At 33.4% G+C, this 144,179-nt stretch overlaps 2 long non-coding RNA genes across 2 annotated transcripts; both read left to right on the top strand.

Moving 5' to 3' along the window:
* Positions 1-39,431: 39,431 nt before the first annotated feature.
* Positions 39,432-98,280, top strand: LOC142238007 (uncharacterized). The gene is made up of 2 exons (XR_012722611.1): positions 39,432-39,637; positions 98,042-98,280. It is a non-coding gene; the product is annotated as an uncharacterized LOC142238007 (long non-coding RNA).
* LOC142238480 (uncharacterized) lies at positions 57,353-57,751 on the top strand. Its single transcript, XR_012722733.1, has 2 exons — positions 57,353-57,518; positions 57,611-57,751. It is a non-coding gene; the product is annotated as an uncharacterized LOC142238480 (long non-coding RNA).
* Positions 98,281-144,179: the final 45,899 nt, after the last annotated feature.

The following is a 144,179-nucleotide window of genomic DNA, read 5'->3' as shown; positions in this document are numbered from 1 at the left end:
CCTGGTTGAAAACTAGTTTAAGTTTGTTTTGAAATAATCCTTTGGACTACAAAATTTTTAATATTACATTTTACCATTACTTTGGGAACATTTCTAAATGCTATAGTTAATTTTGTTTGGACGTCAAATTTTGGAGCAGTCTATATTAGTTTATAGATTTACAGAGTGTAATAGATCTATACACGCAAAGAAAAAAAACGTTTGGAAAACGTGTACCGAAAACGTTTTTCTTTTGTTAGAGTTTTTTGAATTGCTTCGAAAATTTTAAACTTTTATCACCAAAAAAATTCGTTTGTTACAAAGTTTTTATTTTTTCAATAAAAAAAGTTATTTTTGAAACAACAACAGAGTCCATTTCGTTTATATGAAACACTCTTCTTTTCTGACTTTTGGTCTTTAATAAAACACATTTTACAGTTCAAAATTTAATATAGTACAATGTAATGTTGAACATTTTTTTCGGAATCTTCGGAACCTATGTAGAATGTATGTAAAAAAAAAAAAAAAAAAAAAAAAACTTTAGTCGAAGCAGGGATCGAACCCACGACCCTTGGCGTGAGAGTCAGACGTAGCAACCACTGCTCCACGGTGCCAAACTAAATGTTTGTTTCTGTTAAATAAACTTTGTTTATTCGGTTCGTGGGCGCCGCAAGCTATGCTATATAAATATAACTTATATGGATATTTATCTCTTGATGACCATAACAGGTACATAGCTCAGTGGTTAGTGTGTTGGCTTACAAAGTGCATGGTCCGCGGTTCGATTCTCCGTCCAGGCGAAAGGTAAAAAAATTTTAAAAATTTATAAAATCGTATAATTTCTTCTACATTGTTTGTATTACAGAAAAAGGTGCTAAGAACTAAAAATCTTCGTGGAAGTGAGAAAGATGTGAGGGAAAATGCAATTAGCCAGAAAAAAAAATTTTTGAGTTAGTCTTTATGAAATTGTTTTTACATCCTGGAAAAGAATAAACGTTTATCACAAAACGTATATACTTTTCTTCCAAATACACTTCCTTACAGCGAAAAGCAAATGAGAAACGAACTTTGTTTGTCTAAAATTTCGTTTGGGAGGAAAGAATTATTTTTTTGCGTGTACAAAACCTTTTATAAAGTAAATTTAGACACATGTACTAAGGCCTGAGAATGAAAGATTGTGTAGTATATCGAAATCGATATTGACATAAAACGTTTTTCTTATATCAGGTAAGGTTTTGTATAGGGAGTCGTGAAAATTTTTCCCCGTGAAGTTATGACAAAATTATCTACAGATCAAGAATAAGTTTTCAGTCAACACAAACTTTGACAAAGGTTGGTTTCAACTTCGGGGACATTTCGAAACGTTACATTTGGGGACATATAAGACTTGCCTATTTTGGGGGCATGTAAAACTTACTTTGTGTTTCGAAAAGGTTTGAGAATGAAAGGGAGGTGTGTAGTGTATCAGAATCCATATTGACATATAAAGTTTTGTATTGGAAGTCAAGAAAAGTTTTCCCGGTGAAGTTAGGAAAAAATTTCATATAGAATAGGGAAAAGTTTTCAGCCACATGGAACTATGTTTTGCACGACATCGTCCCTAAAGACAAAAGTTAGTTTCAAGTTCGAAACTAACTTGAAACAAATAATTCGAAACGTACCTACTGTTTGGGGACATATAAAACTATGTTTGGAGCTATACTTTCATATTTTAACTTTCTAATATAGTTATATATATTTAGAAATTTTACCTTAGATTTTACTATTGCAAATCTCCATCGATGTTATAATGAAATAATTATTTTAATATTTTTCTAAAAATACATTAACACATTTTTCTCTTTGCTTGTTTTTTCCATTTCATTAAAAAAATCAATAGATATAATGTTAGAATTGTTTTATTAGAAAATTTACAACACCATAATAATTTTGTTTTTTCGCTAATTTTGGTTTAACAGCAAAAAGATAATAAAAATCGTTGCCTTGGCAATTTTATTTCAACATTTATAGTTTGTTTGTAAACACAGCAAATTAGGCACGTTTCTTTTATATTTTATTCGGGAAAAAAATCAAGGTGTGAAATAGTGAACAAAACTAATTTTTATTCAAACGTTGGGGCGTTTAAAACGATGAAAGTGGGTGTTTGGTTTTATAACTCCGTTTATGGTTTTAGCACTTGGTTTAAAAAAAAATCATTTGTTTTTGTTTCCTTTCCAACGCGTATGTGTGAATTTTTTTTTATTGAAAATGAAAAACTTGTTCTCAATTCGTGTTTTTTCGTTACTTTAATTTGTTCCATTTTTCAGTTTTTTGTCGATATTGTTGTCAGGTTCTTTTTGTTACTGGGGAAATATTTGTGTTTTGGGAACCGTTGTCTTTTCTATTTTTTTTTTATTTGGGTGTTTAAATTGGACTCAGCCGTACAGCTAGCGAGCCATGACCGTTAACGGACGGAGAACACGATCGACTGTAACGGAATACAAAAAACCGAACACTGACTTGACAAAATGTGAACGCCAAAAATGGGACACAGTTGCCTGCTTTAACACTATCGCACCCTCAAACGCATAAAATACTTGTATAGAGAGCAGTAAGTGAAACTAATCTTAGTTGGCATCAAACTGGGCATTCGAACTTCATACATAATTGAGGATAGTTTTTGCTAAGGTTGCAAGTTGCTTATAGAACACAAAGTTCTGTTTAAGTAGCTGTTTTAAACAGCAACAGAATTTTCACTCATCCAAGAGATACGATTGGCGTTGATAGTGCTCCATCGATGTTTTACTTGTCTATTTGGGGATGAGTGTACCATGCGGTTTTTGTGATGACGTTGATAGTTGACACTTACTCGTAAGTATTTCATAAATTTGTTGGAGAGGGTATACCTACATATGGAATATGTAGGCTAATATGCCATAAAAATGTTTGGGGACTTCCCCTTACACGACATATCCCTTTACAACCACACGGCCAAACAACTCTACTTAATAAACGGAACCGTCCTCTGGTCATATGCCGCGTATACTTTATTGTTGGCCCCAAATTTTGATAAGATGACCAACTTCTTTTTGTCCGACCTTATAACACTCTCTTTGTCTCTTTCCTACTCTATATTTATAATCCCCCAAAATTTCCCCACCTCCCACTCCTTACAGGTACTGTTGTCTTATTCTTATGCAACTTCAAACTTGTTGTAACCTCGTGTTTTAAGTTTGATCTCAAATATTCACTATTCGCTCTTCTCTTACTCTCTGTGAAGACAGAGAAGCAAAGTCGCTGCTTAACAAAGACGTTAGCGATGACTGCATCTTTTGTTGCCGAATCCTTTGGTATGACTGCGTTTTTCAAACAATTGGTTGGTTTGGATGCAACTTCGGACAGACTTGTCACGTTTAGGCATTTAGAAATGCTAATAGAGTAGTTCTTGAAAGTTTTTTTTTATAGGTTTTTGGCTGTGGTGGCCCATAAAGAATTGCTAATAACGTATATTTTCCTCCTTATTATTAGTTTTCTACCTATTTTTGTTATAATTAAAAATGTTTACCTTATTGTTAATTTTAGAGGAATGTACTTAATATACTACCTTTTGTATTGGCAATACTTTGATACATTTGAAATGAGATATATTGTCCAATTCGACAATTTAGAGTACACAAAATTTCTTATATGAGACAAACAAAAAAATAAAATTACAATTTACAATTGGTATTATGAAAATATAATTAATTTAATTAAAACTGATTTAATAAATTAATTTTTTATATAAATTTTAATATATATTATTTTGATTCAATTCAATTTAATACAATTCAATTTATTTTACAATAAGTTTATTTCTGATCAATTGGATTAGTTTAATATAAATTTAATTTGTTTTTGTTAGCACAAGTAAATGTTAATTTTAGAAGAACTTATTTTTATACCCTCCACCATACACTCAAAAAAAGTGAACTCTCTATTTCACTAAAGCCAAATTAACTTTATTTTAGTTCATGGAATTATTATGTTTGGAGAAAGTTTCCTTTACTCTAATAATTTTTTGTTTACGTTACGTTTGTTAACGTAAACCGAGGAAAAAATATACTCAAATGAAGCATAAAGATTAACTAAATTCGTGTCTTCCACAAAATAGTTCAGAATTTCTTTAAATTTGTAAATTTTACCAAAACGGCGTCCATCATGAACTTCGTATGTCACTAAAGACATTCTTGCAATTTTGAACACCAAGTTTTTCCTTCAAACTACAATACGATGTGGTTGCCAGATTTCAATAAAAAATTCATCCCAGAAGAAGTTGGAAATCGCCAACGAAACGTCGGATGTAAATATGAAATAAAGTCTTTTTATTTGCATATTGAGAGACCTTGAAAGCCCATTTTAGAACAGATCTAAAAATAACCAAAAATAAAGAATAAGAAGGTCGTTCCAAAAATTTTGACTACAAAATTTTCTTTAACTAGTGAAAAAACTTAGTTATGTCTAATAAATTTTCTTGAATTTGTCGAAAAATATTTACTTATTTTATGACATCGGCGTGATGCCAACATTTGAAATACTGTTTAGTTAAAATTTACTAGAAATATTCAAAATTTTCTAAAATTAACCGAAAGTTTTCTTCCTTATGGGTTCACTGTTTTTTCAGTGTCGGATTGGGGTATATTAACTTTGTCATTCCGTTTGTAACACATCGAAATATTGCTCTAAGACCCCATAAAGTATATACAGTCGAAGCTCGGTTTAACGAACGATATATTGTCTGGCTCTTTCGTTATTTAGAAAAATTCGTTAAATCGAACGGGAATATTAAATGTTAACTTTTATTGAAAATCGTAGTTTTTTTACCAGATGAGTAAATATTCATAATCATTTGAAAAAATTAAAGCACAGAAATACTTAAAAAATAACACTTAAAATAATCCTGATGAACTTGATATATCTAGGTTAGGTTAGATTGAAAAGAGGATCCAAGATTCGCTGTCGTATGGGGGCCTATATACACCCATGTCATAATTTGTGTGCTCTTAACTTCTTAGACGAATTGCATAATTTGTTTCCAGTCCCCGGTTTCAAGATGGGCCATGCATAGGTAGTATTCATAGTAACATCTTCCTAAAACGTCCTACATACACCATTACTCTGCTGCTCCTGCCGGCATAGATGTACTCTCAACGCTAGATTGCCGTTTCGACCAAGCACCAAAAAAGTTTTTCAGGGGTAGTTTATCCCTCTCACTAATGATATTGACATTCCTGTGTATTTTATAGTTTCTCTTCAGCTATAAGACGGAGGTTTCTTGTTATTGAGCTAAATATAGAATCGGGTAGCACTCATTATTAAGAGAAAAATTCACCACTTATCCAACTGGCAATCCTACGAAATATTGCCACTAACGGACCTATCACAGGACTAGTACCAGTGCTCGTGTTTGTCGTAGTTTTTAAATTTTCATCTATTTTATTGATTTCTATACTCTCATTATTTTAAAATTTTATTTGATCTAGACATTTACCTATGGGCCAACATAGTCCAAAAGTTTTTCTTTCTGGTGCAAATTGGATGATCAAAATAATTCCGGTACCTAAGGGTTTGTCCCAGACTGGTTCATGAGGACCTGTCTAGTCCTACTAAGTTCTCCCAGGTCATGTAGTTTGGAATGAGTCCAATCCGTGGCCTGCAGTGTAAATTTATCCCCGTCAATGACAAACCCGTGTTGCAGTGACCGGTCCCTTCCATACGTTTCGGCCAGAACTGGAACTGGTCTATTCACACCAGGGAGTAGTCCTGCACCGGCTCTGTTGTAGATACATTTCCCGTAGCGAAGCTGCGGGACCAGTTACCCGGCGGGACCAGTTACCCGGCCATTGAATATGTGTTTTCAAACATTTTAATGGAATTTAAATATCTTGGGAATGCCGTACTTTGTGGACATTTCCTAAGGACTTAAGCCATTCTCACAATCGTCAAATATTGCTGATTTTTTGTTGTTTATTTTCTTAAGATTAAAAGCCTTTTCGTTACATCGAACGTAAATTTTGTTCAATTGTTCGTTATTTAGAATACTCAATGTTAAGAATGGGATATTCGTTAAACAGAGCTTCGACTGTATATTCTGGGTCGTGGTGAAATTATGAGTCGATCTGAGCATGTCAGTCCGTCCGTTCGTCTATTGAAATCACGCTAACTTCCGAATGAAACAAGCTATCGACTTGAAACTTGGCACAAGTAGTTGTTATTGATGTAGGTCGGATGGTATATCAAATGGGCCATATCGGTCCACTTTTACGTATAGCCCCCATATAAACCGACTCCCGATTTAGCTTGCGGAGCCTCTAAGAGAAGCAAGTTTCATCCGATTCGGTTGAAATTTGGTACATATAATCCGATCCCCCCATTTGGCAGCAGGGGTTGAACCTGGGTTTGCAGGTACCATAACAGAACGCCTTAGCACACTCAGCCACAAACGCCATTGAGCATAAAGCGTCGAAAGGTCAATTCAAATGTTTGTGATATGATCGTAATACGACACCAAGGAATAACAGTCTAATTGCTTCTTGAGATGTTCTTTATTAGTGTGAACGAAAAAATAAGAAACGTAAGTTCAAATCTCACCAGCGGCAAAAATTATTTTTCTATTATGCATCGTTTTTATTGATGTATAAATATATTTCTTCCATTAAAAATCAACAAATAAATTAAAAATACTCGTAATTTGCAAAACTTTCTCAAAAGAACTTCCATGGAAGCGAAAAAGTCAAACGGCAGAGGTTCAAATCCCAGCGGCGATGAAATTTATTTATTATTATTTTTTTTTTACTTTTTTATTAATTTTCAATTTTTTATTTATTATTAGTTTTCTATTTTTTTGTAAACTTTAATTGTCCAAAATTTGCACTTAAAATAGCCCGATTGGGTTTTTTCTAACACTTGTCCACAAGAACTTCATTGGAAGTAGAACAAAATCAGTGGGGGATTCCAAGATGCGCTTTAGAAGAAATGTTTATGCACTTGTCCAAAAGGACTGCATCAGAAGTGGAAAAAATTATTGGGGGATCCCACGATGCGCTTTAGAAGAAATGTTTGTGGACTTGTCCAAAAGGACTGCATCGGAAGTTGAAAAAACTCGATGGGGGATCCTGGGATGGGCTTTAAAGGAAATGTTTGTGGAACAACTTCCAATTTTTTTTGCTGGGTATATGGTCTCTAATAACCATGCAAAACTTGGTCCACATCGGTCCATAATTATATATAGCCCCCATATAAACCGATCACCAGATTTGACCTCCGGAGCCTCTTGGAATACCAAAATTCATCTGATTCAGTTGGAATTTGGTACGTGGTATTAATATATAGCCTCAAACACCCATGCAAAAATTGGTCGGTCAATAATTATATATAGGCCCCATATAAACCGATCTCCAGATTTGACCTCCGGAGCCGCTTGGAAGAGCAAAATACATCCGATTCGGTTGAAATTTGGTACGTGATGCAGGAATTGGTTTATATCAGTCCATTGTGCTAGTATATGGCCGTTAACAACCATGCCTAACTAGGTCCATATCGGTCTATAGTTATATATTGCCCTCAGATAAATCGATCCCCAATCACACAAAAATTGGTCCATATCAAGTTCATAATTCTATATAGCCCCCATATAAGCGACCCCCATATTTCAATTCTGGCTCTCTACGTACCATGCAAAAGTCCATGTCGATTCGTAATTATTTGTACACAGATAAAAATAAGTTTTGAGAACCAATAACTTTTGTTGGAAAACCAATAACAAAATTTGTTAATTTTCCTGCAACAAACTAATTTGTACTTTTAATAACCATTATTACAAAAAAGTTGTTAGCAATCGTTACCGTCAGAAGGCAACAAATAATTTATGTTCTCAATAACATAATTTGTAAGTAATTTGTTGAGCATCCAACAGTATTTGTTGTTGAACGTTACGTTTAATCCTCAACAAATATTTTTGAATTTGAAGGAAAAAATTTGTATGTGGTTTGTTGCAGTCTATCAATGACTGTAACAAATTTATTGGTGTATTGACAAAAAAATTAAATTGAAATTGATAGAACTATTGCACCAAAATTGCAAAATTGCCGGAACAATTTTGGATATATTTTATTAAGTACACACAGAGAAGGAATATGACCAAAATGCTATTTTTGGACTGGGAACATGTAACACTGTTGTGTCGAAAATCCTATACTCAGTTTTGTAGATGTATGACTTTAAATTTGAGTAGTCCAGGGTCAAGCAAGCATTTTGACAACTTTTTGCCCAGTGATATATATTCTAGTTAATTAGAATTGTAATAACTCTAATCCCGATATTAATATGGTTTTATACATACAACAAACACTTTTAAGAAACTACCAAATTGAAAAATATAAATTTTTCACAGAAATTTATAAATGCTTTTCTGTATTCTCTGATGAATGAGCTCTTTGCTTGCTCTCATACACGTGCATGTGCTCATACTCATTTTGTTCTAACGGTATTCTTCGCATACTTCTTTTAGCTTTCGTACATGTTCTCAGCGATGTGCGCGTAACCAGTCTTGTATTTTTGTTTTTGTTTTCATATCGATAGCAGTCAACTATTTTCGCAACAAAACAATTTGTTGAAAATTCAGAATATTTCTATTATTTCCTCTGTCAAGCATCTACAAACACATTGCAACAACAAATGCCTCATATTCAATAGACAAATTTGTTGAGCATCAGCAGATTTTACATACAAATAAAGTCGTTAATATTTATTTGCAGTTATTTTTTTGTGTGTAGGCTTATCTATACATAACTTTTTTGTCTAATATATACTACGTATGGACTAACTCACAATTTAGAAAACGATGTTAAGAAGTTTTAAGATACCACAACCCAAGTAATTCGATTGTGGATGACAGTCTTTCGTAGAAGTTTCTACGCAATCCATGGTGGAGGGTACATAAGAATCGGCCTGACCCAACTTACGGCCGTATACACTTGTTTTTATTTGTTTCACTTTGATAATTTAAAAACAAGTATATACGGCCGTCAGTCCGACCAGGCCGAATCTTATGTACTCTCCACCATGGATTGCATAGAAACTTCTACTAAAGACGGTCATACACAATTAAATTACTTGGGTTTCGGCCGATGGAAAGGCATCTTAAAACTTCTTAACATCATCTTCTAAATTGTAATTTAGTCCATGCGGGATATATATTAGACAAAAGAAAGGACGATTAAATACGTATATATTCAGTTACTGACCGGTATGTATAGGTTAGGTGGCAGCCCGATGTATCAGGCTCACTTAGACTATTCAGTCCATTGTGATACCACATTGGTGAACTTCTCACCCATCACTGAGTGCTGCCCGATTCCATGTTAAGTTCAATGACAAGGGACCTACTTTTTATAGCCGAGTCCGAACGGCGTTCCACATTGCAGTGAAACCACTTAGAGAAGCTTTGAAACCCTCAGAAATGTCACCAGCATTACTGAGGTGGGATAATCCACCGCTGTTTTCTATAAAAATAAAATTTTGACAAAATTTTCTATAAAAATATAAAGTTTTGACAACATTTTCTATGGCAATAAAATTTTGCTAGATTATTTTTGGCTTGAGTGGCAATCGTGATTTTTCTGTGATTGGGGAACGGTTTATTTGGGGGCTGTATATAATATAGATCGATACGGACCAATTGTGGCATGGTTCTTATCGGCCATATACTAGCGAAATGTACCGAATTTGAACCAGATCGGATGAATTTTTTTCCTTCAAGAGGCTCCGGAGGTCAAATCTGGGGATGGGTTTATATGGGGGCTATATATAATTATGGACTGATATGAACCAATTCCTGCATGGTTGTTCGATACCATATACTAACATCACGTACCAAATTTCAACCGGATCGGATGAATTTTTCTCCTTCAAGAGGCTCCGGAGGTCAAATCTGGGGATCGTTTTATATGGGGCTATATATAATTATGCACCGATGTGGACCAATTTTTGCATGGTTGTTAGAGACCATATACCAACATCATGTACCAAATTCCAGCCGGATCGGATGAAATTTGCTTGTCTTAGAGGCTCCGCAAGCCAAATCTGGGGATCGGTTTATATGGGGGCTACGCAAATGTACAAAATTTGTGTCATAAATTCAATGAAAACAATTTTTGACGCAAATATTATAAACTTTATTTTGATTAAAATTTTATTATTTTAAAGAAATTTGTCCTTAATTTTTTGTAAATTTTGCATCCTAAAATTTAGGTTGCGTAATCTTTAATATCACGTAAATATTTTTTTCAGTGAACAGATTAATTAAAATTTTCTAAAATTAATCTAATTTGTCTAAAATTTACAAAAATTTACTTTCCTTGTGGGTTCATTGTTTTGTTAGTGTACGCAAATTGCGTTCGTATAATATTTTTTTTCAGTGTTTTCGCGATTTCATTACGGTAATATTTGTTGTATAGCATATTTCATCTTAATTTTAATTTCGCCAATCTAACTTTATTTTAGTTCATGGAAATTATCAGATTCTAGTTACAATTTCTCCAACATGAGAAAGTTTCCTCAACTAAATCTTACCATAAATGCGTACATCTGGAACTATCAAACTAATATGTCTAATAAATTTTCTTGAATTTGTCGATAAATATTAAAATTTTCTAAAATAATCCTACATTTACCTTCCTGGTGGGTTCACGTTTTTTTGAGTGTGACAGCAAGTCATTGAGTAGCGGCTTTTATTGTCCAGTTAAAATAAATAACTATAAATTTGCCTCAAATGAAAATTCTGCATTGGTTAACGAATGTTGACGAATGCAGAATTCATACATTATTATTTTTCATGTTAAGCATTTTTAATTTTTCGCGTGTCTTAAATAAAGTGATACTTCAAAGGCTATTACTGTTACGCTATTAACTTGACTATGCAGTATTTTTTTTATACCTTTCACTATGGGGATACATTTGTCATATCGCTGATAACATATATAAATATAAGTATTCGAACCTATCAGAAAAACACGTATATACGGCCGTAAGTTCGACCAGGCCGAATCTTATGTACCCGCCACCATGGATTGCGTAGAAACTTCTACGAAAGACTGTCATCCACAATCGAATTACTTGGGTTGTGGTATCTTAAAACTTCTTAACATCGTATTCTAAATTGTGAGTGTGTATGGACTAACCATACGTGGTATATATTAGACAAAAAAGTTATGTATAGGTAAGCCTACAAATAATTACGAATCGACATGGACTTTTATACGGTACGTAGAGAGCCAGAATTGAAATATGGGGGTCGCTTATATGGGGGCTATATAGAATTATGAACTTGATATGGACCAATTTTTGTGTGATTGGGGATCGATTTATCTGAGGGCTATATATAACTATAGACCGATATGGACCTAGTTAGGCATGGTTGTTAACGGCCAGTTACCAGCACAATGGACTGATATGAACCAATTCCTGCATGGTTGTTGGATACCATATACTAACATCACGTACCAAATTTCAACCGAATCGTATGAATTTTGCTCTTCCAAATGGCTCCGGAGGTAAAATCTGGGAATCGGTTTATATGGAGCCTATATATAATTATTGACCGACCATGGGTGTTTGAGGCGATATATTAACACCACGTACCAAATTTCAACTGAATCAGATGAATTTTGGTCTTCCAAGAGGCTCCGGAGGTCAAATCTGGTGATCGGTTTATATGGGGGTTATATATAATTATGGACCGATGTTGACCATTTTTTGCATGGTTGTTAGAGACCATATACTAACACCATGTACCAAATTTCAACCGGATCGGATGAAATATGCTTCTCTTAGAGGCTCCGCAAGCTAAATCGGGGGTCGGTTTATATGGAGGCTATATGTAATTATGGACCGATGTGGACCAATTTTTGCATGGTTGTTAGAGTCCATATACTAACACCATGTACCAAATTTCAGCCGGATCGGATGAAATTTGATTCTAGTAGAGCAATCGCAAGCCAAATTTGGGGGTCCGTTTATATGGGGGCTATACGTAAAAGTGAACCGATATGGCCCATTTGCAATACCATCCGACCTACATCAATAACATCTACTTGTGCCAAGTTTCAAGTTGATTGCTTGTTTCGTTCGGAAGTTAGCGTGATTTCAACAGACGGACATGCTCAGATCGAATTTCACCACGACCCAGAATATATATACTTTATGGGGTCTTAGAGCAATATTTCGATGTGTTACAAACGGAATGACAAAGTTAATATACAGTATAAAAATATTGCTTAATTTTAGAAATTTTTACTAAACTATATTAAAAACGTCGATATACTAAATATTTGTTAGACATAAATAAATGTTTGTTCTTGTTGAAGAAAATTTTGTATTTAAAAAAAAAACAAAAATTAATTAAAAGTCAATTTTGTAAAATATCCTTAACACTATACTAATTTCAGAATGGACATATTTTTGTGTGTTATCATCAGATATCTGTAAATGGGAGTGTACTTCTGATGTGAGCCTTTGATGTGAAAATAAATACCAGGAAAAAACTTCCCTTGAAAATTCAGTGATTGAATTTGTAAATTACATTTAATCCCCACTTAGATTTTTCCAACTGCCACCGCCATCTATATGCGAAGTTATTCATTGTAAAGATCGAATTCGTGTTTTTCAATTTACTGATTATTTCAAAAAGAGATAAAAGATGTCAATCGGTAGTGGCTTTCCATTAATTTATGTTCATGTTTATTACCCAATAAAAAAAGAGTTTTCACTTTTATCGAGAATCTTATCACCACTCAACACCAAGATGGGAACAAAACAAAAACGGACCCAATGAAATGTGATACCCCCATCTAAAAGTAACCAACTGAAATGATATTCAAAACCTACTCATCATCTCACACCAGACAGTCTTGGCTTATCTACACATAAATTAAAACAAAAAAAATCCTGTCTCAATATATGGAAATTGTTTTCTTGACAGGGGCAAGAAGTTGATGACCTATGAATAGTAGCATATTACTGAGGATAAGTTAATATTGTCGAAGGCCTTTTTTTGGCCCCATACAAAATTGTTTAGAAAAATTCCTTGTTATTTGATTAAAAAGGCCTTTAATTTACCTTCTGCAGATAAAACCTTGAGTACCTAAACAGTTGCTTATAAAAGTGTGTGTCTGTCCGTCCATAATTTTGAATGCATTCGTCCACTCATGCATGCATACAAAGTATGCAGTGTACGAGTAAAACAAAAGGATACAATAAAGTGCTAATGAACTGGCCACGATCTGTGGTAGAGAGAGAAGAACTTGAAGTAACAGTACAGAAGAGAAAATTGAAGGAAAAGAACAGGAATTGTGAATATGTATACCAGACTCAGTAAATGGAAAATATAAAACAAGATCAGATAGGCCACAACACAACTCAATATGTTTCCGAAATAGAGCTTAAGATGACTGCAGAAAATTCGGAACAATAATGAGACGCGAATTGGAGCAATTTAATCTAGAATGGATTTTTTTCTTATTTTTAGTGAATTTTATATGTCACTAAAGTCAATTTAATTCTATTTCAGTTAATGGAAATTTTATGTTTTGAGGAAGTTTCCTTGCCTTTAATAACACTAGTTTACACTGAAAATGTACATTTGATGAGAGGTGACTTTCCTTATATAGCCCCGTAAAGAAATTATATGTGCAACGTGTAAATTTATGTTCTACTCTTATAAAGAACATTTAATGAAAACATTTTTTTCTTATTTTATTTACACTTTAGTACGTTACTAAAATACATAAACTAAATCTTTACTTAACGTTTGCTTTGACAGAAAATACATACTTAACTTTTTAGTCATAGAAAATATTATATGTGCAAAATTATATTTTAGCTATATGTCAAAATAAAATTAAGATAGTTTGATTAACTAATAAGATATAGTATTGCCCTTGTTTAGTAGAACTTGCTGGAATCGGTGAGGCATAGAACATACCAAGTTTTTCAGAGTTACCATATCGATTTTTTCCCATTCTGCCGTAATTGCAGACTTCAGTTCTTTGGGTGTTGTATATTGTTTGGACTTCGCAAATACCTTAGCGGATAATATGCCCAGAGATCTTTTATAGGATTTAGATCGGGACTTAGCGCTGGCCAGTCCAGTAAAGGTATATCACGAGACTTAAAAAATTTTTTTTGAGGCGTGCATGGGAGCATTATCTTGTTGGAAAGTCCAAACTTCACCATATAACTCATCTGCAAAATCTATTAATTTGTTCCCCAATAAATCAACATATGGGTTAGGTTAGGTTAGGTGGCAGCCCGATGTATCAGGCTCACTTAGACTATTCAGTTCATTGTGATACCACATTGGTGAACTTCTCTCTTATCATTACATGTTAAGCCCGATTACATGTTAACACATCGAAATATTGCTCTAAGACCCCATAAAGTATTTATAATCTGGGTCGTGGTGAAATTCTGAGTCGATTTGAGCATGTCCGTCCGTCAGTCACGCTAACTTCCGAACGAAACAAGCAATCGACTTGAAACATGGCACAAGTAGTTGTTATTGATGTAGGTTGGATGGTATTGCAAATGGACCATATCGGTCCACTTTTACGTATAGCCCCCATATAAACGGACCCCCAACTTTGGCTTGCGAGAATCAAAATTTCATCCAATCCTGCTGAAATTTGGTACATGGTGCTAGTATGTGGTCTCTAACAACCATGCAAAAAATGGTCCACATCGTTCCATAATTACATATCGCCCACATATAAACCGACCCCCGACTTAGCTTGCGGAACCTCTAAGAGAAGCATATTTCATCCGATCCGGTTGAAATTTGGTACATGGTGTTAGTATATGGTCTCTAACAACCACGGAAAAATTGGTCCACATCGGTCCATAATTATATATAGCCCCCATATAAACCGACCACCAGATTTGACCTCCGGAGCCTCTTGGAAGACCAAAATTAATCTGATTCAGTTGAAATTTGGTACCTGGTGTTAATATATGGCCTCAAACTCCCATGCAAAAATTGGTCGAAAATTGGTCGGTCAATAATTATATGTAGGCCCCATATAAACTGATCCCCAGATTTGACCTCCGGAGCCGCTTGGAAGAGCAAAATTCATCCGATTCGGTTGAAATTTGGTACGTGATGTTAGTATACGGTATCCAACAACCATGCAGGAATTGGTTCATATCAGTCAATTGTGCTAGTATATGGCCGTTAACAACCATGCCTAACTAGGTCCATATTGGTCTATAGTTATATATAGCCCTCAGATAAATCGATCCCCTATCACACAAAAATTGGTCCATATCAAGTTCATAATTCTATATAGCCCCCATATAAGCGACCCCAATACTTCAATTCTGGCTCTCTACGTACCGTGCAAAAGTCCATGTCGATTCGTAATTATTTGTAGGCTTACATATACATAACTTTTTTGTCTAATATATACCACGTATGGACTAACTCACAATTTAGAAAACAAGTAATTCGATTGTGGATGACAGTCTTTCGTAGAAGTTTCTACGCAATCCACGGTGGAGGGTACATAAGATTCGGCCTGGCTGAACTTACGGCCGTATATACTTGTTTTTGTGTAACTTAGTTACCCACAAAATAGTTCAGAATGTCTTAAAATTTGTAAATTTTACCAAAAATGCGCCCATCATGAACTTCGTATGGTACTAAAGAAATTTTTGCAATTTTGAACTGGAAGTTTTTCCTTCAATCTACAAAATTTTCGTTATCAAGTGCAAACAAATATTTAAGTCAAATAAATTTTCATAAATTTATTGAACAATATTTAATTATTTCTGGAAATCGGTGTGACCTCTGCGTTTGTAATACAGGTCCATTGTGATAAGATAATGTGGCATTTAAATTTTTTTGTTTTGTTTTAACAACCCTCTTCCATTAAGAAAACTTCAATTTCTTTTGATCTAGCAAATATTTCTATGAGACTAACAAATATTATCTATGCTTTTTGTACTACAGCTAATTTTTTTTAAATAATTTATTTGAAATAAGGAAAATAGGCTTAGAGTCTTTTCGTTTTCGTTTGCGTTTTTTATTATTTTTATATTTAAAGAACTTTGTTGCATTCTTAGCTCTTTGTAGATATTATGGTTACATTGCCTAAGGCTGTGTGAATGATTTGTTTTGCATGGCGTTTTTTTTGGGTTTTTTGCATTCAGAAAATTTCTTTGGCGTATAGTTGAATTTTGTTGTTGCAATTGTTGTCGTTGCAATTGCTATAAATAAATAAAACAATTTCTCATTTTTTCTGTAAATTTTCGTCTAAATCGCTTTGTTTGTTGTCAGTTGTTTTGCCAGAGTTTCGATTACTGTCACCGTATTGACATTTCGATGCAAATTGAAAAATAATCAAACAGCACTCCTTGCACATTGCAATGGATAACATTGGTATGCACACACACACACATCTATGTACAGTGGGAGGATTTTAGGAAAATATCGAAGGAAATGCGATCAAAATTATATTCAGTAGATATACACATATTGGTGAGCTCAAAATGACAGATATTTTGCATATTTTGATGAGCACAAAAGCATTTTTATACCCTCCACCATAGGATAGGTCATTCCGTTTGTAATACATCGAAATATAGCTCTAAGACCCCATAAAGTATATATATTCTGGGTCGCGGTGAAATTCTGAGTCGATCTGAGCATGTTCGTCCGTCCGTCCGTCTGTTGAAATCACGCTAACTTCCGAACGAAACAAGCTATCGACTTGAAACTTGGCACAAGTAGTTGTTATTGATGTAGGTCGAATGGTATTGCAAATGGGCCATATCGGTCCACTTTTAGGTATAGCCCCCATATAAACGGACCACCAAATTTGGGTTGCGATTGCTCTAAGAGAAGCAAATTTCATCCGATCCGGCTGAAATTTGGTACATGGTGTTAGTATATAGTATCTAACATCCATGCAAAAATTGTTCCATATCGGTCCATAATTATATATAGCCACCATATAAACCGATCACCCGATTTGGCTTGCGGAGCCTCAAATTTCATCCGATCCGGCTGAAATTTGGTACATGGTGTTAGTATATGGTCTCTAACAACCACGCAAAAATTGGTCCACATCGGTCCATAATTATATATAGCCCCCATATAAACCGATCCCCCGATTTGGCTTGCAGAGCCTCTAAGAGAAACAATTTTCATCCGATCCGGCTGAAATTTGGTACATGGTGTTAGTATATGGTCTCTAACAACCATGCAAAAATTGGTCCATATCGGTTCATAATTATATATAGCCCCCATATAAACCGGTCCCCCGATTTGGCTTGCGGAGCCTCTAAGAGAAGTAAATTTCATCCGATCCGGCTGAAATTTGGTACATGGTGTTAGTATATGGTCTCTAACAACCATGCAAAAATTGGTCCATATCGGTCCATAATTATATATAGGCCCCGTATAAACCGATCCCCAGATTTGACCTCCGGAGCCTCTTAGAAGACCAAAATTTATCTGATGCAGTTGAAATTTGGTACGTGATGTTAATATATTGCCTCAAACACCCATGCAAAATTTGGTCGATATCGGTCAATAATTATATATAGGCCCCGTATAAACCGATCCCCAGATTTGACCTCCGGAGCACCTTGGAAGACCAAAATTCTTCCCATTCGGTTGAAATTTGGTACGTGATGTTAGTATAGGGTATCCAACAACCATGCAGGAATAGGTTCCTATCAGTCCATAATAATATATAGCTCCCATATAAACCGATCCCCAGATTTGACCTCCGGCGCCTTTTGGAGAAGCAAAATTCATCCGATCTGGTTGAAATTTGGTACGTGGTGGTAGTATATGATATTTAACAACCATGTGAGTTGAAATTTGTGGATGACAGTCTTTCGTAGAAGTTTCTACGCAATCCATGGTGGAGGTACATAAGATTCGGTCTGGCCGAACTTACGGCCGTATATACTTGTTTTTAATTCAATCATGGAATTGATTAATGCAATTGATATTTTAATTAAAATGTCTTCAATCACAAAATTGTAAGTATCAATCACAGTTTTAATTGTGTATGCAAAAAATTTTTGATTAAAAATTACTTCATTTGATTTGAAAATTTCCATTAATTTTTTAGTTGATTCAATTAAAAATTTAATTTATATTGATTGCAAAATACAACTAAGTTTTTAATTAAAACGTAACTATTTTCAATTACTTTCTTAACTGACTTAGTGTTTTTTTGTTTGATTAAAACATTTTCCATCATTGACTTAAATAACTTAATGTTTCTATCTGAATTAAAATGTTGATCGTATTAATTAATGGATTAATTGAAAAATTGAAACTTTTTAATTGGAAATATTTTGGTGATATTTTTTCTGTGTATGCGGACTATACCACAAAACATGTCTGTAGTGCTATAAGGCAGATACAATTTAAGAAAAATGTTCTCATTTTAGAATTTTTGTAAAATATGTGTAAATTGTGTAAAATTAAAAATTGTGTGCTTCATTTTTATAAAACAATCTTCTCTTTATTAGAAACATTAAACTAAAGACCGGTATTAAAATGGGCCCCACGAAAATGAGCACAAAAACCCACATGAAACAGGGCTACAAATGGCGGGCGATGTTTCATAATGAATATAAGCCCCAAAGAAATGTAACTGAGGCATGGAAATTGGGCCAAACATAAAATAGGGGCTCATTCTCGGCGGTATGAAAATGGGCCTCAAACAAATTAGCCCCAAAACACAAATGAAGCAGTGTCCCAAATATGGGGCCAACAGTTGTAACTGAAGCATGAAAATCCACCCCAAATTGGGATTCATTTTCACTACAAGAGTAGCTTAACCAACAGAGGAAAAGTATGTGTTTATTATAGGTTTGGTTAAAGTGGCAGCCCGATTAAGTTTCAGGCTCATTTAGACTATTCAGTCCATTGTGATAGCACATTTAACTAAAAGTACCTATTACATATGGGCACTTCTAGTTTTAACCACTGAACCTTCTCTATTATTTTCTTTTGTTGAACCAACCAGATTGTTCCAAAAACATTAAAAAACTGCTTAAGTTAACGTTTTCCAGGTCAGCCAGTAATCTAATGCTATATGCCCGCTAAAATTTGCTTACGCCTTACACAAAATGCAGAACACTCACACAAGAGGTGTTTAATTGATTCCTTTTCCTCCGCATCATGACAGCTCATACAATAGTCATTATACTTCGCACCAATAGTTTTTGCAAAATCGCCTATCAGGCAGCGACCCGTTATAGCAGATATCAGAAGTGATATCTGACGTTTTGAGATCACTAGCATATCTAGTGTGCGGTTCAAGTTTAAATGGGGCCATATTTGCTTGGTGTCGTTACAACCCTTGCAACTCTCTCATCGAACATTTGCCATCATGACGGCCTTCTCACGCAGTAAGAGCTTGCAGATTGCCAGAGACATACCAACAGATTCTAGTTCCCCTGGAATATGTAAGGTAGTTCCTATCCTTGCTAGCTCATCTGCTTCGCAGTTCCCCAGTATGTTCCTATGGCCAGGCACCCATATTAGGTGAATATTGTACTGCTCAGCCATCTCATTGAGAGATTTGCGGCAGTCGATGACCGATTTTGAGTAAAGGAACACAGAGTCAAAGGATTTTATTGCAGGTTGACTGTCTGAGTATATATTAATGCCCTCATTTTTTGGAACATTACTTCTCAGCCAATTCGCCAACTCTCTTATTGCTAATATTTCAGTCTGAAAAACACTACAGTGATTAGGTAATCTTTTCGCTATTCGAAGTTCCAGATCATTAGAATATACTCCGAAATCCACTTGTCCATCCAATTTGGAGCCATCAGTGTAGAAATCTATATATCTTTTATTCCCCGGGGTCTGTGTACACCACGCCTCACTGTTGGGAATTAGAGTTTCAAACTTTTTGTCGAAAAGTGATTTTGCCAGAGTGTAATCCACTATGTTAGGCACATCTGGCATTATTTTGAGGACCGAAATGTGGTCGTACATTTTTTCCGACCTCAGCGATAACTCGCGCAACCGCACAGCCGTTGTTGCAGCTGACTGTTTGGCCCTTCGCTGAACTTTGTCTAAATTTGTCGGCTGGTAAAGTGCCGGCCACCAGACTACAACATCATATAGCATTATAGGTCTAACCACTGCCGTGTATAGCCAATGCACAATTTTTGGCTTTCGGCCCCACTTTTTTCCGATTGCCTTTTTGCACGAGTACAAAGCTACCGTGGCTTTTCTCGCCCTTTCTTCATTATTAAGCTTAAAGTTCATCTTCCTGTCCAAAATAACGCCAAGGTATTTTGCCCATTCACCAAAGGGAATTTCAATACCCCCTAAGGATATGGGCTTAACCGTGGAGTTTTGAGATCTTTGCAGTAGTTGGCTAGTTCTGTCTTTGCAGGATTTACCCCAAGACCATTATCTTTCGCCCATTTCTCAGTCATCCGGAGGGCTCTTTGTATTATATCTCTGAATGTGGATGGGAATTTTCCCCTGACTGCTAGCACCACATCATCTGCGTATGCCACCACTTTTATCCTTTCTTTTTCTAGGGAAACCAGAAGGTTGTTTATAGCAACATTCCAAAGAAGTGGTGATAGAACTCCTCCTTGGAGAGTGCCTCTGTTCACATACCTTTACATGTTTGCTTGTCCTAGTGTGGCTGAAATACGTCTCTTCATTAGCAGTTCATCTAGCAGCTTAAGTATACCTGGATCAACATTCAGAGTCGCCAGTCCATTTAATATCGAACTCGGATGGACGTTATTGAATGCCCCCGTGATGTCTAGAAACGCCACGATTGTGTATTCATTGACAGATAGTGAGCTTTCTATAAAGCTGACTAGTTCATGCAAAGCGGTCTCAGTAGACCTGCCCTTCGAGTATGCATGCTGTCGTTTCGAGAGCAAACTTGAATCGACGCTAGTTATAAGATAACTGTCTATCATCCTCTCCAGAGTCTTAAGTAGGAATGAAGATAAGCTGATTGGTCGGAAATCCTTCGCACTCGAGTGAGAGGTTTTTCCTTCTTTAGGTATGAAAACGGCTTTTGTTTCCCTCCACTTTTCTGGAATATATGTTAAGTTTATACATCCTTTATATATCACCGTCAACCAAGGGATAATTCTGACAGTCACTGCCTGTAACTCCGCCGGAGTAATTCCATCAGGTCCGGGGGATTTGAATAACCCAAAGCTATTTAACGCCCATTTTATTCTAGATTCCGATACAATTTCCTCGATAAGAAATGACCGCCGAGCCACTGTGGCACCGCCAGAACATGGTTCAACCGTCTGAAATCCAGAAAAATGTGTGTCCAATAGTACCTCCATCGTCTCCTCACTGGACGTTGTCCAATTGCCCTCCAATGTTTTAATGAAACCTGGAACGGAGTTAGTGGATGCTAGTACCTTCGGTAGTCTGGAAGCCTCGGACATATTCTCAATACTGCTGCAGTAAACATTCCAAGCGTTATGCTGAGCCTTTCTCAGTTCTCGCTTGTATCCTTTTAGATTCTTCTTGTAAGCGTCCCAATCCTCAGGAGCTCTGGTGGAATTTGCTTTGTTAAAGAGCTTCCTGCAGGATTTCCTCATATTACTTAACTCCGTAGACCACCATGGTGATCGATTTTTCCCCCCTTGGCTTCCCTCTAGGGCATGCAGCTTTCAGTAAGATGTTGAAGGCCTTAGTAATCCGCTCCACAGCGTGTTCGATATCTTGCACAGTGCTCATATTTGTCTCTGGTATTTCCGGTATCACCATATTGAACGATTCCCTATACCTATTCCAATCAGCTTTCCTAACATTTGGCGGAAATATGGTCTTTGAAGTACGAATAGTCAATCTGAAACTGATGTAGCGATGATCTGAGAAGCTATGTTCCCTCTCATCGAACATTTGCCATCATGACGGCCTTCTCACGCAGTAAGAGCTTGCAGATTGCCAGAGACATACCAACAGATTCTAGTTCCCCTGGAATATGTAAGGTAGTTCCTATCCTTGCTAGCTCATCTGCTTCGCAGTTCCCCGGTATGTTCCTATGGCCAGGCACCCATATTAGGTGAATATTGTACTGCTCAGCCATCTCATTGAGAGATTTGCGGCAGTCGATGACCGATTTTGAGTAAAGGAACACAGAGTCAAAGGATTTTATTGCAGGTTGACTGTCTGAGTATATATTAATGCCCTCATTTTTTGGAACATTACTTCTCAGCCAATTCGCCAACTCTCTTATTGCTAATATTTCAGTCTGAAAAACACTACAGTGATTAGGTAATCTTTTCGCTATTCGAAGTTCCAGATCATTAGAATATACTCCGAAATCCACTTGTCCATCCAATTTGGAGCCATCAGTGTAGAAATCTATATATTCCCCGGGGTCTGTGTACACCACGCCTCACTGTTGGGAATTAGAGTTTCAAACTTTTTGTCGAAAAGTGATTTCGCCAGAGTGTAATCCACTATGTTAGGCACATCTGGCATTATTTTGAGGACCGAAATGTGGTCGTACATTTTTTCCGACCACAGCGATAACTCGCGCAACCGCACAGCCGTTGTTGCAGCTGACTGTTTGGCCCTTCGCTGAACTTTGTCTAAATTTGTCGGCTGGTAAAGTGCCGGCCACCAGACTACAACATCATATAGCATTATAGGTCTAACCACTGCCGTGTATAGCCAATGCACAATTTTTGGCTTTCGGCCCCACTTTTTTCCGATTGCCTTTTTGCACGAGTACAAAGCTACCGTGGCTTTTCTCGCCCTTTCTTCATTATTAAGCTTAAAGTTCATCTTCCTGTCCAAAATAACGCCAAGGTATTTTGCCCATTCACCAAAGGGAATTTCAATACCCCCTAAGGATATGGGCTTAACCGTGGAGTTTTGAGATCTTTGCAGTAGTTGGCTAGTTCTGTCTTTGCAGGATTTACCCCAAGACCATTATCTTTCGCCCATTTCTCAGTCATCCGGAGGGCTCTTTGTATTATATCTCTGAATGTGGATGGGAATTTTCCCCTGACTGCTAGCACCACATCATCTGCGTATGCCACCACTTTTATCCTTTCTTTTTCTAGGGAAACCAGAAGGTTGTTTATAGCAACATTCCAAAGAAGTGGTGATAGAACTCCTCCTTGGGGAGTGCCTCTGTTCACATACCTTTAGATGTTTGCTTGTCCTAGTGTGGCTGAAATACGTCTCTTCATTAGCAGTTCATCTAGCAGCTTAAGTATACCTGGATCAACATTCAGAGTCGCCAGTCCATTTAATATCGAACTCGGATGGACGTTATTGAATGCCCCCGTGATGTCTAGAAACGCCACGATTGTGTATTCATTGACAGATAGTGAGCTTTCTATAAAGCTGACTAGTTCATGCAAAGCGGTCTCAGTAGACCTGCCCTTCGAGTATGCATGCTGTCGTTTCGAGAGCAAACTTGAATCGACGCTAGTTATAAGATAACTGTCTATCATCCTCTCCAGAGTCTTAAGTAGGAATGAAGATAAGCTGATTGGTCGGAAATCCTTCGCACTCGAGTGAGAGGTTTTTCCTTCTTTAGGTATGAAAACGGCTTTTGTTTCCCTCCACTTTTCTGGAATATATGTTAAGTTTATACATCCTTTATATATCACCGTCAACCAAGGGATAATTCTGACAGTCACTGCCTGTAACTCCGCCGGAGTAATTCCATCAGGTCCGGGGGATTTGAATAACCCAAAGCTATTTAACGCCCATTTTATTCTAGATTCCGATACAATTTCCTCGATAAGAAATGACCGCCGAGCCACTGTGGCACCGCCAGAACATGGTTCAACCGTCTGAAATCCAGAAAAATGTGTGTCCAATAGTACCTCCATCGTCTCCTCACTGGACGTTGTCCAATTGCCCTCCAATGTTTTAATGAAACCTGGAGCGGAGTTAGTGGATGCTAGTACCTTCGGTAGTCTGGAAGCCTCGGACATATTCTCAATACTGCTGCAGTAAACATTCCAAGCGTTATGCAGAGCCTTTCTCAGTTCTCGCTTGTATCCTTTTAGATTCTTCTTGTAAGCGTCCCAATCCTCAGGAGCTCTGGTGGAATTTGCTTTGTTAAAGAGCTTCCTGCAGGATTTCCTCATATTACTTAACTCCGTAGACCACCATGGTGATCGATTTTTCCCCCCTTGGCTTCCCTCTAGGGCATGCAGCTTTCAGTAAGATGTTGAAGGCCTTAGTAATCCGCTCCACAGCGTGTTCGATATCTTGCACAGTGCTCATATTTGTCTCTGGTATTTCCGGTATCACCATATTGAACGATTCCCTATACCTATTCCAATCAGCTTTCCTAACATTTGGCGGAAATATGGTCTTTGAAGTACGAACAGTCAATCTGAAACTGATGTAGCGATGATCTGAGAAGCTATGTTCCCTCAAAACTTGCCACTCAGATATCTTATCATTCAGTTCCGGAGAGGCCGATGTGACGTCCAAAACCTCTTGCCTGTTTTTGGTGACGAAGGTTGGTGCATCGCCCTTATTGCAAACTACCAGGTTACTACGCAAAATAAACTCTATTAGCGACTCTCCCCTTGCATTAGTATCACTACTTCCCCAAATGCTACGATGTGCATTTGCATCGCATCCCATAATGAGTTTTGTCTTTGTTTTCAGTGACTCCTCATACTTATTTGGGCAAAACCATTTAGATTGCAAGATGTTTGGAAGGACAATTCCTCATCATCATCCTCTACTTGCAGCGAAACTATCAATCAATTATGAGAAAAAATTCGCGTAATTTACTAAACCCAATGTGAACTACACTTGAACATCAAATCATCGATTTGAGTGCAGTTGGCTGGTTTTTTTTAGCGTGCTCTTTCTGAATTTGTTTTGTTGTTGTTGGTTTCTTCTTTGAATTTTTTCCAAAGGTATTAAATTTTTTTATACAATAAAGAGATATGCTCTCTTTTTTGCTATTTCCACCACTGTGTAATGTTTACAATGAAATTACAGGGCAAACATGGTATGTCTGTGATGATACTACTGTTGTTGTTTTTCTCATTGTTTTACGTTGTTGTTGTTGCAGAATAAGTGGGATATACCAAAAACAAATTACCAAAGTAATACAACAACACCATCGATTTCGACTAGCAAAAACAACAACTACAAAAAACCACAAAGAAAATAGTTGAACGTTTTATTTGATTTAAACATTTCACTAAAATATTTTTGCTACCAAATCACTAAACGCCTCTTTCTCTGCATTGTCCATCTTGCAACCCAGACGGGTGGACAGACTGGCAACAATGGCCAGTAAACTGACAGCAACAACATTACGCCTAGAATACATGAATAGTTGCATCAAATACCAAATACGTAACATCAAGAGAGTATCACTGAAAAAAACAAAGTGCATTGAAATGCCATAGGCGTCACTGTGTCACACATGAACACATACACCAACATGCATAGAATAATACTCATTCGTGGTTATATTACATTTTGGACAATATGTAATGAGGTAAACAGACATATGTATGTATAAATTGTTATACTCACCCTCGTGTAGGTGAGAAATATTAGTTAAATGCATTTCGCACAAAATAAACATACTCTTGATGAGTATGAATTCCACATACCAACGACATTCTTTGAAAATTAAGGAATTGTGAGGAAATTTGTTTTTGTTTGCAGTCAGGTCAGGTGTGAAGAGTGGCTATATGCATAGTGTTCACACAAATAAACAATGTGAAGGACTACTTGTTTAATCTCCCATTGCAAATACTAACTTAGTAAAGGGATCATCAAACCGTCAATACACGCACAGAAAAACCATGTTTGAACATGGTTGCCGCATCCATTTAATGCTTATCTAGAGCATGTAAGAAGCATGGAGAAAAATATATGGTGGCAATAAGCATTTGAATGGTTCTGAAATACCACAAACGTGTTCTATCATTTAAATGGAAGAATTTGAGACCATTAAATGGTCGGGAAAATCATGTACCTGACCATTCAATTTTTTTACTTTTTTTGCAGAGAAAAAAGTATTTTTATAGGTTACGTATGGACATGTCTAGAACCATTACATGACCATAAAGACCATTTACATTTTTTTCGTGACCATTTAATTTTTTAACTTTTTTGCAGCGAAAAGAATTTTATAAAAACATTGAACAGGTACACACGATTTTCATTTTGCTCGTCAGTCGTGTGTTGATTGTTTCTTGGAATGGACGGAGAATTCGGATTTACTGTGTTTTGTGTTAAATTATTTATTCAGAAGTGGCACGTGGTTTTATGTGAACACAAAAAAGGAAAGTGTAATTGAAAAAATGTACCTGTTTTTTGTTCTGCATTTTGCTATATGGACCATTTATTTTTATTTGCAGTTACATGATGTCTGCGTTTGTAAAGGGTGATTCTTTTGAGGTTAGGATTTTCATGCATTAGTATTTGACAGATCACGTGGGATTTCAGACATGGTGTCAAAGAGAAAGATGCTCAGTATGCTTTGACATTTCATCATGAATAGACGAACGATCTGCCACAACGTCGAATTTTCAGTGAATGGGCCCTAGAAAAGTTGGCAGAAAATCCGCTTTTTTATCGACAAATTTTGTTCAGCGATGAGGCTCATTTCTGGTTGAATGGCTACGTAAATAAGCAAAATTGCCGCATTTGGAGTGAAGAGCAACCAGAAGCCGTTCAAGAACTGCCCATGCATCCCGACAAATGCACTGTTTGGTGTGGTTTGTACGCTGGTGGAATCATTGGACCGTATTTTTTCAAAGATGCTGTTGGACGCAACGTTACGGTGAATGGCGATCGCTATCGTTCGATGCTAACAAACTTTTTGTTGCCAAAAATGGAAGAACTGAACTTGGTTGACATGTGGTTTCAACAAGATGGCGCTACATGCCACACAGCTCGCGATTCTATGGCCATTTTGAGGGAAAACTTCGGAGAACAATTCATCTCAAGAAATGGACCGGTAAGTTGGCCACCAAGATCATGCGATTTGACGCCTTTAGACTATTTTTTGTGGGGCTACGTCAAGTCTAAAGTCTACAGAAATAAGCCAGCAACTATTCCAGCTTTGGAAGACAACATTTCCGAAGAAATTCGGGCTATTCCGGCCGAAATGCTCGAAAAAGTTGCCCAAAACTTTCCGAATGGACCACCTAAGACGCAGCCGCGGTCAACATTTAAATGAAATTATCTTCAAAAAGTAAATGTCATGGACCAATCTAACGTTTCAAATAAAGAACCGATGAGATTTTGCAAATTTTATGCGTTTTTTTTTTAAAAAAAGTTATCAAGCTCTTAACAAATCACCCTTTACATTTGATGGGCACACGATGTAAATATGGAATGATTACTTATTGTTGAAATTGAAATAAAATAGAGTGTGTAAAAATATATGATGTTTGTTTGAACGGCATTATAAATACAAATAAACAATGAATTAGTTTATAAATAAATAAAAACAAATAAATAAAGTTAATTTTGTGTTTTCTTTTCTTAAGTGGCGTCCTTTTTTTCAACGACAAAAAAAGTTTTTTCATAAAGATCAAAACATTTTAGGTTGTGACCATGTTCTTTTAACTAGAAGAAAAACATTTTGAATGAATACCATAACATTTTAAATAGTGACCATTGTCTTTTCATTCAAACAAACTTCTTTTTATCAATATAATAACATTTTAGATGAGGACAATTATATTTTTCTTAGAACCATGTTCACTGAGCAAACATGGTTGCAGGTGAAAATTTTACATGGTCGCCGCAAAAATAGCTCCTATCATATTATTTTGCTCTTCAAATATGATTGTGACAATCATGTTTCTTCTCTGCGTGTAACACTGTTAAAAGTCTTAAAATAAAACAAGTATATACGGCCGTAAGTTCGGCCAGGCCGAATCTTATGTACCCTCCACCATGAATTGCGTAGAAACTTCTACTAAAGACTGTCATCCACAATCGAATTACTTGGGTTGCGGGAACACTTGCCGATGGCAAAGTATCTTAAAACTTCTAAACATCATCTTCTAAATTGTAAGTTAGTCCATACGGGCCGATTAAATACGTGTATAATTCAGTTTGACAAAATTTTCTATAGAAATAAAATTTTGACAACATTTTCTATAGAAATAAAATTTTGATAAAATTTTCTATAGAAATAAAATTTTGACAAAATTTTCTATAGAAATAAAATTTTGCAAAAATTTCTATAGAAATAAAATTTTGACAAAATTTTCTATAGAAATAAAATTTTGACAAAATTTTCTATAGAAATAAACTTTTGACACAACTTACTACAGTAATAAAATGTGGACAAAATTTTCTATAGAAATACAATTTTGGTAAATTATTTTTGGCGATTTGGACCAGTTTGTGTGTGATTGGTCACCGGCTATATATAACTATAGACCGATATGAACCAATTTTTGTATGGCTATTAGCGGCCCTAACTAGCGCACAGTATCAAATTTCAACCGAATCGGATGAATTTTGCTCCTCCAAGGTCAAATTTGGGGATTGGTTTATATGGGGGCTATATATAACTATACATCTATATGGACCAATTTTTGTTCGGTTGTTAGAGACCATATACTAACACCACGTACCAAATTTCAAACGGATCGGATGCAATTTGTTCCTCTAAGAGGCTCCGGATGTCAGATATGAGGATCGGTTTATATGGGGGCTATATATAATTATGGACCGATATAGACCAATTTTTGCATAGTTGTTAGATACAACATACTAACACCACGTAGCAAATTTCAACCAAATCGGATGAATTTTGCTCCTACAAGAGGCTCCGGAGGTCAAATCTGGGGATCGGTTTATATGGGGGCTATATATAATTATGGACCGATATGGACCAAATTTTGCAACCGCATCGGATGAATTTTGCACCTTCAAGAGGCTCCGGAGGTCAAATCTGGGGATCGGTTTATATGGGGGCTATATATAATTATGGACCGATATGTACCAATTTTTTCATCGTAGTCAGAGACAATATACTAACACCACGTACCAAATTTCAACCGCATCGGATGAATTTTGCTCCTGCAAGAGGCTCCGGAGGCCAAATCTGGGGATCGGTTTATATGGGGGCTATATATAATTATGGACCGATATGGACCAATTGCGTGGTTGTTAGATATCATATACTAACACCACGTACCAAATTTCAACCGGATCGGATGAATTTTGCTCCTCCAAGAGGCTCCGAAAGCTAAATCTGGGAATCGGTTTATATGTCTATACGTAAAAGTGGTCCGATATGGTCCACTTGCAATAGCTCCGACCTACATCAATAACAACTAAAAGGTGATACGGACATTTGGTCAAGGGAAAACGCGTGTAAATCGGTTAAATCGTTTATTTAAAAAATCAAATTAAATTTCTTTTTCTTGTTCAATTAGTATAAAATTCAGGAAAAATATTCAGTTAGGCTTTCGCTTTTCCAAATCCGAATTGCCGGGCCTCACGCTTGACACCTGCCATCAGATTTTGTACAGCCACCTTGTACACCTTCTTCGCCGCAGAAAGCCTGTTTGCCTTGAACTGCAGCTCGCCCTTAGCAGTTTTTTGGTCTTCTTTAGGTTCCGCTTGACAATAGCCCAGTATTTCTCAATTGGGCGGAGCTCTGGCGTGTTGGGAGGGTTCTTGTTCTTGGGAACCACCTGGACGGTGTTGGCGGCGTACCACTCCATGGCCTTTTTACCGTAATGGCAAGATGCCAAATCCGGCCAAAACAGTACGGAACAACCGTGTTTCTTCAGGAAAGGCAGCAGACGTTTATTCAAACACTCTTTCACGTAAATTTCTTGGTTGACAGTTCCGGAAGCTATGAAAATGCTGCTTTTCAAGCCACAGGTACAGATGGCTTGCCAAACCAGATATTTATTTGCGAACTTTGACAGTTTTATGTGCTTGAAAATATCTGCTACCTTTCCCCTTCCTTTTGCCTTTGCCGTATAAAACTCCTGTCCCGTATAAAACTCCTGTCCCGGAAGCTGCTTGTAGTCGGCTTTGACGTAGGTTTCGTCGTCCATTACCACAAACTTCGTCAGCATCGTCGGGTACAGCCTCCGGGATCGCGCTTTGGCCGTCGTATTTTGTTTATCATCGCGATTTGGAGTCACTATCTTCTTGTAAGTCGATAGTCCGGCTCGTTTTTGGGCTCGATGCACGGTTGTAGACGATACACCCTGCTTATTTGCGGCATCTCGGAGAGAGAGGTTATGGTTTCGCTTGAAACTACCGGCAACTCTCTTTGTCGTCTCAGCGGCGTCCGGTTTTCGATTTCCCCCCGATCCAGACTTCCTGGCTGTCGACAAACGTTCCCCAAACACTTTAATTACATTTGTAACGGTTGATTTGGCAACTTTTAGCGATTTTGCCAGCTTTGCGTGTGAGTAGCTCGGATTTTCGCAATGCGCGAGCAAAATTGTGATACGCTGCTCTTCTTGCTTGGACGGTATTTTGACAACTGAAGAGTGAATTCCAAAATCAAAATAGGAGCAACATTCTACACACACACATCTTCAAAATGAGGGGTGTTCAGGTTTTTTAAATGCAAAATTGAAAGAAATACGTCAAGTTTATATTGACCAAATTTTGACCGTATCACCCTTTAATGCTGGTGATATTTCTGAGGGTTTCAAAGCTTCTCTAGGAGGTCCCTTGTCATCATTAGCGTAGCTAGACAATTTTCCTAGGGGGGGCTATAGCCCCCCTAGCTAAAACTTTATAGACTGAACTTATAGATTCAACTAATGTTTTATTTCATAAAATTGAATAAAAAATAGACATCAAAATAACTCGCGAATCAATTTGTAATAAAGCAACTAAAAGTACCCTACGGGAAACTGGTGCAAATTGCCACTGACGGACCTATCACAGAACTGGTACCTGTGCTCCAGTTAGTTTCAATTTTCACATTTATTGAAATAAAATTATCAGAATAACCTTTTGTTCGACATATTTCAAAAAAAAAATCATTTCGGAGGCCAAATTGAAAGAGATTTCTAAGAGTTTGTCCGAGACTGGTTCCTGAGGACCTGTTTATGGGTTGCTCCTGCTAAATTGTCGCAGGACGTGTCCTTTGGGGTGAGTCCAAGACGCGTCCTAAAATGTAAGTTTACTCCGTCAAAGACAAACCCATGGTAAGGTGGACGGTCCCTTCCATACGTTTTGATCAGAACTGGGACTGGTCCATACACACCAGTTCTGTGGTTGATCCATTTCCCGTAGGGTAGTTCCACACTTTTCCCAGCAAAAAATTGGGAGTTGTTCTAAAGGCACAACTTTAAAAGCACTTCCAAAAATGTCCTCACAAAGAAGTTAACTATTTTAACTACACAGGAAGTTTTTTTACTTCATTTTTTTATTTATATTTTAATGCGTAATTTTTTGTTTTCTTCTTTCAAATAGTTAAAAAAAGAGTAAGAAAAAATAAAATGGTACAAATTATTCAAATTTTGCCTCAAAAATGCTAAATCCATTATAGAAAAATCGATAATATTTGAAAAAAAAAACGTTTCAAACAAGCGTTAGAATGCATTAAAAATCATAAAAAGTATACAAATTATTTATTTGGGAAAATATCACAAAATGTTTAATTCACATTCAAAACACTAAATTCAGATCACGCCTTAAGAAGTGATGCAAATTCATTGCAACGGTTGTTGAAACGGTGGACATTCGTTCTATGACAAGTTCATATTACATTCATCGCTTCTCCGCCAATTTTGTACCACTTCCAGACCCAAAAAGAACATTTTCACTTTTTTGGCGACGCTTTTTTGCAGCACAGCATTATTAAGATATTAATTTATGAAAGAACAGTTTTAATATCAATCAATTAATAAAATCATAAGTTCAACCACAGCTTTATTTCATAAATATCAGACTTCTACCACAACCCAAGTAATTCGATTGTTCATGAAAGTCTTTAGAGGAACTTTGTGCGTTGTACGAGTATATACTTGTTTAATTTTTATAAAAATGTAAAATCGTAAATAGGTTTTCAAATTCTGGGGGGGGGGGCTAAAATTTTTCTGGGGGGGTCTAAGCCCCCTCCCCAGAGGCCTTCCTACGCTTATGCTTGTCATTGAGCTTAACATGGAATCGGGCAGCACTCAGTGATAAGAGAGAAATTCACCTATGTGATATCACAATGGACTGAATAGTCTGAGCCTGATACATTGGGCTGCCACCTAAGTGATTATTTTCTATTAAACTATGATATGATACTGTAATTCCGAGAGATTGGTCCAAATTGGGCTATACAAAAACATGCTTGCAGGCTGCATTGGAATATGTGTCATAATTCAGAAGGTTAGCGCAATTTTTAAAAGTGGTAGCGTGATTACAGTAGATAGACAGACGGACATTGATAGATCGTCTTAGAATTTACCTCGGATCAAGAATATGTTTCGATGGGTCAGAAACAGTATGTTGAAGTGATAATACTCCCATCATCATCCTATAGTGTTGAGTACACAAACAATTTTTCCAAATTTCTAATATGTCGAATAGTCGACATAAGAACATATCTTTCTTTTTATACCCTACACTTGTAATACATCGAAATATTAGTCCCTGACCCCATACAGCATATATGTATATTTCGGGTCGTGGTGATATTCTGAGTTGATTTTGCGACGTCCGTCCATCCGTGCGTCTGTTGACAGTCCTTAGCGGAACTTGCTACGTAATTCATGGAGAAGAGCAATACGATTCGGTCTGGACGAACCTACGGCCATATATACATACTCTATCTATTAAGTTAAAAAAGCTAACGCGTTTTCAAAATTTTTAAAAATATCAAATTGATATTGAATTTTTGATTGTGCCTACAATCTCAAAATGCTACCTGCTACGTAAGACTTTAACATTATCGATCCCCTAAACCCTGTCGACAACAATGTATCGATATTATATTTACGTAAGCCAAAGACAAAGATGTTTTTTCTTTGCAATTTTAAGGAATGCCACTGTTTTCATTCTTTTGCAACATTTTAAGAATATTCAGCCTTCTTGTCTGAGGTATCTGGTACTTCAGTGTGCTAGGAATTTAATTTGAAAGAAATAAAATCTTTTGCTTTTCTGCTGCTATTAGTTCTAGAGAAGAAGTATTCCGTTCGTTGTGTACGTCCATGTATGTTCATTTGACTACATATGTACTCGTACTGATGTATGTCACACTGCAGTATACCATATAGCTGCAATGGAAATGCAAGGCAAGGCAAGACAAATAAGAGCACAAATATAAAATAACTAAAAATAAAAGCATAAATATTTAAATCAATACAAATATGGAGTTTTACAGAATTAAATGTGAGTAGTTAAAATCCAGTCCATGTTACACTTGTAAGGTAAATGTTTACTTGACTACATGGTAAAAAAAATTAATTGGCATGTGGGCAGCATAGAATTTTGAGATTTACGAATTGTTCACAAATTTATCACGTTCGTGAACAGCAACTCCTTTGTTCCTTCGAATCTAGTGTTTTTGCTTTATTGCAACATACACGTGCCTGATTGCCCCTACATTGTAGATTGAGTTCGATCGTTTACTGGTCGAATCATTTCATCTGCTGTTGCAATTTGGTTTGGGCCATCATTAGAATGGTTGGCAACAACTACCAGTATCATTATACCGATTTATGGTGCGATACCCAACCATTTTGTTTTCTCTATGACTGCTAACATTATACAAAAGTCTAAAATCTACCTAATTGCAACCCCTAATACTGTTTTCATCCCTTGCCTGATAGATATACCAGCCAACCCTCTTTATTTCGAAAAGTGTCTTTATGACTAAATCTTTTCCACCTATTAAAATTTCTTTAAGTGTAATCTAAACCATCACGATACGTAAGTGATTCCATATAGTCTCGTCTTGCATCAGCTCTAGATGGCTTCTTCACCAACAAGGGACCAAAGAAAGGCCATATACCACGTTAATTCCTCTCTCGCTTAATAAGCCAAACACATGATTTGAACCTGTATAGGACGGTGGTGCACTGATTACAACTATGACGACGTTATTGGTGATGTTGGTTCTTGCTAGTTTTTTTGGTTTGTCTTTCTTGCGGAAATTCTTGTAACATTTATGGCTTGTTTTCCTTTTGTTAACCGTGTTTGTCAACAGCAAAACCAAGAAAATACAAAGTTGCCTTAATATAATATCCCTGCAATGACAGCATTGCTTCTCATTTTACAATGAGAATCTCTCATTGCGGGTTTGGTGTGGTGGAATTTTAACAGTTCAAATGTAGAGATTGCAGTTAAGATATTCCACAGATGGTCAATTCAAGCCAATCATGGCATAACGCTGGATTTATATCTTGATAGAGCTTCTCGAGCTCCCAGGAATATGGAGAATTAATCCAAATTTGTCTTAAATTTATGTGGTGTTAGTTTATAGTAGGCAATATTCGAATTCGAAACAAAAACGAATACGATTTTTTGTTATCAATAATTTGAATACTACCCCATCTATCGATTGATTTATAAGTTTAGTATATAAAATCTTATTTTTAATTTAAAAGAAATAAATCATAATACTTCATGAAATTCAATTTTTTAGGGGTATAGTTGTACAAATAGGGATTTTGCATACGCTAGGTCCGTTTTTTTATCCGTGGGTTTGGGGTCGAAGTCGACTTTTTGTACTCTTCAAAATTAATTGAAAAGTTGACTTTTGCAAATGATGAAATATCAAATAGTCGGCTTTCTTAAATTTTTGAAAAAAAAATCAAAAAGTCGATTTTTCCATTATCCGAAAAAGTCGGAAGGTCTAAAAGTTACAGAGTTTCATTTTAATCCCTATAATATACCCGCATTGCACGCAGAGAGCTACATCATTTGATCTGCCCTCAGCCCAAAATTTGTAAAAGTCGGAAAGTCGACATTTGCAAAGGTCGGAAAGTCGAAAGCCCTTTTTAAAATCGAAATGTCGACATTCTTGAAAAGGTCGAAAAGTCATAGATTGCAAAAACCGTAAAGTCTAATAGTCGAAATCATCTTTTTCTAATTTTTCAAAACTCAAAAGTTCGACTTTTCTAATTTTCAGAAAAAACTCGATTATTGACTTCCCGAATTTTGAAAGAAAACATCGAAAAGTCGTCTTTTCGAAAATCCAAAGAGGGGACTTTCTTAAAATAAGTCGACTTTGCAAAGGTCGGAAAGTGGAAAGTTCATTTTTGAAATAAAAAAAAAAAATCGAAATGTCGACTTTTTGAAAAAGTCGATATCATAGTTTGCAAAAATCGTAGTCACCTTTTTCTATTTTTTTATACCCTCCAGAGAACGGCTGCGATCTACCGCAACCGACCAGTGTATTTAGTAAACACCAACATTTGCAATCTTAAAACACCAATTGGTAAAAAAAATCAACCACCAATATCCAATGCAACCGACGACTGTCGGTGTTTGTTAGTATGAGTATTGGTCTCTCGAAAACACCGTAATAAAGCAATCACACAAATTGGTTACCCATATCTCAGCAGTTTGGTATTCTCTTATTTGGTACTCTCTCAATTCTCTTGAGCTAATGCCAACTGCTAGTAATTGTTGTTGTTGAGTGCAATCACACTTAAGTGCCAACCTCGTTTTTTGTTTACCGAGCGTTGTTACGATGTCGATTGGTTTAAGATTGCAAGACACTGCACACGAACACTGTTATATACTATTGGTGTTTTTATTCTCGCAATTGTATCAATGTAAAAGATCTGAGCATGTCCGTCTGTTGAAATCACGCTATCTTCCGAACGAAACAAGCTATCAACTTGAAACTTGGCACAAGTAGTTGTTATTGATGTAGGTCGGATGGTATTGCAAATGGGTCATATCGGTCCACTTTTACGTATAGCCCCCATATAAACGGACTCCGAAATTTGGCTTAAGAGAAGCAAATTTCATCCGATCCGGCTGAAATTTGGAACATGGTGTTGGTATATGGTCTCTAACAACCATGCAAAAATTGGTCCATTGCTCTAAGAGAAGCAAATTTCATCCGATCCGGTTGAAATTTGGTACATGGTGTTAGTATACGGTCTCTAACAACCATGCAAAAATTGGTCCATATCGGTCCACTTTTACGTATAGCCCCCATATAAACGGACCCCCAAATTTGGCTTGCGATTGCTCTAAAAGAAGCAAATTTCATCCGATCAGGCTGAAATTTGGTACACGGTGTTAGTATATAATCTCTAACAACCATACCTAACTAGGTCCATATCGGTCTATAGTTATATATAGCCCTCAGATAAATCGATCCCCAATCACACAAAAATTGGTCCATATCAAGTTCATAATTCTATATAGCCCCGATACAAGCGAGCCCCATATTTCAATTCTGGCTCTCTACACTGAAAAAATTGGTCCACATTGGTCCATAATTATATATAGCCCCCATATAAAGCGATCCCCAGATTTGGCTTGCGGAGCCTCAAAGAGAAGCACATTTCATCCGATCTGGCTGCAATTTGGTACATGGTGTTCGTATATAGTCTCTAACAACCATGCAAAAATTGGTCCACATCGGTCCATAATTATATATAGTCCCCATAAAACCTATCCCCAGATTTGACCTCCGGAGCCTCTTGTAGGAACAAAATTCATCTGAGCCGGTTGAAATTTGGTACATTTCTGTAGTGTGTGGCCTATAAAACCCATACCAAAATTGGTCCGTATGTTATAGCCCCCATATAAACGGACCCCCAAATTTGGTTTGCGATTGCTCTAAGAGAAGCAAATTTCATCCGATCGGGCTGAAATTTGGTACATGGTGTTAGTATATGGTCTCTAACAACCATGCAAACATTGGTCCACATCGACCCATAACTATATATAACCCCCATATAAACCGATCACAAGATTTGACCTCCGGAGCCTCTTGGAAGACCAAAATTCATATGATTCAGTTGAAATTTGGTACGTGGTGTTAATATATGGCCTCAAACACCCATGCACAAATTGGTCGAAATCGGTCAATAATTATATATAGGCCCCATATAAACCGATCCCCAGATTTGACCTCCGGAGCCCCTAGGAAGAGCAAAATGCCTCCGATTTTTGGTACGTGATGTTAGTATATGGTATCCACCAAACATGCAGGAATTGGTTCATATCAGTCCATAATTATATATAGCCCGCATATAAACCGATCCCTAGATTTGACCTCCGGTGCCTTTTGGAGAAGCAAAATTCATATGATCTGGTTGAAATTTGGTACGTGGTGGTAGTATATGATATTTAACAACCATGCCAAAAGTGGTCCATATCAGTCCATAATCATATATCGGGGGGCTATATATCTCGAGATTTTGTTTTGGAGCTTCTCGGAGGAGCAAATTTCATTCGAGTCAGTTGAAATTTGGTGCAATGTGCTAGTATATGGCCGTTAACAACCATGCCTACCTAGGTCCATATCGGTCTATAGTTATATATAGCCTTCAGATAAATCGATCCCCAATCACACAAATATTGGTCCATATCAAGTTCATAATTCTATATAGCCCCGATACAAGCGACCCCCATATTTTAATTCTGGCTCTCTACACTGAAAAAAAGCATGTCCGGTTCCAAAGATTTTATCTTTACTTTAACTTGCTTCTAGGAAGCAAATTTTAATTTATCGTTTTTTCAGTTTTTTTTCTTCATATGCTATCAAAGTCCTTTAAAAACGAATTAACGATAACTTTATTTTCCAAATTCAGACTCGACTTCCAGTAGAAAATATGCTGTTTCAAGTAAAAAAGTCTTTAAAATAAAGTTTTGGAAGACATGTCCTATATTTGAACGATTTTTTGCATTGTAGTCAAGATGCAAAAAGACAACAAATTTAAAGACAATTTCATTAATTTTAAAGAATTTTTCTGAATTATTAAAGTCAAATTGACCTTAGCCCAAAAATGTTTTCTTTCATGTTATGATACCCATTTTTAAGTCAAATCACTTAATTTTAAGGACAATACGACTTCATTAAAAAGTTTATCGACTTTTGGACAAGGAAAAAATCTTTATATTAGAGAAATGCGTCTTCTATGCTAAGCAAAATTTGCGTTTGTATTTTAAGGACATATAATCTTTGACCTCACGACAATATTTTTTCAGTGTACGTACCGTGCAAAAGTCCATGTCAATTCGTAATTATTTGTAGACTTACCTATACATAACTACTTTGTCTAATATATACCACGTATGGACTAACTCACAATTTAGAAAACGATGTTAAGAAGTTTTAAGATACCACAACCCAAGTAATTCGATTGTGGATGATAGTCTTTCGTAGAAGTTTCTACTCAATCCATGGTGGAGGGTACATAAGATTCGGCCTGGCAGAACTTACAGCCGTATATACTTGTTTTTTTTAATTAGGTTAGGTTTAAGTTGACTTACCAACTTCTCAATACTACACTGAAAAAAAGCATGCCCAGTTCCAAAGATTTTGTCTTTACTTTAACAAATTTGGTATTGATTCCGAGCCAAAGAAGCGGAGAATACAAGTAAGGATACTTTTAAGACACAATTCTCTTTTAAATTTTGGTTTGGTGTACTTGCTTCTAGGAAGCAAATTTTAATTTTTCGCTTTCTCAGCTTTTTTTCTTCCTATGCTATCAAAGTCCTTTAAGAACGAGTTAACAACAACTTTATTTTCCAAATTACTTTCAGTAGAAATTTTGCTATGTTTAAAGTAAAAAACGTCTTTAAAATAAAGTGTTGAAAAACATGTCCTATATTTGAACGATTTTTTGCTTTGTAGTCACGATGCAAAAAGACAACAAATTTAAAGACAATTTCATTACATTTAAAGAATTTTTCTGAATTATTAAAGTCAAGTTGACCTTAGACGCAATATTTTTTCTTTCATGTTATGATACCCATTTTTTTAGTGAAATCACTTAATCATAAGGATAATACGACTTCATTGAAAGGTTTATCGACTTTTGGAAAAGGAAAATAACTTTATATTAGAGAAATGCGCCTTCTAAATATGCTAAGCAAAATTTGTATTCGTATTTTAAAGAAATGAAATATTTGATTTCACGACAATATTTTTTTCAGTGTACGTTTTGAAAAATTTTCAGCATAAGAGCTAAATAATATTCCTCTATCATTTCAAAGACGATTTTTATCTTCATAGTTCTTAGTCGATTTTGGTCACTAGAAAAAGTTTATACATCGATTTTGACAAACTTTAAAAGTCGATTAGTCGATTTGACTTCATTTGATATTAACATTAATAGTCCTTCGGCTTTTCCACTTGTGGAAAAGTTAACTATTTGACAATAACTTTTTTATAAACTTTACCTTTTGATGAAGTTTTAGCATAAGACCTAAATAACATTTTCCTTTCAACTCAAATTCCTAATTCCACTTTTCGATTTTTTCGTTCAAGCTCGGTACTATATTCGGGTTTCGATATGAAAAATTACTAGAAAACAGAAACACAAAAAAAATTGTTTCCCCTCATCGTAGCATTTGGCATCCCTATCTATTCTTCACACGGCATACCTTCACCATATGGATTGAAACAGAAATTCCTTCAAGTCCCAATAGTGAAGATTTACGATAGCTGATGGTGGTGATGACGATGATAACTCTAATGGGGTAAGAAACTATTTACAGATTTTCTAAGTTGTCTTACGTATTTATGTTGCTTTCTTACCTATTTAGTACTTATGATGACTTAAAACCAGTAGTTGTTCATTAAAGTTCGATTCTTAAGCATGATAGTTTTTTTTGCTTTGTCAGTTGTAGGCAAACCCAATAAAAGACTAAAGACAAAATAATGCAGCAACGGTAATATGCGCATATAGTTGGGGTGGTGTGGAACACAATGGATGAAATATTACGAACAAGGGCCAAGTGTATGGAGTTAAAATGAGAATTACGTTTAAGTATTTATAGGATCACCCTCGTGTTCCTAGCAGAAACATAAGTTGTAGAAGATCAAGAGCATGGAGTTAAAATGAAGTTATAATTAAAAATATTTCGCCCAATTTTTTTTTCCAAAATTTGGTCCAAGTACTTATGGGATCACCCTCGTGTCCCCACCAGAAATGTAAACTATGGATCCCATTTTGTATACACTGATGGATGTCGAATCATCTCCCGTGTGTATTTAGCCTGGCTGTCTGTCCGTCTGTCCATCTACTATTTTGTTGTTTTTAAGATAGGGATTCCAATTCTGAACCGATATTTTTGAAATGGGTCACAGTTTTATCGCTCTAGAATTTCTCTAAAAGTCCATTATAAACCCCAAGCTAGCCACCTTCATCTTTTTATACACCAAATTCCAATTCCTATTGATTGTCCCCCACTGTGCCCTAGATGAAAATAACTATTCATGACATATTTCTCATATCATGGTGACTCTTCGGATTCGATTACTAAGTAAGTGGCTTGTTTGGCTAGTGATGACAATGTTCTCCGTATTCTTTCTCATCTTGTATTTTTCTGGCTGTCAGTTTGTTTCTTTTCAAATTCCTCTGTTTCGCTAGTTGGCTTTGTGTTTGTCAGCTACTTTTTTTTCGTTTTGTCCCGGCATAAAAAGATTGATCGTTAAACAAGCTTAACGGTCATCAAATTGTATGAGGAATATGTGTCAATATACCTCTATGACAACTCTACTTAAATTAACTGCCTTTCATTTGATATTTTATTTCAAAGTTTGTTGGTTTTTTTGGTGTCACCGATTTAACAACTCGGTCAGTTATTTTTGGATCAATGAAATTGTGTGGCAGGTTGTACAAAAAATATTAAAAAATAAAATAATAACTCTTCCAATAGACAAAATAGTACAAAACAAGTATATAAAGCAGTAAGTTCGGCCGGGCCGAATTTTAAATACCCGCCACCATAAATCGAATATTATAGTTTCCTGTGGAAATTTCAGGGGGATTTGGTGACAATATATAAGAACAATATTTGTTTGAGTTTTAGAGGAATCAAAAACATCGTGTGCAAGAAAACGATGAAATAAAGCCTTAATTTAAAATCTAGCATCTGTAGATTTTTACCCCCATTATTTAAATGATTACCAGAAGTAAAATCTGGAAACTATAATTCAGTTTCAACCAATTTTCATTATCAGTGCACATGGACCGATATTCACCATTTTCGGCACACCTCTTTATGTTCCTAAAATACTTCTAGATTTAAAATTTCATGCAAATTCAATAAAAACTATGGTTTCTAGAAGCCCAAGAAGTAAAATCGGGAGATCGGACTATTTGGGAGATAAACCAAAACATGGACCAATACAATATCAAAACATGGACTTATACTCACCATTTTCGGTATACCTTTGTATGGTCCTAAAATACCTCTAGATTTCCAATTTAAAAACTACGGTTTCTAAAAAAAATGGTCCATATCGGTCCATAATTGTATATAGCTCCCCATTTAAAGCGACCGCCATATTTCAATTCTGGCTATCTAGACTTACCTATATATACCTTTTTTGTCTAATATATACCACGTATGGACTAACTTACAATTTAGAAGACGATGTTAAGAAGTTTTAAGATACCTTACCAACGGTAAGTATTACCACAACCCAAGTAATTCGTGGTGGATGGTTAGCATGCTTTTTATAGCCGAGTCCGAACGGCGTTCCACATTGCAGTGAAACCCCTTAGAGAAGTTTTGAAACCCTCAGAAATGTCACCAGCATTACTGAGGTGGGGTAATCCACCGCTAAAAAACTTTTTGGTGTTCGGTCGAAGCAGGAATCGAAACCACGACCTTGTATATGCAAGGCGGGCATGCTAACCATTGCACCACGGTCCCATATATACTTGTTTTTTATTCAATTAAAAATTTAATTGATGTTTATTGCAAAACTCAATTAAATTTTTAACTAAAAAAGATATTAAGAAGTGACAAGGAAGTTCACCACTGTGGTATCACAATGGACTGAATAGTCTAAGTGAGCCTGATACATCGGGCTGCCACATAACCTAACCTAACCTAACTAAAAAAGATAACTATGTTCATTTATTTTCTGAATTGGCTTAGTGTTTTTAGTTTGATTAACAATTATTAGTTATATTTTTTATTTTTAATTTATTTTTTTATTTTAACTGACTTAGTCTTCCGAGTTTGATTAAAAAGTTGATTGTATCAATTATTGTTTAATTAAAATTTTAAAAATTGTCAATCATTGACTTATGTTTCGATTTGGATTAAATAGTTAATTGCATCAATTAATTTATTAATTGAAAAAAAAAAAAAAAAAATCAACCTCAATCACCTTTTTAATTGGAAATTTTTTGGTGATATTTTTCTGTGTATATAAATGCTTTTTATAAATCTAGAATCTCCGTATATAGAAACGTTGCATTTATCTTCTAAACTAAGTACCATTTGAATCTATCTTTTTGAGGTGTTTCACACATACACACTATAAAAATTAAACCCTGCAGGGCACTAATTCCAATTTGACCCTATTAGTGTTCATCAATAATAGAAAGCTGCTTTGACTTTAATAATTTTATGTGTTCGTTAGTTAAATTAAATAAGGAGCGGAAAATTATACATGAAGTGAGTACATAGACTTCCTGTATTCGTTTTTCCCACCAAATAGTGGAGAAATTCTTAAAATTTGGAAATTTTACCAAAAATTTGATCTTTGTATGATTTTCAAGGCCTTTTTACAATTTGAACTCCAATATTTACCTTCAAAACCTTAACAAGTGAAAAAATTAATAATGTCCAATAAATTTTCTTCAATTTTTCGAAATATGTTTACTTATTTGGTGATAACGGTATGATATCAGCTTTTGTAAAATAATTAAAATTTAACCAAACTTTATTCTTCGTGCACCTTAAATTTATTCGTGGTGTAGTCTTGATTTCAAATTATAAGATTTTGCTGGACCGAACTTGGTTTCTTGTAGACTTTGTGTCTCTAAGGGTTTCATAAACCCTCAGCACATGTGATCAATGTCTTAGTCCTTACATCACTCATCTCACCACACACAGAGCAAGTGATAATGGTCGAAAGAGTACAAAAATATTTTGTAACGAAAAAATATTTTCCATTGAGAAATAAGACCCTTGCTACTCTCGGCACGATTGATGATATCACTGAATAAAATAAAAAAAACTATGGCTGTGTTTGACATTTCGGACCCTATGGATTAGGAATGGTTTTCACATGGACTGAGGTGATAACAAACATTTCATGTTCATTTTTGTTGTGCTTCTCAAAAATGTTTATAGCAAATCAATTTTTTTTTCGTTCGAGAATTATCATTTGAATATTTCATGTGTACATTTTAAATATTCGTTTGATTTAATTTAGTTTCACTCTGCTCTATGTGGAATTACTGCTCCGCAACAAACACTCACACTTCCATGAAGGACGGATGATGGCAAAGTTCAAAATTCATTAAAATAAAAAAACATACAAAATATTTTAATAATTTTTCTGTTTCACAATGGCTATTGCTTATCAGCTTAAAAAAAAAAAAAAACAGAAAAAAACAGAAGAAAAAATTATGGTCCATAACGGGGGGATCATTAACAAATGAAACAAAACTCACGTCGACAACATGTTTACTTGAAATGAGGCAGTTAATCTGTGGACGTTAATGTGAAGCTGAGCCAGCGGTTATTATGGAAGATTAGAAAAGGTTTCCAAAGGGTATCAGTCTAAGAATGAATGACCCACGAACGAACGGCATACTTGTCGACATCTCATAAATGTTTTTTTCTAATACAAAAAAAAAAAATCTAGAACAGCATCTTGCATAATGACATCTATCTAGGACTTAGTAACAGCTAAATGGAAATAGACACAGAACACACTCGAAGAAAAATACTAAATATATATTTATTGTTCATATTAAAAAAGAGCTTTATAATTTTATTTAAAATCCATAAAATAAACAAATTCATATGTATAGAAATTAAAATATCAACGACTAAATTTACGTATTTTAAGAAATTATGATATATTTTTGGTCCATTTTCTATTTCTATAGACAATTTTGTCAAAAAAATTATTTTGATTATTATTAAAAATGTTTCCTTCCTGTTTCGGAATCACTTATGAATCCTTAAAATAAAGTATTTGGATCCAGTTACAAATAAAATTTGGACAAAATTTTCTATAGAACTAAAATTTTGATAAATTTTTCTATAGAAATAAAATATTGGCAAAATTGTCTATTGAAATTAAAATTTCGCAAAATTTTGACAACATTTTCTAAGAAATACAAATTTGACAAAATTTTCTATAGAAATACAAATTTGACAAAATTTTCTATAGAAATAAAATTTTGGCAAAATTTTCCATAGAAATAAAATTTTGAGAAAATTTTCTACAGAAATAAAATTTTGACAAAATTTTCTACAAAAATAAAATTTTGACAAAATTTTCTACAAAAATAAAATTTTGACAAAATTTTCTATAGAAATACAATTTTGAAAAAATTTTCTATAGAAATAAAATTTTGATATTAAATATATATATAGGTCATATTAAAACAAGTATATACGGCCGTAAGTTCGGTCAGGCCAAAACTTATGTACCCTCCACCATGGATTGCGTAGAAACTTCTACTGAAGACTGTCATCCACAATCGAATTACTTGGGTTGCGGTAACACTTGCCGATGGCAAGGTATCTTAAAACTTCCTAGCATCGTAATATATACCACGTATGGACTATATTAAACTAAAAAGGCCGATTAAATACGTATATAATTAAGTTTAAAATTTCTATAGAAATAAAATTTTGACAAAATAAAATTTTGACAACATTTTCTATAGAAGTAAAATTTGGAAGAAATTTTCTATAGAAATAAAATTTGGAAAAAATTTTCTATAGAAATAAAATTGTGACAAAATGTTCTAGAGAAATAAAATTTGGAAAACATTTTCTATAGAAATAAAATTTTGACAAAATTTTCTATAGAAATAAAATTTTGACAAAAATTTCTATGGAAATAACATTTTGACAATGTTTTCTATAAAAATAAAATTTTGGTAGATTATTTTTGGATCGACTGCAACCATGATTATGAACCGATCTGGACCAATTTTTGTGTGATTGGGGATCGGCTGTATATAACTATAGACCGATACGGACCAATTTTGGCATGGTTATTAGCGGCCTTATACTAACACTACGTTGCAAATTTCAACCGGATCGGATGAATTGTGCTCCTCCAAGAGGCTCCGGAGATCAAATCTGGGGAACGGTTTATATGGGGGCTATATATAATTATGGGCCGATGTGGACCAATTTTTGTATGGTCATTAGAGAACATATACCAACACCATGTACCAAATTTCAGCCGGTTCGGATGAATTTTGCTCCTCCAAGAGGCTCCGGAGGACAAATCTGGGTATCGATTTATATGGGGGCTATATATAATTATGGACCGATATAGACCAATTCGTGCATGGTTGTTAGAGACCATATACTAACACCACGTACCAAATTTCAATAGGATCGGATGACTTTTGCTCCTCTAAGAGTCTCCGGAGGTCAAATCTGGGGATCGGTTTATATGGGGGCTATATATAATTATGGGCCGATGTGGACCAATTTTTGAATGGTCATTAGAGAACATATACCAACACCATGTACCAAATTTCAGCCGCATCGGATGAAATTTGCTTCTCTTAGAGGCTCCGGAAGCCAAATCGGGAGATCGGTTTATATGGGGGCTATATATAATTATGGACCGATATGGACTAATTTCTGCATGGTTGTTAGAGACCATATACTAACACCATGTACCAAATTTCAGCCGGATCGGATGAAATTTGCTTTTCTTAGAGGCTCCGCAAGCCAAATCGGATGAAATTTGCTTCTCTTAGAGCAATCGCAAGCTAAATTTGAGGGTCCGTTTATATGGGGGCTATACGTAAAAGTGGACCGATATGGCCCATTTGCAATACCATCCGACCTACATCAATAGCAACTACTTGTGCCAAGTTTCAAGTCGATAGCTTGTTTCGTTCGGAAGTTATTTCAACAGACGGACGGACATGCTCAGATCGACTCAGAATTTCACCACGACTCAGAATATATATACTTTATGGGGTCTTACAGCAGTATTTCGATGTGTTACAAACGGAGTGACATAGTTAATATACCCCCATCCTATGGTGGAGTGTATAAAAAAGAGCTTTATAATTTTAATTAAAATTCATAAAATAAACAAATTCATATGTATAGAAATTAAAAATATCAACGAAAAAATTTACGCATTTTAAGAAATTATGATATATTTTTGGTCCATTTTCAAAAATGCTTATCCAATTCCAAAGACTTCTCTTTAATTAATTACTTTGACACTGATTCAGAGAAAGGAAGGGGATTAACTATGCAGTTAATTTTTAGATGTACGAATACAAATAAAATTGTGACAACATTTTCTATAGAAATATAATTTTGACAAAATTTTCTATAAAAATACAATTTTGAAAAAATGTTCTATAGAAATACAATTTTGACAAAATTTTCTATGGAAATACCGTTTGAACAAAATTTTCTATAGAAATGAAATTTTGACAAAATTTTCTATAAGAATAAAATTTTGACAAAATTTTCTCTAGAAATAAAATTTTTATAAAATTTTCTATAAAAATGAAATTTTGACAAAATTTTCTATAGAAATAAAATTTTGACAAAATTTTCTATAGAAATAAAATTTTGACAAAATTTTCTATGGAAATAACATTTGGTCAAAATTTTCTATAGAAATGAAATTTGGACAACATTTTCTATAGGAATGAAATTTGGACAACATTTTCTATAGGAATAAAATTTTGACAGAATTTTCTATAGAAATAAAATTTTGACAAAATTATCTTCAGAAATAAAATTTTGACAAAATTATCTTTAGAAATAAATTCTTGACAAAATTATCTTTAGAAATAAAATTGTGACAAAATTAATCAATATAAGTAAAATTGTGCCAAATTTTCTATATAAATAAACCTTTGACAACATTTTCTTCAGAAAAAAAATTTTGACAAAATTTTTGATAGACATAACATTTTAAGAAAATCTTCTATAGGAATCAAATGTTGAAAAAATATTCTATAGAAATAAAATTTTGAGAAAATTTTCTACAGAAATAGAATTTGGACAAATTTTTTTTGTAGTAATGAAATTTTTACAAAATTTTGACAACATTTTCTATAAAAATGAAATTTTTAAAAAAAATCTCTATAAAAATAAAATTTTGACAAAATGTTGTTTAGAAATAAAATTTTTACGAAATTTTCTTTAGAAATAATTTTTGTTTTAGATATAAAATGTTGACAAAATATTCTATAGAATATGTCAACACATGACAAAATTTTTTATAGAAATAAAATTTTGGCAAAGTTTTCTATAGAAAAACGAAAAAAAAAACAAATTCGGGTAGAAACAACGGTTTGGTGGGAAGCTTTTACATTAGGCACAATTAGATTATTTGGTCCATTTTAGAACCAAAATTGGTGAATTTCTTTGTTATCGATGAGTGCTGCCCGATTCTATGTTTACCATATTGTTGAGGGACCTTCTTTTTATAGCCGAGTCCAGACGGCGTTTCGTATTGGGTTAAACATTTAGAGAAGCTTTGAAGAACTCAGAAATGTCACCAGCATTACTGAGAGGGAAAAGTCCACTTCTGAACTTTTTGGTGTTCACTTGAAACTGGAAATGAACCCATGACCCCGTTGTATGAAAGGTAGGCGTGCAAACCATTGCACCAAGGTAGCTTCCTGATTGTTCTCCCTTTTCTTTTAAATATGGTAACGATATTGTGCTGCATTTTAGCATTAAGCACGTGGTTTGTCTAGTGCTAGTATAGGCGAGTACCATAAACTTTTAAAGCCATTTCGATTTCATTTCTCGCTAGTGGCACTAAATGAATGACACTTATAATGTGTTTAAATTCAAATGGTGTTTAACTCTTGATTGTTTGGAAAACTGTTTGAAAAAAGGTAACAAATCCACAAATCAAATCATCAAAGCCAGACCTTAAAAAGAATTTGTGACTGAACATTGAACGCCTTAGAGCTTGAAATGATTTTTTTTGTATTTAACTGGAATGTCATACTCGCCCTCGTACATATTCAGTAAAAGTTCAATGTCTAAAATAGAGAGTGGTGGTACTGATGGTGGGCTGCTTTCAAGTGCATTTACATAAATGCATTTCTGTTTTTTTTTTGTATACCAGCACTGAAGAAAGTGTCCAATATTTGGTGTCCAAGAAAAGGGTTTGGTTTATATATGCAAACAATGTAACCTAAGAAAGCGTCCAAAATGCGTGTAAATATGTACAAAAAAAATTAATTCTAAATGTAATTTAAGTTATGCTTACATTAGGGTGGTATTTGGTTATTGGGCAAATAGTGAATTGTTGATTTAATGAAAGGGGGCATATATACCATAAACCTCTTAGTAGATATGAAAGTGAGAGATATTACGATAGAAATTCAATAATCACAATATTTGTGATTATGTCAGATTTTTTACTGTTCCTCTCCAACTATGAAATGCTTCATAAATTTTCTATAGAACTAAAATTTTGACAAAATTGTCTATAGAAATAAATTTTTGACAAAATTTCCTAAAAACATAAAATGTTGACAAATTTTTCTATAGAAATAAAATTGTGACAAAATTTCCTATAGAAATATAACAACAATTTCTATGGCAATAAATTTTTGGTAGATTATTTTTGGCTCGAGTGGCAATTGTGATTTTTTGCGATTGGGGATCGGTTTATATGGGGCTATATATAATATAGATCGATACGGACCAATTTTGGCATGGTTGTTATCGGCCATACACTAGCGAAATGTACCAAATTTCAACCGGATAGGATGAATTTTGCTCCTCCAAGAGGCTCCGGAGGTCAAATCTGCTAATCCGTTTATATAAGGGCTATATATAATTATGGACCGATATGGACCAATTCTGGCATGGTTGTTAGAGACCTTACACCACCACCATGTACCAAATTTCAGCCAGATCGGATGAAAAATGCTTCTCTTAGAGGCTCCACAAGCCAAATCTGGGGGTCCGTTTATATGGGGGATATACGTAAAAGTAATCCGCTATGGCCCATTTGCAATACCACCTGACCTACATCAATAACAACTACTTGTGCCAAGTTTCAAGTCGATAGCTTGTTTCGTTCGGAAGTTAGCGTGATTTCAACAGACGGACGGACGGACATGCTTATTAAAACTTAATTGATCCAATAAGAAGTATATACGGCCGTAAGTTCGGCCAGGCCGAATCTTATGTACCCTCCACCATGGATTGCGTAGAAACTTCTACGAAAGACTGTCACCCACAATCGAATTACTTGGGTTGTGGTATCCTCCAAGAGGCTCCAAAACCAAATCTCGGGATCTGTTTATATGAGGGCTATATATGATTATGGACTGATATGGACCACTTTTGGCATGGTTGTTAAATATCATATACTACCACCACGTACCAAATTTCATCCGAGTCAGTTGAAATTTGGTACATTGTGCTAGTATATGGCCGTTAACAACCATGCCCAACTAGGTCCATATCAGTCTATAGTTATATATAGCCCTCAGATAAATCGATCACCAATCACACAAAAATTGGTCCATATCAAGTTCATAATTGTATATAGCCCCCATATAAGCGACCCCATATTTCAATCCTGGTTCCTTACGTACACGTGCAAAAGTCCATATCGATTCGTAATTATTTGTAGACTTACCTACACATTAGAGGTGTGCACGTGAGTAAAAGTTTACTCAAGCTCACTCACACTCACGACTGAAAAATCATACTCACGCACACTCACGCACGATATTTTTTGGTAGGACTCACGTTCACGCACACTCACGAAAAGAAAATTTGTACTCACGCACGAAAACGTCGTGACTCACGAAAAATACCGTGACTCACGAAAAATATCGTGACTCACGAAAAATATCGTGACTCACGAATAATTTTATGATTAATTTACCTTACCGAAGTGTCTGAAAACATGAGCATTATTAAGATCGAGAGTGTTATTAAACTCTTAACATCCCAGGTGTCACTAAAATTGTAATTGAATTTAACTTTTAAGCGTTTTATGGTGGTGAGCAGGAATAGTTTCGTGAGTGTAATTCGTTACTCACGCACACTCACGAAGATATTATTTTCGTGACTCACGCTCACGCACGACATTTTGGTTTGTTAATCACGCTCACGCACACTCACGGTGTTGTCATGAGCGTGACTCACGACTCACGCACGAATCACGAAAATTGTCGTGAGTCACGACAATTTCGTGTCACGTGCACACCTCTACTACACATATATTTTTTGTCTAATATATACCACGTATGGACTAACTCACAATTTAGAAAACGATTTAAGATACCACAACCCAAGTAATTCGATTGTGGGTGACAGTCTTTCGTAGAAGTTTCTACGCTATCCATGGTGGAGGGTACATAAGATTCGGCCTGGCCGAACTTACGGCCATATATGCTTATTAAGCTCTGAAAATTGTTCCTCAGCAAAGAAAGCTCTTCGTTCAGTGTAGTAGTTTTCGTTAAAGTTTAAGCTTAGCCGCTAAAATTCAAAATGAATCAGTAAAAGCAGAACAAAATTATATAGTTTTGTTTAATTATAACTTATGTTGGTTGGAGGTCCTTTAAAGAAATCCTGTGAGGAGTTTTGATTAATTGAAAAATTTATTTTTCCAATATTTCCAATAATATCGTCTTCTTCAATGTGGAATTAAAATTTTAATACATAAACAAAAAGAAGAAAAACGAGAAAGTTTTCGCCCGTTCCTAAAGAATGTTAATTAACTATTAGAAAAGGGTCTCAAATCGAAATAAGAATTGGATCAATAATTTAAAACAAAATGTCAATTAAATTAAGTACATATGTGCACATTTTATTATAACTTGAAAAAGGAAAAGGGGATCCAAAGTACCAATTCAATAAGTTTATTTTCTTTCAAGTAAATTAAATTAAATTATTCTAGAATTTGCTCTTATCACCCGATTTTCTTCCATTTTTAACAAGAATTGAAATTGGTACATCAGACTATATGGAGACTGCAAATTATGGATTGATACACACCTGTTTGTAGATTTAAAATACATATTATTTTATATTCTTGATCTAAGACGATATGATCATGTCTGTCTGTTGTAATCACGCTACAGTCTTCAATAATGAAGCTATCGTGCTGAAATTTTATAAACTTATAAACTCGTATTTGGTCTGCAGGCAAGTATAGTTTGAAGATGGTCTATATCGGACCAGATTTTAATAATACCCTCATACTAACTGACCCATCGATTTGGGCATCTAGACATCCCAACTTTTATTTTAATTTGCCTGAATTTCAACACCTAGAGGTATTTTGAGCTTCTAGAAGGTTGGGTTAGGTATAATGGCAGCCCGATATTTTAGGCTCAGACTATTCAGACCATTGTGATACTACAGTGGGGATCTTCTCACTGAGTGCTGCCCGATTCTACGTTAAGCTTTTTTTTTTTTTTTTGAAGCAAGTCAGATATTACGAATTATAGAGGCATTGCTAAATTAAGTGCTATTCCAAAACTGTTGGAGAAAATTATTTCTGATAGTTTGAATCATCAAGTCTCCTCTCTTCTATCGCCTAAACAACACGGCTTCCGTAAATCTTGTTCGACCATAACAAATATCTTGGAATTGACTACAATGGTTAATGAAGGCTTTAGAGATCGTTTACAGACTGATGTCATTTATACTGATTTTAGTAAGGCGTTTGACTAAGTAAACCATTCACTTTTACTGTACAAACTGCATCGCATGGGCTTCAGTGAATTAATGGTATCCTGGTTTGAAAGTTATCTAATGAATCGTACACAATTTGTAGTATTTGATAACATTATTTCAAAATCAATACATGTGCCTTGTGGTGTTCCACAAGGCAGTCATCTTGGCCCTCTATTGTTCTGCTTATTTATAAATGACCTTCCATCAGCCATTAAATATGGTTACACTCTCATGTATGCTGACGATGTTAAAATTATAAAGGTTATTCGGAATAGTGATGACCAATTTTACTCCAATCTGATCTGAATAGCATGTACAGATGGTGCTCATCAAATATGATGGAACTGAACATAAGGAAATGCAAGCATATCTCTTTTTATAGATTAAATTATATCGACACGAATTATAACTTGAATGGCACAACGCTTGAAACTGTTGAATCCTTTAAAGATCTTGGAATACTTTTGGATCGTAGGCTAAATTTTAGATCTCACATTTCTATGACTGTAAATAAGGCCTATGGATCATTTGGATTTGTCAAGCGCTGGAGTAAGGAATTTTCTGAACCATTTGTTACAAGAAACTTATATACTTCACTTGTGCGTCCTATCCTGGAATATGGATCTGTAATTTGGGACCCACAGTACCAAATTCATTGCAATCGTATTGAATCTGTTCAGAAACAATTTTTACTGTTTTGTTTACGTCGGAATAACTGGACACCTCAAACCTTGCCGTCTTACAAAGAAAGACTATCGCTCATCAAATTACCTACACTGAAAAGTAGACGTACCATGCTGAATATCTGTTTTATGGTTGATTTAATTAACGGAAGATTTAAATCTGACTTCCTTATTAACAGCATATCATTCAATGTACCCTTTAGACCTACCCGCAACTTTGAACTGCTCCATATTGAATACTTTCGAACGAACTTTGAAAACAACGATCCACTTCGCCGTCTTTGTAAAGAATTCAATAAATTTTATTATTATCTTGATTTGTCAGAAGAGAAATACAATGTAAAGAAAAAGATAACATTATTATTAAATACTTGATATATTAACAAACGATATGTATATTACTGTTAGTCTGTAAGGGTTTAATCCATAGATGAAAATAGTAAAAAAAAAAGCTTAAGAACCTCCTTTTTATAGCCGAGTCCGAACGGCGTTCCACATTGCAGTGAAACCACGTAGAGAAGTTTAGAATCACTCAGAAATGTCACCAGCTTGCTGAGGTGGGATAATCTACCGCTGAAAAACTTTTTGGTGTTTGGTCGAAACTGGGTTTGAATCCACGATACTGTGTATACAAGGCGGGCATGCATTGCACTACGGTGGCTCACGTGCAAAGCGGGTAATTCACAGTGAACTGCACTTGAATCTCTTTGTACAAAATTTTCTATAAAAATAAAATTTTGAAAAAATTATCTATAGAGATAAAATTTTGACATTTTCTATAGAAATAAAATTTTGAGAAAAATTTCTATATTCGTTTTGTTTTATTATTGTTGGTTTATTCTTCAATCATTATTGTTGTTTTTGAAACCATGCATTGACTAAACTACAAGTGTAGCTTAACCATCAGAGGAAAAGTAATATTGTCGAATTTATTTTGGCGAAGCCCTATAGACTGCAAGATGGTTGGATGGACGCATGTCCATCCTTAAAAAGGTTTATGATAGTCGGCTTTTGCTGAAATAAATCTTTGTACAAACATTTCTTTTTTCCTTTGACAATTTCAAATCATCGATTTGAGTGCAGTTGGCTGGGTTTATTTTAAGCGTGCTTCCTCTTACTTCATTCGTTTTGTTTTGTTATTGTTGGTTTGTACTTCAATCATATTTGTTGTTTTGATCTCAGCTTAAAAATCATTGCGTTGACTAAACTACCCAGCAAAAAAGCGTCGCCAAAAAAGTACTGAAAATGTTCTTTTTGGATCCGGAAGTGGTGCAAAATTGACGCAGAAGCGATGAATTGAACATAGGCTTGTCATAGGACGGAAGTCCTCCATTTCAACAGCCGTTGCACTGAATTTGCAGCACTTCTTTAGGTGTGATCCGAATTCAATGTTTTGGATGTAAATTAAAAAATTCTGTGATATTTTGTCAAATAAATAATTTTTATAATTTTTTTATAACTTTTAATGAACTTTTAATATTTTCAAAAATTCACAATTTTTTCAGATAGGGTTAAACATTTTTTTCGACAAAATTTAAATGATTTGTACCATTTTAGGAATTTTTATTCTGTTTTTAACCTATTTGAAACAAAAAAAGTTAAAATTATCCATCAAAAGTATGAAAAAACCATGTTATAAAAAATTGAATTTAAAGAACTTCCTGGGTAGTTAAAATAAAGAACATCATTGGGAGTGCATCTTCTGGAAGTGATTTTAAAGTTGTTCCTTTGGAAGAACTTCAAAATTTTTTTGCTGGGTACAAGAGTAGCTTAACCAACAGAGGAAAAGTATGGTTGTCGAATTTATTTGGGCAAAGCCCTACAGACTGCAAGACGGGTAATTCACTCAACCCAAAGTGAACTACACTTGAACCTCCCAAAAATTTTTGAGAAAATTTTCTATAGAAATATATATTTTTTTTATACCCTCCACCATAGGATGGGGGTATATTAACATTGTCATTCCGTTTGTAACACACCGAAATATTGCTCTAAGACCCCAAAAAGTATATGTATTCTGGATCTTGGTGAAATTCTGAGTCAATCTGAGCATGTCCGTCCGTCTGTTGAAATAACGCTAACTTCCGAACGAAACAAGCTATCGACTTGAAACTTGGCACAATTAGTTGTTATTGATGTAGGTCGAATGGTATTGCAAATGGGTCATATCGGCCCACTTTTACGTGTAGCCCCCATATAAACGGACCCCTAAATTTGGCTTGCGGAGCCTCTAAGAGAAGCAAATTTCATCCGATCCTGCTGAAATTTGGTACATGATATTAGTATATAGTATCTAACAACCATGCAAAAATTGGTCCACATCGGTCCATAATTATATATAGCCCCCATATAAACTGATCCCCAGATTTGGCTTGTGGAGCCTCTAAGAGAAGCACATTTCATCCGATCCGACTGAAATTTGGTACATGGTGTCAGCTTATGATCTATAACATCCATGCAAAAATTGGTACACATCGATACATAATTTTATATAGCCCCCATATAAACCGATCCCCCGATTTGGCTTGCGTAGCCTCAAAATTTCATCCGATCCGGCTAAAATTTGGTACATAATGTAAGTATATGGTCTCTAACAACTATTCAAAAATTGGTCCACATCGGTCAATAAATATATATAGCCCCCATATAAACCGATCCCACGATTTGGCTTGTGGAGCCTCTAAGAGAAGCAAATTTCATCCTATCCAGCTGAAGTTTGGTACATGGTGTTAGTATATGGTCTCTAATGACCATGCAAAAAGTGGTCCACATCGGTCCATAATTATATATAGTCCCCATATAAACCGATCACCAGATTTGACCTCCGGAGCCTCTTGTAAGACCAAAATTCATCTGATTCAGTGACAGTCTTTCGTAGAAGTTTCTAGGAGAAAATTTTTTTTAGAAATAAAATTTTGACAAAATTTTCTATAAAAATAAAGTTTTGACAAAATTTTCTACAGAAATAAAATTTTTTACAAAATTTTCTATAGAAATAAAACGTTGACGAAATTTTCTATAAAAATAAAATTTTGACAACATTTTCTATAGAAATAAAATTTTGAGAAAATTTTCTATGGAAATAAAGTTTTGAAAATAAAATTTTGACAAAATTTTCTTATAGAACTAAAAACTTGGAGAAAATTTTCTCTAGATGTAAAAATTTCGTGCACATTTTTTATAGAAATAAAATTTTGAGAAAATTTTCTATAGAGATAAAATATTGAGAAAATTTTCTATAGAAATAAAATGTTGAGAAAAATTTTTCTACAGAAATAAAATATTGAGAAAGTTTTCGATATAAATAAAAATTTTGAAAAAAATTTCTATAAAAATAAAAGTTTGAAAAATTTTTCTATAAAAATAAAATGTTGACAACATTTTCTCTCGAAATACAATTTTGACAAAATTTTCTCTAGAAATACAATTTTGACAAAAATTTCTCTAGAAATAAAATTTTGACAAAAATTTCTCTAGATGTAAACGTTTTGACAAAATTTTTTATAGAAATAAAATTGTGACAAAAATTTCTGTAGAAATATAATTTTGACAAAATTTTCTCTAGAAATAGAATTTTGACAACATTTTTTCTAGATGTAAAAATTTCGACAAAATTGTTTATAGAAATAAAATTTTGAAAAAAAAAATCTATAGAAGTACAATTTTGACATATTCTATAGAAATAGAGTTTTGAGAAAATTTTCTATAGTTTGACAAAATTTTCTCTAGAAGTAAAAATTTCGACAATATTTTCGATTGAAATAAAATTTTGAGAAAATTTTTTATAGAAATAAGATTTTGAGAACATTTTCTATAAAAATAAAGTTTTGACAAAATTTTTTATAAAAATAAAGTTTTGACAAAATTTAGTATAGAAATAAAATTTTGACAAAATATTCTCTAGGAATAAAATTGGGAGCCACCGTGGTGCAATGGTTAGCATGCCCGCCTTGCATACACAAGGTCGTGATTTCGATTCCTGCTACGACCGAACACCAAAAAGTTTTTCAGTGGTGGATTATCCCACCTCAGTAGTGCTGGTGACATTTCTGAGGGTTTCAAAGCTTCCCTAAGTGGTTTCACTGGAATGTGGAACGCCGTTCGGACTCGGCTATAAAAAGTAGGTCCCTTGTCATTGAGCTTAACATGGAATCGGGCAGCACTCAGTGATAAGAGAGAAGTTCACCACTGTGGTATCACAATGGACTGAATAGTCTAAGTGAGCCTGATACATCGGGCTGCCACATAACCTAACCTAACCTAGGAATAAAATTTGATAAAATTGTCTCTAGAAGTAAAAATTTCGACAAAATTTTTGATAGAAATAAAATTTTGACAAAATTTTCTATAGATTTAAAATTTTTACAACCTTTTCTATATAAATAAAAAATTTTGGCAAAATTTTCTATAGAAGTTAAATAAATATTTAAGAATCGGTCCGGCCGAATTTAAGCCCGTATTTACTTTTTTGGTCTATCCTTTTTCAAAAAAGACGTTACATTCCTTCGACAACCAAATTTGGTCTGAAAGAATAGAGTTTGTGGTTATTTAATTAATTTCATATTTCGGATGATTCCACAGAGTGTGGGACTTCACACACTAGAATTATTTTTGTGAAATATTTACTAACCACATGACCGTGGTCACTAGCGATTATTACTTAATGTGAGAGAATAGTATTTTGTAATTTAAATGAAACCCATTCGTAAAATTAGAATTATCATTGCTTTGTGGTCTTGAAACTGAACTTTATCACTTCTTTGTGAATTAAAGAAATGTGATTACGACTTTTGTGGCAATGTGGACACACTTCTTAATTGCATTTTTATTCATTTCATTTGGTGTCGATAACACTCAGAGTGTGGAAACACAAAATCCAATCAAGTTCAGCTAAGCCATACATGAACGTAAGCAACGCAACGCAACAGATGGTGATGTCAAAGTCAAGTCTCACCATTTGAATATTCAAATTGCATTTAATTGAATGTGCTCCATTGTAAACTGCCTCTGGCGAATTTGTTCTTGTCATAATAGTAAGTTAAACTCAATTAATGATATTCATATCTAATATAGATATTAATTTATTATGGTTTCTTAATTATATGGTTTTTACTGTAATATATAGTAAATAAGTAAACACCTGGAGATTAAGAGCAGCAAATAAGAATGGCGCTATAATTGGCATAGGCGAAATTCTATAAACCTGGAACAGCGAATTGAATCATACTGCTATATTTTAAATAAACAAAACCTTATTTAAAGGAAATTTGGTTTAATTCTTTCATTAAGTTTGCGTTACGTTAGGGTAAGTTAGGTTAGGCATAGTGGCAGCCCGTTATTTAAGGCTCCGTTCAGACATATCCCAGATGTCTGTCCCACCAATTATACTATTATATCCATTTAAATTAGATGACAATATGTGAATTGTAGTCAATCATACACCCTGTAATGCCAGATTTTTCCACAGAATGGTTGATATTTAGATAAGGCTTCGACTTGTGTAAATGTCGCCCGATTCGGCCAAATATTGTCTCAAAATCCACAATTGGCTAGATCTAGCTCATATCCTTATAAAATTGCCATTGCTAAAAAAATACTCCCATTACCATAGAATGGTATTATAAGTTTGCCATTCTGTTTGTAACATATCGAAATATTGATTTCCGACTATATAATGTATATATATTCTTGATCAGGGAGAAATTCTAAGACGATATAACTATGTCCGTCTGTCTGTCTGTCTGTAATCACGATACAGCCATCCAGAATGGCACTATGGTACTGAAAATTGGCACAGATTCGTCTATTGTCTGCATGCAGGCCACCACAAATATATGTGCCGTAAATGGTGTATATAGGTCCATGTTTGGTATAGCCCTCATATAGACAGATCTTCCGATTTTACTCCTAGGGCTCCTATAAACTATAGTTTTTGTTTTATTGAGCTCAATGACAAGGGACCTCCTTTTTATAGACGAATTCGAACGGCGTTCCACATTGCGGTGATACCACTTAGAAAAGTTTTGAAACACTCAGAAACAGCGTTGCCAATTTAGCTATTTTCCCGCTAGATTTGGTTTTTTGAAGTCGTTTAGCGTGAAAAAAAATGCATTCAGCTTTTAGCTTTTTTCTGGCTTTTTTCATGACCGTTTTAGCTATTTTTATTTTCGGCATGTTGCTATTGAAATATGGATAAAACGATTTTTTTTATCTAAGCCTTGCTGCCAGAATAAGGGTTTCCATATATTTCAAAGCTCAATTGAAACATTAATAATGATTACCCCATTATGCGGGGCATTTTTGCAGCAAATACACCTCGTTGTAAAGTTTTTTCCTCATATTCATAAAAGTTAACGTAGACATTAAACCTACTATTATCATACATTACAAGTTCAAATAGTAGATGTGAATTGCTTTGTATACTGAAAAAAAAAAAAATATTGTCGTGAAGCCAAAAATTTCATGTCCCTAAAATACGAACGCGAATTTTGCTTATACACAGAAAAAAATTTCACGAAAATTTTTCCAATTAAAATTTTAATTGAGTTTTAAAAAATATTCAATTAAAAATTTAATTGATTCAACAAATTTTTTAATTGAAACAAAAATCAATCACAAATTTTAATAGTATCAATTAATTTTTTAATTGGATCAATTAATTTTTAATTGACCTTCAATTAATTTATTAATTGATACTATCATTTCTGTGATTGAAGACATTTCAATTAAAAAATTAATTGGATCAATTAATTTCGTGATTGAACCAGAAAAAAAAATTTTTGTGTGTAATTGCATTTGTGAATTTCTCTTATATAAACTGTTTTCCTTGTCCAAAAGTCGACAAAGTCTTTTTGTCAGTGTCTTTATAGTTAATTGATTCAACTTAAAAATGGGTATCTTTTCATGTTAGGCTACACACAAAAAAATTTCACGAAAAGTTTTCCAATTAAAATTTTAATTGAGTTTTAAAAAATATTCAATTAAAAATTTAATTGATTCAACAAATTTTTAATTGAAACAAAAATCAATCACAACAAGTATATACGGCCGTAAGTTCGGCCAGGCCGAAGCTTATGTACCCTCCATCATGGATTGCGTAGAAACTTTTTCTAAACACTGCCATCCACAATCGAATTACTTAAGTTGCGGTAGGTAACGCTTGCCGATGGCAAGGTATCTTAAAACCTCCTAACACCATCTTCTAAATTGTATGTAAGTCCATACGTGGTATATATTAAATCAAAAAAGATCGATCCAATACGTATATAATTCAGTTTGACAAAGTAGACATACAATTTTGACAAAATTTTCTACAGAAATAAAATTTTAACAAAATTTTCTATAGAAATAAAAATTTTGACAAAATTTTCTATAGAAAGAAAATTTTGATAAAAATTTCTACAGAAATAAAATTTTAACAAAATTTTCTATAGAAATAGACTTTTGACAAAATATTCTATAGAAATAAAATCTTGGTAGATTATTTTTGGCTCGAGTGGCAACCATGATTATGAACCGAATAAAATTTGAACAAAATTTTCTATAGAAATAAAATTTTGACAATGATGAAAATTTTATTGTGAACCGAATAAAATTTTAACAAAATTTTCTCTAGAAATAAAATTTTGACAAAATTTTCTATAGAAATAAAATTTTGACAAAATTTTCTATATAAATAAAATTTTGGTAGATTAATTTTGGCTCTAGTGGCAACCATGGTTATGAACCGATATGGACCAATTTTTGAGTGATTGGACCAATTGTTGTATGGTTGTTAGCGACCATATACTAACACTACGTTCCTAATTTGAACCGGATCGGATGAATTTTGCTCCTCCAAGAGGCTCCGGAGGTCAAATCTGGAGAACGTTTTATATGGGGGCTATATATAATTATGGAACGATATGGACCAATTCTGGCACGGTTGTTAAAGATCATATACTAACACCATGTTCAAAATTACAACTGGATTGGGTGAAATTTGCTTCTCTTGGAGACTTCGCAAGCCAAATCTGGGGATCGGCTTATATGGGGGCTATATATAATTATGAACCGATGTGGACCAATTTTTGCATGGTTATTAGAGACCATATACCAACATCATGTACCAAATTTCAGCCGGATCGGATGAAATTTGCTTCTCTTTGAGGCTCCGCAAGCCAAATCTGGGGATCGGTTTATATGGGGGCTATATATAATTATGGACCGATGTGCACCAATTTTTGCATGATTGTTAGAGACCATCTACCAACACCATGTACCAAATTTCAGCCGGATCGGATGAAATATGCTTCTCTTAGAGGCTCCACAAGCCAAATCTGGGGATCGGTTTATATGGGGGCTATATATAATTATGGACCGATGTGGACCAATTTTTGCACGATTGTTAGAGACCATCTACCAACACCATGAACCAAATTTCAGCCGGATCGGATGAAATATGCTTCTCTTAGAGGCTCCACAAGCCAAATCTGGGGATCGGTTTATATGGGGGCTATATATAATTATGGACCGATGTGGACCAATTTTTGCATGATTGTTAGAGACCATCTACCAACACCATGTACCAAATTTCAGCTGGATCGGAAGAAATATGCTTCTCTTAGAGGCTCCACAAGCCAAATCTGGGGATCGGTTTATATGGGGGCTATATATAATTATGGACCGATGTGGACCAATTTTTGCATGGTTGTTAGAGACCATATACCAACACCATATACCAAATTTCAGCCGGATCGGATGAAATATGCTTCAGTTAGAGGCTCCACAAGCCAAATCTGAGGGTCCCTTTATATGGGGGCTATACGTAAAAGTGGACCGATATGGCCCATTTTCAATACCATCCGACCTACATCGATAACAACTACTTGTGCCAAGTTTCAAGTCGATAGCTTGTTTCGTTCGGAAGTTAGCGTGATTTCAACAGACGGACGGACGGACGGACATGCTTAGATCGACTCAGAATTTCACCACGACCCAGAATATATATACTTTATGGGGTCTTAGAGCAATATTTCGATGTGTTACAAACGGAATGACAAAGTTAATATACCCCCATCCTATGATGGAGGGTATAAAAATAGTAGTATCAATTAATTTTTTAATTGGATCAATTAACTTTTTAATTGGCCTTCAATTAATTTTTTAATTGATACTATCATTTCTATGATTGAAGACATTTCAATTAAAAATTAATTGGATCAATTAATTTCGTGATTGAATCAGAAAAAAATTTTTTTGTGTGTAGGGTCAATTCTGAAAATTTCCTAAAATTAATGAAATAGTCTTTAAATTTGTGGAGTTTTTGTATCTTGGCCACAAACCAAAAAAGCTTTCAACAAGTATATACGGCCGTAAGTTCGGCCAGGCCGAAGCTTATGTACCCTCCATCATGGATTGCTTAGAAACTTCTTCTAAACACTGCCATCCACAATCGAATGACCTAAGTTGCGGTAACGCTTGCCGATGGCAATGTATCTTAAAACCTCCTTACACCATCTTCTAAATTGTATGTAAGTCCATACGTGGTATATATTAAATCAAACAAGTATATACGGCCGTAAGTTCGGCCAGGCCGAAGCTTATGTACCCTCCATCATGGATTGCGTAGAAACTTCTTCTAAACACTGCCATCCACAATCGAATTACTTAAGTTGCGGTAACGCTTGCCGATGGAAAGGTATCTTAAAACCTCCTAACACCATCTTCTAAATTGTATGTAAGTCCATACGTGGTATACATTAAATCAAAAAAGATCGATCCAATACGTATATAATTCAGTTTGATAAAAAATGTTTACAAAATTTTCTACAGAAATAAAATTTTAACAAAATTTTCTATAGAAATAAAATTTTCACAAAATTTTCTATAGAAATAAAAATTTTGAAAAATTTTCTATAGAAAGAAAATTTTGACAAAAATTTCTACAGAAATAAAATTTTAACAAAATTGTCTATAGAAATAAACTTTTGACAAAATTTTCTATAGAAATAAAATCTTGGTAGATTATTTTTGGCTCGAGTGGCAACCATGATTATGAACCGAATAAAATTTGAACAAAATTTTCTATAGAAATAAAATTATGACAAAATTTTCTATAGAAATAAAATTCTAACAATGATGAAAATTTTATTATGAACCGAACAAAATTTTAACAAAATTTTCTCTAGAAATAAAATTTTGACAAAATTTTCTATAGAAATAAAATTTTGACAAAATTTTCTATAGAAATAAAATTTTAACAAAATTTTCTATAGAAATAAAAGTTTCACAAAATTTTCTATAGAAATAAAAATTTTGACAAAATTTTCTATAGAAAGAAAATTTTGACAAAAATTTCTACAGAAATAAAATTTTAACAAAATTTTCTATAGAAATAAACTTTTGACAAAATTTTCTATAGAAATAAAATCTTGGTAGGTTATTTTTGGCTCGAGTGGCAACCATAATTATGAACCGAATAAAATTTGAACAAAATTTTCTACAGAAATAAAATTTTAACAAAATTTTCTATAGAAATAAACTTTTGACAAAATTTTCTATAGAAATAAAATCTTGGTAGGTTATTTTTGGCTCGAGTGGCAACCATAATTATGAACCGAATAAAATTTGAACAAAATTTTCTATAGAAATAAAATGTTGACTATGACGAAAATTTTATTATGAACCGAATAAAATTTTAACAAAATTTTCTCTACAAATAAAATTTTGACAAAATTTTCTATAGAAATAAAATTTGGTAGATTATTTTTGGCTCTAGTGGCAACCATGATTATGAACCGATATGGACCAATATTGGTATGGTTGTTAGCGACCATATACTAACACCACGTTCCTAATTTGAACCGGATCGGATGAATTTTGCTCCTCCAAGAGGCTCCGGAGGTCAAATCTGGAGAACGTTTTATATGGGGGCTGTATATAATTATGGACCGATATGGACCAATTCTGGCACGGTTGTTAAAGATCATATACTAACACCATGTTCCAAATTACAACCGGATTGGATGAAATTTGCTTCTCTTGGAGACTTCGCAAGCCAAATCTGGGGATCGGTTTATATGGGGGCTATATATAATTATGAACCGATGTGGACCAATTTTTGCATGGTTGTTAGAGACCATATACCAACATCATGTACCAAATTTCAGGCGGATCGGATGAAATTTGTTTCTCTTTGAGGCTCCGCAACCCAAATCTGGGGATCGGTTTGTGTGGGCGCTATATATAATTATGGACCGATGTGGACAAATTTTTGCACGGTTGTTAGAGACCATATACCAATACCATGTACCAAATTTCAGCCGGATCGGATGCAATTTGCTTCTCTTTGAGGCTTCGCAAGCCAAATCTGGAGATCGGTTTATATGGGGTCTATATATAATTATGAACCGATGTGGACCAATTTTTGCATGGTTGTTGGAGACGATATACCAACATCATGTACAAAATTTCAGATGGATCGGATGAAATTTGCTTCTCTTTGAGGCTCCGCAAGCCAAATCTGGGGATCGGTTTATATGGGGGCTATATATAATTATGGACCGATGTGGACCAATTTCTGCATGATTGTTAGAGACCACATACCAACACCATGTACCAAATTTCAGCCGGATCGGATGCAATTTGCTTCTCTTTGAGGCTTCGCAAGCCAAATCTGGAGATCGGTTTATATGGGGTCTATATATATTTATGGACCGATGTGGACCACTTTTTGCATGGTTGTTAGATACCATATACCAACATCATGTACAAAATTTCAGATGGATCGGATGAAATTTGCTTCTCTTTGAGGCTCCGCAAGCCAAATCTGGGGATCGGTTTATATGGGGGCTATATATAATTATGGACCGATGTGGACCAATTTTTGCATGATTGTTAGAGACCATATACCAACACCATGTACCAAATTTCAGCCGGATCGGATGAAATATGCTTCTCTTAGAGGCTCCACAAGCCAAATCTGGGGATCGGTTTATATGGGGGCTATATATAATTATGGTCCGATATGGACCAATTTTCGCATGGTTGTTAGAGACCATATACCAACACCATGTACCAAATTTCAGGCGGATCGGATGAAATTTGCTTCTCTTTTAGGCTCCGCAAGCCAAATCTGGGGATCGGTTTATATGGGGGCTATATATATTTATGGACCGATGTGGACCAATTTTTGCACGTTTGTTAGAGACCATATACAAACACCATATACCAAACTTCAGCCGGATCGGATGAAATATGCTTCCGTTAGAGGCTCCACAAGCCAAATCTGAGGGTCCCTTTATATGGGGGCTATACGTAAAAGTGGACCGATATGGCCCATTTTCAATACCATCCGACCTACATCGATAACAACTACTTGTGCCAAGTTTCAAGTCGATAGCTTGTTTCGTTCGGAAGTTAGCGTGATTTCAACAGACGGACGGACGGACGGACGGACGGACGGACGGACGGACGGACGGACATGCTTAGATCGACTCAGAATTTCACCACGACCCAGAATATATACTTTATGGGGTCTTAGAGCAATATTTCGATGTGTTACAAACGGAATGACAAAGTTAATATACCCCCATCCTATGATGGAGGGTATAAAAAGATCGATCCAATACGTATATAATTCAGTTTGAAAAAGTAGAAATAAAATTTTAACAAAATTTTCTATAAAAATAAAATTTTCACAAAATTTTCTATAGAAATAAAAATTTTGACAAAATTTTTTATAGAAAGAAAATTTTGACAAAAATTTCTACAGAAATAAAATTTAAAAAAAAAAATTTCTATAGAAATAAAATATTGGCAGATTATTTTTGGCTCGAGTGGGATTATGAACCGAATAAAATTTGAACAAAATTTTCTATAGAAATAAAATTTTGACAAAATTTTCTATAGAAATAAAATTCTGACAATGATGAAAATTTTATTATGAACCGAATAAAATTTTAACAAAATTTTCTCTAGAAATAAAATTTTGACAAAATTTTCTATAGAAATAAAATTTTGGTAGATTATTTTTGGCTCTAGTGGCAACCATGATTATGAACCGATATGGACAAATTTTTTTGTGATTGGACCAATTTTGGTATGGTTGTTAGCGACCATATACTAACACCACGTTCCTAATTTGAACCGGATCGGATGAATTTTGCTCCTCCAAGAGGTTCCGGATGTCAAATCTGGGGAACGTTTTATTTGGGGGCTATATATAATTATGGACCGATATGGACCAATTCTGCCACGGTTGTTAAAGATCATATACTAACAACATGTTCCAAATTACAACCGGATTGGATGAAATTTGCTTCTCTTGGAGACTTCGCAAGCCAAATCTGGGGATCGGTTTATATGGGGGCTATATATAATTATGAACCGATGTGGACCAATTTTTGCATGGTTGTTAGAGACCATATACCAATATAATGTACCAAATTTCAGGCGGATCGGAAGAAATTTGCTTCTCTTTGAGGCTCCGCAAGCCAAATCTGGGGATCGGTTTATATGGGGGCTATATATAATTATGGACCGATGTGAACCAATTTTTGCATGATTGTTAGAGACCATATACCAACACCATGTACCAAATTTCAGCCAGATCGGATGAAATATGCTTCTCTTAGAGGCTCCACAAGCCAAATCTGGGGATCGGTTTATATGGGGGCTATATATAATTATGGACCGATATGGACCAATTCTGGCACGGTTGTTAAAGATCATATACTAACACTATGTTCCAAATTACAACCGGATTGGATGAAATTTGCTTCTCTTGGAGACTTCGCAAGCCAAATCTGGGGATCGGTTTATATGGGGGCTATATATAATTATGGACCGATGTGAACAAATTTTTGCACGGTTGTTAGCGACCATATACCAACACCATGTACCAAATTTCAGCCGGATCGGATGAAATTTGCTTCTCTTTTAGGCTCCGCAAGCCAAATCTGGGGATCGGTTTATATGGGGGCTATATATAATTATGGAGCGATGTGGACCAATTTTTGCATGGTTGTTAGAGACCATATACCAACACCATATACCAAATTTCAGCCGGATCGGATGAAATATGCTTCTTTTAGAGGCTCCACAAGCCAAATCTGAGGGTCCCTTTATATGGGGGCTATACGTAAAAGTGGACCGATATGGCCCATTTTCAATACCATCCGACCTACATCGATAACAACTACTTGTGCCAAGTTTCAAGTCGATAGCTTGTTTCGTTCGGAAGTTAGCGTGATTTCAACAGACGGACGGACGGACGGACGGACGGACGGACATGCTTAGATCGACTCCGAATTTCACCACGACCCAGAATATATATACTTTATGGGGTCTTAGAGCAATATTTCGATGTGTTACAAACGGAATGACAAAGTTAATATACCCCCATCCTATGATGGAGGGTATAAAAATAGAAGATGCTTTTCAACACTTTATTTTAAAGACGTATTTTACTTGATACATAGAATAATTTCTTTTGAAGTCGAGTCTGAATTTGGAAATTTGGAATCGAAACATATTGATATATTCTAATGATATGACGTAGATATTTTTGCAGTCTCACAGAAGTAGAATTAAAATGAATACAATTAAATTAATATGCATTTTAAGTGAAATAAAGCTTTTAAGTTTGTTAAATTTCAATGAAAAATGTGAATTTTGATACAAAAAATTAGCTTTAACCATAGGATGGGGGTATATTAACTTTGTCATTCCGTTTGTAACACATCGATATATTGCTCTAAGACCCCATAAAGAATATATATTCTGGGGTGTGGTGAAATTCTGAGTCGATCTGAGCATGTCCGTCCGTCCGTTCGTCTGTTGAAATCACGCTAACTTCGGAACGAAACAAGCTATCGACTTGAAACTTGGCACAAGTAGTTGTTATTGATGTAGGTCGGATGGTATTGCAAATGGGCCATATCGGTCCACTATTACGTATATATATATATATATATATATATATATATATATATATATATATATATATATATATATATATATATATATATATAAACGGACCCCCAAATTTGGCTTGCGATTGCTCCAAGAGAAGCAAATTTCATCCGAAACGGCTGAAATTTGGTACATGGTGTTAGTATATGGTCTCTAACAACCATGCAAAAAATGGTCCACATCGGTTCATAATTATATATAGCCCCCATATAAACCGATCACCAGATTTGACCTCCGGAGCCTCTTGGAAGGCCAAAATTCATCTGATTCACTTGAAATTGGGTACGTGGTGTTAATATATGGCCTCAAACACCCATGCAAAAATTGGTCGAGATCGGTCCATAATTATATATAGCCCCCATACAAACCGATCCCCAGATTTGACCTCCGGAGCCCCTTGGAAGAGCAAAATTCTTCCGATTCGGTTGAAATTTGGTACGTGATGTTAGTATATGGTATCCAACAACCATGCAGGAATTGGTTCATATCAGTCCATAATTATTTAAGCCCCCATATAAACCCATCCCCAGACTTCACCTCTGGTGCCTTTTGGAGAAGCAAAATTCATCCGATCTGGTTGAAATTTGGTACGTGGTGGTAGTATATGATATTTAACAACCATGCCAAAAGTGGTCCATATCAGTCCATAATCATATATAGCCCTCATATAAACCGATCCCGAGATTTGGTTTTGGAGCCTCTTGGAAGAGCAAATTTCATCCGAGTCAGTTGAAATTTAGTACATTGTGCTAGTATATGGCCGTTAACAACCATGCCTAACTACGTCCATATCGGTCTATAGTTATATGTTATATATAACCTCAGATAAATTGATCCTCAATAACACAAAAATTGGACCATATGAAGTTCTTAATTCCATATAACCCCCATATTTCAATTCTGGCCGTGCAAAAGTCCATGTAGATTCGTAATTATTTGTATACTTATCTATATATATCTTTTTGTCTAATATATACCACGTATGGACTAACTCACAATTTAGAAAACGATGTTAAGAAGTTTTAAGATACCACAACCCAAGTAATTCGATTGTGGATGACAGTCTTTCGTAGAAGTTTCTACACGCAAAGAAAAAAAACGTTTGGAAAACGTGTACCGAAAACGTTTTTCTTTTGTTAGAGTTTTTTGAATTGCTTCGAAAATTTTAAACTTTTATCACCAAAAAAATTCGTTTGTTACAAAGTTTTTATTTTTTCAATAAAAAAAGTTATTTTTGAAACAACAACAGAGTCCATTTCGTTTATATCAAACTCTGTTCTTTTCTGACTTTTGGTCTTTAATAAAACACATTTTACAGTTCAAAATTTAATATAGTACAATGTAATGTTGAACATTTTTTTCGGAATCTTCCGAACATATGTAGAATGTATGTAAAAAAAAAAAAAAAAAAAAAAAAAAAAAAAAAAAACTTTGGTCGAAGCAGGGATCGAACCCACGACCCTTGGCATGAGAGTCAGACGTAGCAACCACTGCTCCACGGTGCCAAACTAAATGTTTGTTTCTGTTAAATAAACTTTGTTTATTCGGTTCGTGGGCGCCGCAAGCTATGCTATATAAATATAACTTATATGGATATTTATCTATTGATGACCATAACAGGTACATAGCTCAGTGGTTAGTGTGTTGGCTTACAAAGTGCATGGTCCGCGGTTCGATTCTCCGTCCAGGCGAAAGGTAAAAAAATTTTAAAAATTTATAAAATCGTATAATTTCTTCTACATTGTTTGTATTACAGAAAAAGGTGCTAAGTACTAAAAATCTTCGTGGAAGTGAGAAAGATGTGAGGGAAAATGCAATTAGCCAGAAAAAATTTTTTTTGAGTTAGTCTTTATGAAATGGTTTTTACATCCTGGAAAAGAATAAACGTTTATCACAAAAAGTATATACTTTTCTCCCAAATACACTTCCTTACAGCGAAAAGCAAATGAGAAACGAACTTTGTTTGTCTAAAATTTCGTTTGGGAGGAAAGAATTATTTTTTTGCGTGTACGCAATCCATGGTGGATGGTACATAAGATTCGGCCTGGCCGAACTTACGGCCGTATATACTTGTTAGCTATTTTTTTGGGCAAATCTAGCGGTTTTTGGTGAAACAATTCTGGCAACGATGCTCAGAAATATCACCAGCATTAATCCACGGCTGAAAAGCTTTTTGGTGTTTGTTCGAAACTAGGTTTGAACCCACGACCTTGTGTATGCAAGGCAGGCAGCTAACTATTGCACCACAGTGGTTCCGATACCTCTAGCTTTACAAATTCAGGACAATTAGATCAGTGTGATCAGTTGACATGGAGGCTATACCAAAATTTGGACCAATACACACCATATTCCGCACTCTTAGTTATGGTCCCAAAATACCTACTTTTGGACAAGGAAAATCAAGAAAAATGCGTCTTCTATGCAATCTAATTTTGGCATTTGTGCTCAATGAAATAAATAAAAATATACAAACTCTGCAAAAAACGGGCGTCTTGTGTTACAAACTAAAAGATAAATATTTTATACCAACTTTCTTTAATGAAGGGTATACATAGTTTTAAAGCTCGGCTGGATTTTTAATTGAAACTCTTGCTGTGTGAATGACTTGCAAAGCCAATTAATTGCATGGATATTTACCTGCAAAACTTGATTCATTCACAAATGACACATTTTGGGTTGGCTTAATTGCATATGCAATCTTTTCAAATGCTCAACTATATTACAATATTGAAATAATATAATGATATAAAAACAAAAAAACATTTTCATTCATACACCTAAAGAATTTATCTATTCTGTCAAAACGAAGATTCCATTTGATTTCAAAGACTTTTCTTTGAGAGCAAATATTTAAAAGAAGTAGCCTCCACAAGAGTGTTGTCAGGTGAATCGACCCCCCCACCAAATATTAAGAATAAAACAACCTAATTGTTCTAGATTTTTTAAATACCCCTATAATATTTAACGAATGTAAAAAGGTATAAAATTTTGTGAAAAAATCCTGTAGCGATACAGTTCAAAAATTGAATTTAACAAAAAACAAGTAATAGCTCATTCACATTAGGTTCGAAATATTTAGCCCCATATAAACGACCCCCATAATTCAATTCTGGCTCTCTAAGTACCGTGCAAAAGTCTATATCGATTCGTAATTATTTGTAGACTTCCCTATATATACCTTTTTTGTCTAATATATACCACGTATGGACTAACTTCCAATTTAGAAGACGATGATAAGAAGTTTTAAGATACCTTACCATCGGTGAGTATTACCACAACCCAAGTAATTCGATTGTGTATGACAGTCTTTCGTAGAAGTTTCTACGCAATCCAGGTGGAGGGTACGTAAGATTCATCCTGGCCGACAGGACTTTTGCACGCTACGTAGGGAGCCAGAATTGAAATATGGGGGTCGCTTGTATGGGGGCTATATACAATTATGAACTTGATATGGACCAATTTTTGTGTGATTTGGGCTATATATAACTATAGACCGATATGGACCTAGTTAGACATGATTGTTAACGGACATATACTAGCACAATGTACCAAATTTCAACTGACTCGAATGAAATGTGCTCTTCCAAGAGGCTCCAAAACCAGATCGGTTTATATGGTGGCTATATATGATTATGGACTGATATGGACAATTTTTGGCATGACTGTTAAATATCATATACTTCCACAACGTACCAAATTTCAACTAGATCGGATGAATTTTGCTCCTCCAAGAGGCTCCAAAACCAAATCTCGGGATCGGTTTATATGGGGGATATATATGATTATGGACTGATATAGACCACTTTTGGCATGGTTGTTAAATATCATATACTACCACCACGTACCAAATTTCAACCAGATCGGATGAATTTTGCTTCTCCAAAAGATACCGGAGGTCAAATCTGGGGATCGGTTTATATGGGGGCTATATATAATTATGGACTGATATGAACCAATTTATGCATGGTTGTTGGATATATTAACATCACGTACCAAATTTCAACCGAATCGGATGAATTTTGTTCTTCCAAGGGGCTCCGGAGGCCAAATCTGGGGATCGGTTTATATGGGGGCTATATATAATTGTGGACCGATTTTGACCAATTTTTGCATGGGTATTTGAGGCCATATTTTAACACCACGTACCAAATTTCAACCGGATCGGATGAAATTTGCTTCTCTTAGAGGCTCCGCAATCCAAATCGGGGGATCGGTTTATATGGGGCTATATATAATTATTGACATATACTAACACCATGTACCAAATTTCAGCCGGATCGGATGAAATTTGCTTCTCGTAGAGGCTCCGAAAGCCAAATCGGGGGATCGGTTTATATGGGGGCTATATATAATTATGGACCGATTTGGACCAATTTTTGCACGGTTGTTAAAGACCATATACTTACACCATGTACCAAATTTCAGCCGGATCGGATGAAATTTGCTTCTCTTAGAGGGTCTGCAAGCCAAATTTGGGGGTCCGTTTATATGGGGGCTATACGTAAAAGTGGACCGATATGGCCCGACCTACATCAATAACAACTATTTGTGCCAAGTTTCAAGTCGATAGCTTGTTCCGTTCGGAAGTTAGCGTGATTTCAACAGACGGACGGACGGACGGACGGACCGACATGCTCAGATCGACTCAGAATTTCACCACGACCCAGAATATATATACTTTATGGGGTCTTAGAGCAATATTTCGATGTGTTACAAACGGAATGACAAAGTTAATATACCCCCATCCTATGGTGGAGGGTATAAAAATAAGGTTTGCCAAAATTTCTTTGGAAGAAGGAAATTTTTTTGTGTGTGTATATCAGGAAGCCTATTGCCACCTGTCTATAAGTATACCCAGCATGAGGTTTTGTTTTATGAAAATGTATTTTATTTTATTGATATTAATTTTTATTTCTTAAATTTTTACAAGCAAATAGACCATATTTTATTGAATCTATTTATATGTAAAGTCACTTAGACGTCCGTGTTGTAATCAACTTTGTAGACATAAATTTTAACACCTGTTGACTGAAGTGTTTGCAGCATTTTCTCTTGTTCCTTAATAGATAATATGCCAACTAGGGTTTTCTTTTTCCCGGACTTTTTCCATTCCCGGGAAAGCGGGATTTTTTTTTCGAATTACCCGGGATCCCGGTCAAAGGGAAACCTGCTTTGATGTGGCATACATTTAGGCATTTAAAGAAATTAGAAATCGCCTAAAGCTATGGTTATAAGGCGCTACCTGGACAACTAACAATATATATTCTGTTGATCTCTTACATCAGCCATAAATAAATCCTACTAAAATACGAAATATTTTGTATTACAAATTTTTTTTTACAATGGTTAAGGTTAAGGTTAGGTTAAGTTATGTGGCAGCCCGATGTATCAGGCTCACTTAGACTATTCAGTCCATTGTGATACCACATTGGTGAACTTCTCTCTTATCACTGAGTGCTGCCCGATTCCATGTTAAGCTCAATGATAAGGGACCTCCTTTTTATAGCCGAGTCCGAACGGCGTTCCACATTGCAGTGAAACCACTTAGAGAAGCTTTGAAACCCTCAGAAATGTCACCAGCATTACTGAGGTGGGATAATCCACCGCTGAAAAACTTTTTGGTGTTCGGTCGTAGCAGGAATCGATCCCACGACCTTGTGTATGCAAGGCGGGCATGCTAACCATTGCACCACGGTGGCTCTACAATGGTTAAGACAGTCTCTTTGGGTATAGTTTTCGGAAGCACACTGTTAGTATAGAGGGATTTTTTGAACATTAAAGAACTGTTTGGAAATGAAAGAAACTTATTCCGATTTCACCATCGTATAACGGGGACACTATATGCACATATTCCGTCACTATTCCCAAAAGGGAAACACTATTGCCTAATACCTCATTCACATTGCGTAGAAACTTCTTCTAAACACTGCCATCCACAATCGAATTACTTAAGTTGTGGTAACGCTTGGCGATTGCAAGGTATCTTAAAACCTCCTAACACCGTCTTCTAAATTGTATGTAAGTCCATACGTGGTTACATTTAATCAAAAAAGATCGATCAAATACGTATATAATTCAGTTTGACAAAATTTTCTATAGACATAAAATTTTGACAAACTTTTCTATAGAAATAAAATTTTAACAAAATTTTCTATAGAAATAAAATTTTCACAAAATTTTCTATAGAAAGAAAATTTTGACAAAATTTTGTACAGAACTAAAATTTTAACAAACTTTTCTATACAAATAAAATTTTAACAAAATTTTCTATAGAGATAAATAAAATTTTGACAAAATTTTCTATAGAAATACAATTTTGACAAAATTTTCTATAAAAATAAAATTTTGGTAAATTATTTTTGACTCGAGTGGCAATCATGATTATAAACCGATTTGGACCAATTTTTGTGTGATTGGAGATCGGCTATATATAACTATAGACCGATATGGACCAATTTTGGCATGGTTGTTAGCGGCCATATACTAACACTAAGTTCCAAATTTGAACCGGATCGGATGAATTTTGCTCCTCCAAGAGGCTCCAGAGGAGGTCAAATCTGGAGAACGTTTTATATGGGGGCTATATATAATTATGGACCGATGTGGACTAATTTTTGCATGGTTGTTAGAAATCATATACTTACACCACGTATCAAATTTCAGCCGGATCGGATGAAATTTGCTTCTCTTTGAGGCTCCGCAAGCCAAATCTGGGTATCGGTTTATATGAGGGCTATATATAATTATGGACCGATGTGGACCAATTTTTGCATGGTTGTTAGATACCATATACCAACACCATGTACCAAATTTGAACTACTTGTGCCAAGTTTCAAGTCGATAGCTTGTTTCGTTCGGAAGTTAGCGTGATTTCAACAGACGGACGGACATTCTTAAATAGATCAACTCAGAATTTCACCACGACCCAGAATATATATACTTTATGGGGTCTTAGAGCAATATTTCGATGTGTTACAAACGGAATAACAAAGTTAATATACCCCCATCCTATGGTGGAGGGTATAAAAATCCCGCACTTAATTCCCGGGAAAGCGGGTACGAAAAAATAGTAAATTCCCGGGAATTCCCAGGAAAAACCCTAATGCCAACTAAAGCTAACATCTGGAAGAAACACCTTCCAGGTAACTTATACGATCATATGTTAGAAAAACTAGCCTATTTTAATAATTTGATTTACATATCTTAACAATGACAACGATAGATTGAACCAGTTTTCATTGGATTAGATCTTTAGGAAATAATCAGAATGTCAATCAGAATTCTAATTTATAATTGCAATAAAAATCACACAACGGCTTCCTCATTCTAGAGGATTAAGTATAGCAATTATTTATCATAATCGCAAATATTTAAATGTAGGAAAATTTAAAAAACTACACGTAAAGAATTGTTTAAATTCTCTCTTGAACAGATAGTACTTTGGAGAAGATTTCTGGTATATGTTCCTTAAACATCATCATCCCATCAAAAACTCCCAAGAACTACTAATTTGCATACAAACATAGTTCACAAACATGTTCTTCATTTTATGAACCACTGTAATAATTTTAAACATAAAAAAGATATTCCATTCATACCAATTTATAAGAATGAATCAAATTCCTTCTGGTATTTCCGAAAAGTGTTCCTTTCTTGTGTCACAATAAATGGTGGCAGTAAATTTCCATTTCATTCTTCAATACAAAGTTCCCATAACATGGCACATATATTCTGCAATTGAAGCACATTTTTGTACTTATATTGAATTTCTTTATTTTTGTAATATTATTCATTCTCCGCTCCAAATATAAAATGATTATAAAATTTAAAAATAAATCGGGGCATAGAGGTGCAGGAAACACAATAAAGAAACTAAGAAAATTATACCCTAAAGTGTTTCCCGATTTCTTTGCATTTGTAATATGACAACTATAAGAGTACAAAGATCTAATATCGTAGTCAAATGATATCAATATACACCGAACACAAAAATTTCGAAATTAATTGAATTATTTGATCACATTTAAAAATCAATTGGTTCAAATAATTTTCGATGGATCACAAAAATTATTTGCCCTAAAATACCATATAGAGAAAAACTATCATCAAAATATTTCGAATTAAAAAGTTGATTGAAGTTTAAAACGTCACAAATTATAAAATTAACTGATAAATTAACTACCCAGCAAAAAAATTTGGAAGTTCTTCCGAAGGCACAACTTTAAAAGCACTTCCAGAAGATGCACTCCCAATGATGTTCTTTATTTTAACTACCCAGGTAGTTCTTTTAATTCAATTTTGTATACCTTGGTTTTTTCATACTTTTAATGGGTAATTCGAACTTTTTTTGTTTCAAATAGGTATAAAAAGAGTAAGAATTCATAAAATGGTATAAATCATTTAAATTTTGTCGAAAAAAATGCTAAATCCAATCTGAAAAAAATTTGAATTGTTTTTAAATATTTGAGGTCAAACGTTTCCGACAAGCGTTAGAATCTATTAAAAATTATAAAAAATTATATTATTATTTATTTGACATAATATCACAGATTTTTTTTATTTACATCCAAAACATTGAATTCGGATAACACATAAAGAAGTGATGCAAATTCAGTACAACGGCTGCTAAAAGGGTGGGCTTTCGTCCTATGACAAGCCCATGTTAAATTCATCGCTTCTGCCTCAATTTTGTACCACTTCCGGATCCAAAAAGAACATTTTCATTACTTTTTTGGCGACGCTTTTTTTGCTGGGTTTTTGATCATATTGGAAAAATAAAGTCAGTTAAGAAAATGATTGAAAATTTTCTACGTTTTTAATTAAAATATTAATTGTCGTAATTAACATTTTAATTAAATTTAAAAAATATTTCCAAATAAGTATATACTACACTCAAAACAAAAGTGAACTCTCTATTTCACTAAAGCCAATTTCCTTTACTCTAATAATTTTTTGCGCACGTTAGTTCAATGAACTAGAAAACGGTGAAAAATATACACTTGCATGTTATTGAATTGAATATTTTAACAGCAGTAAGTTCAGCCGGGCCGAATCTTAAATACCCACCACCAAGAATCAAATATAATAGTTTACTTTAAAAACTCTTCGTCGTAGCGGGTTTCTTGATAATATATAGAATTTTAAGGGGTTTGATGACAAATTTTCTCCCAAGCAAATTAGTTCAACCAGATTCCACCTATGAAGACTAGATCAGATTCTGAATTTATGAGAACCAATTTTGAGTTTTAGAGAAATCATAAACATATCGTGTATATGATGAAATAACGCCTTGATTTGAAATCTTAAATCCTCCATTATTTAAATGAATATTCCTCCATTATTTAAATGAATACGATGAGTAAAATCTGGAAATTTTACTTTCAGTTTCAAGCAATTTTCATGATCAGTGCGCCTGTTATACCCTGAAAGAAGTGTTTTTTTTTAGGAATGAAATTTTAGACAAGCATAGTTTTCTTTTGACAGAAATTTTAGAGACAATCGTTGAATCGCTTATCAAAAATTCGGATTAGTTTGCTCTAAACGCAAATACTTTATACGAAAGGGAAATTTCGTTTGTCTAAAATTTCATTCCGGAGGAAAATATTTTTTTCAAGAAGTTAATTCGGTGTATATAGATGCCTTACCAAACGGACCGTTAAAAATAAATGCGATACAGATTTTTGAGGGTCTAAAATTCCAGTATATTTACAGTTTTGTGCAAATCGGATAAAAACTACGGTTTCTAGAAGCCCAAGGAGTTAAATCTGGAGATCGGTCTGTGTGGAGGCTATACCAAAACATGGACCAATACTCACCACCTCCTAATGTTATTCAAATACCTCTAGAATTCCACTTTCAGACGAATTGGGTGAAAACTACGAATTCTAGAAGTAAAATCGGGAGATCAGTCGATATAGGGGCTATACATGGACCGATACGGACCATTTTCGACACACATCTTTATGATCCTAAAATACCTCCAGATTTCTAACTTCCGGCACATTGAATAAAAACTACGGATTCTAGAAGCCCCAGGAATAAAGTCGGGAGATAGGTCTATATGGGGGCTATACCATAACATGAACCGATAGGCACCATTTGCGACACATCTATTTGTGATCGTAAAATACCTCTAGATTTTCAATTTCAAGCAAATCGGCTAGAAAATAACAGGTTGGCTGATAAGTCCCCGGTCTGACACATAGATGGCGTCGCTAGTATTAAATGCATATTATTTTTATATATTAGCAACCTTCAAATGATTCGTATCAAAATTTGTAAGTCAATTAATTTGTGAGATAGAGCGTCTTTTGTGAAGCAACTTTTGTTATTGTGAAAAAAATGGATAAAAAGGAATTTCGTGCTTTGATAAAATACTGTTTTCTGAAGGGGAAAAATACGGTGGAAGCAAAAACTTGGCTTGATAATGAGTTTCCGGACTCTGCCCCAGGGAAATCAACAATAATTGATTGGTATGCAAAATTCAAGCGTGGTGAAATGAGCACGGAGGACGGTGAACGCAGTAGACGCCCGAAAGAGGGGGTTACCGACGAAAACATCAAAAAAATCCACAAAATGATTTTGAATGACCGTAAAATGAAGTTGATCGAGATAGCAGAGGCCTTAAAGATATCAAAGGAACCTGTTGGTCATATCATTCATCAATATTTGGATATGCGGAAGCTCTGTGCAAAACGGGTGCCGCGCGAGCTCACATTTGACCAAAAACAACAACGTGTTGATGATTCTGAGCGGTGTTTGCAGCTGTTAACTCGTAATACACCCGAGTTTTTCAGTCGATATGGGACAATGGATGAAACATGGCTCCAGCACTACACTCGACAGTCGGCTGAGTGGATAGCGATCGGTGAACCGTCTCCGAAGCGTGGAAAGACTCAAAAGTCAGCTGGCAAAGTAATGTCCTCTGTTTTTTGGGATGCGCATGGAATAATTTTTATCCATTATCTTGAGAAGGGAAAAACCATCAACAGTGACTAATATATGGCGTTATTGGAGCGTTTGAAGGTCGAAATCGCGGCAAAACGGCCCGATATGAAGAAAAAAAAGTGTTGTTCCACCAAGACAACGCACCGTGCCACAAGTCATTGAGAACGATGGCAAAAATTCATGAATTGGGCTTCGAATTGCTTCCCCACCCACCGTATTCTCCAGATCTGGCCCCCAGCGACTTTTTCTTGTTCTCTGAACTCAAAAGGATGCTCGCAGGGAAAAAATTGGCTCCAATGAAGAGGTGATCGCCGAAACTGAGGCCTATTTTGAGGCAAAACCGAAGGAGTACTACCAAAATGGTATCAAAAAATTGGAAGGTCGTTATAATCGTTGTATCGCTCTTGAAGGGAACTGTGTAATAAAAACGAATTTTGACAAAAGATGTGCTTTTCTTTGTTAGACCGGGAACTTATCAGCCAACCTGTTATGTTGTGTCCAATTAAAATACCAATTACTCACTTCATCTCTGTAAATCACCCTCAGAATTTTGCAATTCCCACGGTTCCCATATCTGCTTGGTTTGCTTGCAATCTTTCGTAGAGACCCAACGCCTTCGTCATAGTTCATCATAATTGACATGAATTCTGTAAAGTTTTGATGACAGTGGAGGAAAAACGTCCGCAAGGACATTATTCGTTCCACGAGCGCTCTTCACGGACGAATGTTAGGTTAGGTTAGGTGGCAGCCCGATGTATCAGGCTCACTTAGACTATTCAGTCCATTGTGATACCACATTGGTGAACTTCTCTCTTATCACTGAGTGCTGCCCGATTCCATGTTAAGCTCAATGACAAGGGACCTCCTTTTTATAACCGAGTCCGAATGGCGTTCCACATTGAAGTGAAACCACTTAGAGAAGCTTTGAAACCATATATTTATTTGGAAATATCCTATAAACATATATGTGTTTAGAAAGAGAGACATAGAGAGTATGCTGCATGTAAAATAATGGAAGTAAGCAATTGGCGCCTTAACCCTCTAATGCCCTATCCCGCCTTTAGGCGGTCTTCGTAAAATGAGGAAGCTTTTAGTAAAGCACACCTTAAGACAACAAAAATAGGTAAAATAAAAAGAAAACTTAAAAAAATCTCTTCAAGAGGCTTTGCAACATATACTGAATTTTACCGCATAAATTTTTCTTGTTTCGTTTTCTTGTCGTTAACTTCAATATTTAATCAGCCGGCAAAAAATGGGGCAATAAAATATATCCACACAAAGGAAATTTCATTAAAATTTTTTACTACCAGTGTATGCCCTATGGTGAAAAATAATATGTTTGAACAATACAAACAATATTTTGTTTGGACCAATCCTGAAAATATATATGCTTGAAGCAAAATGTGTTTGGGGTATATGTTACAGAAGCGATTTTTTGTTGAGGGTGTTCTAAGCCAGCATATTTGCTTCTTCATTAACCATCACTCCACCGTGTCAAATTTACATTGTTGGACATTAACATAAACCACCAGCGTGCTGACATAGAGTGCGAACTGAAGAAAATATGGCAGTTACATCGACCAGTGTTTATGATGGTCATGAATTATCGATTTGTCGCCGTTCGCAGCAATTGTGCCACTGTTACTCAATAACGTGGAACATGTTGCGGAAGGATTTAGGAACTAAACCTTTCAAAATACACTTGGTGCAAGAATTGAAGCCGAACGACTTACCGCAACTTGGCCGAAGATCCTACAGACAAGCCTGAGCTAAGGGCTTCGCCGGGTTTTTATATGATATTGAACACATTATGAGAAATAAATAAATTCCTTTTTTCGAAAAATGGTTTTCAGCAGAAATGTAATTTTTGCAGTGAATATCAGCCAAAATCAGTGCAACAGCTACCAATACATTTAGAAAAAATCTCAGTTTGGTGCGGTTTCTTCAAATACTTCTTTGTCATTGTCATTCCGTTTGTAACACATCGAAATATTGCTCTAAGACCCCATAAAGTATATATATTCTGGGTCGTGGTGAAATTCTGAGTCGATCTGAGCATGTCCGTCCGTCCGTCCGTCAGTTGAAATCACGCTAACTTCCGAACGAAACAAGCTATCGACTTGAAACTTGGCACAAGTAGTTGTTATTGATGTAGGTCGGATGGTATTGCAAATGGGTCATATCGGTCCACTTTTACGTATAGCCCCCATATAAACGGACCCCCAAATTTGGCTTGCCGATCCGCTAAGAGAAGCAAATTTCATCCGATCCGGCTGAAATTTGGTACATGCTGTTGGTATATGATCTCTAACAACCATGCAAAAATTGGTCCACATCGGTCAATAATTATATATAGCCCCCATATAAACCGATCCCCCGATTTGGCTTGCCTCTAAGAGAAGCAAATTTCATCCGATCCGGCTGAAATTTGGTACATGGTGTTAGTATAGTGTCTCTAACAACCATGTAAAACTTGGTCGAAATCGCCCACTAATTATATATAGCCCCCATATAAACCGATCCCCAGATTTGACCTCCGGAGCCTCGTGGAAAAGCAAAATTCAACCGATTCGGTTGAAATTTGGTACATGATGTTAGTACATGATATTTAACAACCATGCCAAAAGTGGTCCATATCAGTCCGTAATCATATATAGCCCTCATATAAACCGATCCCGAGATTTGGTTTTGGAGCCACTTGGAGGAGCAAATTTCATCCGAGTGAGTTGAAATTTGGTACATTGTGCTAGTATATGGCCCTTAACAACCATGTCTTACTAGATCCATATCGGTCTATAGTTATATATAGCCCTCAGATAAATAGATCCCCAATCACACAAAATCAAGTTCATAATTGTATATAAAGGGTGATACTGTCATAATTTGGTCAAGGGAAAACGCGTGTAAATCGGTGAAATCGTTTATTTAAAAAATCAAATGAAATTTCTTTTTCAAGTTCAATTAGTATAAAATTCAGGAAAAATATTCAGTTAGGCTTTCGCTTTTCCAAATCCGAATTGCCGGGCCTCACGCTTGACACCTGCCATCAGATTTTGTACAGCCACCTTGTCCGCCTTCTTCTCCGTAGAAAGCCAGTTAGCCTTGCACTGCTGCTCGTCCTTAGCAGTTTTTTGGTCTTCTTTAGGTTCCGCTTGACAATAGCCCAGTATTTCTCAATTGGGCGGAGCTCTGGCGTATTGGGAGGGTTCTTGTCCTTGGGAACCACCTGCACGTTGTTGGCGGCGTACCACTCCATGTCCTTTTTACCGTAATGGCAAGATGCCAAATCCGGCCAAAACAGTACGGAACAACCGTGTTTCTTCAGGAAAGGCAGCAGACGTTTATTCAAACACTCTTTCACGTAAATTTCTTGGTTGACAGTCCCGGAAGCTATGAAAATGCTGCTTTTCAAGCCATAGGTACAGATGGCTTGCCAAACCAGATATTTCTTTGCGAACTTTGACAGTTTTATGTGCTTGAAAATATCTGCTACCTTTCCCCTTCCTTTTGCCGTATAAAACTCCTGTCCCGGAAGCTGCTTGTAGTAGGCTTTGACGTAGGTTTCGTCGTCCATTACCACGCAGTCAAACTTCGTCAGCATCGTCGTGTACAACCTCCGGGATCGCGCTTTGGCCGTCGTATTTTGTTTATCATCGCGATTTGGAGTCACTACCTTCTTGTAAGTCGATAGTCCGGCTCGTTTTTTGGCTCGATGCACGGTTGTAGACGATACACCCAGCTTATTTGCGGCATCTCGGAGAGAGAGGTTAAGGTTTCGCTTGAAACTACCGGCAACTCTCTTTGTCGTCTCAGCGGCTTCTGGTTTTCGATTTCCCCCCCAAACCAGACTTCCTGGCTGTCGACAATCGTTCCCCAAACACTTTAATTACATTTGTAACGGTTTTTTTGGCATCTTTTAGCGATTTTGCCTGCTTTGCGTGCGAGTGGCTCGGATTTTCGCGATGCGCGAGCAAAATTTTGATACGCTGCTCTTCTTGCTTGGACGGCATTTTGACAACTGAAGAGTGAATTCCAAAATCAAAATAGGAGCAACATTCTACACACACACACCTTCAAAATGAGGAGTGTTCAGGTGTTTTAAATGCAAAATTGAACGAAATACTTCAAGTTTATATTGACCAAATTTTGACCGTATCACCCTTTAGCCCACATATAAGCGACCCCCATATTTCAATTCTGGCTCTCTACGTACCGTGCAAAAGTCCATATCGATTCGCAATTATTTGTAGACTTACCTATACATACCTTTTTTGTCTAATATATACCACGTATGGAAAACGATGTTAAGAAGTTTTAAGATACCTTTCCATCGGTAAGTATTACCACAATCCAAGTAGTTACATTGTGGATGACAGTCTTTCGCAAAAGTTTCTACGCAATCCATGGTGGAGGGTACATAAGATTCGGCCTGGCCGAACTTTCGGCGGTATATACTTGTTAAAGCTTGGTTTGAATAAAATATCCGCTGGGAAATTGCAATGACCTGAACATGGGGGAATATTTTTTTCCGTGTGTGATAATAAAATATTTTGTGTGATGAATTTGATTAGTCATTATGTAGTCATTACTTTGTTAAATTCCCCATACCACAGATTATATCAAATGACCCTTAACAGTATTGTGTTTCGTTGGCCATCAGAGGAAGCGATGGCTTAAATAAAATATCAAACGGATTTTCTTTAAATTACCTCAGACTAAGCAAATAATAACAGAATAAATTTTATTATTTTTACCATAATAGGAAAGACAGTTTTATGTTTTATACACTACCATAAATGCAATAAAATTGAATATGGTAGTGGATTAGGTTACTGGGAATTTTATTGGAATCTAATTTTGCGCAGAAATAATTTTAGCTCGTTACTTATAACTAGTTGTAAACTTCAAAGTTCAATTTTCCAGAAATTAATGAAATCGTTGTAATAAATAATATTTTAAACTATTTTAGGATTTATTATTTGCTATTTCATCCGGCTTTATATATTAGCCTATGTCTTTATATAAGGAATAGTGGAATTATTGACATTTCAGTCTGATTTTTCTCTCATGTTTTTCAAATGCGTGTGAATGCGGTTAGCAAAATTTTATTTATATTTTTTTAATGATTTTTTTTTTAATTTTGGGTTTTCTGGTTTAAATTGCTATCATTGCGTTTTGCAATGTTATCATGAATTTTTTTTTTAGAATTTAAACCATCATGAGAACGTAACATTTTAGGAATTACATGAGTACTCGTACGATAAGAACACACAACTCCTGTGGACTATAGCAGTACATTCTCACATAAAGTTTTGACACAAATCGTATACCTCAAATAGATTTGGGGAAGTCTACTTGTATTTTGTAATTGAGGAACACTGAGTTACCGTCCGTAAAAATTTTACTTCTATAGAAAATTTTGTCAAAAGTTTATTACTATAGAAAATTTTAACACAACTTTATTTCTATAGAAAATTTTGCAAAAAACTTATTTCTACACTCAAAAAAAGTTTACTTGGATCCAAAGATTTTAACTTTCCCTTAAGGATTTTGGTATTGATTCCGAGCCAAAGATGCGGCTTCTTTAAAATAAAGACATTTTTTAGCGACCTATCTGTCTTCGAATCTAGGACCAATAAAATTAAAATTAGGCTACAGATCTCATTTATAGAATTTTAATTCTTTTTTCGCGGTGTATTAATAAAGCTATTCACATAGAAACGAATGCCAGTTTAAAAATCCAAATTATAACGCACACTTCAAAGTAAAAAATGTTTTCTTAATTCCAAAAAAACGTTAAAGCAAAAATGCTAAATTCTCAAAATAAATCTTAGCCTACATTTGAAGCGCTTTTATCTTAAATCTAAAGATTCAATATATCAGTTAATTTAAGGACGATTTCTTTAAATCAAAAATGTATTTCTTAACTTTAAAGAATATTTGCTTAGGTCAAAGACATCCGACTTTAACGAAGGGACACAAATTTACAAAATTTGTGTCCTAGATTTAATGAAAAAATTTTTGAAGCAAAGATTATAAACTTTATTTTAAATAAAATTTCATTATTTTAAAGAAATTTACCTTTAATATTTTGTAAATTGTGCATCCTAAAATGTAGTTTGCGTAATCTTTAATATCACGTAAATAGTGTTTTCAGTGTATAGAAGATTTTGTCAAAAATTTATTTCTATAGAAAATTTTGTTAAAATTTTATTTCTACAGAAAATTTTGTCAAAATTTTATTTCTACAGAAAATTTTGTTAATATAGAAATTTTTTTCAATATTTTATTTCTATAGAAAATTTTGTCAAAATTCTATTTCTATAGAAGATATTGTCAAAATTTTATATCTATAGAAAATTTTGTGAAAATTTCATTTCTATAGAAAATTTTGTCATTTTTTTTTACAGAAAATTTTGTCAACATTTTATTTCTATAGAAAGTTTTGTCAAAACTTTATTTCTACAGAAAATTTTGTCAAAATGTAATTTCTATAGAAGATTTTATCAAAATTTTATTTCTAAAGAAAATTTTGTCATAATTTTATTTCTACAGAAAATTTTGTCAAAATTTAATTTCTATAGAAAAATTTGTCGAAACTTCATTTCTATAGAAAAATTTGTCAAAATTTTATTAATATGGAAAATGTTGTCAATATATTATTTCTATAGAAAATTTTGTCAATTTTTTTTTCTATAGAGAATTTTGTTAAAATTTTATTCTATACAGAATTTTGTTAAAATTTTATTTCTATAGAAGATTTTGTCAAAATTTTATTTCTATAGTAACGTTTGTCAAATTTTTATTTCTATAGCAACGTTTGTCAAAATTTTATTTCTATGGAAATTTTGTCAAAATTTCATATCTATCGAAAAAAATTGTCAAAATTTCATTTCAATAGAAAATTTTGTCAAAATTTTATTTCTATAGAAAATTTTCTCAAAATTTTATTTTTATAGAAAATTTTATCAAAGTGTTATTTCTATAGAAACGTTTGCCATTTTTATTTCTATAGAAAATTTTGTCAAAACTTCATTTCTATAGAAAAATTTGTCAAAATTTTGCTAATATAGAAAATTTTCTCAAAATTTTATTTCTATAGAAAATTTTGTTAAAATTTTATTTCTATAAAAAATTTTGTCAAAATTTTATTTCTACAAAAAAAAAAATTCATTAAAATTTTATTTCTATAGAGAATTTTGTTAAAGTTTTATTTCTATAGAAAATTTTGTCAAAATTTTATTTTTATAGAAAATTTTGTCAAAATTTTATTTCTATAGAAAATTTTGTCAAAATTTTATTTCTATAGAAAATTTTGTCAAAATTTTATTTCTATGGAAAATTTTGTCAAAATTGTATTTCTATAGAAAATTTTGCCAAAATTTTATTTCTATAGAAAAATTTGTCAAAATTTTATTTCTATGGAAAATTTTGTCAAAATTGTATTTCTATAGAAAATTTTGTCAAAATTTTATTTCTACAGAAAAATTTGTCAAAATTTCATTTCCGTAGAAGATTTTGTCAAAATTTTATTTGTATAGAAAATTTTGTCATAATTTTATTTCTAATGAAAATTTTGTCAAAATTTTATTTCTATAGATAATTTTGTCAAAATTTCATTTCAATAGAAAATTTTGTCAAAATTTTATTTCTATAGAAAATTTTGTCAAAATTTTATTTCAATAGAAAATTTTGTCAAAATTTCATTTCTATCGAAAATTTTGCCAAAACGTCATTTCTATATAAAAATTTGTCAAAATTTTATTAATATGGAAAATTTTGTCAATATATTATTTCTATAGAAAATTTTGTCAAAATTTTATTTCTACAGAAAATTTTGTCAAAATTTCATTTCTATAGAAAAATTTGTCGAAACTTCATTTCTATAGAAAAACTTGTCAACATTTTATGAATATGGAAAATTTTGTCAATATATTATTTCTATAGAAAATTTTGTCAAATTTTTATTTCTATAGCAACGTTTGTCAAGATTTTATATCTATGGAAATTTTGTCAAAATTTCATTTCTATAGAAAAATTTGTCAAAATTTCACTTCAATAGAAAATTTTGTCAAAATTTTATTTCTATAGAAAATTTTGTCAAAATTTTATTTCTATAGAAAATTTTGTCAAAATTTTATTTCTATAGACAATTTTGTCATAATTTTATTTCTAATGGAAATTTTGTCAAAATTTTATTTCTATAGAAAATTTTGTCAAAATTGCATTTTTATAGAAAATTTTGTCAAAATTTTATTTCTACAGAAAATTTTGTCAAAATTTCATTTCTATAGAAAATTTTGTCAAAATTTTATTTCTATAGAAAATTTTGCCAAAATTTCATCTCTATAGAAAATTTTGTCAAAAATTTATTTCTATAGAAAATTTTGTCAAAACTTCATTTCTATAAAAAAAATCAAAATTATATTAATATGCAAATTTTTGTCAATATTTGATTCCTATAGAAAATTTTGTCAAAATTTTATTTCTTTAGAGAATTTTGTTAAAATTTTATTTCTATAGAAAATTTTGTCAAAATTTTATTTCTATAGTAACGTTTGTCAAAATTTTATTTCTATAGCAACGTTTGTAAAAATTTTATTTCTATAGAACATTTTCTCAAAATTTTATTTTTATACAAAATTTTGTCAAAGTGTTATTTCTATAGTAAATTTTGTAATTTTTATTTCTATAGGAAATTTTGTCAAACTTCATTTCTATAGAAAAATTTGTCAAAATTTTGTTAATATAGAAAATTTTGTCAAAATTTTCTTTGTATAGAAAATTTTGTCAATATTTTATTTCTATAGAAAATTTTGTTAAAATTTTATTCCTATAGAAAATTTTATCAAAATTTTATTTCTATAGAAAATTTTGTCAAAATTTTATTTCAATAGAAAATTTTGTCAAAATTTCATTTCTATAGAAAATTTTGCCAAAACGTCATTTCTATATAAAAATTTGTCAAAATTTTATTGATATGGAAAATTTTGTCAATATATTATTTCTATAGAAAATTTTGCCAATTTTTATTTCTACAGAAAATTTTGTCAAAATTTCATTTCTATAGAAAAATTTGTCGAAACTTCATTTCTATAGAAAAACTTGTCAACTTTTTATTAATATGGAAAATTTTGTCAATATATTATTTCTATAGAAAATTTTGTCAAATTTTTATTTCTATAGCAACGTTTGTCAAGATTTTATTTCTATGGAAATTTTGTCAAAATTTCATTTCTATAGAAAAATTTGTCAAAATTTCACTTCAATAGAAAATTTTGTCAAAATTTTATTTCTATAGAAAATTTTGTCAAAATTTTATTTCTATAGAAAATTTTGTCATAATTTTATTTCTAATGGAAATTTTGTCAAAATTTTATTTCTATAGAAAATTTTGTCAAAATTGCATTTTTATAGAAAATTTTGCCAAAATTTTATTTCTACAGAAAATTTTGTCAAAATTTCATTTCTATAGAAAATTTTGTCAAAATTTTATTTCTATAGAAAATTTTGCCAAAATTTCATCTCTATAAAAAAATCAAAATTATATTAATATGCAAATTTTTGTCAATATTTGATTTCTATAGAATATTTTGTCAAAATTTTATTTCTTTAGAGAATTTTGTTAAAATTTTATTTCTATAGAAAATGTTGTCAAATTTTTATTTCTATAGTAACGTTTGTCAAAATTTTATTTCTAAAGCAGCGTTTGTCAAAATTTTATTTCTATAGAACATTTTCTCAAAATTTTATTTTTATACAAAATTTTGTCAAAGTGTTATTTCTATAGTAAATTTTGTCATTTTTATTTCTATAGAAAATTTTGTCAAACTTCATTTCTATAGAAAATTTTGTTAAAATTTTATTTCTATATAAATTTTTGTCAAAATTTTATTTCTATAGGAAATTTTGTGAAAATTTTATTTCTATAGAAAATTTTGTCAAAATTTCATTTCTATAGAAAATTTTTGTCAATTTTTTTTTACAGAAAATTTTGTCAACATTTTATTTCTATAGAAAGTTTTGTCAAAACTTTATTTCTACAGAAAATTTTGTCAAAATGTAATTTCTATAGAAGAGTTTATCAAAATTTTATTTCTAAAGAAAATTTTGTCATAATTTTATTTCTACCGAAAATTTTGTTAAAATTTAATTTCTATAGAAAAATTTGTCGAAACTTAATTTCTATAGAAAAATTTGTCAAAATTTTATTAATATGGAAAATGTTGTCAATATATTATTTCTATAGAAAATTTTGTCAAAATTTTTTTTCTATAGAGAATTTTGTTAAAATTTTATTCTATACAAAATTTTGTTAAAATTTTATTTCTATAGAAGATTTTGTCAAAATTTTATTTCTATAGTAACCTTTGTCAAATTTTTATTTCTATAGCAACGTTTGTCAAAATTTATTTCTATGGAAATTTTGTCAAAATTTCATATCTATAGAAAAAATTGTCAAAATTTCATTTCAATAGAAAATTTTGTCAAAATTTTATTTCTATAGAAAATTTTCTCAAAATTTTATTTTTATAGAAAATTTTATCAAAGTGTTATTTCTATAGAAACGTTTGCCATTTTTATTTCTATAGAAAATTTTGTCAAAACTTCATTTCTATAGAAAAATTTGTCAAAATTATGCTAATATAGAAAATTTTGTCAATATTTTATTTCTATAGAAAATTTGCTCAAAATTTTATTTCTATAGAAAATTTTGTTAAAATTTTATTTCTATAGAAAATTTTGTCAAATTTTTATTTCTATAGAAAATTTTGTTAAAATTTTATTTCTATAGAGAATTTTGTTAAAATTTTATTTCTATAGAAAATTTTGTCAAAATTTTATTTCTATAGTAACGTTTGTCAAATTTTTATTTCTATAGCAACGTTTTTCAAAATTTTATTTCTATGGAACTTTTGTCAAAATTTCATTTTTATAGAAAAATTTGTCAAAATTTCATTTCAATAAAAAATTTTGTCAAAATTTTATTTCTATAGAAAATTTTCTCAATATTTAATTTTTATAGAAAATTTTGTCAAACTGTTATTTCTATAGAAAATTTTGCCATTTTTATTTCTATAGAAATTTTTGTTAAAACCTCATTTCTATAGAAAAATTTGTCAAAATTTTGTTAATATAGAAAATTTTGTCAAAATTTTATTTCTATAGAAAATTTTGTTAAAATTTTATTTCTATATAAATTTTTGTCAAAATTTTATTTCTATAGAAAATTTTGTTAAAATTTTATTTCTATAGAAAATTTTGTCAAATTTTTATTTCTATAGAAAATTTTATCAAAATTTTATTTTTATAGAAAATTTTATCAAAATATCATTTATCAAAATTTAGGTACTTATGAATTGGAGAGGAATATTGTTCAAAATCTACCAAAACATCAAGAATTCTACCAATCTACATAACAAAAAAAATTTACCGGTTTTGGTAGAATTCTTCCAGCAGCTGCAACCGTGAATGAGATCCATCTGATTTCGACGCTCATATTATGTTTGGCGAGAAAACATCATTATTGCGGCAAAAATTTTGTTTTCTTCCCATCCTGTGACAATATCCATAGACTATGGCCGAAATTTCTGTTTTGACCCAACGAAAGATGACTACTGGTACGATCAGCAGACCTCTTTGCCACTTGGTCGCACACCCCATAAAGTAAATAAATTCTGTACATGCCCTGCAATTTCCGGCCATGTAAAATTCATTGCTTCTGATTGCGATTTCCAACACTTCAGAATCTAAAACAATTGATTTTCTTGGGACACTTTTTTTATCATGTGCTCCTAACTCGTCTAAAAAAAATAAAAAAATACCAGCTCCAATATTTGTTGGAAAAATGGAATATTTTGAGTAAAAAAATGAAAACCGTTTCAATTTCGAAAAATTGTCTTCCATTAAAATTGCTTTTGTGGCAAAAATAATAAATTGTTTTTTAACTTTGTAGCTATATAGCAGCCTATCATCCGCGGCCACAAATATGTGAATTTGGTTGGTGCTGGTGGTCGCATGCTAATATGTGCGAACTACTATTCTTTGGCATTGTATAGAAATTCTTTATATTTTTTTTTTTGAAAATGCCCAAAAATTATTAATCTAATATATTAATACTGTCATTTTGTGTGAAAGTTTATTAGCGTGTGTCTGTCGAGGGACGACAAACGCCGGACGCCAGTGTGCTGATGACGATGGCATTCTCAACAAAAAGAAAATCTATATCTACAGTTTGCATTAGACGCCTCAGGCAAGCGGTATACTCCCCACCTCATGAAGGGGAGAAGAAGATCCTCGACACCGACTACCAGCGTCAAGAATATAAATGTTCTTCTTTAAGTATAGCAAATTAATGCAATTTAATTGAAATGTAAGGCGATTAATCAGAAAAAAAGCATTTCGTATATATGTACGCATGTTTGTAATTCGTCTTTTTTCGTTTGTTTTTTTTCTTGTTTTTGCTTCTTTTGAACCTACAAAACAAATTGGCAATTTGTGGCCATTTCAGAAGATCTTGATATAGTCACTGGCTATCAAGATGCTTTTGATGAGACCCATAATGTTGGGGGAATCTTGCTGATGGTGATAATGCACACATGAATGCAAATTTTCCCCATAAACTTTGAAAACTATTTTGTTTTTAATTGAAATATGGAAAGAAATTGCTTAATTTTATAGTTTTTGATGATGTTCTGCAAATATGGACATAGAATTTTCCATTGAAATGGATTGATTTTTGTATTAGCTACAACTACTGCTATTAGTAAATACATCTTGAAGTTGAGCAACATTTAAATTGAAACAATGCATTTCATCCAAATCCAAAAAAAAAAAAATAAAATTTTTAATATGTAAAACTTATTTTTGGCCATATTCCTAAACTAAGCGCCCCAAAGCGAAAAGGACGTTAATTCGTAATCACCCCTAAAAAATTGAAAATTCCATCCAAATCCTTAAAAAATTCAAATTTTTATATGAAAAACTTGTTTTGGTCATATCTCCTTATATACATCCTAGTGCGAAAAGGACGTTAATTCGTGATCACCCCCAAATAATTGAAAATTCTATCGAAATCTCTGTGTATACAAATCAAATAACTTTAGTTTATATTTTTATACTGCAAAATTAAAGTATATTATATATAAATACACCCTCAAAAAAAATCGCCTCTCTAACATATGTTCCAAACATATTTTGCAGGAAGAACATATATTATTGGATACTGCCGAAACATTAATATGTTTGTTTTATGTGAACATATTATATGTTTGGAAGCATTTTGAGCCCAAAAATATTATATGCTTGGAAGAATTTTCCCCAAAGAAGATTGTGCTCATTCCCTAACATAATTTTCACTTCCACGAAATTTTTTAGTTCTTGGCACCTTTTTCTGTAATACAAATAATGTTGAAGAAATTATTCACTTTTATAATTTTTTTAAATTTTACCTTTCGACTGGATGGAGAATCGAACCGAGGACCATACAGTTTGTAAGCCAACACACTACCACTGAGCTACGTAGCTGTTATAGTCACCAGTAGACAATTATCGTTATAACTTACATTTATATAGCATAGTTTGCAGCGCCCAAGAGCCCATGCAAACATAACATTATTTAACAGAAGCATACATGTGTTGGCAACGTGGAGCAGTGGTTAGCATGTCTGCCGTACATGCAAAGGGTCGTGGGTTCAATCCCTGCTCCGACCAAACACCAATTTTTTTTTAATTTACACATTTATATTTATACTATATTAAATTTTTATAATGAAACTTCGAAATGTGGGTTATTAAAGATTTACAGTCAGAAACAGTGCTTGATATAAACGAAATGGACAGAGCTTTTGGCTAAGATATTATTTGTTTATTGCAAAAATAACAATTTTTTAATAAAAAACTGGTTTTGGTATAAAAGTTTGAAATTTTGGAAGGAATTCAAAAATTCTAACAAAGGAAGAACGTGGGGTCGAGTATAAACATACATAAATAATTTTATAATATAGACAAATTAAATAATAATTAGGCTTAAATTAAATAATATTTAGACTTAAGCATATACAATTTTTGGCCTTATCATAAAGCAGTTTCCGAAACAACATATAAGCGGTTTCACAGAAATTGCTCTCTTTTGATTCTCTCGCTGTGTTAATTTGATATCTTTCGTCGACCCTACCGGTTTTTATCTCTATTTCTTTCTCTAAACTCTCTCTCTCTCTCTCTCTTTCTGTCGCTCTCTGAATAAAATATCACAACATATATATGTTTATTTGAAATTTGTAAATTTATATATGTTTACATTCACACATATTATTTTTATGAAACATGTATGCCCCAAACATAATATATTCTAACATATTAATATATGTGTCCCAAACATTTAGTGTTAGTTTAGGAACATTACATGTTTGCACTTAAATATATTGTGTTTAAAAATTGTGCCCGAAACACATTTTGTTTATATCGGATCATATGAAAAACATATTTTTCTAACAGTGTAGGAAATAAAGTATTTTTATTGCTAACACAAAAAAGATGCAATTAAAGTCTTAATTGAGTTTTAAAAAATATTCAATAAAATTTTAATTGATTCAAAACAATTTTTAATTAAAATAAAAATCAATCATAAAAATTAATAGTATCAATGTTATGTATAGGTAAGTCTACAAATAATTACGAATCGATAAGGACTTTTTGCACGATACGTAGAGATCCAGAATTGAAATATTGGGGCTATATAGAATTATAAACTTGATATGGACCAATTTTTGTGCGATTGGGGATCGATTTATCTGAGGGCTATATATAACTATAGACCGATATGGACCTAGTTAGGCATGGTTGTTAACGGCCATATACTAGCACAATGTACCGAATTTCAACTGACTCGGATGAAATTTGCTCCTCCAAGAGGCTCCAAAACCAAATCTCGGGATCGGTTTATATGGGGGCTATATATGATTATGGACTGAAATGGACCACTTTTGGCATGGTTGTTAAATATCATATACTACCCCCACGTACCAAATTTCAACCAGATCGGATGAATTTTGCTTCTCCAAAAGGCACCGGAGGTCAAATCTGGGGATCGATTTATATGGGGGCTATATATAATTATGGACTGATATGAACCAATTCCTGCATGTTTGGTGGATACCATATACTAACATCACGTATCAAAAATCGGATGAATTTTGCTCTTCCAAGGGGCTCCGGAGGTCAAATATGGGGATCGGTTTATATGGGGCCTATATATAATTATTGACCGATTTCAATCAATTTTTGCATGGGTGTTTGAGGCCATATATTAACACCAAGTACCAAATTTCAACTGAATCAGATGAATTTGGGTTTTCCAAAAGGCTCCGGAGGTCAAATCTGGTGATCGGTTTATATGGGGGCTATATATAATTATGGAGCGATGTGGACCAATTTTTGCATGGTTGTTAGAGACCATATACTAACACCATGTACCAAATTTCAGTCAGATCGGATGAAATATGCTTCTCTTAGAGGCTCCGCAAACCAAATTTGGGGGTCCGTTTATATGGGGGCTATACGTAAAAGTGGACCGATATGGCCCATTTGCAATACCATCCGACCTACATAACTAACAACTACTTGTGCCAAGTTTCAAGTCAATAGCTTCTTTCGTTCGGAAGTTACCGTGATTTCAACAGACGGACGGACGGACGCACATGCTCAGATCGACTCAGAATTTCACCACGATCCAGAATATATATACTTTTGTTGGGTCTTAGAGCAATATTTCGATGTTTTACAAACGGAATGACAAAGTTAATATACCCCCATCCTATGGTGGAGGGTATAAAAAGAACTATTCTTTTTTAAATCTTAGGGGAAATCTTTAACTTCTCGTCTAAGCGTTCAAACTGGAGGTGTGCACGTGACACGAAATTGTCGTGACTCACGAAAATTTTCGTGGCTCAAGCGTGAGTCGTGAGTCACGCTGACGGCTACGGCGTGAGTGAGTGTGATTAACCAACCAAATGTCGTGTGTGAGCGTGAGTCACGAAAGTAATATCTTCGTGAGTGTGCGTGAGTAACGAATTTCGGAAAAAAACGCTCACGAAAATAATCCCGCTTACGAACATAAAATACTTACGTGTTGAATTCATTTATAATTTTAGTGACATCTTAGGTGGTAAGAGTTTTATAACGCACTCGATTTTAACCATACTCATGTTTTCAGTCAGTTTCTATAGGTAAAGCACTCATAAAATTATCCGTGAGTCACGACATTAAAAAGATTTTCGTGAGTGAGTGTGCGTGAGTACAAATTTTCTTTTCGTGAGCGTGCGTGCATGAGTGTGCGTGAATAAGATTTCTCTGTCGTGAATGTGCGTAAGAGTGAGCAAAATATTACTCACGCGCACACCTCTAGTTCAAACTAACGCCTTCATATGTAAATTCTGTAGAATTTTACTTGACTAACAATGAGAAGTAAAATCGGAAAATTCTGCACCGAAAAAATATTGTTGTGAGGCCAAAGATTGCATGTCCTCAAAATACGTATGCGTTTTTTGCTTAGCATAGAAGACGCACTTCTATACTATAAAGTTGTTTTCCTTGTCCGATTCGATTTAAAAATGGGTAAAAATCGGTTTACATGAAAGGTAATTTTGTTTGACTAACGTCTACTTGGATTTAGACGTTAGTCAAACAAAATGGCGTTCCAAAATAGGATATATCTTTCAACACTTTACATCGAAAAAATTCCTCATTTAAACTAAGGCTAAATTTAACTTATTTTTAAATTATTTGTTTGCAGTTCAATTTTATAATTTTTTTCTCGAAAATTTCCATAGCTCAATGAAATTTTTCTTTTGTTTTACTCTGAAAAAAATATTGTCGTGAGGTCAAAGATTTCATGTCTTTAAAATACGAATGCAAATTTTGCTTAGCATAGAAGACGCATTTCTTTAGTATAAAGTTTTTTCCTTCACCAAAGGTCGATAAACTTTTCAATGAAGTCGTATTGTCCTTAAAATTAAGTGATTTGATTTAAAAATGGATATCATAACATGAAAGAAAAAATGTTTGGGCTAAGGTCAACTTGACTTTAATAATTTAGAAAAAATCTTTAAATTTAATGAAATTGTCTTTAAATTTGTTGTTGCAAAAAATCATTCAAATATAGGACATGTTTTTCAACACTTTACTTTAAAGACGTTTTTTACTTGAAACACAGCATAATTTCTACTAGAAGTCGAGTCTTAATGTGGAAAATAAAGTCGTCGTTAACTTGTTTTTAAAGGACTTTGATAGCATATGAAGAACAAAAGCTGTAAAATCGAAAAATTAAAATTCCTTCCTAGAAGCAAGTACACAAAACCCGATTTTAAAAGAGAATTGTGTCTTAAAAGTATCCTTACTTGTATTCTCCGCTTCTGTGGCTCGGAATCAATACCAAATTTTTTAAAGTAAAGACAAAATCTTTGGAACCGGGTATGCTTTTTTTTTCAGTGTAAGTATGTCTCAAACAATGGCCGTACACATAAGTTCAATATTAACTAATAAAGCAAAAGAAAATTTTCGTACGATTCCCAAAAATATTATGAATGAACTACAGTATGTTTAAATGGTCATGTTTTGACGTCAATGATTTTGTTCTTTACTTTTAGTTCACTTTTCTTATATGAGAGGGTGTCAATTCGTGAGTTGTAGCTAAAAAGTAGACCAGACCATTAAATTTTCCTGGTTTTAACAACGCATTGTGGAAATCTCAAAGTGTGGAGTATAATTTAGTTAAATTTTCGCACGATACATGTTATTCTTGCTATAAAACAGTTTACTTTTTTCGGTGTACGTTTGCTAATGTTATGTAGGTGGCAGTCCGCTCTTTCAGGCTCGCTTAAACTTTTCAGTCCATTGTGATACCACAATATATATTAACATATTTCAAGGATATAGTACTAAAATGTTACCTATATTGCGGATGTGATTGATATCATACTAGATTTTAAAATGCTGATTAAAAATACTGAACACGGACTCGTGCCAATTTTGCTTGACTCCACAAGCCTGCCTCAGGGTGGAGTCCTATAAATGTGAGATATGATTTTTCCCATGAAACAAAGAGGCTTGCGTAAAAGTTTCAAAAAAGGAAAGCGAACGTGACTAAAAATCAAAAAAAAAACAGTAAGGAAAGTCTAAAGTCGGGCGGGGCCGACTATATTATACCCTGCACCACTTTGTAGATCTAAATTTTCGATACCATACCACATCCGTCAAATGTGTTGGGGGCTATATATAAAGGTTTGTCCCAAATACATACATTTAAATATCACTCGATCTGGAAGAATTTGATAGACTTCTACAAAATCTATAGACTCGAAATTTAAGTCGGCTAATGCACTAGGGTGGAACACAATGTTAGTAAAAAAAATATGGGAAACGTTTAAATCTGAAGCAATTTTAAGGAAACTTCGAAAAAGTTTATTTATGATTTATCGCTCGATATATATGTATTAGAAGTTTAGGAAAATTAGAGTCATTTTTACAACTTTTCGACTAAGCAGTGGCGATTTTACAAGGAAAATGTTGGTATTTTGACCATTTTTGTCGAAATCAGAAAAACATATATATGGGAGCTATATCTAAATCTGAACCGATTTCAACCAAATTTGGCACGCATAGCTACAATGCTAATTCTACTCCCTGTGCAAAATTTCAACTAAATCGGAGTTAAAAATTGGCCTCTGTGGTCATATGAGTGTAAATCGGGCGAAAGCTTTATATGGGAGATATATCAAAATCTGAACCGATTTCAAGCAAATTTGGCACGCATAGTTACAACGCTAATTCTACTCCCTATGCAAAATTTCAACTAAATCGGAGCAAAACATTGGCCTCTGTGGGCAAATGAGTGTAAATCGGGCGAAAGCTATATATGGGAGCAATATCTAAATCTGAACCGATTTTGCTGATATTTTGCAAGTTTTTCGAGACTCATAAAATATTCGGATGTACGGAATTTGAGGAAGATCGGTTGATATACACGCCAGTTATGACCAGATCGGTGAAAAATATATATGGCAGCTATATCTAAATCTGAACCGATTTTTTCCAAAATCAATAGGGATCGTCTTTGAGCCGAAACAGGACCCTATACCAAATTTTAGGACAATCGGACTAAAACTGCGAGCTGTACTTTGCACACAAAAATACATCAACAGACAGACAGACAGACAGACAGACAGACGGACAGACAGACAAACGGACATCGCTAAATCGACTCAGAATTTAATTCTAAGCCGATCCGTATACTAAAAGGTTGGTCTATGATTACTCCTTCTTGGCGTTACATACAAATGCACAAACTTATTATACCCTGTACCACAGTAGTGGTGAAGGGTATAAAAATGACATTGGTGATTGAAAAAATGTTTAACTAACAATTATTTGGAGCAATTAATTTCGGAATTTTTCCTAGTAATTATTGCACCACAATGTTTGACTACTAATAAATAGAGATTTAACATACCTACACTCTGTTTACACAATTGGTAATATTGACATTTACAATGGTGGCCAATTATGCAGCCAAGTACCTGATGATTTGATTGATAGAAAATATGAAAGACTCCCATAAAACTTGAATAACGTGTGGCGCCTTTGATTTTATTTTCAGCTGTTGCTCATAGGAATCTTGAATGATCCAATCTTTGTGTAAACTACTGGTGCTGGAGGCAATGATTGAACGACTGTGGCATTACCAGAGAATGGTAATTAATTATGGCAAAAGGAAATTACAAATTAATTTGTATTCAAGCAATTGTCCGCAAATATGCCGGCCAATGACGACTATGCGATCGAATAACAAATAAACAGCAGAGAGTAGTAAATCTGAAATCATAGGTGGATGTATAATTATTCAGTGTATCCTTTGCAATCTTAGTATGTTTTTCAAAGGTTACCAGAGGGTAAGTTTTACATGACATATGTACACTGGTAGAATATGGTTTTGTTATGTTAACTTTTCATGAAAATTAAGCCAACTAAACAATTTCGTAAATAGAATGCAAATTTTTGTTATGGTACTGAATTTTCTATTTAACAATGAACTATTTGAACATTCACATTGGCGTAAGGACTCTCCCCTTGCATTAGTATCACTAATACTATGATGTGCATTTGCATCGCATCCCATAATGAGTTTTGTCTTTGTTTTTAGTGACTCCTCAACTAAGGTCCTAACGGCACAGGGTGGCATCTCCCTATCATGTCCCATGTAGACCGAAGATACCCAATATTTGCATTTGGATATCTCTAGACTGGCTACGACAGTGTCTGCATTGCTCAATGAAGGAAGCAGAAACAAGTTTAGTTCGTTTTTAGCAATTATACATGCTCGATTTATATCGTTACCGGTATTATGCAAAAGTTTGAAACCCGGAGTGCTTAATTCACAGATCTTGTTCTTATATATGTATGGTTCTTAAAGAAGAACTATATATATGTCTCCTTTCATCAGGAGAACTTTTAAGGCAGCACAAGCGGCCTTACAATGGTGAAGATTTATCTGGAGGAACCGTAGAACCAGCCAAATTTTCAACCACCGTCACATCAGCCGCTTCAATTGAGTCATCTAGAGAAGGCTAGATGTGGCAGCGACTCTATGTTTAATATAAACACCGCATGTCGTCTTGGTCCATCCACCTCATCCAAACGACCAACCCTCCAATCGGCGGTTGGAAGATCTGGGTTACATTATTTTAGTCTCTCTAGTATTGACTCAGGATCAGGAGGGTTTGCTGGTATCCATGCATGTGCTCTAGGTTTAGCCGGTATGTCTTTTTTATCGGCTAACTCCAAAGCGGCTCCTTCCCAAACTTTACCAATTAGCATCAATGCAGCTTTAAAGCAATCCGTAGACCTCTGGTCCGCAAAAGCTATTAACTTATATCATCCGTGATACCATCCAGCATCTTGAAGTCGAGGACTTAGTCCGGGAAACTTTTTTCGCACCTCTGAGTAGACACCAGACATCGCGTTCTCATCACAGCCATCACAAAGCTGTCTTTTGCAACTGAGGCAAACGATCTTTGATCCCGTTTAAAGGATGGCAGCTCATGCGGTGATCGTTCCCTTTTTCCAGCTTCAAAAATTCCTTGAGCCCATTTTAAGGAATCGCTTTGCTTAGCCGACAACGAGCTTGGGTCGACTGATCCTAATTTCTTTAGGATAAACATCTCTTTCGAGAGGGATTGCCTCCTTTTGATGTCGTTACCTTAGAAAAAGTTCGACTTACCAAAGTGTCACCGCCAGTCGACCCGTCTACAGGTCGACTAATTGGGCCTGACTCTTGGTCGCTGCCCAAATTTATAACTTCAGTCGTTACCCGTCCACTGGGACCTGAAGTTAGCAACCCAGTGGATGACTTTGAATTTCGCTGCATGGTGGTTTATTATTTCCACCACACGTGAAATTCGTAATAAGTTCTAATTACGATGAAATACTCCGCTATTAGAAAACACGTCCGTTCAGTTCGACGGTTGAATAATCCGGAGCCTCTTAGAGGAGCAAAAGTCATCCGATCCAATTGAAATTTGGTACGTGGTGTTAGTATATTGTCTCTAACAACCATGACAAAATTGGTCCATTTCGGTCCATAACTATATATAGCCCCCATATAAGCCGATCCCCAGATTTGACCTCCGGAGCCTCTTAGAGGAGCAAAATTCATCCAGTCCGGTTGAAATTTGGTACGTGGTGTTAGTATATGGTCTCTAACAACCATGCAAGAATTGTTTCATATTGGTCCATAATTATATATAGCCCCCATATAAATCGATCCCCAGATTTGATCTCCGGAGCCTCTTGGAGGAGCAAATTTCATCCGATCCGGTTGAAATTTGCAACGTGGTGTTAGCATAAGGCCGCTAATAACCATGACAAAATTGCTCCATATCGGTCTATAGTTATATATAGCCGATCCCCAATCACACAAAAATTTGTCCTTATCGGTTCATAATCATGGTTGCCACTCGAGCCAAAAATAATCTACAAAATTTTATTTTTATAGAAAACATTGTTATGTTATTTCTATAGAAAATTTTGTCAAAATTTTATTTCTATAGAAAATTTTGTCAAAATTTTATTTCTATAGAAAATTTTGTCAAAATTTTATTTTTTATAGGAAGTTTTGTCAAAATTTTATTTCTATAGAAAATTTTGTCAAAATTTTATTTCTATAGAAAATTTTTTCCAAATTTTATTTCTATAGAAAATTTTTTGCAAATTTTACTTCTATAGAAAATGTTGTAAAATTTTTTTTCTATATAAACTTTAAACTTAATTATATACGTATTTAATAGGCCTTTTTTAGTTTAATATATAGCACATATGGACTATATGGTATATTTTACGGTGTTAGGTTAGGTTAGGTGGCAGCCCGATGTGTCAGGTTCACTTAGACTATTCAGTCCATTGTGATACCACATTGGTAAACTTCTCTCTTATCTCTGAGTGCTGTCCGATTCCATGTTAAGCTCAATGACAAGGAACCTCCTTTTTATAGCCGAGTCCGAACGGCGTTCCACATTGCAGTGAAACCACTTAGAGAAGCTTTGAAACTCTCAGAAATGTCACCAGCATTACTGAGGTGGGATAATCCACCGCTGAAAAACTTTTTGGTGTTTGGTCGAAGCAGGAACCGAAGCCACGACCTTGTGTATGCAAGGCGGGCATGCTAAACATTGCATCACGGTGGCTCACGTAGAAGTTAAACCAAACTGCCTATTTGAAGGAGTGATTGTCGATTAAATCGTCTTTTCATCGTGCCAATATTTCAAGAAGGCAGAGTAGGGACAAAGTTAGTGCTCTACCGAGTTTCCGTATCTTCAAAAATGTCTTTACACAGAAAAAATTGTTCTATGGGAAAAATTAATTAGCTCCTGCAAAAATGTTAGAAACTATTTTCCAATTCTTATGATTTTTTGTGGACATCACAATGCATTGTGGAAACAAAGAAAGTATAGTGACCTGGTATACTTTTTTCGCTACCTTCTCATAAAGGAAAGAATGAACTAAAAGTAAAGAAAAAACCATTGGCACTTCAATCATGACATATTTTAGGTTGTAATTTATTAAAGATTTTCTTCAAAAGATTCTTTGGTGTGAGATACATAGTGGAGGTTATATAACTTTGATCCGGCTGCAGTAAGCATCGTAATTACTTGTTTTTAATTTAATCAATCAATCAATAGTGACTTGCGATTATAAAGCCCACCGTGTTGAAGTTGATTATTATCAAAGTATTTTTTGTTTTTAAGATATGCATAACGGGTGTAAAAATGTTGTAATTACAAGTTTCTCATACACACTCAACTATAGAAAAATCCTGTTTTACTCGCTACCCAAGATTTCCATTTTCTTCGACATCGATGAGCCGATGGACTGGCGGTAGGCAGTCAAATCTATTTTTATAAATGCAGTAGACTTTAAAATTGTCTATTTTGCTATTTTGGCATTTTAATTTCCTTTAGGGCCCAAAATTGTTTCAGTCGTTCATTTGGTTGATTGTGTAGCCCACTCCTGCTAAGAAATTCTTGGAAATGATATGTTTGTGTTTTTTTTTTTGGTTAAGTTGGCCAAAATACGAAAAACTAAAAACAGTCTGAATAGTGTGAAAACACATTATTTGACAATTCCTATAGCCTTGTCACTGCTACCAAAATGTCGTTTGTCCTCCACCATAGCCTAGAGTGCTGAAAACGAACCATTTCCCAAAAGTAGAAATACTCATTAGAAAAGAAAGTACTTGGGAAATAAGTGAGCACAAATTTAAGCCATATTACATATGATTACACAAATATGAACAAGTATCTTATATTTTTGGTATTATGTAGGGAAATGTGCATATTTTAAACTTAAATTCTTTTTTGGTTTTTATTTTTTTCTCCTTTTAGAAGAGAATATCGCAAACATTTGTTAATTTTTAAATGGAACATTTGTCTCTTCTCGACACACATACAGCCAAGTACACATGTAAATGTAATAGAAGAAATATTATACATTTGTCAATACATTGTATGACATTATATAAAATGCCAAATGACCTAAATCCGTGTCGATGGTGGGTACGTAGAAGGCCGTACCGTTGAAGGTAAATAACATAAGAGACAATCTAATAACATAAGAGACAATCTGACAGTTCAAATTCCAAGTTCAAATTGCATAGCGGGTCATGCTTCTGACTATACACAGAGAAGGAATATGATCGCCTCAACCATGTTCCAAAAGCAAAATGTTACTTTTTCACGGAAAACATGTAGCATGTGTTTGTCGAAGCCATGTTCTTTTCTCGGAAATTATGTATCTGATCTCGGAAAGCATGTTATGTTTGACAAGAAAAGAATATTTTTGCGACAAAAATGCTACATGGTCGCTGTGAAAAAGTAACATGGTGCTCTTGAAACCTGTTTGAGGTGATCATATTCCTTCTCTGGCTGTACTATATTCACAGAAATTAATTGGTTTAATTAATTTTTTAATTGAAATTACTTCAATCACAAAATCCATTAGAATTAAAAAAATACTCTTCATTAAAAACGTAATTGATTTCGTGAGCATTTTCAATTAATTTTTTAATTGATTGTATGACAAACTCAATTGATTTTGATTACAAAACTCAATTAATTTTTTTAATTTAAGGCAATTAGTTATTTATTTAAATTCACTCCCTCCTTTTGATTCATTAAAAAAAAAATTAATTCTTCACCTGTAGATGAAAAATTATACCGTCATTTTAAAAGAGTGTAACGATTTATTACTTTTTTATGTTTCTAGCTAAATTTTAGTCGGATTTTTCTTAATAAAAATGCTAACTAGGGTTATTTGACATTTTCAATTATTTTTTTAATTGACATTATTTTTAGTTAGTTGATGAGGAATAATAAATTTGCGATTTCGTTTATAACACATCGAAAAATCAATGTTCATACGTCCGTGTGTTTGCACGGGCGAAACAGATTGTTTTTCATATGTTTGCGTGTAAAAATTATATGTTTGGAAGTCAAATTTTTTAACACGATATTTTTAAGTGCAAGCATATAATGTTCATAAGCTAGCATAATATGTTTGGGACATATATGTTAATATGTTAGAACATATCATATTTGGGACATAAAATGTTTGTAAATATAATATGTTAGATGCAAACATATATTAATTTGGAAATAGCCTATAAACATATATGTGTTTAGAAAGAGAGACCTAGAGAGTATGCTGCAAGTAAACTAATGGAAGTAACCAATTGGCGCTTTCAAAATATGTCCTCACAAAGAAAATTTCATTAAAATTTTTTACAACCATTGTATGGCCTGATGTGAAACATAATATGTTTGAACAATACAAACAATATTTTGTTTGGACCAATCTTGAAAATATATATGCTTGAAGCAAAATGTGTTTGGGGTATATGTTACAGAAACGATTTTTTGAGGGTGTGTCTCTCTGTTGTAATTACTTTACGGCCTCCAATAATGGCGATGTCGTCCTGAAGTTTGTAACAGAATCTTTTTTTTTTTTTACTGCAACCAAGTTAAATTCGAAGATGGGCTATATCGGTCTATGTTTTAAACCCCCATATAAATCAATCTCCTGATTTAATTTTTATCAGATTAGCATGGAATTGGCCAGATAGAAGCGTTTATGATCCACAAACAGATGAGCTCAATATGAGGTGGATCGATCCACAATCGACACCGCAATTTTTAAGACCGATCTCACGATTTTACACCTTAGGTTTCTACACATCCCAAAATTTGCTTGAAATTGGAACACTAGACGTAATAAATGTCCACAAACAGGTGTACCGAATAGGGGATTAATTGGTCCTTTGTTTGGAAAACTGTAATTGATTTTTGGGTAAGGTGCTAGCGTCCAGCCTTTTGAAAATGTTCCTCAGTTTACTTGCAACTACTATCAAAAGTAGAACTGCGATTAACGCTTTGAATTTTGAATTGGTTTGTATTTGCAATTTCGCTTTAAAGCAAGAAATCTGAAACGAATTACAAAAAAAATCACAAAAAAAAATATTGCTTCCGGAAAAAATAAGAACAATGAACATGATCGAATTTATATTGCAACATTTAGAACTTTCGTATTTGAGAAAAATGGCAACAATTTCCATTACGCATCAAATTTAGTTGTTATGCCTTTTTGCATTTTGCTAATAAAAACGTTTATGTAAAATAAAGCACACGTTCGCCAAAAAAAAAGCGAATGCATTTTTGAACTTGGTAATTTTGAAAGAAATTGGGATAAACTCTTCGAACCAGTGACGTGGTCTAAATATAAAGAAACACAAACTTTAAGATGTAATGCAATTTATTACTCCTGAATCATTATATATATTGGAAGGACAATGAAAGGCATTTAGTTTAGAGCCACATTAGTGCAATGGTTAGAATGCCCGCCTTGCATACACATGGTTGTGGGTTCAAACCACGGTTGGTAGAAATCTACCAAAAATGGTAGATTTTTACTGTTTGGTAGATTGGTAGAATTCATGATGTTTTGGTAGATTGTGCAAAATATATTTCTCCAACTAAGAGGTACTTCAATTTCATATAGAAAAAAATTTTTTGAAAAATTTATCTATAGAAATAATAGAATATAAAAGAAATAATAGAAATACATTTTTTTCAAAATTTTCTATAGAAATAAATTTTTTACAAAATTTTCTATAGAAATAAAATTTTGACAAAATTTTCTATAGCAATAAAATTTTAACAAAATTTTCAATAGAAATAAAATTTTGACAAAAATTTCTATAGAAATAAAATTTTGACAAATTTTTCTATAGAAATAAAATTTTGAAAAATTTCTAAAGATTTCTATAGAAATACAATTTTGAGAAAATTTTCTATAGAAATAAAAGTTTAAGAAAATTTTCTTTAGAAATAAAATTTTGACAATATCTTCTATAGAAATTATATTTTGACAAAATTTTGTATAGAAATAAAATTTTTGAGAAAATTGTTTATAGAAATAAAATTTTAACAAAATGTTCTATAGAAATACAATTTTTGCTAAATTTTGTATAGAAATAAAATTGTGACAATATCTTCTATAGAAATAAGATTTTGACAAAATTTTTTTATAGAAATAAAAGTTTTACAATATTTTCTATAGAAATAAAATTTTGAAAAAATTTTCTATAAAAATAAAATTGTGACTAAATTTTCTATAGAAATAAAATTTTGACAACATTTTTTATTGAAAAAAAATTTTGACAAAAAATTGTTATAGAACTAAAATTTTGACAAAATTTTCTATAGAAATAAAATGTAGACAACATTTTCTATAGAAATAAAATTTTGACTAAATTTTCTATAGAAAATTTTGACAACACTTTTTATGGATATAAAATTTTGAAAAAATTTTTTATAGAAATAAAATTTTGACAAAATTTTCTATAGAAATAAAATGTAGACAAAATTTTCTATAGAAATAAAATTTTGACTAAATTTTCTATAGAAATAAAATGTTGACAATATTTTCTATAGAAATAAAATGTAGACAACATTTTCTATAGAAATAAAATTTTGACTAAATTTTCTATAGAAAATTTTGACAACACTTTTTATGGATATAAAATTTTGACAAAATTTTTTATAGAAATAAAATTTTGACAACATTTTCTATAGACAAAATTTTCAATAGAAATAAAATTTTGACAAAAATTTCTATAGAAATAAAATGTTGACAACATTTTTTATTGAAAAAAATTTTTGACAGAAAATTGTTATAGAACTAAAATTTTGACAAAATTTTCTATAGAAATAAAATGTAGACAACATTTTCTATAGAAATAAAATTTTGACTAAATTTTCTATAAAATAAAATTTTGACTAAATTTTCTATAGAAATAAAATTTTTACAACATTTTTATGAAAAGAAAATTTTGACAAAAATTTGTTATAGAACTAAAATTTTGACAAAATTGTCTATAGAAATAAAATGTAGACAAAATTTTCTATAGAAATAAAATTTTGACAAAATTTTCTATAGAAATAAAATTTTTACTAAATTTTCTATAGAAATAAAATTTTGACAGCATTTTTTATGGAAATAAAATTTTTTCAAAATTTTCTATAGAAATAAAGTTTTGACTAAATTTTCGAAAGAAATAAAATTTTTACTAAATTTTCTATAGAAATAAAATTTTGACAGCATTTTTTATGGAAATAACATTTTGACAATTTTTTTTATAGAACTAAAATTTTGACAAAATTTTCTAAGCTGAAATAAAAAACAACAACAATGCTTAAAGAACAAAACCAACAATAACAAAACAAAACAAATGGAAAAAGAAGAGGAGGCACGCTCAAAATAAACCCAGCCATGTGAATTCAAATCGATGATTTGACAGTGGCATAGGAAAAGAGATATGTTTGTTTCGAATTTATTTCGGCATAAGCCGGCTATCAATGTAAAACCTTTTTTCGGAGGGTTCAAGTGTGGTTTTTGTTGGGTTTAATAAACTGCCTGAATTTATTCTGATAATTGGTTGATAGTTTTGCTGCAAGTAGAGGATGCTGATGAGGAATGTGGTAATTCCGAAACGTGCGTCCATCCAACCATCTTGCAGTCTATAGGGCTTTGCCCAAATAAATTTGACAAACATTCTTTTCCTCTGTTGGTTAAGCTACTCTTGTAGTTTAGTCAATGTATGGTTTTAAGCTGAAATAAAAAACAACAACAATGCTTAAAGAACAAAACCAACAATAACAAAACAAAACAAATGGAAAAAGAAGAGGAGGCACGCTCAAAATAAACCCAGCCATGTGAATTCAAATCGATGATTTGACAGTGGCATAGGAAAAGAGATATGTTTGTTTCGAATTTATTTCGGCATAAGCCGGCTATCAATGTAAAACCTTTTTTCGGAGGGTTCAAGTGTGGTTTTTGTTGGGTTTAATAAACTGCCTGAATTTATTCTGATAATTGGTTGATAGTTTTGCTGCAAGTAGAGGATGCTGATGAGGAATGTGGTAATTCCGAAACGTGCGTCCATCCAACCATCTTGCAGTCTATAGGGCTTTGCCCAAATAAATTTGACAAACATTCTTTTCCTCTGTTGGTTAAGCTACTCTTGTAGTTTAGTCAATGTATGGTTTTAAGCTGAAATAAAAAACAACAACAATGCTTAAAGAACAAAACCAACAATAACAAAACAAAACAAATGAGAACTAAAATTTTGACAAAATTTTCTATAGAAATAAGATTTTGACAAACTTTTCTATAGAACTAAAATTTTAAGTAAATTTTCGATAGAACTAAAATTTTTACAAAATTTTCTATAGAAATAAAATTTTTACTAAATTTTCTATAGAAATAAAATTTTGACAAATTTCTATAGAAATAAAAATTTGAGAAAATTGTCTTTAGAAATAAAATTTTGAGAAAATTTTCTATAGAAATAAAATGTTGACAATATCTTCTATAGAAATAACATTTTAACAAAATTTTGTATAGAACTAAAATTTTGAGAAAATTTTTTATAGAAATAAAATGTTAACAAAATTTTCTATAGAAATACAATTTTTGCAAAATTTTCTATAGAAATAAAATTGTGACAAAATCTTCCATAGAAATAAGATTTTGACAAAAATTTTTTCTAGAAATAAAATTTTGACAACAGTTCCTATAGAAATGCAATTTTGAAAAACTTTCAATGAAAGAAAATGTTGACTAAATTTTCTATAGAAATAAAATTTTGACAACATTTTTTATGGCAATAAAATTTTGACAAAAAATGGTTATAGAACTAAAATTTTGACAAAATTTTTTATAGAAATAAAAGTAGACAAAATTTTCTATAGAAATAAAATTTTGACTAAATTTTCTTTAGAAATAAAATGTTGACAAAATTTTTTTATAGAAATAAAATTTTGACAACATTTTCTATAGAAATAAAATTTTGAAAAAATTTTCTATAGAAACAAAATTTTGAGAAAATTTTTTATAGAACATTTTGACAACATTTTTTATGGAAATAAAATTTTGACAACATTTTTTTATAGAAATAAAATTTTGACAACATTTTCTATAGAAATAAAAAGTAGACAAAATTTTCTATAGAAATAAAATTGTGACAACATTTTTTATAGAAATAAAATTTTGACAAAATTTTCTATAGAAATAAAATTTTGACAACATTTTCTATAGAAATACAATTTTTAAAAAAATTTCTCTAGAAATAAATGTTTGGCTAAATTTTCTATAGAAATAAAATTTTGAGAACATTTTTTATAGAAAAAAAAATTTGACAAAATATTCTGTAGAAATAAAATGTTGACAAAATTTTCTATAGAAATAAAATTTTGACAGCATTTTTTATGGAAATAAAATTTTTTCAAAATTTTCTATAGAAATAAAGTTTTGACTAAATTTTCGAAAGAAATAAAATTTTTACTAAATTTTCTATAGAAATAAAATTTTGACAGCATTTTTTATGGAAATAACATTTTGACAATTTTTTTATAGAACTAAAATTTTGACAAAATTTTCTATAGAACTACAATTTGACAAAATTTTCTATAGAAATAAGATTTTGACAAACTTTTCGATAGAACTAAAATTTTAAGAAAATTTTCGATAGAACTAAAATTTTGACAAAATTTTCTATAGAAATAAAATTTTTACTAAATTTTCTATAGAAATAAAATTTTGACAGCATTTTTTATGGAAATAAATTTTTTTAAAAATTTTCTATAGAAATAAAGTTTTGACAAAACTTTCTATAGAAATAAAATTTTGACAAATTTCTATAGAAATAAAAATTTGAGAAAATTGTCTTTAGAAATAAAATTTTGAGAAAATTTTCTATAGAAATAAAATGTTGACAATATCTTCTATAGAAATAACATTTTAACAAAATTTTGTATAGAACTAAAATTTTGAGAAAATTTTTTATAGAAATAAAATGTTAACAAAATTTTCTATAGAAATACAATTTTTGCAAAATTTTCTATAGAAATAAAATTGTGACAAAATCTTCTATAGAAATAAGATTTTGACAAAAATTTTTTCTAGAAATAAAATTGTGACAACAGTTTCTATAGAAATAAAATTTTGAAAACACTTTCAATAGAAATAAAATGTTGACTAAATTTTCTATAGAAATAAAATTTTGACAACATTTTTTATGGAAATAAAATTTTGACAAAAAATTGTTATAGAACTAAAATTTTGACACAATTTTTTATAGAAATAAAAGTAGACAAAATTTTCTATAGAAATAAAATTTTGACTAAATTTTCTTTAGAAATAATATGTTGACAAAATTTTTTTATAGAAATAAAATTTTGACAACATTTTCTATAGAAATAAAATTTTGAAAAAATTTTCTATAGAAACAAAATTTTGAGAAAATTTTTTATAGAACATTTTGACAACATTTTTTAAGGAAATAAATTTTTTCAACATTTTTTTGTAGAAATAAAATTTTGACAACATTTTCTATAGAAATAAAAAGTAGACAAAATTTTCTATAGAAATAAAATTGTGACAACATTTTTTATAGAAATAAAATTTTGACAAAATTTTCTATAGAAATAAAATTTTGACAACGTTTTCTATAGAAATACAATTTTTAAAAAAATTTCTATAGAAATAAATGTTTGGCTAAATTTTCTATAGAAATAAAATTTTGAGAATATTTTTTATAGAAAAAAAATTTTGACAAAATATTCTGTAGAAATAAAATGTTGACAAAATTTTCTATAGAAATAAAATTTTGACAACATTTTTTATGGAAATAAAATTTTGACAAAAAATTTTTATAGAACTAAAATTTTGACAATATCCTTCTATAGAAATAAGATTTGACAAAATTTTATATAGAAATAAAATTTTGACTAAATTTTCTATAGAACTAAAATTTTGGCAAAATCTTCTATAGAAATAAAATTTTGAAAAAATTTTGTATAGAAATAAAATGTGACCAAATTATCTTTAAATGCGATATCTTTAAAACAAAATAATGTTTGTGTTGGGATATACCTTTAGATACCTTGGTGCAATCTTAATAGTTAAAACATTTAAAATTTGACACATTTACAATTCAAAGGGTATTTATACACCCAAAAAATAGTCGCTTGTAGGAGAGATCATAATATATAATATTGCAAATACTGAAATAAACTAAACTAATATAAAATTGAAAACTTCAAAATAAGATTTTTTAAAATTTAGCAAATTTTTGGTTAAAATTTTCTTCAAAATTTAGTAGATTCTCGGATAAGTACCAGGCAAAATTTTTTATCCCACGCCATACTTTTAATTCCATCACCATAGGATGATGGGAGTACGAGTATCATAATTTTACCATTCTGGATCAGGGAGAAATTCTAAGATGATTTTTGACAGCCATCAATAACACAACTATAGTTTTGAAATTGAGCAGAGATTTGTCTTTTGTCTGCAAGTACGCCTAGTTTGAAGATGGGTTATATCTATGCAGGTTTTGATATAGAAGTAGGGAGAAAATTCACAACTGCTACCCCCCTGACGCAGTAGTTTCTAACGATCATTACGGCTCAGTGTGTCGATCATCGAAGCATCACAAATCTGATGAAGACTTTTTAGTAGTGGCGGCATGAAATTATTTCTCTTTTTTATTTGGCAAGGCGAACAATAAAAAATTGAATTTTATAACAATTGCTGATGCACTTGCTGGCCTAAGGAAGTAGCAGTAGATGACCAAATTTTAAAAATTCTCGTATTTTAGAAAATATTTACTACAAAATAAGAAAACAAAAAATGCCACCCAAAATCATTCTATATTCGATGGTCAAACAAATGATAGCGAATTTGCATCTTAATGGGGGGATGGATTTTTTACAACGGGTAGTTCCCAAAATGTTTCCATATGGTTGGCCTATATTGTCTAGTTTAGCTGACGTTAATGTGGCGATTGTTGGCGATTCACTATTTTGGCTGACCATTTTCAACTCCAACGCCGCCCGCACCAGCCATGCCAAATGGCCATAGCTGTCCACATGAGTAGAAAATCGTGTATCATCTACTGCATAAATTGCATTTTTAGATGACTTTCTGGTCATTTTGATGATTTGTTCATATTCACATACTATTTCGATGACGAGGAGCAATATAATTCTATTGCCAACATCTCGTCCGGGGTCTACCCGTCTGCGTTGCATTTTGAAATCGGGGAAGAGCATTTCATTTCATAGCAGACAAGTACACCACTTGTCTGGCTGGCTATCCATTTGACCATTGGATAGGGATAGGATGTCGTCTGATTGTTTATGGTTGTAAGATGATGGCTATGATGCCAATTCTCTTGTTGGTGTTGATCGTTGTGATGTCATTCTATTCAGCTATTCCATATGTGAACCTACTTAAATTGTAGGAACTGTCATTGCAATGTATTCATGTGATCATATGAGATACTTTCAAAGGGTGTTGATTCGTTAAAGGAGTCCATTTGGAATCGTATTACATAGAAATCATAATCATATTAGAAGGAACCTAAGTGAGGAAATGGAGATCAACTGGGCGACTTTGAAAAATCACTCCAAGAGATCAGATCACAAAAGTTTCTTACTCAATGTCTAGACGTGAAAACATACCAAAGGCGCTTTACTTTGTAGTCTGTTGGTTATCGTATGTGGTTCTTCCATAATTAGTTGCTTGGTCTAGATGAGATCAAGAGTAATCATATAACAACCTTATTATTCTTCTCAAGTAGAAGACTATAGGCCAAGATTTGTTGAGATATCTGACACAAAGAAAATCCATTCAAACGCCAAAAAAAAAAACCTTGGCAAACGAATACTGCAAGGACGTATAAACGCTAGATTTAAACCAAAGAGAAAACCATAGATGTTTTGTCCCTGTAAAAAGGACCCTACGGGAAATGGATCAACCCCAGGACCGGTTCAGGGTTAGTCCCTGGTGTGTATGGACCAGTCACAGTCCTGGTCCAAGCGTATGGAATGGACCGGTCGCTTTAAAATGGGTTTGTCATTGGCTGGGAAAATTTACACTTTAGGACACGACTTGGACTCATCCCAAAGGACACGTCCTGGAACAACTTAGTAGACAAGAGCTCATTAAACAGTCTGGGACAAACTTTTAGGACCCTGTTTCCATCCGTATCGTACCAGAAAGGAATATGTTGAACAATAAATAATTCTAATAGTTGTATTGTAGTAAAAGTGTGGATTCAAAAAGATTTTGGTATCAGGTGAGTACAAAAATCAATAAATTATATGACAATTAAAAATGTTGATACACAGGAGCACTAGTACCAGTCCTGTAATGGGTCCATTAGTGGCAATTTGCAAGGGATTGTCATAGAATAGAAATACTCTAAAGCTTAAGACCTTCGATGCCATACCTTTACCTTTAAATGTTTATACTTCAATACACAAATATTTAAATCTGAACGAATTTACAACGTATTCTACAAAATCTCTAAACTTAAAAATAATGGCTAACGCCATAGGTTAGGTTAGGTTAAAGTGGCAGCCCGATTAAGATTCAGGCTCATTTAGACTATTCAGTCCATTGTGATACCACTAAATAAAGCACGATACATTCTCTCGATTTAGGCAAAAAATGGCACAACGTAAGCGAAGATTTTCCTAGACATTCCACAGAATCGGATAAGATTTAGATTAGGCTCCGGCTTGTGTAAACTTCGTTCGATGTGGCCACATATTGCCACAAGATCCATAATTGACCACCTATATTGGCAAGTAGAGAATGAAGACGACGAGTCGCGCCGAATATGTCGACTCATCTTGACTCATAGGATGGGATATATAAAGATAGACGCCATAGGATGGGATATATAAAGATAGAGCCATTTTTATGCAATTACACAAAAGAGCATTTATGATTTATCGGGCGATACATATGTATTTATTAGTGATATAGGTGAATTTGAGATATTTTTAATAGTTGTGCTACGAAGCTGTGGCGATTTTACAAGCATATGGGCTAGATCTCACCAACAGAGAATGAAGCCGACCCATTTTTGTCGGCGGCGGACAATTATCCATTATAAAATTAATTTGAAGTTATCCGAATGGTAATGAGATAAGTTGTACAACCAATCGGAAATCAAATTTACATTTCCTTAAATTTTCGGTGCCAAAGTTTTGCAAAATTATTATAGTAGGTTGATATTAATTGATTGTGGGTGGAAGTTTCAAAATTTTGGCAAAAAATACAACAATTATTAATAATTTTTTCTGATTTAAATCAATATTTTTAATTAATTGCCGACTAAATTTGAGTCAAGATGAGTCGACATATTCGGCGACGACGCGACTCGGCGTCTTCATTCTCTGCTCGCCAATATAGGTAGTCCATTATGGAGCTTGTGACAATATTTGGCCACATCGAACGAAGTTTACACAAACCGGAGCCTAATCTAAATCTTATCCGATTCTGTGGAATGTCTGGGGAAATCTTCGCTTACGTTGTGCCATTTTTTGCCTAAATCGAGAGAATGTATGGCGCTTTATCTAACTCAGAAAAAAAAATTCTTTCCTCCCAAACGAAATTTTAGACAAACAGGAAGGAAGTTTATTTGGAACAAAAGTATATAATTTTTGTGATAAACATGTATTTTTTACAGGATGGAAAAACAATTTCATAAATACTAACTCTGGCTAAGTGCTTCCCTCTTTCCACACTTCCACTTTTCTCACATTTTAAGTTCGTAGCACCTTTTTCTATTATAATACAAACAATGTAGAAGAAATTATTCGATTTTATAAATTTTTTAAATTTTACTTTTCGCCTGGACGGAAAATCGAACCGCGGTCCATACAGTTGGTAAGCCAACAACACACTATCCACTAGGCTATATAGCTGTTATTGTCATAAACAGACAATTATCGCTATTGCCATCAACACACAGACAATGCAAACAGTTATATTTATATAGCATAGTTTTCGGCGCCCACGAGCCGATTAAAGAAACTTTATTTAACAGTAACATACGTTTAGTTGGCCACCGTGAAGCAATGCTTAGCATGCCTGCCATGCATACCAAGGATCGTGGGTTCAATCCCTGCTTCGATCGAACACCAAAATCGACTCAGAATTTAATTCTAAGCCGATCGGTATACTAAACGATCGGTCTCGAATTGCTCTTTCTTGGCGTTACATATATAAACTACTGTACCACAGAAGTGGTGAAGGGTATGAAGACAGATTAAATGCCTACATTACAGGTTGGCTGATAAATCCCCGGTCTAACAAAGAAAAACACATTTTTTTGTCAAAATTCGTTTTTATTATTCAACATAGTTCCCTTCAAGAGCGATACAACGATTATAACGACCTTCCAATTTTTTGATACCATTTTGGTAGTACTCCTTCGGTTTTGGCGATCACCTCTTCATTGCAGCCAATTTTGCACAGAGCACCAATTTTGCACAGAGCTTCAAATTTTGTATGAAAAGTTTCTTTTCATGAGGCTTCCGAAGTTAAATTTTTGGGGGTTGGTTCCTATAAAAGCTATACACAATTATAGACCGTTATGGAAAAATTTTTGTATGATTGTTGGAGGGTATATACTAACATCACGTAGCGAATTTCATTCCGTTCGGATGAAATTAGTCCTACAAGGGGTTCCGGAGGTCAAATCTGGCATTCGGTTTAGATGGGGTCTATATATAATTATGGACCTATATGGTAGCAATTTTTTATGGTTTATTTTGGGGCTATTTATAACTTTGGACCGCTATGGGCCAATGTTTGAATGGTTGGTAGGAAGCATCATGTACCAAATTTCAACAGGATCGGATTAAACTTGCTCTTCCATGAGACTTCGCAAAACAAATCTGGAGGTCGGTTTACATGGGGGCTTTACCTAAAAGTAGCCTGATATTGCTCATTTACAATACCATTTGACTTAACATACATCAATAAGAACTATTTATAACAAGTTTCAGGTCGATAGCTTGGTTTGATCGGAAGTTAGCGTGAGTTTATAATAGAGTTTATTTTGCGTACTAACCTGGTAGTTTGCAATAAGGGAGATGCACCAACCTTCGTCACCAGGAACAGACAAGAGGTTTTGGACGTCACATTGACCTCTCCGGAACTGATTGATAAGATATCTGAGTGGCAAGTTTTGAGGGAACATAGCTTCTCAGATCACCGCTACATCAGTTTCAGATTGGCTGTTCGTACTTCAAAGACCATATTTCCTCCAAATGTTAGGAAAGCTGATTGGAATAGGTATAGGGGATCATTCAATTTGATGATACCGGAAATGCCGGAGACAAATATGAGCACTGTGCAAGATATCGAACACGCAGTGGAGCGGATTACTCAGGCCTTCAACATTACACTGAAAGCTGCTTGCCCTAGAGGAAAGCCAAGGGGAAGAAATCGGCCGCCATGGTGGACTACGGATTTAAGTAATATGAGGAAATCCTGCAGGAAGCTCTTTAACAAAGCAAAGTCCACAAGAGCTCCGGAGGATTGGGACACTTACAAGATGAATCTGAGAGCATATAAACGAGAACTGAGAAGGTCTCAACAAAACTCTTGGGATGATTACTGTAGCAGTATTGAGAATACGTCAGAGGCTTCCAGACTACGGAAGGTACTAGCATCCACTAACACCGCTCCAGGTTTCATTAAAACATCGGAGGGAAATTGGACAACGTCCAGTGAGGAGACGTTGGAGGTACTTTTGGACTCACACTTCCCTGGAAATCAGACGGTTGAATCACGTTCCGGCGGTGTAACAGAGGCTCAGCGATCATTTCCTATCGAGGAAATTGTGTCGGAATCTAGAATAAAATTGGCTTTAAATAGCTTTGGACCATTCAAATCCCCCGGACCTGATGGAATTACTCCGGCGGAGTTACAGGCAGTGTCTGAAAGAATTATCCCCTGGTTGACGGTGACATATAAACGATGTGTAAACTTAGCATATATTCCAGAAAAGTGGAGGGAAACAAAAGTCGTCTTCATACCTAAAGCAGGAAAAGCCTCTCACTCGAGTGCGAAGGATTTCCGACCAATCAGCTTATCCTCATTCCTACTTAAGACCCTGGAGAGGATGATAGACATGTATCTTAGAACTAGCGTGGATTCAAGTTTGCTCTCGAAACGACAGCATGCATACTCGAAGGCCAGGTCTACTGAGACCGCATTGCATGAACTAGTCAGCTTTATTGAAAGCTCACTATCTATCAAAGAATACACAATCGTGGCGTTTCTAGACATCGAAGGGGCGTTCAATAATGTCCATCCGAGCTCGATATTAAATGGACTGACAACTCTGAATGTTGATCCAGGTATACTTAGGCTGTTAGACGAACTTCTAATAAAGAGACGTATTTCAGCCGCACTAGGGCAAGCAAACATACAAAGGTATGTGAACAGAGGCACTCCCCAAGGAGGATTTCTATCACCTCTTCTTTGGAATGTTGCTATAAACAACCTTCTGGTTTCCCTAGAAAAAGAAAGGATAAAAGTGGTGGCATACGCAGATGATGTGGCGCTAGCAGTCAGGGGAAAATTCCCATCCACAATCAGAGATATTATACAGAGAGCTCTCCGGATGACTGAGAAATGGGCGAAAGATAATGGTCTTGGTGTAAATCCAGCAAAGACAGAAATAGTAATGTACTGCAAAGATCGCAAAACTCCCACGGTTAGGCCCATTTCCTTAGGGGGTACTGAAATTCCCTTTGGTGAGTGTGCAAAATACCTTGGCGTTATTTTGGACAGGAAGCTGAATTTTAGGCTTAATATTGAAGAGAGGGCGAGAAAAGCCACGGTAGCTTTGTACTCGTGCAAAAAGGCAATAGGTAAGAAGTGGGGACTAAGACCAAAAATTGTGCATTGGCTATACACGGCAGTAGTTAAACCTATAATGCTATATGGTGTTGTAGTCTGGTGGCCGGCACTTCAGAAACCGACTTGTTTAGATAAAGTTCAGCGTATGGCGAGCTTATGTATCTCAGGCGCATTTAGTAAGACAGGAACAGACTCCCTTAATGTCATGCTACATCTATTGCCTTTAGACATTTTGGCCAAACAGTCAGCTGCAACAACGGCTGTGCGGTTGCGCGAGCTATCGCTGTGGTCGGAAAAAATGTACGGTCCTCAAAGTAATGGCAGATGTGCCTAACGTAGTGGATTACACCCTGGCAAAACCACTTTTCGACAAAAAGTTTGAAACTCTAATTCCCACAGACACCGGGGAATAAAAGATATATAGATTTCAATACTGATGGCTCCAAATTGAATGGACAAGTGGGGTTCGGAGTATATTCTAAAGATCTGGCAATTCGAATAGCGAAAAGATTACCTAATCACTGTAGTGTTTTTCAGGCTGAAATATTGGCAATAAAAGAGGTGGTGAATTGGCTGAGAAGTAATGTACCAACAAATATTGGCATTAATATATACTCAGACAGTCAACCAGCAATAAAATCCTTGGACTCTGTGTTCCTTAACTCGAAAACGGCCATAGACTGCCGCAAATCTCTCAACGAGATGGCTGAGCAGTACAATATTCACCTAATATGGGTGCCTGGCCATAGGAACATACCGGGGAACTGCGAATCAGATGTGTTAGCAAGGCTAGGAACTACCTTACATATTCCAGGGGAACTAGAATCTGTTGGTATGCCTCTGGCCATCTGTAAGCTCTTACTGCGTGAGAAGGCTGTTATGATGGCCAATATTCGATGGGAAAATTGCAAGGGTTGTAACGACACCAACCAAATATGGCCCCATTTAAACTTAAACCGCACACTAGATATGCTAGTGTTCTCAAGGCGTCAGATAGCACTCCTGACATCTGCTATAACGGGTCGCTGCCTGATAGGCGAATTTGCAAAAACTATTGGTGCGAAGTATAATGACTATTGTATGAGCTTTCATGATGGGGAGAAAAAGGAATCAATAAAACACCTCTTGTGTGAGTGTCCTGAATTTTGTGTAAGGCGTAAGCGAATTTTAGGAGCATATAGCTTTAGATTACTGGCTGACCTGGAAAACGTTAACTTAAGCAGTTTGTTAATGTTTTTGGAGCAATCTGGTTGGTTCCACATAAGTAAATAATAGAGAAGGTTCAGTGGTTAAGACTAGAAGTGCCCATATGTAATAGGTACTTTTAGTTAAATGTGGTATCACAATGGACTGAATAGTCTATGTGAGCCTGAAATTTAATCGGGCTGCCACTTTAACCTAACCTAACCTAACCTAGCGTGATTTCAACAGACGGACGGACGGACCTCGCTTGATCGATTTCACCACAAGCCAGAATATACATACATACTTTATACGGTCTGGAATCATTATTTCGTTGTGTTGCAAACGGAATGAGTATACCACCATCTTATGGTGGAGGGTATAAAATAAGGATCGCAGGCTCAAATCCCACCAGCAGAGCAATTTTAAAATCTTCTTTTAAAGATTGTTTATATGCTATACAAAGTTTTATTTGTTATTTTCATCATATGCTTTTGGATAAATATGTTATAGTTTTTCCATTTCTTATTAGTGTTCCATGGTGGTGCTGTATCTAACAAGCGGCAAACACGAACTTTCGGCAATATAACAAATACCTGCTTTGAGCATTATTTGTTTTTGAAGCTCAATCAACTTAACGACTTCACGAGTAATTCCAATCAATTGAATGTCCCATGAAGATCACTGACGAGGATGAGGAAATCCGAAACAGATGTCTCTTCGCCAGTTTGGATTGTTTTTTATTTCTTCCATATCACCATAAAAATCAGTATGGCTAGGCTTAGCTATAATAATCCTATTCATTACATTTATAAAAGATAATTTTTAGTACATACAACAAAAACACTATGATACATTAGTGACTATCCTTTCACTTGGCAAACAATTTTAAAACAAACTTAACGCATCATATTGCATTAAGTTTTTGTGTTTTGACAAACATTAAAATCAAAATTGTGAGACATTCAAACATTGAGGCAGACAGATAGGCAAATATATACGAGCACTACTATAATTATTTACATCTCTGCAATAAAAATAAATAAATCTATATTCGTAAATGCTCAGTATTGCAAAGAGGCGACTATGGAGGGGCCTATAAAAAATAAGATTTATGTTATTGTGAGTCAATATTATATTTACAAGCTAGGTTAGGTTAAAGTGGCAACCCGATTAAGTTTCAGGCTCACTTATGGCGTTTTCGATTTGCAAAAAATATGTTGCCTTGGGGTTACACTACTTTTTTCCTCATTGTATTTTCGCCCAAATAACAATGTCATTCCAAAGTTATTGTTAATTCATAATATTTTGAGGGTCCAAAATCTATGATAGTGTCTTTCATATTTTGCAATAAATTTCGAGGATGTTGCCCCTTTTTTTCCAATCGAAATCGCCATTAGACTATTCAGTCCACATTTAACTAAAAGTACCTATTACATATGGGTACTTCTAATTTTAACTAGAGGTGTGCATGTGAGTATTATTGTACTCACGCACACTCGCGACGAAAAATCTTACTCACGCACACTCACACACGATATTGTTTGGTAGGACTCACGCATACTCACAAAAAGAAAATTTGTACTCACGCACGAAAATGTTGTGACTCAGGAAAAATACCGTGCCTCACGAAAAATGTCGTGACTCACGAACAATTTTTGAGTAATTTACCTTAGCGACGTGTCTGAAAACATGAGCATTATTAAAATCGAGAGCGTTATTACACTCTTAACATCCCAGGTGTCACTAAAATTGTAAATGAATTTAACTCTTAAGCGTTTTATGTTGGTTAGCGGGATTATTTACGTGAGCATAAATCTTTACTCACGCACACTCACGAAGATAATATTTTCGTGACTCACGCTCACGCACGGCATTTTGGTTTGTTAATCACGCACACTCACGCCGTTGCCATGAGCGTGACTCACGACCCACGTGTGAGTCACGAAAATTTTCGTGAGCCACGACTATTTCGTATCACGTGCACACCTCTAGTTTTAACAACTGAACCTTCACTATTATTTTCTTTTTTGAACCAACCAGATTGTTCCAAAACCATTAACAGAGTGCTTAACGTTTTCCAGGTCCGCCAGTAATCTAAAGCTATTTGCCCCTAAAATTCGCTTACGCCTTACAGGACACTCACACAAGAGGTGTTTAATTGATTCCTTTTCCTATGCATCATGACAGCTCATACAGTAGTCATTATACTTCACACCAATAGTTATTGAAAATTCGCCTATCAGGCAGCGACCCGTTATAGCAGATATCAGAAGTGATATCTGACGTCTTGAGAACACTAGCATATCTAGTGTGTGGTTCAAGTTTAAATGGGTCATATTTGCTCGGTGTCGTTACAACTCTTGCAATTCTCCCATCGAACATTTGCCATCAGGCAGCCTTCTCATGTAGTAAGAGCTTGCAGGTAGCCAAAGACATACCAACAGATTCTAGTTCCCTTGGAATATGTAAGGTAGTTCTTAGCCTTGCTAACTCATCTGCTTCGCAGTTCCCCGGCATGTTCCTATGACCAGTCACCCATATTGGGTGAATATTGTACTGCTCAGCCATCTCGTTGAGAGATTTGCGGCAGTCGATGGCCGTTTTCGGGTTAAGGAACACAGAGTCCAAGGATTTTATTGCAGGTTGACTGTCTGAGTATGTATTAATTCTAACATTTTTTGGAACATTACTTCTCTGCCAATTCGCCACCTCTCTCATTGCTAATATTTCAGCCTGAAAACACACTACAGTGATTAGGTAACGCAATCTTTCTGCTATTCGAAGTTCCAGATCTTTAGAATATACTCCGAAACCCACTTGTCCATCCAATTTGGAGCCATCAATGTAGAAATCTATATATTGTTTATTCCCCGGGGCTTGTGTGCACCACCCCTCACTGTTGGCAATTAGAGTTTCAAACTTTTTGTCGAAAAGTGGTTTCGCCAGAGTGTAATCTACTACGTTAAGCACATCTGGCATTATTTTGAGGACCGAACTGTGACCGTTAATTTTTTCCGACCACAGCGATAGCTCGCGCAACCGCACAGCCGTTGTTGCAGCTGACTATTTGGCCAAAATGTCTAAAGGCAATAGATGCAGCATGACATTAAGGGAATCTGTTCCTGAATGTGACTTTATCTAAACCTGTCGGCTGCTGAAGTGCCGGCCACCAGACTACAACACCATATAGCATTATTGGTCTAACCACTGCCGTGTATAGCTAAAGCACAATTTTCGGTTTTTGTCGCCACTTTTTTCCGATTGCTTTTTTGCACGAGTACAAAGCTACCGTGGCTTTTCTCGCTCTTTCTTCAATATTAAGCTTAAAGTGCAGCTTCCTGTCCTTTAATAACGCCAAGGTATTTTGCACACTCATCAAAGGGAATTTCAATACCTCCCAAGGATATGGGCTTAACCGTAGAAGTTTTGCGATCTTTGCAGTACATGACTAATTCTGTCTTTGCAGGATTTACTCCAAGACCATTCTCTTTCGCCCATTTCTCAGTCATCCGGAGGGCTCTCTGTATAATATCTCTGATTGTGGATGGAAATTTTCCCCTGACTGCTAGAGCCACATCGTCTGCGTATGCCACCACTTTTATACTTTCTTTTTCTAGGGAAACCAGAAGGTTGTTTATAGCAACATTCCAAAGAAGAGGTGTTAGAACTCCTCCTTGGGGAGTGCCTCTGTTCACATACCTTTGAATGTTTGCTTGTCCTACACACAAAAAAAAATTTTTTGATTTCAATCACGAAAATCGCGGATTCAATCATTTTTTTAATTGAAATGTCTTCAATCACGAAAATGATAGTATCAATCACCCATTTTGATTGAAAACCAACACGATTTTCAATTAAAAATTTAATTGACTTTTGTCGCGGAATCAATTAATTGTGTGATTGAATCAATTAAAAACGTGATTGATTTTTAACATAAAATTCAATCACAGTTTTAATTAAATCATTTAAAATTTTAATTAATTTCGCGACAAAAATCAATCAACTATTTGATTCATTCAATTAAATAATTAATTGAAATTGGTTATAAATTTCGATCAAAAAATTTATATATTGCGACCCCAAAACCGTATTTAGTTTTATTTGAAATAAAAGAAAATATGTGTTTCTTATAATATTTAATATTTTATTATTTTTTTAATTATGCAAAAGACAAATAAATTTGGTTCTTTTCATTTGTGTTTTGTTCTAACATAACTTACAAATACAATTACTATCAATAACAACTATAGGGTGAAAAAATAAATTATATAAATCATTAGCTTCCTTATAATAATAACCATGTTAGCATGTTCCTTCTAATATGTAGATGCGCCTAGATTTCCAATAAATCAGCAGACTGTAAGCTAAATTAGTTTTTCTGAATGTAAACAGAATAATTCGAATTTAATTTTGTTCAATTAAAAGTTAATTTTGTTAAATATTACCTGCATAGAATATCAAGTTCAATTCTTAGTTCCAGGTTGCAGATTTATAATCTTCTTTTGCAGTTGTAGTCTTTTAGCATATAAAGGTGTATTAAGGAGCTCGGTAATTTAATTTTAGTAACAATTCCTTTCCAAAATTTCCGCACATTGAAATCGTCTATTAAAATTTGAACCAATCAAAGACAAAAAATAATGGGAAAGCAATGTACTATTTGGTATTATATTGATGATACTTTGCAAATTCTGGAAATAGTTAAAAATATAAATGGAAAATACATATTTTTATTATTTTCGGATATTTTTCATATTTTTAAATCCAAAAGAAAGAACTTTTTTACCATTACATAATTCAGATAATTAGTTTATATACCAGATATACTGCTCTCTACTTGGGTTCAAACTGAAAAAGGCAGGTAAAACAAAAATGCAATTTAATGCCAATGCCACTTCGCAACTTCAAGGTGAATCTTCCAACAAACCCATACCGCTCTTGGTTTTAAGAAAACTAGGAGTGAAAAAAATTTATAATTTTAAAAGATCAATACGGTACCCACTTTTTTATTGCAAACATATTCTTATATATTTGATAAAATGGTGGAGTTGATGGGATTGATTGGTCAATTTCACGAAATAAAATTGGTCACTAAAAGAAATGAAAAAATATATATTCCATTGAAGCCGTTTAATGTAAACAGGCTTCAATGGAAAACGGTATTCACATTTCATAATTTCGTACCTTCAATAAACGTAGATTGTTTTCCATTTTTACAATACCACAAAACACAAACACAGGTAATTTCAAATGCGTTCTCTCATATATTTTTTTCAAACCTTTACCACGTGGCCATTTGTTGTTGCACACTTTATTTATTTCAACCCTTTGCTACGATTTGTTGTTGCGTTCAAAATATTTATGCACACATTTTGAGTGCAGCAGACAGAATGTCGCCAATCATGTTTTTCAATTTACGCGAAAAACAAAAACCTAACCGTTCGTTATGAGTTACTTCAACAGACTGATCTCTCCATCATACCTTGTTGAATAAATACCCATTCTCTTGTTCTCTTTTCGCTCTTTCCATTGCTCAAAATTATTCAATTTCAATCACAAAGGTGATTGGATCAATCACATGTGTAATTGGAAACGGAAAAAATGTCAATCACGTTTGTAATTGAAAATTATTTCCGAATTGATTAACAAATTGATTGAATCAATTAATATTTTAATTGGAAACGTAACAAATATCAATCATTTTTTTAATTGGTTTTTATTCGGATTTGATTAAATAATTAATTGAATCAATTAACATATTAATTGAATCCGTTTCCAAATTCAATTAAGTGTTTAATTGAAAAAATTTTGGTCATATTTTTTTGTGTGTAGTGTGGCCGAAATATTTACGTCCCTCATTAGCAGTTCGTCTAGCAGCCTAAGTATACCTTGATCAACATTCAGAGTTACAAGCTAAGTTTTAATATTACATTCTCTAATTGTGAAATAAAAGAATAATCAAAAGTTATTTCACAATCAGAGAATCTAATATTAAAACTTTGCTTGTAGATATAATATTGACTCACAATTTCATTTTCAATTATCAATAATGCAATGTATTTAAGTATTAACATTAGTTTTCTATAATTTTTTTCTATTAATTTTAATTTTTTATTTATTTTCTTATCATTTACAAAGTTAAATTGTTATATGTTTTTATTATAAATCGGGAATGTTTTAACATTTATAATTCTGCATTGCAATTATAAGATTTTAATATTGTTGTTTAGGTACTCAATGAAAAATAATGGTCCATTTTTGGTACCTTCCATAATAGGATTACAAATGAAGAATTATTCAAGTAGGATGTAGTTACATTGCCCGTAGTCAACTCGGGAGCAACAATCGCTCGACTCCATAGTACTGGATTAAACTACCATTGTTACAAGAAGCGATTTCTGTAATTTTGTTATGGTGTGTATATAACATTTTTAATACAAATAGAGTTTTATTGTCTTCAAAATTGGATCAAAATGACAACTAATGAAAAGAAGGAAGACTCACGAAACAGTTCAAAAGTTTACTTGGATCCAAAGATTTGACTTTCCCTTTTGTAAATTTAAATCTAGGTTGCCATTGGAGCCAAACATAATCTACTAAATTTGGAGAACATTTTACAAAACAAACAAATCAAATTTTGCAAAATTTTATGTCTATAGAAAATGTTGTATTTTTTTTCTAGAAAACGTTGTCAAAATTTTATTTCTTTAGAAAATTTTGTCAAAATTTAATTTCTATAGAAAATGTTGTCAAAATTTTATTTCTATAGAAAATATTGGCAAAATTTTATTTCTATAGAAAATTTTGTCAAAATTTTATTTCTACCGAAAATTTTGTCAAAATTTTATTTCTATAGAAAATGTTGTCAAAATTTGATTGCTATAGAAATTATTGGCAAAATTTCATATCAATAGAAAACATTTGCAAAATTTTATTTCTATGTTATAGAAAATTTTTCAAAATTTTATTTCAAACGAAAACTTTGTAAAAATTTTATTTCTATAGAAAATGTTGTCAAAATTTGATTGCTATAAAAATATTGGCAAAATTTCATATCTATAGAAAATATTGGCAAAATTTTATTTTATGGAAAATTATCAAAATGTTATTTATTATTTCTATAGAAAAATTGGTCAAAATTTTATTTCTATAGAAAAATTTGTCAAAATTTTATTTCTATAGAAAATTTTGTCAAAATTTTATTTCTACAGAAAATTTTGCCAAAATTTTATTTCTATAGAAAATGTTGTCAAAATTTGATTGCTATAAAAATATTGGCAAAATTTCATATCTATAGAAAATATTGGTAAAATTTTATTTTATGGAAAATTTTATCAAAATTTTATTTCTACAGAAAATTTTTCAAAATTTTATTTCTACAGAAAATTTTGTAAAAATTTTATTTCTATAGAAAATTTTATCAAAATTTGATTGCTATAGAAATTATTAGCAAAATTTAATTTCTATAGAAAATATTGGCAAAATTTTATCAAAATTTTATTTCTATAGAAAATTTTGTCAAAATTTTATTCCTACAGAAAATTTTGTCAAAATTTTATTTCTATAGAAAATGTTGTAAAAATTTGATTTCTATAGAAGATATTGGCAACATTTTATTTTATGGAAAATTTTATTTCTATAGAAATTTTTTTCAAAATTTTATTTTTATAGAAAATGTTCTCAAAATTTTATTTATATGAACATTTTTCTCAAAATTCTATTTCTATAGAAAATATTCTCAAAATTATACCCTGCGCCACACTGTGGAACATGGTATTATAAGTTAGTGCATATGTTTTTATTTTGTCAAAATAAAGAGGTAAAAAAGAGGGTGGGGTTTCTAGGCAAGAATTTAATATTCACGGCAATCAAAGTTACTGTGATGTGACCACATCCTTCATGGAAAATTGCCTTTAACTGAAAAATTTCACAGACATACACTTAAAAAAATTACTTGAAGGCAAAGATATTGATCTTCCGCTTGAATTCCGAGCCCAATATCTGCTTCTTTAAACTAAATACATTTTTTATTGAGCTGTCTGGCTTTAAATCTAGGCTCTATAAATTCCCAGCAAAAAAAAGCGTCGCCAAAAAAGTAGTGAAAATGTTGTTTTTTTTTTTTTTTTTTTGATCTGGAAGTGGTGCCAAATTGACGCAGAAGCGATGAGTTTAACATGGGCTTGTCATAGGACGGATATTCACCATTTCAACGCTGCAGTGAATTTGTATCACTTCTTAAGATGTGAGGTGAATTCAGTGTTTCGGATGTGAATTAAGAGTTTTTGGGATATTTTGACAAATAAATATTTTTTTTTTATGATTTTTAATGCATTACAACGCTTGTGCGGAACGTTTGTCATAAAATATTTTCAATTTTTTTTTTTGCTAAATTGAAATAATTTGTACCATTTTGTTAATTCTTAATATGTTTTTAACATATTTGAAACAAATAAAAATAAATTTCCCATTAAAAATATGAAAAGAGCGGTTTATAAAAAAATTAACTCAAATTAACTTCCTGTGCCGTTAAATTAAGAACATCTTAGGGAGAGCATTTTTGGAAGTTCTTTTAAAGTTGTGCCTTAAGAAGAACTACCAAATTTTTTGCTGGGTTAGAATTAGGATACAGAATTAACGAATTTTCGTACTCTTTTTGCAAAATATCAACTTAGCTATTCATATATAATAGGTGTCAAAATCCAAATTATAATAAATACTTCAAAGTAAAAAATTTTGTCTTATTAAAAAAAAAGAATAATAAAAATTAAAACACAGCTGCAGGGTCCTCAAAGTGAGTATTAGCCTATTTTGGAAGTTTTTTTGTCTCTTTAATCCAAAGATCCAATATCTTAGCTAATTTAAAGATGAGTTCTATAAATCAAAAATGTTTCTCTATTCTATAAGGGGAATTCGTCTTATACCAAAGACGTACGACTTTAATGGAGCCACACAAATTTTGAAGATTTGTGTCCTAAATTTAAAGAAAGTAATTCTTAAAGCAAATATTACAAACTTCCATTTAATAAAAATTTCTTTATGTTTATCTTTTATATGGTGTAATTGAATATCCTAAACTTTAGGTTGCATAATATTTCATATTAGGCCAATATTTGTTCCAGTATATGATCACATATACAGTTAAATGATACACGCAATAACATATTGACCTAATATCAAAGATTATGCAATTAAAATTTTATACCACGCAATTTACTTAAGTTGAAGAATATATTTCTTAAAAAAAATATTTATAATATTTACTTTAAATTTCATTAAATTTAGACAAATTGTTTAACGTTTCCAAAATGCCAAAGTTCATAAGGGTAGGTCAACATTTGTAGATTCCAGTAAACTTTTCTGTGAATGTAGTTTTACCAGATAAATACAAAAAAAATGATAGTGAAATAATATATTCTCTACACGGTTTCATTTGTTTAAAAAATAATCCATTTGATTTGAAAAAAGGTTTCATTTGATTTGAAAAAAAAAAAAATCATTTGATATAAAAGAGGTTTCATTCAATATGCAAATAAAAATTATTTGATGTGGAAAATATTTCATTAATTTGAAAAAGGTTTTATGCCATATGAAAAAATATTTCATTTGATTGGAAAAAAGGTTCATGTGATTTGAAAAAAGTTCCATTTGATTTTAAAAAATTTCCATTTGATTGGAAAAAGTTTTCATTGATTTGAATAAGAATTCATGTGGTTGGAAAAAAGTTTCTTTTAAAATCTTGATTCCTTTGAAGGCCCTATCAAATACAACCCTGAGTGGCAATGTGTCTAATAAAATTAGAGTGTTGTATACTATATCCATGTCCCCATGTCCATTCACACAGTCAGTCATCGTTTTTAACGCTGTCTGCCTTTAGAAATGGAAATAGTTTGCTTATGTTTTACATGTGATAGGAGGAAACATCAACCATCAGTGACACCATCAGCGTCACCATTGCAGTCATCATCAGCACCATCACAATCCAAAAACTTGCCACAACAATTGAATGGGCCAAATTTCTAACAACTCTTCAAGATCTTCCTGAGCGGCCAGTTTGGTGATGGTGGAGGGGCATACAAAAGTCTGAAATATCTAGTACCTCCTACTTTATACACTAAAAAAATGTTTATGGTGAAATAGATTTATCAATCTTATATTATGTATTCTGTGTACTCTACATTTTAATACACAACAAAAAAGCTAATCATTTTTTTGGGTATAAATTTACTTAAAGTTACCCAGAAAAATGTGCGTTGCAAAATGATGCTAAAATTTTGTTTTTATTTATTGTAAAAACATATTTCTTCTTTTTTTTAAGAAATTTCCCTAGTCCAATGAAATGTTCTTTATGCCAAGTATATCTAAAAAATTTTATGAACTTACCCTGCGTATAAAAATCAATGGCCATACAAATAAGTTCAATGAAGACTAAAGTAGCAGAAATGTTTAGTAATATGGTAATGATTTTATTTTTTTCTTTAATTTTAGTTAAACTTTGCTAAGAAGAATTTGACAACATTTTCTATAGAATAATTCGAAAATCTTTGTTGTTAGTACCTACCTCTTTTAATATCATAATTTATTATGGTTATAAATTCTTTAATAAATAAAAAAATTTTATAGAACACAATATTGCCAAATCTTCTACAGAAATAACATTTTGACAAAGCTTTTTATAGAAATTTTGATATAATTTTTTATAAAAATAACATTTTGGCAAAATTTTCTCTAGAATTAAAATGTTGACAAAATGTTCTATAGTAATAAACTTTTCAAGAATTTCTATAGAAATATTTTTTTTTTTGCAAAATTTTCTATAGAAATAAAATTTTGAGAAAATTTTCTATACAAGTAAAATTTTGACAAATTTTTCTATACAAATAAAATTTTGACAAATTTTTCTATAGAAATAAAGTTTTGACAAAATTTTCTATAGAAATAAAATTTTGACAAAATGTTCTATAGAAATAAAATTTTGGCAACATTTTCTATAGAAATAAAATGTTGGCAAAATTTTCTATAGAAATAACATTTTGGAAAAATTTTCTGTAGAAATAAAATGTTGACATAATTTTCTATAGAAATAAAATGTTGACATAATTTTCTATAGAAATAAAATTTTTACAAAATTTTCTATAGAAATAAAATTTTCACAAAATTTTCTAAAGAAATAAAATTTTCTATAGAAATAAAATTTTGACAAATTTATCTATAGAAATAAATTTTTGACAAAATTTTCTGTAGAAATAAAATTTTGACAAAAATTTTCTACTGGAATAAAATTTTGACAAAATCTTCTATAGAAATAAAATTTTTGCAAAATTTTCTATATAAATAAAATTTGTGCAAAATTTTCTATATAAATAAAATTTGTGCAAAATTTTCTATATAAATAAAATTTTGAAAAAAAATGTCTATAGAAATAACATTTTGACAAAATTTTCTATAAATTCACTAATTTAAATTACGTGGCAACACTGAAAAAAACATGCCCGGTTCCAATGATTTTGTCTTTACACTAATGATTTTGGTATTGATTCCTAACCAAAGAAGAAACAAATTGAAATCAAACTTGACTTCAAGTAGAAATTAGGCTATATATCATGTAAAAATCCTCTTTAAAATAAAGTATCGAAACCCATCTCATATTTTGGACGCGTTTTTGCTTTCTACTCAAGATAAAAAAGTTGAACTTATTTAAAGACGATTTCATTATTTTGAAGAAGCTGTTACAATTATTAAAGCCAAGTTGACTTAAGTCAAAAACATTTGTTTCATGTAAAGACATCCAGTTCTCAGTCGAATCATTTAACTATAAGAAAAATAAAATACTTCATTGAAAGTTTATCGAATTTTGGACAAGGCATGAAAATTTATATCAGTGCTAAGCAAAATTTTCATTCGTATTTGGAGGACATTATATCTTTAACTTCACAATAATATTTTTTTCAGTGTATGTTTTTTTCAAATTTGTTAAAACAAAAAAAAAAAACTCTGACTCTAAGCTTGTTTTCCAGTGTTTTTCAATCTATCAGTCATTTTTGCTCTCTCTTTGCGTCACATGCATTTTAAGTTTAATTACTTTTTATAGAGAAAAAGTCTATCCTTACCGCATCTCCCACAGGCTACAAAAAAAAAAAAGGCTACACACACGCACATTAATGGAATGCATGACAATGTGACTGCTAGATTATGTCTATTGCGAGATTTTGATGTTTGGGTTTCCCAAATTGAACTTTGCACTTCATTACCGATGCACTTGTGCATCTCTAGACTAATGTTGTCAAAAGATGAAGGGAACTAAATCTCATTAAATATTGTAGAACGATTGTTAGTTTGATGATACATTGTATTTACTAGTACTGCTGTATACTTATGGGGCCTCAATCATAGTTTGAAGACTATTGCAATTTATATACTCTAAACATTAGGTCTGCTTCCTTTTAATATTGGATACAATATTGGTATAAGCTGTCCAGGACATGGTTGCACTTCTATCCAGAACATTTTATCAATGCAGGTGCCTCCAGGTTGAATTTTGATGAAGTAACGTTTCTTCTATTCATGAAAGTTCTTTATTTTGATTGATTTGTCCAATAAGATGAAATCAAAGGCACCCATAAAAAATATCATCAATATTTTTTCGAATACAATAAAATTTTAATTCAACTTAAAATTATCTTCAAAACTAATTAAATCAATTAATTTTAAATCAAAATCAAACAAGCAAGGAAAGTCTAAAGAGAGGAGTCGGGCGGGTCTGGCTATATTATACCCTTCACCACTACCCACCCAGCAAAAAAAAATTGGAAGTTGTTCCACAAACATTTCTCTTAAAGCCCATCCCAGAATCCCCCATTGAGTTTTTTCAACTTCCGATGCAGTCCTTTTGGACAAGTCCACAAACATTTCTTCTAAAGCGCATCGTGGGATCCCCCAATGATTTTTTTCCACTTCCGATGCAGTCCTTTTGGACAAGTGCACAAACATTTTTTCTAAAGCGCATGTTGGGATCCCCCAATGATTTCTTTTTTCTACTTCCTTGTGGACAAGTGTTAGAAAGAACGCAATCAGGCTATTTTAAGTGCAAATTTGGACAATTAACTTTTACAAAAAAATAGAAAACTAATACAAAAAAAAAAAAATAGAAAATTAATAAAAAAAGTAAAAAATAATAATAAAACAAGTATATACGGCCGTAAGTTCGGCCCGGCCGAAGCTTATATACCCTCCACCATGGATTGCGTAGAAACTTCTACTGAAGCCGATGTCAAGGTATCTTAAAACTTCCTAACACCGTAATATATACCACATAGTTTATACGCTGTATATATTAAACTAAAAAAGGCCGATTAAATACGTATATAATTAAGTTCTAAGTTTCTATAGAAATAAAATTTTGACAACATTTTCTATAGAAGTAAAATTTTGACAAAATTTTCTATAGAAATAAAATTTGGAAAAAATTTTCTATAGAAATAAAATTTTGACAAAATTTTCTATAGAAATAAAATTTTGACAAAATTTTCTATAGAAATAAAATTTTGACAAAATTTCCTATAGGAATAAAATTTTGACAAAATTTTCAATAGAAATAAAATTTTGACAAAATTTTCTATAGAAATAACATTTTGATAATGTTTTCTATAAAAATAAAATTTTGGTAGATTATTTTTGGCTCGAGTGGCAAGCATGATTATGAATTTTTGAGTGATTGGGGTCGGCTATATATAACTATAAACCGATATGGACCAATTTTGGCATGGATATTAGCGGCCTTATACTAACACCACGTTGCAAATTTCAACCGGATCGGATGAATTTTGCTCGTCCAAGGGGCTCCGGACATCAAATCTGGGGAACGGTTTATATGGGGGCTATATATAATTAAAGACCGATATGGACCAATTCTTGCGTGTTTGTCAGGTTAGGTTAGGTTAGGTTAAAGTGGCAGCCCGATTAAGATTCAGGCTCACTTAAACTATTCAGTCCATTGTGATACCACATTAACTAAAAGTACCTATTACATATGGGCACTTCTAGTTTTAACCGCTGAACCTTCACGATTATTTTTCTTGGCTGAACCAACCAGATTCTTCCAAAAACATTAGCAGACTGCTTAAGTTAACGTTTTCCAGATCCGCCAGTAATCTGAAGGTATATGCTCCTAAAAGTTGCTTGCGCTTTACACAAAATGCAGGACATTCACACAAGGGGTGTTTAATTGATTCTTTTTCCTCCGCACCATGACAGCTCATACAATAGTCATTATACTTCGCGCCAATAGTTTTTGCAAAATCGCCTATCAGGCAGCGACCCGTTATAGCAGATATCAGGAGTGATATCTGACGTCTCGAGAACATTAGCATATCTAGTGTGCGGTTTAAGTTGAAATGGGGCCATATTTGCTTGGTGTCGTTACAACCCTTGCATTTCTCCCATCGAACATTTGCCATCATAACAGCCTTCTCACGCAGTATGAGCTTGCAGGTAGCTAGGGGCATACCAACAAATTCTAGTTCCCCTGGAATATGTAAGGTAGTCCCTAGCCTTGCGAACTCATCCGCTTCGCATTTCCCGGTATGTTCCTATGGCCAGGCACCCATATTAGGTGAATATTGTACTGCTCAACCATCTCATTGAGAGATTTGCGGCAGTCGATGGCCGTTTTCGAGTTGAGGAACACAGAGTCGAAGGATTTTATTGCAGGTTGACTGTCTGAGTATATATTAATACCCACATTTTTTGGAACATTACTTCTCAGCCAATTCGCCACCTCTCTTATTGCTAATATTTCAGCCTGAAAAACACTACAGTGATTAGGTAATCTTTTCGCTATTCGAAGTTCCAGATCATTAGAATATACTCCGAACCCCACTTGTCCATCCAATTTGGAGCCATTAGGCACATCTGGCATTATTTTGAGGACCGAACTGTGACCGTAACCTTTTTCCGACCACAGCGATAGCTCGCGCAACCGCACAGCCGTTGTTGCAGCTGACTGTTTGGCCAAAATGTCTTAAGGCAATAGATGCAGCATGACATTAAGGGAATTTGTTCCTGTATTGCTGAATGCGCCTGAAATACACAAACACGCCATACGCTGAACTTTATCTAAACAAGTCGGTTTCTGAAGAGCCGGCCACCAGACTACAACACCATATATCATTATAGGTCTAACCACTGCCGTGTATAGCCAATGCACAATTTTTGGCTTTAGGCCCCACATTTTCCGACTGCCTTTTTGCACGAGTACAAAGCTACAGTTGCTTTTCTCGCCCTTTCTTCAATATTAAGCTTAAAGTTCAGCTTCCTGTCCAAAATAACGCCAAGGTATTTTGCACACTCACCAAAGGGAATTTCAATACCCCCTAAGGAAATAGGCCTAACCGTGGGAGTTTTGCGATCTTTGCAGTACATGACTAATTCTGTCTTTGCAGGATTTACACCAAGACCATTATCTTTCGCCCATTTCTCAGTCATCCGGAGAGCTCTCTGTATAATATCTCTGATTGTGGATGGGAATTTTCCCCTGACTGCTAGCGCCACATCATCTGCGTATGCCACCACTTTTATCCTTTCTTTTTCTAGAGTAACCAGAAGGTTATTTATAGCAACATTCCAAAGAAGAGGTGATAGAACTCCTCCTTGGGGAGTGCCTCTGTTCACATACCTTTGTATGTTTGCTTGTCCTAGTGTGGCTGAAATACGTCTCTTCATTAGCAGTTCGTCTAACAGCCTGAGTATACATGGATCAACATTCAGAGTTGTCAGTCCATTTAATATCGAGCTCGGATGGACATTATTGAACGCCCCTTCGATGTCTAGAAACGCCACGATTGTGTATTCATTGACAGATAGTGAGCTTTCAATAAAGCTGACTAGTTCATGTAGTGCGGTCTCAGTAGACCTGCCCTTCGAGTATGCATGCTGTCGTTTCGAGAGCAAACTTGAATCCACGCTAGTTCTAAGATAAATATCTATCATCCTCTCCAGAGTCTTAAGTAGGAATGAGGATAAGCTGATTGGTCGGAAATCCTTCGCCCTCGACTGAGAGGCTTTTCCCGCTTTAGGTATGAAAACGACTTTTGTTTCCCCCCACTTTCCTGGGATATATGATAAGTTGATACATCCTTTATATATCGCCGACAACCCGGGGATAATTTTGTCAGTTACTGCTTGTAACTCCGCCGGAGTAATTCCATCAGGTCCGGGGGATTTGAATGGTCCAAAGCTATTTTTCGCCCATCTTATTCTAGTTTCCGATACTATTTCCTCGTCAGGAAACGACCGCTGAGCAACTGTGGCACCGCCAGTACATGGTTCAACCGTCAGATTTCCACGAAAATGTGTGTCCAATAGTACCTCCAGTGTCTCCTCACTGGACGTTGTCCAATTGCCCTCCGATGTTTTAATGAAACCTGGAGAGGAGTTGGTGGATGCTAGAACCTTCCGTAGTCTGGAAGCCTCGGACGTATTCTCAATACTGCTGCAGTAATCATTCCAAGAGTTATGCTGAGCCTTTCTCAGTTCTCGCTTGTATCCTCTCAGATTCTTCTTGTAAGCGTCCCAGTCCTCAGGGGCTCTGGTGGACTTTGCCTTGTTAAAGAGCTTCCTGCAGGATTTCCTCATATTACTTAATTCCGTAGACCACCATGGTGGTCGATGTTTCCCCCTTGGCTTTCCTCTAGGGCATGCAGCTTTCAGTGAGATGTTGAAGGCCTTAGTAATCCGCTCCACTGCGTGTTCGATATCTTGCACATTTCCCATATTTGTCTCTGTTATTTCCGGTATCATCCTATTGAACGATTCCCTATACCTATTCCAGTCAGCTTTCCTAACATTTGGCGGAAATATGGTCTTGGTGATATGAACATCAAATTTGAAACTGATGTAGCGATGATCTGAGAAGCTGTGTTCACTTAAAACCTGCCACTCAGATATCATTTCATTCAGTTCTTGCGAAGCCAAGGTGATGTCCAAAACCTCTTGCCTGTTTTTAGTGGCAAAGGTTGGGGCATCTCCCTTGTTGGAAACTAAATAAACTCTATTAGCGACTCTCCCCTTGCATTAGTATCACTACTTCCCCATATACTATGATGTGCATTCGCATCGCATCCCATAATGAGTTTCGTCTTTGTTTTCAGTGACTCCTCCACTAAGGTCTTAACGGCACATGGAGGCATCTCCCTGTCATGTCCCATGTAGACCGAAGATACCCAATATTTGCATTTGTCTATTTCTAAACTGGCAACGACAGTGTCTGTATTGCACATTGAAGGAAGCAGAAACAAGTTGAGCTCGTTTTTAGCAATTATACAGGCTCGATTTACATCATTACCAGTATACTGCAATAGTTTGAACCCCGGAGTACTTAATTCACATATTTTGTTTCTATTCTTGAATAAGAACTATATCTATGTCCCCTTTCATCAGGAGAACTTTTTAGGCAGCACATGCAGCCTTACAATGATGAAGATTTATCTGGAGGATCCGTAGGACCATCGAGATTTTCAACAACCGTCACATCAGCCGCTTCAATCGAGTCATCAAGAATGTCCTCTTCAGAGATCTCGGTGACTCTCGTAATAACCATAGGTTCAACTTTGGTGAGTTCTGAGACAATAGAAATCTCCTCTCGCATACGGTGTCTATCCATGTCGTCAACTTCGGTATCTCCCTCGACTTCGCAAGAAGATCCGCTTACTTCTGATTCAGACAGAGGCTTGTCTATTTGTGAATCCTTTAGCTGATCGTTTTTATATACCTTCATTTGGATATAATGAAAGCCATAACATACACGGCCCTGGGACTTTGCTAGATGTGGCAAAGACTGCGTGTTCAATATAAACACTGCATGCCGTCTTGGTCCATCCACTTCATCCAAACGGCCAACCTTCCAATCAGCTGTTGGAAGATCTGGATTGCATCGTTTCAGTCTATTTTAAATAGATACAGGGTCGGAAGGGTTTGCAGGTATCCACGCATGTGCTCTAGGTCTAGCCGGTATGTCATATGAATCGGCCGAAGGATATATATATATTGGAGCTATATCTTAATCTGAATCGATTTTGACCAAATTTGGCATGCATATTTACAATGTTGATTCTACTCCCTGTGCAAAATTTCACGTAAATCGGTGTGAAACATTGGCCTCTGTGGTCATGGGAGTGTAAATCAGGCGAATGCTATATACGGGGGCTATATCTGAATCTGAACCGATTTAACTGATATTCTGCAAAATTTACGAGACTCACAAAACATTCAGATATACGAAAAAAAAATTTACGAGACTCACAAAACATTCGAATATACGAAAAAAAAAATTACGAGACTTTCAAAACATTCGAATATACGAAATTGGAAGAAAATTGCTTGATAAATACGTCATTTATGACCAGATCGGTTATAAATATATATGACAGTTATATCTAAATCTGAACCGATAGGGATTGTCTTTGAGTCGAAAAAAGATCCTATGCTAAATTTGAGGATGAGCTGGACTTTGCACACAAAAATACATCAACAGACAGACATCGCTAAATCGACACAGAACCCAGCAAAAAAGTTGGATGTTCTTTATTTTAACTACAGAGGACGTACTTTTAATTCAATTTGTTTATAACACGATTTTTTTCATATTTTTAATTGGTAAATTTTACTTTTTTGTTTCAAATGGGTTAAAAACAGAGCAGAATTAATAAAATGGTACAAATTATTAAAATTTTGTAAAAAAAAAATGCTAAATTGATTCTAGAAAAATTGGGAATTTTTGAAAATATATAAAGTCAAACGTTTCAGACAAGCGGTAGAAGGCCTTAAAAATCATAAAAAAATATATAAAAATTATTTATTTTGCAAAATATTATAAAATTTTTTAAACCACATCCAAAACATTGAACTCGAATCACACCTTAAGAAATGATCCAAATTCAGTGGAAGGGCTGTTGAAATGGTGGATACCCACCCTATGGCAAACCCATGTTAAATTCATCGCTTCTGCGTCAATTTTGCACCACTTCCGTATCCAAAAAGAACATTTTCACTACACGGATGAAAAAGACTGTTTTTCATAAGTTTGGCTATAAACATTATATGTTTGGAACACAAATTTTTAAACACAATATTTTTGAGTGCAAGCATATAATGTTCATAAACTAGCATAACATGTTTGGGACATATATGTTAATATGTTAGAACATATTATGTTTGGGACATAAAATGTTTGTAAATATAATATGCTTGGATGCAAACATATATTAATTTAGAAATAGCCTATAAACATATATGTGTTTAGTAGCTTGGAGCGCTATTTAACAGGGAGCGATATTGAATTAAGTTGGTGGTTGTTGCTTGTTATTACAAAATTAACATTTTATTTTTCCTTGGGCAATTGATCAGCTACTTCTTTGATCCTTACAAACTGTGTGGTCCGCTGTTCGAATCCCCGTCCGGCAAAAGGTAAAATTAAAATAAAAAAAATCATACAATTGAATAATTTCTTCTACAATGTTTGTATTACAGAAAAAGGTGATAAGAACTAAAAAATCTCGTGGAAGTGAGAAAGATGTGGGGGAATATACAATTGGGCAGAAACAAAATTTTGAGCATTCAGGTCGAAAACCTATGTTGTTAGCACCCATATTACCTGTTTATTTTCACAATATTGTTTGGGAGAATTTTTTTTAAGCATATAATATTTTTGGGTGCAAAATGCTTCCAAACATATTATATGTTCACATAATAACATATTGTTTTTGGGAAGACAACATTATTGAATTTGGATTCAAAAATACAAAATGTTTGGAACTTAGACTACCCAAACATATATTGTTTAGACCAATATGCTTTCAAACATATTATATATTGGAAGAGATCAAACATATAAATGTTTGGGCAATACCCAAAAATGTATATGCTTGAAGCAAAATATGTTTGGGAGTATATGTTACAGAAGCGATTTTTTGTGAGCGTGTACTGTTTTGGATAATTATTATTGGATATTCATTATTTTCACACTCGACAATTCGTATGCCATAGATGCATCTTTTAATCGTATCTTTATTGCTCTATAGGAAATAGGTAAGACTTTGATACCTCATAATTTCATTGATATGTGTATGCCCCATGTAGGGATTGGTGTCCTCTATACCATCCGATATTAACTTAAATGTCAAATAGCTTGCATGACAATATTTATTATTGACTGTTCTGTTTTGAATTCGATCTTAAATGGTGTGGATGATATATTTTTCAATAAATGTTTAGAGCATTGTTAATTGTTTAAAATTTTGTCAGTCATTTGTGAAGTACTGAAGATGAAGATTCAAACACACACGTCAAATTTTAAATATTTGTTAGAAGACCCGTTTGACGAGCAAATAGGAAGATAACATATGTTCAACACACTTTTTCTGTTCAAATAATTGTCATAGTTTGATAAGTGGATCTTTCAAAGAATGAAGTTTTCAATATTTGTTATCACTGCTGGTATCGAATATCTGTTGAATGCTGTTTGTATTACAAAAAAAAAAAACTTTTTTGTTATAATTGTAGAAAAACAAAATAAACAATAGAAAGAAATGAGAATGTCGTTTCTTATTAAAAATAGTCGCCTTTTACTTCTTAAAAATGTATACACAATAGGTTAGGTATGGAGGCAGTCCGCTATTTCAGACTCAATTAGTCCATTGGGAAACCTCAGTGGTGAACTTTTCTCTTATTGCAGAGTTCTGCTACATTCCATGTTTAACTCAACGAAATTCGAACTCGCCTTTTGTAATCTTCAAAATCGGCATTTGAATTTTTTGAAAATCATGTTCAATGAACTAATCACGTTTCCATTTTCCGTGAAAAATTAGTGAATCTAAAATGTGATAGGTCTCAAAACTACTTCATCACGATTTAGCCAGATACACCCTCACAAAAAATCGCTTCTGTAACATATACTCCCAAACATATTTTGCTTCAAGCATATACATTTTTGGGTATTGCCCAAACATTTATATGTTTGATCTCTTCCAATATATAATATGTTTGAAAGCATATTGGTCTAAACAATATATGTTTGGGTAGTCTAAGTTCCAAACATTTTGTATTTTTGCATCCAAATTCAATAATGTTGTCTTTCAAAAAACAATATGTTATTATGTGAACATATAATATGTTTGGAAGCATTTTGCACCCAAAAATATTATATGCTTAAAAAAAATTCTCCCAAACAATATTGTGCTCAACATTTTATTTATTTATTTATATATTTACAATCATAATAAATTATGAAAATAAACAGTTAATATAGGTGTTAACAACATAGGTTTTCGACCTGAATGCTCAAAATTTTGTTTCTGCCTAATTGTATATTCCCTCACATCTTTCTCACTTCCACGAGATTTTTTAGTTCTTAGCACCTTTTTCTGTAATACAAACATTGTAGAAGGAATTATTCAATTTTATGATTTTTTATACCCTTCACCACTACTGTGGTACAGGGTATTATAAGTTTGTGCATTTGTATGTAACGCCAAGAAGGAAAAGTCTGAGACCCATCGTTTAGTATACCGATCGTCTTAGAATTAAATTCTGAGTCGATTTAGCGATGTGCGTCTGTCTGTCTGTCTGTCCGTCCGTCTGTCTGTCTGTTCATGTATTTTTGTGCGCAAAGTACAGGTCGCAGTTTAAGTCCGATCGTCATCGAATTTGGCATAGGGTCGTTTTTTGGGACAAAGACAATCGCTATTGATTTTGGAAAAAATCGATTCAGATTTAGATATAGCTGCCATATATATTTATCCCCGATCCGGTCATAATTGGCGTGTTTATCAACCGATGTTCTTCAAATTCAGTACATCCGAATATTTTATTAGTCTCGAAAAACTTGCAAAATATCAGCTAAATCGGTTCAGATTTAGATATAGCTCCCATATATAGCTTTCGTCCGATTTAGACTCACATGACCACAGAGGCCAAAGTTCACTACCGATTTACGTGAAATTTTGCATAAAGAGTACAATTGGCATTCTACCATTGCTTGGTAAATTTGATTGAAATCGGTTCAGATTTAGATATAGCTCCCATATATATCTTTCGTCCGATTTGCACTTATATGGCCTCAAAAGCCAGAGTTTCGCCGTGATTTAGTTCAAATTTTGCGCAAGGTGTACATTTAATAGTATCGGTAAGTGTACCAAATTTGGTTGAAATCGGTTCAGATTTAGATATAGCTCCCATATATATCTTTCGTCCGATTTGAACTTGTATGGCCTCAAAAGCCAGAGTTTTGCCGTGATTTGATTCAAATTTTGCACAAGGAGTACGTTTAACAGTATCGGTAAATGTACCAAATTTGGTTGAAATCGTTTCAGATTTAGATATAGCTCCCATATATATCTTTCGCCCGATTTACACTCATATGACCACGGGGGCTAAAGTGATACTCCCATTTACGTGAAATTTAGCAGAGATTGCAGAATTATTATTCTAACTATGCAGTTCAAATTTAGTCAAAATCGGTTCAGATTATATATAGCTCTCATATATACGTACACCAGAGTTGGGGAAATATGGTAGACTTTTTCATATTTTAGACCCATTTTCAATGGGATTTTCCTCCAATTGACTGGATAGTTTACACAGAGAATATATTTAATATGATATTTAAGTGTGTCAAGTTTGTTCTAATTTGGTTCAGTTTTAGATAAAGCCTCCATATATTCGTTCTTCTAGTTTATACAAATATGGCCAAATTCCCACACTTTACACAAAATTCTGTGATGATTTCCCCATATCTTAGTACACACTGTAATGCCAGAATTTCCACAGAACGGTTGAGTTTTAAATAAGGCTCCAAGTCGCCCGACTTGACCAAATAATATATCACAACCCACACTTAACCACATATCTTGGCGAGAACTAACCAATATCCTTGTAAAATCGCCACTGATAAGTAGCAAAAATTGTAAATATTACTAAACTTGTCCTATATCTCGAATACATATGTAGCACCTGATAAATCATAAATGCTCCTTTGTACAATTGCATTAAAATTTCTCTCGCTTCATATTTCCCATATTTTTTACTAACATTGTGTTTCATACCAGGGCGTTAGCCGATTTCAATTTTAATTTTAGAGATTTTGTAGAAGTAGAAAAAATTGTCTCCATTATAAGTATTTGTATCTGGAAATGCAAACCTTTATATAGCTCCCAGCAAATTTGAAGTAGTTGAGATGGTAACACAAATGTTGGTCTACATGGTGGTGAAGGGTATAATATAGTCGGCCCCGCCCGACTTTAGACTTTACTTACTTGTTTTATTTTAATTTTACCTTTTGCCGGACGGGGATTCGAACAGCGGACCACACAGTTTGTAAGGATCAAAGAAGTAGCTGATCAATTGCCCAAGGGAAAATAAAATGTTAATTTTGTAATAACAAGCAACAACCACCAACTTAATTCAATATCGCTCCCTGTTAAATAGCGCTCCAAGCTACTAAAAACATATATGTTTATAGGCTATTTCTAAATTAATATATGTTTGCATCCAAGCATATTATATTTACAAACATTTTATGTCCCAAACATAATATGTTCTAACATATTAACATATATGTCCCAAACATGTTATGCTAGTTTATGAACATTATATGCTTGCACTCAAAAATATTGTGTTTAAAAATTTGTGTTCCAAACATATAATGTTTATAGCCAAACATATGAAAAACAGTCTTTTTCATCCGTGTACGATGTGATATAATTACTCGTAGATATAACCAATATATAGAGTTATCTGTAAATATATCAAAGGCATTAGATCCAGACCAATATTGAGATCTTATAACGTGATTAGTTATCTGTAAATATATCAAAGGCATTAGATCCAGACCAATATTGAGATCTTATCACAAATAATTCCAAAGAAATTATATATGATCAGATCATATTAAATTTCGGACCCTCTCAGATTGGATCTCTCAATGTTTACTCGTGTTTGTCAAAATAAGATAATCAAATTTTTATAGTGACCAAAATAAACTAAATGAACTTAAACATAGACGAGAATTAGAGTTGAAAGGTGAGCAATAGAATGATGCTCTTTTTATACTTAACATTCACCAAATAAGCCGTGATGTCAAATTTTAAATTTTTCAATAATGGTAAAAGTCGGCTTCTGCATATTTTTAAAAATTTTAAATTTACATTTTTTCAATTTTGGAAAAATTCGCCGACATCGGCGCAAAAAGTGGGTATGTAAGTATAAAAATGAGACTGTACAATGTGGCTAATACACTGTTAGAAAAATATGTTTTTCATATGTTCCGATATAAACAAAATGTGTTTCGGGTACAATTTTAAAACACAATATATTTAAGTGCAAACATGTAATGTTCCTAAACTAACACTAAATGTTTGGGACATCTATGTTAATATGTTAGAATATATTATGTTTGGGGCATGAATGTTTCATAAAAATCATATGTGTGAATGCAAACATATATAAATTTACAAATTTCGACTAAACATACATATGTTGTGATATTTTATTCAAAGCGACAGAGAGAGTATAGAGAAAGAAATAGAGATGGGAACCGGGAGAGTTGACAAAAGATATCAACATAACACAGCGAAAGAATGTTGTATGTTGTTTCGGAAAACTGTTTTATGATAAGGCCAAAAATTTGATATGCTTAAGTCTAAATATTATTTAATTTGAATAAAGAGAATGGACATTCGGAACCAAGAGAATAGACATTTGAAAAACAAACAGCATATGTTTTCGCCTTGAGAGCAGCATTTTATGTATGTGTGGACATGTGTTTTGTTTATCATTTTGGCATTATGGGCACAATTTTTTTCTTGGTTCGTTAAAAGAAATCAGGGGTCTTCATAAAAATAACGAAAGGGCACTATACTCTTTTTAGAGTTGGGATAGTAAAATAAAATAAGGAGGAAATAGTGAAAAATTACACAGTATAAAAACAAAGTTTAGTTCCTCTTTATTAATAAGTAGTCCACGAGGAGTTGACGGACACCTTCAACTATAAAAGCGGGCATTAAGTTCGAGTTTTGCAGCTAAAACAATTTAAAAAGTTTATTTTCTTTAAAATGAATTATTAACGAAAAATAAAAGGCATTTTAGAGCGATGGTGTTAAATGCTAGTAAAAAATTGTTCACGCCTAAATAAATTTATGTTTATATTATAAAATTACTTATGTATGTTTATACTCGACTCCACGTTCTTCTTTTGTTAGAGTTTTTGAATACCAAATTTTAAAGTTTTGTACCAAAAACAGTTTTTTGTTACAAAATTGTTATTTTTGCTTTAAAAAAATAATATTTTATCCAAAAATCAGTCAATTTCGTTTATATCAAGCACTGTTACTGACTATAAATCTTTAATAACCCACATTTCAAAGTTTTAAAGTTAAATTAAAAAAAAGTGTGCGGTCGGAGCAGGGATTGAACCCACGACCCTTTGCATGCAAGGCAGACATGCTAACCACTGCTCCACGTGGCAAACAAATGTATGTTTCTGTTAAATAATGTTATGTTTGCATGGGCTCGTGGGCGCTGCAAACTATGCTATATAAATGTAACTTATAACGATAATTATTTGCTGGTGACTATAACAGTTACGTAGCCCAGTGGATAGTGTGTTGGCTTACAAACTGTATGGTCCTCGGTTCGATTCTCCGTGCAGACGGGAGGTAAAATTTAAAAAATTTATAAAAGTGTATAATTTCTTCAACATTATTTGTATTACAGAAAAAGGTGCCAAG

Source organism: Haematobia irritans, chromosome 5 (assembly GCF_050003625.1).
Source record: "Haematobia irritans isolate KBUSLIRL chromosome 5, ASM5000362v1, whole genome shotgun sequence".
Lineage (NCBI taxonomy): Eukaryota > Metazoa > Arthropoda > Insecta > Diptera > Muscidae > Haematobia > Haematobia irritans.
This window is presented reverse-complemented; position numbering and strand designations above follow the sequence as displayed.